The 144179-nt window shown below is 44.1% G+C and overlaps 3 protein-coding genes across 12 annotated transcripts; 2 read left to right on the top strand and 1 right to left on the bottom strand.

The window, feature by feature from the left end:
- Window positions 1–70411: 70411 nt before the first annotated feature.
- HAO2 (hydroxyacid oxidase 2) lies at window positions 70412–91604 on the top strand. Of its 8 annotated transcripts, XR_010919376.1 has the most exons (10): window positions 70414–70454; window positions 76909–77061; window positions 77763–77914; window positions 78450–78733; window positions 81189–81404; window positions 82574–82732; window positions 85059–85128; window positions 86024–86278; window positions 89957–90155; window positions 90531–91601. XR_010919376.1 is itself a non-coding variant. In XM_067546360.1 (9 exons), exons 3-9 carry the CDS (start codon window positions 76931–76933, stop codon window positions 86077–86079), a joined length of 1068 nt encoding a protein of 355 aa, XP_067402461.1. In that variant the 5' UTR covers window positions 70412–70454; window positions 72848–72923; window positions 76909–76930; the 3' UTR covers window positions 86080–87134. The 8 variants fall into 8 exon arrangements, 6 of the variants coding, with proteins under 6 accessions (XP_067402461.1, XP_067402460.1, XP_067402459.1 ...); XM_067546360.1 differs by lacking the exons at window positions 89957–90155; window positions 90531–91601 and adding an exon at window positions 72848–72923 and having other exon boundaries at window positions 70412–70454; window positions 86024–87134; XM_067546359.1 differs by lacking the exons at window positions 89957–90155; window positions 90531–91601 and adding an exon at window positions 72848–72928 and having other exon boundaries at window positions 70412–70454; window positions 86024–87134.
- Window positions 91605–97101: 5497 nt separating this feature from the next.
- LOC137151854 (3 beta-hydroxysteroid dehydrogenase/Delta 5-->4-isomerase-like) lies at window positions 97102–125414 on the top strand. The gene is made up of 4 exons (XM_067546357.1): window positions 97102–97218; window positions 108507–108729; window positions 115917–116081; window positions 124474–125414. Exons 2-4 carry the CDS (start codon window positions 108576–108578, stop codon window positions 125292–125294), a joined length of 1140 nt encoding a protein of 379 aa, XP_067402458.1. The 5' UTR covers window positions 97102–97218; window positions 108507–108575; the 3' UTR covers window positions 125295–125414.
- Window positions 125415–130574: 5160 nt separating this feature from the next.
- ZNF697 (zinc finger protein 697) lies at window positions 130575–140170 on the bottom strand. 3 transcript variants are annotated; one of them, XM_067546355.1, is made up of 4 exons: window positions 139892–140170; window positions 138431–138536; window positions 132501–132666; window positions 130575–132076 (listed from the first exon to the last, which is right to left on the bottom strand). In XM_067546355.1, exons 3-4 carry the CDS (start codon window positions 132577–132579, stop codon window positions 131220–131222), a joined length of 936 nt encoding a protein of 311 aa, XP_067402456.1. In that variant the 5' UTR covers window positions 132580–132666; window positions 138431–138536; window positions 139892–140170; the 3' UTR covers window positions 130575–131219. The 3 variants fall into 3 exon arrangements, with proteins under 3 accessions (XP_067402456.1, XP_067402457.1, XP_067402454.1); XM_067546356.1 differs by lacking the exon at window positions 139892–140170 and adding an exon at window positions 139344–139510; XM_067546353.1 differs by lacking the exon at window positions 138431–138536 and having other exon boundaries at window positions 139892–140169.
- Window positions 140171–144179: the final 4009 nt, after the last annotated feature.

Raw genomic sequence — 144179 nt, 5'->3', positions numbered from 1 at the left:
AGCTGTGTTAAGTGGTGGGACCTCAAGACACCCCAGAGGGTGCAGAGCGGAGCAGCGAGGGGGCGGCCGGTGGAATGGAGCAGCCAGTGGAGTGAAGGGGAGTGGCACGTGGCTGGCAAGGCATCTGATGTCAGAGCAAGTCCCTGAACAGCAGAGTGAGCAAGGTGCCCCCCCGCCAGGATGGGAGATGAATTCATGAAGATGCACTTCTGAACTCTGGGTCTTCGCTAACCAAGGACAACAACTGTGAGTGGGGTGCGGTGGAGGGAGGGTCACGTTAAAGGAACGTTTGGTTATTGGACTTAAGAACTTGAGGCAAAAGGATACTGCCCAACGAACCCTGGGGTGTGTACTTTGCTCCTGTGTTTATGCTTATGAATCCTGCTTGTGGTGTTTTCCCAAGTTAATGTTGGGTTACTTTCCCCCTTTCCATTAGAAGTTTCTTTTCTTCACTCAGACTCTGTGCTTGTGAGAGGGGAAGTATTGCCTCTGAGATGAACCCACGGCATGGTGGGTAATTGTCCCAAGTTACTGGCTGGGAGCTCGAGCCAGTTCTGTGTTGTATTGTTGGAAACGAACCCTGAGATATTGAACCCGGTCCTTGTTGCTGCCAGCTCCAACTGGCAGAAGGGTTACAACTGTACATGAAGTATTATATCTTATATAGGAAGTACTTTGAAACTCCCAGCCTTGAAGTGAAGCTCATGAGAGCAGAAGATAGAACTTTTCCAGCACCTGACCAAGTGCTATTCAATTGATTTCCAATTAATATTGGACCTTACCAATCTCAAAGCAACAAAAGAAATATCTTTTTTTAACTTAGCTTTTCTATGGCCACAACAAAAACCACAATGAAGGAAAAGAAGATATAAAATGGAAGAGGAAAAAGAAAAAATAAAATAAAAAACCCTCAGTTGCCTAAGGGAAAAGAGGAAAGAAACTGGACCATGCCTTTATATTATGGCGGTGATAGTTTCATAGGGCACAACCATCATGAGCACAATATAAATACTTAGATAGATTTTAGATGCGTATGGGAATAACTGGGAGGGAAAAGGTAGTGCAGGGATGTTAGAATTGTTCCTGTCTTCTACAGTTTATCTCTTGCCCTCTGGGAAGATTCACTCTAGGGAAGGCAGGTAGCATTGCTGCTGCATCCCTTGGAGTTCCCCTATGAGAGGAAGCAACAGCATTTTTTTTTGCCTAGAGATCTCTGAGGGTATGTCTACACTGCCAGCCATTTGGGGATCGAGGCAGTGGGATCAATTGAGCGGGTTGTGGAAACCCGCTCAGTTGATCCCGGAAGTGCTCTCCCGTCAATGCGATTAAACACCTCCCCGCAGTGAAGACATTGAGATACAGCAACATAAATAAGTACTTTATGTTGCTTGTGTATCTCCCGTTGATCACCGGTGGCAGTGTAAACCAGGCCTAGGATTCATTACAATGGATGTTGTTGAGTGGCTGTAGTTTCAACACAGTCACAGTAACTCTGGGTGTGTGGTTCCTCCTTTACCAGCACTGTCAACTTGTGGAATTTAGTCAACAGTATCTTGCCACCAGAGTATTTATTGTCAGCTATTGTGACTATGACTTGATGATTCAATTCTTGTTACCCAGAGCTGTAGTGATTCTCTGGAACCAGACTGAATTAGAATTATTCCTCTCCATCAGTGGTGCCAACTCACACATGCAATTTTATCATGTTTCTTGATGGATTGCCTGGTGGTTTTTTGTTTAAAGACCCAGTTCTTGGAGCATGAATCTCAGATTTTCTTCACAAAAAAAGTACATTTCTGGCCCTATAGTTGTGAAGAAAAGCTTGAATATGTGAATCCTAGAGACTCAAGAACCAGAAAGTTTATAAAAAGAACACCACATTTATTGTTTTATAAAATCTCATGGTTTGTAAGGTAATCATGTGATTTGTTTGTGTCTGACTCATGACTTTGTAGCTCTTTTGGTTGGCATTACTATAGCCTGATGTAGTCATGTCATATAACAACACTCTTTTGGTTCCACTAGTATCTCTGGAAGATGTTAAACTGCAGCTACTAAAGTTAGACATTTTTAAATCAGCAGGGCTGGAGAACTTGCATCCAAGAGTTTTTAAAGAGCTGACTGAGGAGCTCACTGGATTGTTAATGTTGATTTTGAATAAGTTTTGGAACACATAGTTCCAGAAGACTAAAAGAAGGCTAATGTTGTGCCGATATTTAAAAAGGATAAAAGGGATGACACAGGTAATTATTGTCCTGTTAGTCTGCTTTTCTGGGTAAGATAATGGAGTGGCTGATACAGGACTTGATTAATAAAACATTTAAGTGGGTAATATAATTAACGCCAATCAACATCTGTTTATGGAAAATAGATCAAGTCAAACTAACTTGAAATCTTCTTTGATGAGATTACAATTTTGACTCATAAAGGTAACAGTATGGTTATACAGTATACTTAGATTTCTGAAAGGTGTTTGACGTGGCACTGCATGTAATTTTGATTTTAAAAACTAGAATGATAGCAAATTAATATGGCACATATTAAATGTATTAGAAGTAGGCTAACAGATAAGTCTCAAAATGTAATTGTAAATAGGGAAATCACCATAGAATAGGTATTTTTTCAGCGTGGGCCTGCAGGGATGGGTTCTTGGTCCTACACTGTAACATTTTTATCGATGACCCGAGAGAAAACATAAAATTATCATTGATAAAGTTTGCAGATGACACAAATTTGGGGAGTGGTAAAGAATGAAGTGTACGAGGTCACCATTACAGAGATATCTAGATCACTTGGCAAGCTGGGTGCAAGCTAACAATATGTCTTTTAATAAGACTACATGTAAACGTATACATCTAGGAACAAAGAATGCAGGCCATACTTACAGGATGGGGGCCTCTATCCTGGGAAGTAATGACTCTGAAAAAGATTTTGGAGTCATGGTGGTTAATCAGCTGAACATAAGCTCCCAGTGCCACGCTGTGGCCAAAAGGGCTAATGCAGCCCTGGGATGCATAAACAAGGGAATCTCAAGTAGGATAGAGAGGTTATTCTACCGATGTATTTAGCACTGGTGTGACTGTTGCTGGAATACTGTGTCCAGATTCAAGAAGGATGTTGATAAATTGGAGATGGTTCAGAGAAGAGCCGCGAGAATGATTAAAGGATTAGAAAACATGCCTATGGTGATAGACTCAAAGAACTCAGTCTATTTAGCATAATAAAGAGAAGGTTAAAGGATGATTTGATCACAGTCTGTAAGTACCTACAAGGGGGACAAATATTTAATAATGGGCTCTTCATTCTAGCAGAGAAAGGTATGACCAGATCCAATGGCTGGAAGTTGTAACTAGACAAATTCGGACTGGAAATAAGGTGTACATTTTTATGTGTAAAGGTGATTAACCATTGGGACAATTTTCTGAGGGTCGTGATAGATTCTCTATCCCTGGCAATTTTAAAATCAAGATTGGATGTTTTTCAGAAAGATATGCTCTAGGAATTATTTTGGGGATGTTTTATAGCCTATGTTTTCTGGAGGTCAGACTAGATCACAATGATCCCTTCTGGCCTTGAAATCTATGAACAAGCCAGAAGCTATTGAAGTCAATGGAAGTTTTTGCCATTGATTTCACAAGGTGCATAATTGGGCCCATACTTTAAAGCTCAGATCATTTGAATCAATCTCTGTTAATAAATTTAATTGTTATTTTTTAACTAACCTCCAGATTTGCAATACATAACAATATGGTAAGAAAGAAGGGATTTGTGTCATTTTAGAAAAGATGCTAGAACACAGGAAGCCTCTGGAGACAAAAGAAACAGAAAGAAAATAGCCTGTTTCAGCAGAGACTAGATTTTATTTTCAAGAAGCTGCAAAGGGTTTTTGCATATATGAAGAACATCTATAAAAGCTTTTAGAAGCAAATAATATATACAAAGGCAGAAAAACAGCTCTGTTCTGTCAGGTGTTAAATTAAACACATTGGCAAAGCTCAGTGAACTTAAGTTTAATTTTCTAATTGTAGGTTTAGGGAATTTTTAATAACTTAGGAAAATACCTTAGTTTAAAGATTTAATTTCTGAAACCCATCAGATGAAAAGTTGTCTGAATTTTTATGATAGCAGTATTGCCAACAACCGCCAGAGTTCAAAAATCATGAGATTTTTGAAGATGATAAATTGGGAGTTCTTTTTATCTGTCTTCTGGAATGAGAGTCCAGAGAACCCAAACAAGACCTAATTCACCAGTTTAGTCTTTCGCTTGGAGCAAGGCTTCAAGTCCAGTGTGGCACATTAGCCTAACTTGTGGAGAAACACCTGTAATGCCAAGGGGTCAAGTGGGTCAAAGTGCACTCCAGATCAGTGGTTAAAGTTCACACAAGAGATCAGATAGTCAGGAGATTGAACCCAAGGGGAAGGTACAACAAGACAGCTGGCAGGGTCACGTGAGGCAGCAAGGCAGAGTGCAAGTAACAACTAGCAGACAATGGCTTGTTGCTCAGACAAGGCCAGAAAAGGAGGAGGAAATTTATACATGGTAACCAGACATTCAGGGTCAGGACCATGTGATCAATCCGCAAGCCGGTCATGGAACCTTGGAAGCTAGTCCACTCGAGTCTATGAATTCCCTAGTAATTTAATATATTGGATGTGGCATGATGGCCATGGTTACTTCCCAAACACTCAGTGGGCCTAGGTTTGACACCAAGGTCCTGAGATCATCAGCCCCCTTCTTGGGGTGCCAAAGGTCTTGGTTTATCTGGGTGTGCCCTGCGGAAGGTGTTCCTTCATTATATCTGGGAATATAAAATCTCATGGAGGAGATACGCTTCTTGTCCCTGAATCTGGATTGGCAGGGATGAGGGAATGAGGGGTGCTTTTGGTCAGGAAAGGGATTATTGGAGAAGAGTTTCTGGAGAGAAGCATGAAAACAGCATGTACTTTAAGGGACTGGGGAAGCCAAAGCCCAAAGATTGCTGGGTTGATTTATCTGCAGATATGGTAGGGACCCACATATTGGCAGTCTAGTCTGCAAATGGGTAGCCCTGTCTTGAAGTGTTTGGCTGATAGCCATATCTACGGTCCCACTACAAAAACGGAACCCTTCCTGCCAGTGGTAGTCAACATAATGCTTGTATGCTGTCTTGGCCACATCAGAATGTTGCTTTAGCTCCTGTTGGATGTGGTGTATCAGGTCAAATGCTGCAGGAAAAATGAGCACCATGGGTAGTAGAAGATTAAAATGGGAGTGAAAACCGTAGTTAGCAAGAAACAGGCTCATGCGACTTGAGGTATGGTCTGCATTATTATATACAAATTCCACATATGGAATCAGTCAGACCCAGTCATCTTGGTGGAAATTTGTGAAGCACCATAGATACTGTTCCAGTACCTGGTTCACACTGATTGGTCATCTGTTTGTGGATGATAGGCATTTTGATATACAAAGATATAAGTATATTTCTAGTAAGTGTAACACTTCCCTCCAAACCCGTGATACAAACTGGGTTCCTCGGCCTGAAGTAATGTGGTCTGGGAGACCATGGAGGCAGAAAACAAGGAAGAAGAAGAGGTGGACAGTGTCCTCAGTGGTAGGGAGTTATGTGGAGGAGATGAAATGAGCCAACTTTTAAGCTGTTCCACCATTGTGAAGATGGTACAGTGACCCTTGGATTCAGGAAGTTCGACAATGAAATCCCTGGTGATCCAGACCCAGAGTTTTGCAGACATCTTGGGAGGTCTGAGCATTCCAAAGGGTTGAGTTTGAGGTACCTTTGTTCGGGCATGGGTGTCACATGATCTTACGTCAGACCACAGTTTTGGCCACCAGAACAATCAGCATGCCACAGACATGGCTTTTGCCTGGCCAAAGTGACCCGCCCAAGGGACATTGTGGCATAGGCGTTAAGCTTCCAGACACGGGCTTCCCTTGGGGCCATAAATATGCTCGTGGATGTGAAGGAGTCTGTTCCTCTGTGTAATTTCAGCTGAGGGTTTGGTATAAGAGATTAGGAGCTTCTGGGCAAAGAGGTCATTGCAAAGAGCAGAACATACGGTTTCCATTAAGTTTGATAGCAATGATCCTCCAAGGAAGTGATGCCATTTCAGGACACAGGGCAGCTATCAGATTCCCTAGGATCGATGGCATACTCTTCTTTTCTGGGGCGGACATCTGCCTTTCTGTTCCTAGAACCAGGGTGGTAAGAGCTGGTAAAATCAAACCTTGAGAAGAAGAGAGCCCAGTGTTTCTGTCATTAATTCAAGGCTTTAGCAGAGCATGGATACTTCAGATTTTTGTGATTGGTATATACCTGTCTGGGGCATCTTGCCCTTTCCAGGTAGTGCCCACAGGTTTTGAAAGCTCTCTTGATGGCAAGCAGCTTCTTATCCAAAATCTCAGAGTTACATTCAGCAGGGAAGAGCTTTTGAGAGAAATATGCATAGGGAGAGAGCCCTTGATCAAGACTGTCTTTGGGACAACACCACCCTGAGGGCAACATCAGGGTGCATAAGGATAGGTGCAGTGGTGAACATCTTCTTCAGGTGTTCGAAGGTATGTCGGGCTTCCGATGTCCAGAAGAATTTGGTGAGATTAAGAAGCAAGGTGGTTATCAGAGCCAGAATTTGAGAGTAATCCTATATAAAGCATCTATAAAAGTTTGCAAACCTGATGGAGTGTTGGATTTCTTGAATGCTTTGAGGTGTCACCCAGCTATGGATTGCTTCTACCTTATAGAGGTCCATGTGGACCCCCTCAGGGTTGCTTGAAGATACATTTTTCCAGCTTTGTATAGAGTCCTTGTTGGCAGAGCTGTCCCAATACATTGCACACATACTGTTCATGTGTGGATTGATCCTCAGAATAAAATAAAATGTCATCTAGGTAGGTGATCACATAGTGAACCAACATGTTCCGCAAAACATCACTGATCAGGTGCTGAAAAGTGGCAGGCATGTTGGTAAAGGTAAAAGGCATCACCCAGTATTCGAAGTGGCCATATCATGTTCAAAATGTGGTCTTCCATTCTTTCCCTGGATGGATACTGAATAGATTATCTGCCCCCCTTGAGACCCAGCTTAGTGAATTGAACAAACCTACCTTGGCCTGGTCCATTGCATAGCCATGGGGCCACAACATAAATAAGAGCTGATTTACAAAATCAAGAAACTTACTGCAGATACTATCATAACATTCCAGTAATGGCACCCTGGGCTCAGTTACCGAAGGAGCTGTGAGGCTGGGAAAGGTATTCCTGTTTGTAGCCCTGTAAACTGTTTGTGAAGGATTCAGGCTTCTGCCTGGAGCTGATACAGCATGGCCCATAGGGCTTGGTTGTCTGCTTGTATCTGCTCCTGGGGATTTGATATTCCAGAAGGCCACAGCGATGCTGCCCCTGCAGGTTCCATGCCCCCTTTCTTTAGGGAAGGGGTGAGACCAGGAGGAGATCGAAGATAGGCTGAGCAACCTATAATGCCCAGGGGTCAGGCGAGTCAAAGGGCAGTGCAGATCAGTGGTCAGAATTCTCACAAGAGGTGTGATAGGCAGGAGAGCCAATGCAAGGGGAAGGTACAGCAAGGCAGTTGGTGGGGTCAGGCAAGGCATGAAGGCAGGATCGAGTGGGATGGCAAGGCAAGGTCAAGCAGGGTAAGAGTAGCAACTAGCAGGAAATGGATTGTTGCTAGGAAGTTTATATAGAGTAACCAGCCAATCAGAGTCAAGACCATGTGGCCAGTCAGGAAGCAGGTCATGGAACCCTAGAAACTGGCCCACCCTAGTCTGTGAATTCCCAAGCAATTTGATGAGCTGATGTGGTGTGACAGCCAAGTTTGAGACCAGGGTCCTAACAGCACCCTCAGTTATGATGCACTTCCTTCCTTTGATCATTTCCTTACATCCTGGTCATCTGCAACTTTAAGTGTATGAGAGGCAAACAATTAATAGATTCCAAGATCAGAAGAGACCACTGAGATCATCTAGTCTGACCTCCTGTATAACATAGGCCATAGGAATCCCCCCGAAATAATTCTTTCGAACTAGAGCGTATCTTTTTAAAAAATCCAGCTTTGATTTAAAATTTTCCAGTGATGGAGAATCCAGCCTTGGTAAATTGTTCCAGTGGTTGATTACCCTCACTGGTAAAAATATATGTCTTATTTCCAATCTGAATTTGTCTAGCTTCAACTTCTGGACACTGGATTGTGTTATACCTTTCTCTGCTAGACTGGAGAGTTCATTATTAAATATTTGTTCCCGGTGTAGGTACATATAAACTGTAATCAAGTCAATCTGTTACCTTCTTTTTGTTAAATTAAATAAACTGAGCTCCTAGATTATCACTATAAGTAGGCTTGGCAGAGTTTGATGTTTATTGTTTTTACAACTCTGACAGATAATACAATGTTTATTTTAAACTATTTTTAATTTTTATCAATTTAAATGTTCACATTTGTGCCAAATTATGTGTGTGAAGCATTTTTAAAAAAAATTCTTAATCAATTTAAATTTTCACAGTTGTGGGAAATTATGGGAGGGTGTCAAGAAATAGTGGAGTGAGGCAATAATTATTTAATGACAATAGATATTCAGATTCAAAAAGTTAAAACTTTGACCATTAAAATACAAACTGTCAACATCATATGTCAAAATATACAAAGTAAATAGCCTTAAATCAAACACTCATAAGTTCTCAATGGTTTATGTCTGTTTGGAGACATAGATGTTTACCAACATTTGCCGATAAAAACATAATCATTTCATGCATAACTATAAAGCTTTAAACCTTTAATCATTCTCATGGCTTTTTTCTGAACCCTCTCTAATTTATCAACATCTTGAAGGGTCACAGCTCCACTTCTTACTATGGCACTGACTATTTTTTGAAGTCATGGAAAGCAGAAGGCCAGATAAAAGCAAATGAAAATCTGATCTTCATAACAGGAAACAAGAGTGGTGCTGGCAATTGGTATCTGTGTCATATGGTGTGCAAGCTACAAGCATGAACATAATCTGTTGTATACATGATTATTTTAATATTTTATGCTCTCTTTTTATGCCTCTTAGAGACATACTTCTCACTTCTTGAGCCATGGTGCATTTACTGTAAAGGCCTACCATCATATGCATCATAATGAAATATTGTTAAAGGAATCTTTTAGACTCATTAGTAGAGCTGGTAGAAATTTTTAACCTGATTTTTTTTTTTTTTTTTTGGACAAAAAATAGCCTTTTATTAATGTTTTTCTATTTTTAATGAAAAACCAAAATCTGAAATCTTGCTTACGGAATCCCCAAGGAGCTTACCGAGGTTCCTAGGGCTCTGTGTGCTGGTAGTTCAGGGGGGGCACACTGTCCCTCGCCCTGGTAGGAAGGGGGAACCGAGAGCAGACTCAGAGTCTGCTAGGCAACCGAGAGGGAGGGAGGAGAGACAATGTGTAAAACAGGGGCCCCTGTTCTTTGGGGAAGGATTGCAGGCATGCCTGCTTGAAGCAAGGGGCAGAGTCAAATGATTGACAAGGGAAAGCCCGGAAGAAGAGCTAGCCTGACCAATAGATGCCCTCCCGAGGCAGCCTTGGAGCGGAGGGAAGCCATTTTTGGGAGTAGTCTGGAGCCAGCCACAGAAGGGCAGAACTGTCTGCATGGGGATCCAGAAGAAGTCGGGACTGCCCGTCAAAACCCGTTCAGGGATTTCAAACAATTCAACTGGGAAGTCTCTGAAGCTCAGGGGCGTGCTTCCCTGCCCAGGGGGAGTATGTAATCCCAGCTTGCTTGTAATCGCACTCTGTTCCATTCTAGTGATGGGTAGGCCAGCTAGAACTTGATGAGCCTGCCCCAGCTTTAGCACTAAGACATGCCTTTTAGCTCATGCAGTAAAGGCTTGTGCATTTAGCTCCAGAGGTCCTAGGTTTGATTCCCGCTGTTGACATCCCTGTGTGGGTTTCCGAAGGAAGCAGCCTTTCTGTGTAAAGGCAGAATGAGCTTCACATGAAGAGAGAGAATCCAGTAACCAAAAGGTGGGGACTACATGCACATACGCACACTCTGTGGAGGTTCTTTTCCTCACAATCTCTCATTTCCTCTACAGGGACACTTCAGTTAGACTTCCCAGGATAAGAAAAAGACAGTTACTTCCTGTATTGTGTTGTTCTTCGAGATATGGGTGCAGACATGTATTCCACTCACGTGTTCATGCACCCAGCATATTGAAGCCGGAAAACTTTGCTTGGGTCCTCTGGCCTTCATAGCCTCTCCCATGGCTATATAAGGAGGGCACAATCCCGACTCCCTTCAGTTCCTTCACTCTGGAATGCAAAGCTAGAGACTTCAATGAAGAGGGGACAGAAGGTGGGCTGTAGAATTTGCATCTGCACCCACATCTCAAAGACAAACCACTACAATAAAGTAAGTAATAGTCTTCTCTTCTTCGAGTCCTTTCAGACATGTATTCCACTCAGGTGACTCACAAGCAGTAAGTACTCTTAGAAGGTGGGGCTTGAGGTCTAATTAAACAATGACTGCAGAACTGCCTTCCGAAAGTTTGCGTCTCACCTAGATGCCATGATAATCACATAATGTTTGGAAAAAGAATGTCTGAAAGACGATGAGACAGCCTTGCAAAGATCCGATATTGAAACATCGCTGATAAATGTGATGGATGTTGCTTGGGCTGTAGGAGCATAACCTGGGCTACTCCATAAACTGTGGTAATACAGGAAATCATTCACCTATGTAGAGGCCACCTAATCTTTCACCAAATCTGCATAGAAGACAAAAAGTTGAGGCCATGAATAAAATGGTTTAGTCCTTTCCAAACATCATCACATAACATATAGAGACACTGCTCATCTGGATTTCAGAGCAGTTTAGGGAAGAATATGGGAAAATAAATAATTTGGTTAAGGTGAAACTGCAAAGCCATCTTAGACAAAATCTTTGAATGTGGTCATAAGGACACTTTGTCTTTGAAAAACTGAATATATGGAGGTTCTGCCATTAAGGCTTGTAACTCACTGACCCTTCTTGAGGACATTATAGCCACCAGAAAGGCTGTATTTCGGGAAAGGAGAGACAATGAGCAGGCTGCTTTCAGCTCAAATGGAGGATCCATGAGGGCAACCAGCACAATATTAAGATCCTACAATGGTACCATTTCCCTCACAGGTGAAAACAAGAAGAAAATACCTTTCAGAAATCTCACTACTATGGAGTTCAAGAAAATCAGCTTGCCTTGGAATGGAGGATGGAACTCTGCGATCACCACCAGGTGAAACCTCAGTGAGCTAAGAGCTAAACCTGAGGAATTTAGTTTTAACAGGTAGTCCAAAATGTCCTGAACGTGAGCTGACATGGGTTGAATTCCCTTAGATATTGACCAAACCAAAAATTGTTTCCACTTGGCAAATAAGTAGACCTAGTGGACGGTTTTCTACTATTAAATATGATCCTCTGAACTGCTTCCAAGCATTTCCCTTCTTCCTCCCGTTAGCCAGGTACCATTCATGCCATGAGATGTATATTGGTCAGTAATGGATGAACCATGATGCTGGGACAGCAGGCTGGGAAGAAGAGGAAGAGATTTTGAAAGTCAAGTAGACAGACTGAGAAGGTAAGAGAACTAACATTGTTTCAGCCAGGCCAACACAACAATGTCTGATGTCTGGCATGGTCCAGTTTCAGTTCGATGGTAACCTGAGAGATGAGAGGGAAGGGCATACATCAAGATCTCCCTCAGTTCAGATGGAAGGCATCGGTTAAAGATCCTGGCCCGAGCCCCGCTTGGGAACAAAATTTATGGCAGCTTTTGTTGTCCTTTGTTGCAAATAAGTTTACCAACAGGATACCCCATTCCCTGAAAATGGATCTCACAACACTGTTCATGATTAGCTGAGAAAATCCTGCTGAGATGGTCAGAAATTGGTTTTGAGAACCGACTGATTTTAAGTGTGCTGCTATGAGCATGATATCTTCCTTGATGCAAAAGTGCCAAAACTTTACTGCTTCCTGACAAAACTTGTTGGAATGGGCTTCTCCCTGCTTCTTCACATAGAACGTTTCGGTGGTATTTTCCACGAGTATGTGAACCATACTGTTCCCCTGATCTGATCCTGGAAGGCATGGAATGCATTTGTGAATGGCTCGAAGTTCCAGTACATTGATGTGACATGATGCTTCATGCTCCAACCACACACCCTGAATTTTTAATGTCCCTAGATGCACTCCCCAACTTATTGTGGAGGCATTGGTGACTACCATTTTGGTCAATGGAGGACAAAAAAGGGGACACTCTCACACACATTGTGTTCTGCCCACCACAGTATCTCTGTGAGAGTCCAGTATCTCTGGAGACACTCGGACAAGCCTGTCAAAAGACTGGCATTTCAGGTGATAGACCAGCTTCAACAACCATGACTGAAGAGGACAAAGATGCAATTTAGCTTGCTGAACCACATAAGTGCATGCGGCCATATTATCCAGTAATTTCAGACATACATGGACCGTGGTCAAAGGTTCAAATTGGAGGTCTAGACAAAGGCATCAAATTGTCTAGAATCACTCATACTGGTGAAAGTCCCTCATGTTCATACAGTCTAATATGACCCCAATGAACTAATTTTTTTAGTTGGATTCAAAGTCAATTCTGCTTTGTTCAAAACCAGCCCTTGTCAACTGAAGAGGTCCAATGTGAACTGGACCTGACTTAGAACTTGTTCCTCAGATCTGCTGCTCACTAGCCAGCCACGTAGCTATGGGAAGACATGGATTTCCTTCCTTCTGAGATAGGCCACTACCATCACCATGCATTTGGAAAAGACAGCTGATGACAGGCCAAAGGGGAGAACCACATACTGAGAGAGCTGACCAGCAGCAAGGAGTCTCAGGAACCTCCTGTGACCTGGGAAAATCGCCACATGGAAATAGGCATCCTGAAGATCGAGAGCAGTAAAGAAGTTGTGATTCAAGGCAGGAAGAATTGTAGCCAGGGTAACCATGCAGAAACTCATATAATTGATATGCCTGTTGAGATTGCAGGGAAGGAGGATAGGTCTCATCCCTCCCTTGGACTTGGGGATCAGAAAGTACCAGGAGTAGAGTCCTTTTTCTTAGTGATGATGAGTAACCTCCTCTATAGCTTCAAAAGCACACAAAGTCTGGACCTGCTGAAAAAGCACTGACTCATGAATGGTCACTGAAAAGGGATGGGGAAGAGGGGTGGGATAGAGGTATGGAAAGAAAATGTATGGTGTAACACAATCCCACAGTGCTTAAGACCCATCTGCCCATTGTTATAGCTTCCCAACACTGAAGAAGTAAGCCAACCTGTCCCAGAACGGAGGTGACAAGCTGAAACATTCATAACTGGTATGCTGCTCTTGATATGAAAGTCAAATAGGCTGCCTGCCCAAAGACGGAGGAGGACAAGTTCGTTGGCTATAACTAGACTGAGAAGATCTTCTCTGCGATCTATGTCCTTTTCTAGGGAAGTCCTGCTACCTCACAAGATAGGACGGCAGATGGAAATAGTACTGGGGGTGATATTGCTCTTGTTGCTGCTGACCCCAAAATGATGAGTCGCTGAGGCCTGGGTGTTCCCCCCAAAGATCATAAAGTAGTGTCGGAGTCTTTAAAAGAATGCAATGTCTCAGCAGTTCTCTCAGAAAATAAAAACTGATGGCAAGTACTCTATGGTCTATTGAGCCTCAGGAACTATGCCAGCATTCTGTAACCTCATCATCACAACTGACACAAGAAGCCTGGGTAAAGTATTTGCCACGTTTAGAGCTGACCATGAAGACATCTTGCCCACCAGACAGCCTTCTGCAATAAACGTCTTAAACTCTTCCCTGAAGGATTCTGGTGGGGTCCGGGCACCACCGCCCTTATGTAGTTATGGGAGGAGCTATAAGGGCCAGAGAGCAGAAGCACCACCCCGACAGGTACTGGTAAGCAAAGATCTCCCGCTTCAGTGCACCGGGTGCACACACACCTGAATGGAATACATGTCTGCAAAAGCTCAAAGACGAGTCTTCAGTGCAGGGGAAGAATATTTCCAACAGGGGAATTCCAGCTGTTGAACACCTTACCAGAGGACCCTGGGTGGAGTCCAAGCCTGACCATGTTCAGGTCTAAATGATAATATAAAACCTGCCCCAGTAATGGTACCTTCCCAGTTATCTTGTGGTTTTATTATCATCCAGAGATGTTGAATGATTCTGGAATAATGCTGCAAAGGAATCTGGGGTGTGTATTGTCCTAGGATCATCCTCTCCAAATCCTGACCAGCACTTTGGAGCAACCAAAGAAAAGGCTGCCTCTAAATAATCCATCCCAAGTTTCACACTGTTACCAGCAAATTACACATACAGTACAGACATGATCAGTACAGCTCCTAGTCATGTTCCTTACAGTGGAGTGTCAGTGTCACCCCAATTGTCATGACAGATCCACAGCATTTCAAACCTCAGCTGGGATGCACTTCATAACAGACTATGGCCATAAAACACACAGACACTATGTTAGCTATCAGGGATCTAATCCAGGGAATACATAGGTCTCTATCACTTGAGCTAACAGAGATTATTATTATTATTATTATTATTATTTGCATTGTGTCAGTGTCTAGAGGCCAAGCAGGTTAGGGTCCCATTGTCTCCTTACGCCTAGTCTAGAGGCCTATCTGCTGTACTGTGCTGCCTCATCTGCCCTTATGTAAGTGTTGGCTAACTACTGAATGTATAGCAGGTGGATAAATGAACACTTTAAGGCTCTTCGTTTGCAGCTAAATCCACAAACAGCTGAATTATACGAACATCAGTGTGGCTAGTGCTATCCACTTTGCATTTATTTTTCTTTGTTTTTAATAACTTACATTTCAGAGTTCTGAAAACATTTTAAAATCTTTTTAGAAGGAAGACTCTTACACAATATATCTTTCCATCTTCCTAGTAGAAAGACAAGAAAAAGTAAAGAGAGATGTTTAGAAATACCTCTTTTCTAGTATTTTGACCATACTTTGTTAGTAATTTTTCTAACTTCTCTTTGTTTTTTATCCTGAGCTGCAGCACTCCTTCACATGACTGAGTAGGAGGAGATGCTGAGTTTTAGAGTCTAACCCTTTGTAACTCTTCCACCTCATTTGTGAAAAGAGAGAGCTGCAATCACAGTTACAGTCTTGTGTGACATGGTTAATAATTATCAGTGAAGTGGGAGTGATCACTATAGTTAAGGTTGCATAACTGTTTTCATTCTAACCCCTGGTTTGAATTGCTTATAATTTCAGAAATTTTCACCTAGTGGGCTGATATTTTCAAGTCTGACCAAATGTCAGCTTTTTTCAGAAAGTGTGAGCAAAAACAGTTCAGTCATTTTTTTAGTATGAAGAAAATGAAAAATACATTTTCCTAGTCCATAGAAAGAATTCTTGCAACCACTTTTAACAGGTCCAGTGAAAAAGCAGCTATGGAAAGTTGAAATTAAGCAGTGAAATAGCCCTCACTGAGTAGAACGGTCTTTAAGTGTTCTGGTGAAAATTGGATTTGCTTTGTCTAAGTAATGTACATTTGAAAATCACACTTGATATATACACAGTACATTTTTAACAGCTATAATGGTATTTTTAATAGCAGTCATTTAACACCCAGAGGAGACTTTGCCTCATTTGTTATGCTTTGTGAATATAAATTATTATCATGGATTCTGGTTGTGTGGCATATGCAATAGTAGAAATGCCACACATGCTATGTGGGAAATAGTATGATAGAAGTGGCTACATTTTAATGGTGAATAAAGTGTTTTTTACTGTTTATAAACCACTCTGGGATCCTTCAGGGTGAATAGTGCTATAGAAATTCAAGATTCAAAATTATTACCCAGTTATATAAAATTAAAACTAAGAGTCAGCTAGGTATAAGAGTAGCAACCAACCTTAGGGATTTTGAGGAGGGTGTTCAAGAAAACAAATCAGAAATTGAAATGTGGATTAAAGTTTCACTTAATCTGGTCTGTATGTAACTGTGGACTGACCACAAACATGTTAAGGCAGCATTCAACTTCTCTGTAAAACATTTGCTGGTCCACAGGAAGAGTTTGTTGCATTAAGTAATTTATGGGGTGCTAAGAAGTTCCTTAAGCTATTATTAAAAACATACAAAATCTTCCCTGGTTAGAATTCTAGTAACTCAGACTTCTAACTAAGCAGAACTGATAGGGCAGCCTTTTGATGTTTAATGAGTTCTGCAGCAGATGTGAGATGTGATAGACAGGGGAGCCGTGGTGATTTAGTGCCCATGAAACGAAATGATGAGATCCCCTCCTGAAAAAGAAAATGTAGCTAAAAAGGACAATTTTTTTTCCTTTTTTTTCAGCCCATGTGTTTTTGATTTCCTCACCCCGTGCCTCTCAGTGCTGGCTCATTTCCATTCAAACACACACAGAACACTGAAAACTAATTAGCCCTGGATACAGCCACAGGAAGTTAGGCTGCCAAGTCCCCTTTCCCCCACAATTCCTCAACTTTCTCAGCTTGCCTCAGGCCAAGGGCCTTGCACTGGGCCTCTCTGTGTAGGTTGCCAGGTCTAATTTTACAATTTCCCTTCACCTTATCAAGTATGCCCCAGGCCTGACAAGGGGGAAAGGATCAGAGCCAATGTTGTGTTGTGGGCCTTTCTCCCTCACACCCAGTCCCCACCCACCTCTTTTCCTTTCTGCATCAACTTTGGGAGTCTTGCTCATATCTAGTTTCTCTGTTGACTTGTTAATCTGACCTTTGCTAATGCTTTTTAAAGGAACCAAAGAGAACTTCACCATCTTGTAAAACTTGAGAGTCCCCCTTCTCCCAGACTTTTCTTGAAGGTTAACAAATTTTCCCGAGAGCCAACGCACCGCAGGTGTCAACCATTCTCAAGCATCTCATTTCAAAGTAGAACCCACCACAATTCCATTGCAAGAAGCCAGAGCCTGATTAGAGAAAAAGTAACAGGCTCTATGCCAGCATTCAGTGGGCAGAGATGCTGCTTATACAACATACTAGAAATTATCTGCTTCTTTCAGAGTGGCTTGGAAGTTATGATTAAAAGAAAGATTAAAAGAGCCAGGAAGGAGATGTGGGTTCTTTTCCTCATTTTATTATTGACTTGCTGTGTGACCTTGAGCAAAAGTCACGTCATCTCTTGGAAACCCAGTTTCTCCATCTGTAAGATGGCAGTAACATTACTTCCCCACCTTTGTAAAGTGCTTTGAGGTCCATGGATGAAAAGCACTATGTAAGTATTATCATTTATTTGTCGTTTCAGCGAAGATGGAAAAACTCTTGTCAAGTGAATTCTCTTCTTAGCCATAGAGATGGTCCTTCCATGTCAGAATGGAGGACATAGGAATTGGCATACTGGATCAAATTGAGGTTGATCTAGGCCAGTGTCCCATCTATGATAGCGGACAGAACTAGATGCTTCAGAGGAAGATGTAAAGTAATCTGCCCCCAACATTAGATCTCACCCTTATCTCTAAAAGAGATTAGCTTAAACCCTGAAGCATGTGGTTTAAATATTCCTTCCACACAATATATAAATAATTATGATAACACTGGATATTCTTGATATATATATATATATATATATATATATATATATATATATAAATGTTCAATCCCTTTTTGAATCTTGCTAAGTGCTTAGCCTCAACAACTTCCTGTAGCAGTGATTTCCACAGTTTAATCACACATTGTGTGAAAAAGTATTTCCTTTTCATTGCCATTAGTGGGAGGCATATGGGGAAACCTGCAATGCCACTGCCTTTGCTGTTCTTCCCCTGGGAATAATAAACACAGATCTTCAGTCCAGGGGGTTGTTAATCTGCCATCTTTCATCTGCACTACATTAACTCAAATGTTTTAAAAAGAACTAAAGCAAAATATGAATATAAGTGTGGAGAAAAGCTAGGGTGGAGGAGGAAGAACAGAAAGCTTCCTCCCTTGGTGCCATCATGGCAGTATACATGTGAGAATGGAAAAGTGTGGAGGGCAGTTTTGTATTGATATCATTGACATATTCGATTTCAAATTACACTTAGATTCTGCTTTGATTTTTGTTAATGTTCTTTCCATAAAATAATACCATTACACTTGATTTGGCAGACTGTGGGCCTGCTACTGGAGTTAATCTCTGCTCACAGCCTGTGAAATGGCCCTTATGCCATTTGATTTTCTGGTTTTTTAATATATTTTACCAAACACGGCACAGATATAGAGAGATGACTTCATTATGCAAGTGGTCCTAAAACTTTTCTGGAGGACAGAATGAGAATGGGCTCAGAAATGTCATGTGATAGATTCTGATTCAGCAAGGAACTTAAGCACACGCCTCACTTAAAGCACATATGTAGTCCATAGAAGTCAATGGGGCTACTTATATGATTAAAGCAAGGCATGTGCTTCAGTACCTTGCTGAATCAGGGCCCAAAAGACCCACTGATGCTTCATGAAAAACATTCTGCTATATGTGGAGACAATTCTGACAATTGTTTAGACAAAAATTTCCCTGGAATTTAGACTATAAGCTATTTGGGACAGGGATTGTCATTTTCTCTGTAATTATACAGTGCCTAGCACAATAGGGCCCCAGCCTGTCTGGCCAATAGGTGTTACCCAATTTAGCTATTTAACAATAATAATATGATTTTGGTAAGGATGACACTACTCAGCCCATATGGCATCCCATGGGTTCAGTTTCTCTCATTTTTATATTACTAGGGCTATTGTCAAGAAAACAGCCTCTTTGTTTTCATCCCTCACCTATGTCAGAACTCTTCTTTATATTTGTAACATCACTAGTGGATGCTGTGGAGACTGTGATTTCAGGTTAGGAATAAACAGCAGGGCTAGATTATTCTGTTTTTATGCTAAGGTCCCTATTTTTGAATAAATGGAGGAAAAGAAAGATAGGAAATGTGATATGTGAGTAGACTTGTCTCTATAAGACTCTGGAATTTTTCCAGATTATATTAGCTAGTGTTTGGCTAAAAATGTAATGGTCTAAAATTCTGGGGTATTCAGATTCAGAATTCTGATTCAGCTCATTATGGAAAATGAGATTAACTGAAAAGTTAATTCATAGATACATAGATTCTAAGGCCAGAAGACAATGGAAGTACATTTACATCTAAGGTAAACAAAGGGATTAAGCCACACTAAGGGAAAAAGCAAATTGACCAAAGAATGAGAAAGACAACATAGCATCTACACACCAGAAATGGAGAGGAATTTTGTCTGGGTTTACATTACAAAGAATACATTTCAAAGGTTAACTGGACTATAAAAAGAAGGTTCGTCCAGTATGGACTGGGCAGTTTAGACTTTGAATGCCCCAAAAACAACTATGTAGGTGAAACCAGACAATCACTATGCTCGCGAATGACCTCACACAGGAAAATTACAAAAGACAAAAACACCCTATCATCTGTGGGTGAACACTTCACAAAGTGCTCACTGTCTATCTGAACTATCAGTTCTCATCCTCAGAAAACCTGCACAACATTTTCAAAAGGAGAGCCTTGGAGCTTAAATTCATAACTCTGCTAAAAATCCTGGACTGAACAGAGACACTGGATTTATGGTTTATTACAACAATCTGTAACCCACTGACCCCCCCTTTTTATCCTATAACTGCAGAGGGCTTAATGGGCTACTCTGCCTTGAATGGTCCCTTAGAATATATGCTAACTATTTATATTAAGCAATCTGTTCTGTTTGTCATTTGTCTGTGACGCTCAAAGAACCTTTCCCAGACCTGAAGAAGGGTGCAGTGTAAGCTTGAAAGCTTTTCTTTCTCACCAACAGAAGTTGGTCCAATAAAAGATATTGCCTCACCTACCTTGTTTCTGGGGGAAAGGTTTCTTTAGCTTCCAGAGTTGGCTTTGCCTTTGGAATATATTGCTTTTACTTTCCTGAGCCCACATGGCGTGGAAAGCAAATAATCTCTATCATGGACATTTCTTTTTGATCCATTTTTGTAGATACGTTCTGTAGATGATACTTTACAGAGCACATTCCTGTTGTATTAAACACAGCGGATCATGCAGGAACCTGGACTGATAAGAAAGGACTGCATAGAAAGAAGATGAAGATCACATACATATAGTTTTATTCAATAGGAAAGCTCTTGTGTTTTATCATGAATTCGTGGCGTGAGGACTAAAGAAGCAGAAAGGCATGCTAACAGTGAGAAAAAGGAAAGCTTTCTTTCTCTGAGATTCTCAGGTCTGATCTCCTCCTAGATGGCCATGTGCCTCCAGACTAAAGTGGTTCATCAGTTTCAAAGAGCTGCTAGCTACAATATTAGTGTTTTTCTCTCACAGGGACAAGAATCTTGAAAAAATTGACTGTCCAAGGTTTTTTTCTGTATACATATCAGAAATGTGGAAGTTATGAACACCTGGAAAGAGAGAAGAAACATCAGAATCTAAATTAATCATTTCAGCTCAGAATATCTCTCTCACAATCTCCCTTTCAGAAATATGCACAAATGGATCAAAATGGAGAAATGAACCCAAAATATTAATTCTGAAGGAAAAATTGTAACTGTGGTTATTCCATCTTGCACCTTGATATTGAATGGGATCTTAATCAGAACCCCCTTTTCACACCTGCAGTGTTGCAGATGAGGTCATTTAGACATAAATTTAGACATAAATGATCGTGCCCTCAGACCAGGTACTAGGCTATTAAGATGACATACTTTGCACTTGCATATAATTCTGGATTCAACTTGTACTCTTAAATTGTAAACACACAGACTCCCAGTTTTTAAAAATCTGATACTTGCAATTAGAGCTGGTGGGAAAATGGGGGAAGGAGGGTGTCAGAAAATTTTCAACCTTCCCTCATAGGTCATGTTTTCTAGATCTTTAATAATTTTTTGTTGCTCTTCTTTGGACTTTCTCCAATTTGTCCATATATTTCTGTTACATTGTTGACTCATATTTAACTTTTGATCCACTATGACTCCGAGATCCCTTTCCACAGTACTCCTTCCTAGGCACTCATTTCTCATTTTGTATACGTTCAACTGATTGTTCCTTCCTAAGTGGAGTAGTTTGCATTTGTCCTTATTGAATTTTAGCCTATTTACTTCATACCATTTCTCCAGTTTGTCCAGATCATTTTGAATTTTAATTCTATCCTCCAAAATACTTGCAACCCTTTCAGCCAATCCCCAGTAAATTTATAAAACAGATTATTTTAGACCGATAATAACTGGGAATCCAGGCAGGAGTAAAGTCACTGGGTCACAGGCCCTTATATGATAGAATATTGAAAATTTTTGACAAAATCAAAATTTTCCTGTGTAAAGTTCTGATTTTGCAGAAATTGCATTTTCAGTTGGAAAATCATGCAGTCTATCATTATATTCAGGGAAACTTGATTGAGAATCTACCAGACAATCACCAGAGACTCCATCATGTGTCTGTGCCAAGTGTCCAAGGTTTTTCATGTATGTTGAAACATGGAGATAATGCGCGTCACCTTTCCGTACAATATTCCTCTGTGGGTCTAGTCAGATAGGATCTGAGGAATAATTTCTGCACCATTTTATGGGAGCCAAAATGAGAATAGAAAACTTCCATCCTGTGTTCCCCATATGGCTTTTAAGTGCTGTCTACCACATGACATCATCTAACTGGCCTCAGACCTGGCTTTTTTTTTTTTTCCCCCCCAGAACAGAAGCCTTAATGAGTTAAGCTGGTGAATTCAGACATTTATTCAGGAACACGGAGTCATCTTCAGGGTTCATGATTCATTACAAATACTTAATTGCAGAACTCTTTTCTGTATTTTTATTTTGGTGGGAAGCCTGCAATTACGGTTAGTGCTTTGTTACTTATTCTGCGACATGTGGTAACGCTACAGAGAATAAAGATCAGGAAACACATGGAGCTGAGAGGCAGGACCAATCGTTTGCTCTTTGCCAACTGGGCTGCATTCATATATGTTTCTGGCAGCTAGCTGCGTGACACCTCAGGTTCCCTCCCTTGTCTGTCCAAGAGTAACACAGATTTTTTTTCCCTCCAAAGGAAAAATGAAATCATAACATTTACCTCCTCCCCTCCACCCCACAAAAAAGCCATTTCCCTTATTCCAAGGCATCTGAAGAAGATAAAGTGGCAAGTTTAAGAACTGGTGTTCATAATTCAGAATTGCTGCAGTCCATATTATTAATGGATGTTTTGACACATCAATTACTCACTTCGTGTAGTTGAAGTAAAATGACATGAACGTATTTTGTTTTCTTTAAAAAGTGGTGAGCTTTAGAACACTTCAAGTAAAACAGTGTTTCTATAGCCAATTTGTAATACTTTTATTTGCCCAATACAGCAAACTTGGTTGAGTTGTTTCTACACAACAGCTGTTATCAGAACACAGCCATGTGCCAACCAAGTTTGTGCATCCACATATAGTACACTGCCTAACAGTATAATGCATTCTGGGAAAATCTAGGTGGCCCTTTCATAAGCAGTGGAGGTGCATAAAGAGCTGCATCAGCAGCCTGTATAGCAATTCATAGGTTCATAGATCCCAAGGCCAAAAGGGGCCACTGTGATCATCTAGTCTGAACTCATGTACAACATAGGCCATAGAGCGTCCCCACAATAATTCCTACTCCATATTTTTTTAGAAAAACATCCAATCTTGATTTTAAAATGGTCAGTGATGGAGAATCCACCACAACCCTTGGTAAGTTGCTGCAATGGTTAATGACTCTCATTGGTCAAAATGTATACCTTATTTCCAACTTGTCTAACTTCAACTTTCAGGATTGTGTTATATCTTTCTCTGCTAGATTGAAAATCTAGAATAATATAAAATTAACATGGCACACATTAAATGGTGCCCATTGTTAAATACTTATCCCTGAAACCCCCTTCCCCGCTGGGCAGCATCCTCCAGTCCCAACACCCTGCCACGGGGCAGAAGCTCTGAGCTCCTCGCCCTGGTTGGGTAGGCAGAGAATGGGGGGAGAGCATAGGGAGCTCTGCGAGCCACACTTTAACTGTAAAAGAGCCGCATGCGGTTCATGAGCCACAGTTTGGCCACCCCTGTCATAGGCAATAATCAAGTCACCCCTTAATCTTCTCTTTGTTAAAATAGATTGAGCTCTTTGAGTCTATCATGATAAGGCAGGTTTTCTAATCTTTTAATCATTCTCATGGCTTCTTTCTGAACCTTCTCCTATTTATCAACCCTCCTTCTGAATTGTGGGCATCCAGAACTGGACACAGTATTCCAGCAGCAGTTACACCAGTGCCAAATACAGAGGTAAAATAACCTCTCTATCCTACTTGAGATTCCCGTTTATGAATCCAAGGATTGCAATTAGCTCTTTTGGCCACAGCATCTCACTGGGAGCTCATGTTCAGCTGATTATCCACCACAACTCCCAATTCTTTTTCAGAATCACTTCTTCCCATAATAGAGTCCCATATCCTGTAAGTATGGCCTGCTTCTTTGTTCCTAGATGTATATATTTGCATATTGCCATATTAACATGCATATTTGCTTGTGCCCAGATTCCCAAATAATCCAGATGGTTCTGTATTAGTGTTCTGTCCTCATCATTATTTATCACTCCTCCAATTTTTGTCTCATCTGCAAATTTTATCACTGATAATTTTATGTTTTCTTCCAGGTCATTGATAAAAATGCTAAATAACATCCCTATGGGACCCCATTAGAAACACGTCCATTCAATGATGATTCCCTGTTTACAATTGCATTTTGAGACCTATGAATTACCCAACTTTTAATCCATTTAATGTGTGCCATGTTAATTTTATATCTTTCTAGGTTTGCAATCAAAATGTCATGTGATAGAAGGTCAAGTGCCTTTCAGAAGACTAAGCATATTACATCAACAGTATCACCTTTATCAAACAAATCTGTAATCTCATCAAAGAAAGATATCAAGTTAGTTTGACAGGCTCTATTTTCCATAAACCCCTGTTGATTGACATTAATTATATTACCCTCCTGTGACAAAGCTCTTTCTCTACCTCTGTGGGTCCAGCACCTCTTTCTAGTGGTAGATCAGGGAACTGCTTCACCCTTTAGTGTTCTTCCACCCTCTAGTGGTGGGGTGGAAGGTAATAGAGCCTCTCTAAGATGGCCACTCCCTGCTGGCTCCCCTCCTGTCTCTGGTTCTCACAGGCCCTTCCCTCTTCGCTGGGGCACTTGCCTCTCCAGTAAATGGCCAGTAGAGGTGGGGGAGGCCTGGTCCCACCATCGACTCCAGGCCCCAACCCAGGGACCTTACAAGTAGCAGTCTCACACTGTGGCTTCAGGAAAGTTGCTAGCTTCCCTGGGTTACTTCCCTGTGCCCTTTGACTTAATGTCCGTACCCTGCTCGGACAGGGGCCCTTCGTGGCCTCCTTGGCAGGGAAGGCTCTTGCTCCCTGACAGCTCCACTGTGCATGGTAGTGCCCAAACCAAATGTCCAGTTCAATCTTTCCCTTCTGGCAGGGTCTCTTCCCTTAGCCTCCAGGCCTGGGAAAGATCCTTTGCCTTCGTTGGGCAGAGTTTTTCTTTTCCCCCATCTCAGTATTTGCAGGGTTCTTTCCTGCCAGGTTCTGCTCCTTCTCCTAAGCGCTCCTGGCTCTTGACAGTATCTTGCCTGCTCACACACTCTGGTAGCTCTCCTCATTCTCACAACTCCAGCCACACCCTTTCTCTGGAGGGGGGGCTTTTAACAAGTCCTAGGTGGGGCCTTGATTGGTTCCAGGTATGTTAATTAACTTGGAGTAACCCCTGCTCAGCTACCAGCGGAAAAGGGACTTGCTGAGCCTGGGCTGATATATTGGCCTTCTAGCATTTTCCAGTAGCCATCCTGTCTGACCCTGTCACACCTCCTTTAATTCTTTATTACTGTAGTCCTGTATCAGCCACTCCACTGAATGAACTTCAGCACACAGAGCTCTTCCAACGTATTGTAATGATTAGTGTAGATTGTACCTCGCCAGTAGGTGGTGCTTTGTCTTTTTCTTGTTAACTTGTCTTATTTTGATATTATTTTGTTGTGATATCAAGTGGGGTGAAGACATGAGAGAGGCGGGCTGTAGGAAGTTTTGACTCCTGCCTGTGTATGCTGGAGCTGGTAATTACAGAGTTTCAATAAAATCTCTGTGATTGAATAAGTGAATATTACAACGGATGGCAACAACTTCAAAGGGGCAAAAGCTCTTCTACCTGAGAAAAATGATGAGATGAGACTGGAATCTGTGAATACTTGACAAACTCTGAGCTGCTGCTCTCTGTGACTGAGTGGACTGATGCGGAAACAGCACAGTACCTAGCAGTGTTTTTGGGTGGTGAATGCCTTTTGGACTCAGGAATGCCCTAGGGCAGTGTTTCTCAATTGGTGTTCCGCGGAACCCCAGGGTTCCGCGGGAACACTGTTAGGGTTCCGCGAGCAGCTGTTCTCCGCGCCGCCGAGAGCAGCTGTTCTCCGCGCCGCTGAAAAAGGGGAGATGTCTCAGATTTTCCGGCGGAGGGTATCCAGTGTAAGTGTAATTTAAGTAAGAAATGCTGACCTTTGCTTATTTCGACATTTGAAGACTGTTAAGAGTTTGGGGGGTTCCGCAATTATTTATGGAGTTCAAAAGGGTTCCGTGGCCAAATTTAATTGAGAAACACTGCCCTAGGGACAGTTCAGAGGGTAGTGAATGATGTAACCTAAGTTTTGAGAACTGAAGACATCCTCGTGTGCTTTTGTGACTTCATTTGTTTCCATAAAACATGGGTGGAACATTTGGTAGGAGTGGAAAGAATTCTAGAGCTTTTTAAGGAGTCAGGATTTAAATTTGCAGGAAACAAATGTCAGTTTGCAAAGAGCTGCACCACCTTCCTAGGACGTATAGTTTGTGAGGGTGGATTTGAAATCCAACCCATGAAATTGAACTTTATAAAGGACTGGAAAGCTCCTACAAATCTGGAGGGGGTGCAGCAGTTTGTAGGCCTCTGTGGATTCTACAGGAGAATTGTATAAAATTTCATAGAGCGGGCAGCACCATTATACCAGCCAACTAAGAGCAACTTTGTCTGGACAGAACACCAAAAAGCATTTAAGTCACTGAAAGAAAGACTTCTAAATCATGCCGTGTTTAAATTCCCAGGTCCATCTTGTCCACTTATAGAAAACTGTGATGCCTCAAAGGCTGCTGTCAGATTTGTGCTGGAACAAATTGATAAGCTTGGTAGGCACAAACTGGTGGCTTTTGAGGGTTGCAAATTAAATGAGAGAGAAACCAAGTATTTGTCTACAGAAATGAAGTGTATGGCTATTATGGAGGCCTCAAGGTACAGAATTCACAGTGTACTTAGACCACAGTGCCCTGCAGTGGTTCCTTACAAAGCACAACCCAGAAGGACTCCTGTGGAGATTAATTCACCAAGTTTCTGAATATGCATTCACCATAAACCTGGAAAGAAAAATATGGACGCAGATGTTCTCTGCTGGGGGAGGATAGTGAGAATAGATTCAGACTGGTCTTGTGACATCATTTGGCCAGAACAGTCAAAGAGTTCTGAGTTATTTCTGGTGCACCAACTGACCTCCCGAAGGAGAACTAGACTGGGGAGGTTCAGCATAGTTCAGGAACAACTATTTATTGACCCAACTGAGGTGTATTGAAAACTGTGTTCAACTTGTGATCTATCACTTTAAATTCTCAAGAGTTTTTCTGGTCCTACTTGCAGTCAGGGAGCTCTGTAGAGAAGTGTGTGATCAGAAACCATTGCAGACAGACAGCCTAGGGTAAAGTGGGATGAGTTGTGCCTCTCCGTTTTATGGAGCAGCCTGATTTATCTCTTTCTGCTTCTGGGCTCCCGTGTGTTATCATTCTGAATTCTAAGAAATAAAATGGTGTTATGTTGAAATCTTCCAACAAGAGTATTTTATGTTTTATCTAACTTCTTTGTTTGAACACCATGAAATATAATACCAGCATGCTGGTGCAGGGGAGACAGGAGCATTGTCTTGTTAGTAATCTTACAGAGAATAGTACTGGAGTGGCTTCATAGTAACAAAGCAGCAGGCCACCTAAGGTATGAAAAGATGCTGAGATGGATATCCTACAGGTTTTTTTGGCTGGGCATGACTGTGGGTGTTAAGGACTGGGTACTCTTCTGGCTTACCTGTCAGGAAAGGAAAGTGTTGACAAAGAGAGGCAGAACTCCTTGAAGTGGTGCTGTATCATTATCTTAGTGCTAAGTTGTTGTCTTGGTTTATGTTATGTTGTTGTATTTGATGGAGCAGGGACTGGAAGAAGTAAAGTCCTGCCTCAGTGTGCTGTAGGTGTTAGTTACAGTGTCCCAATAAATCCTTTGATTTGCATAAGTGAATATTACAGTATTTCAATCATGGCCTATAAGAAACCCCTGCTACTCTGATTTAGACACCCTACAGCTTTACTGATATGTTTCAATCTGAACCCATAGTACTCCCAACTATCCCAGTCCTGGGTCCCCCACAGTTTTGCTGCAGCACTCCAACCATGGCTACCCACACAGTTGTTAGCTAGCATATATGTTAGTGTAATGTAATATGTATTACACACACCAAATTAATGTTGATGAGCATTACTATTGTATTCATTATATAATATATGAAAGTGGGATAGTTCTTTTAACTGACTTGTATTATGCTTTCCCCAGAATGCTGTTCTGCTAATACTAAGGTATATCTCCCATAACACTTTTCAAAGCTGAACTCAGCTCTTGGCACAGGCAAACAAAAAACTGGTCAGAGATAGGATACTTTACCAGGACAGGTAAGGGAGACCTTTCGTGGCCCCTTCAGGCTTGGAATGAGATATCCACACACAAAAAATTGGAAAGGAACAGGTTGATATAGAAAAACATGACAAAAAGCTGATTTGTGGGTTAAGTCGTGGGTGACGTATAAAATGTGCTCTTACTTGTAAACAACCATCTATATATACAGATAGTTTTGAATCCGTATTTTTGGAGCAAAATTGAATGCTCACGAGACTGCTCTCAAGACTGGATTGCTATAGTATTAATTATTTCCTTTCTATATTGTACCATTTTGTCTTTAACTAATAAAATTGACTCACATGAATTATTTGCTCTCTTGAATAATGTCAATGTAACCCAGGTTAATGGGGTAATGAAAAAGGGGCCAAAACTTCTTTCCGGGTAGAGGAGAGGTCGGGAAGACTGCAGTGTGTTCCTTTTGCCAGTAAAGGAGATGTGTGTTGACCCTTGTGATTGGGCAAACCCTGGGAGATAGAAGGTTGACTAAGCCAATAAGAGGGGGGATCAGAAGAAGACAGCTCTGCCTGAGGGAATCATGGAGTCATAAGACTGGAAAGGACCTTGAGAAGTCTTCACTCCAGTCCCCTGAACTCAAGGCAGGACTAAGTAGTATCTAGACCATCCCTGACAGGTGTTTGTCTAACCTGCTCTTAAAAATCTCCAATGACGGAGGTTTCACAACCTCCCTAAGCAATTTATTCCAGTGCTTAACCACCCTGACTGGAAGTTTTTCCTAATGTCCAACCTAAATCGTCCTTGCTGCAATTTAAGCCCATTGCTTCTTGTCCTGTCCTCAGAGGTTAAGGACAACAATTTTTCTCCCTCATCCTTGTAACAACCTTTTATGTACTTGAAAACTGTTATCATGTCACCCCCTCAGTCTTCTCTTCTCAGGACTAAGCAAACCCAATTTTTTCAATTTCTCTCACAGGTCATGTTTTCTAGACTTTTAATCATTTTTGTTGCTCTTCTCTGGATTTTCTCCAGTTTGTCCGCATCTTTCCAGAAATGTGGCGCCCAGAACTGGACACAGTACTTCAGTTGAGACCTAATCAGCATAGAGTAGAGCAGAAAAATTACTTCCTGTGTCTTGCTTACAACATTCCTGCTAATACAGCCCTGAATTATGTTTGGTTTTTTTGCAGAAGTGTTACACTGTAGGCTCATATTTAATTTGTGATCCCCTATGACCCCCCAGACCCCTTTCTGCGGTACTTGTTCCTAGGCAGTCATTTCCCATTTTGCATGTGTGCACCTGATTGTTCCTTCCTAAGTGGAGTATTTTGCATTTCTTTATTGAATTTCATCCTCTTTACTTTAGACCATTTCTCCAGTTTGTCCAGATCATTTTGAATTTTAATCATATCCTCCAAAGCACTAGCAACCCCTCCCAGCTTGGTTTCGTCCGCAAACTTTATGAGTGTACTCTCTATGCTATTATCCAAATCAATGGTTCTCAACCCATGGCCCATGGGCTGCTTATGGCCCAATCAGCACACAGCTGCAGCCCATGTGACAGCCTCAGGGCCATACAGGCAGTATATATTGCATGGATGAGGCCCACATAACACATAGAGAGCTGCATATGCAAGTCTTCACAATGGAGAGACTGGGTGCAGTATTTTGCATGCATTGGCTGGAAACTGATTTTCGGAATGCAAAACATGAAAATGCCAGAGACTGGCTGGTTATTGGACTAACAGATAAAAATTTTTCACAGCAGCTGCAACTGAAGAGAGATTTAACCTTAGCCACATCTAAACAAATAGCTAAGTAATCAGAATTAGTCAGACAAGGAACAAAAGGCAGGAACAACTTGAAAAACCTGAAACTAGCTTAGAAACTGTAAACAGACACTTGAGTACTAAAAGTCATTATCATAAAACCCTTGAGACATGGAGAAAGAACTCTCAGGCTAAGAGGGACAAATTCCAGCCTACATGCACAAGGTGGGGAAAATTTCATATTGTAAGAGCTGATTCATGTCCAGCCAGAGGTGTGGTGTGATAAATGCATGAAATATGGACATTTTGAAGCTCTTTGCTGCACCAAAGCAGTCAGGGAGTTGACTCAAATTAGTGACAATCAAGAGCCATTATTTCTGGGATCTATCACTTATGATTACATAGAGCCTGCCTGGAGCGTGAAAGTGAATATTCAGGATAAGACTATTGTCTTTAAAACTGGCTCAGGAGCTGAGGTCACAGTCATCTCAGAAGGAATTTACAATCACCTGCAACCCCTCCCAGAGCTGAAGGTCCCTGACACAGAACTGACTAGCCCTAGAGGTATTCTGAACTGTGTGGGCCTGTCAGGTCAGGGTATGTGAAGCTGTAGTTTTCCTTACTGTCCCCTGGCATGGAGTGATAGGGGTTAAGATGTGGACCTTGATGCCATGTGGTATGTTGGGAAATATAGGGAGCTTACAAAATCAGACATGAAAATACAAACATGTCACAGCACACTATTGCTTGCTTTCTCATTTTTATCATATAATTATAAAATAAATCAACTGGAATATAAATACTGCACTTACATTTCAGTGTATATAGAGCAGGATGAACAAGTCGTTGTCTCGATGAAATTTTAGTTTGTATTGACTTCGCTAGTGCTTTTCGTGTAACCTGTTGTAAAACTAGGCAAATGTCTAGATGAGTTGATGTACCCCTGGAAGACCTCTGCTACCCCCAGGGGTTCACGTACCGCTGGTTGAGAACCACTGACCTAGCTGAACAGTATTCCCTCAACCTCTTCTTTCTCCTCCTCCTCCGCAGGGTCAGGCATTCTGCAGGTGTGGAGGGGGCACCCCTCAAGGCAGAAATGGCCGATAAAAACAGGGATTGGATTGTACCATTGGATTTAGAGTCATGACAGAAAGGAACAAATACGTTTTAAAACTCCCTTCCTTTCTTCCGATACAAACTTTTAATAAGAAACACTCATTGGCACCTCAGCTTTGGAGCGCCCTCTACAGAGCACTGCCTGCTGCTGCAGCCATGGTGCATATGCGGGGGAAGGAATTTTGGTTGCATGAAACACTAAAATTTTGTTCCCTATTCCATGGATACAAATATAGGTCAATGGGCTGCATGCCATCTTTAAATTTAAGCATTCACATTTAATGCATGCACACACTTACCTGAGGTCCCTTCCCCTTCACCGGGCACATCCTTGCACAGTTGGCAGGAGTGGCTATATTGTGGCGGAGTCTTGAACTGTGTTCCACTGCCGTGTCTCCTCCCTCCTCCTCCTTGCTGTTCAGAACAGAAAGCTCTGTCTCAGGCTTCCCTGCGGTATCCACAGGTGTCTGCAGGGAGCTGGCATGGTCAATCGGGCAGTTGCACATAACAAGAGAAAGCTGCTAGGTATGCTTGTGAAGCTGGGCAATCAGGAAAAAGCATTTCAAAACTACACAGGGGAGGATTTAAAGAGGGAGAGAAGTGGTTTCCAGTCTCCATGACCCCTGGGCAGTGGTGTTTACAATTGTGACCAGAGCAGTCACTGCCGCTGGGAATGGAGCATTGTGGGACAGATGCAGGAGGACTGTTAGAGTCAACACAGGTCATGCAGTGTCCACATTTGCATTGCATTGACCTCATGTGAAACACTACACCCCCCACGGTCAACTTTATAGTGTAATTGTGTATTGTTTAATGCAAAGTATGTCGGGTAAGATGTTTTTGGAATGCTCATGACGTTAGTGTTATAGTCATATGTTTGTTTCAATGTCGTGTATGGTTAAGAGACCTTGCTATGTGATAACCCCAAAGATGTGTCTCATGGCTTAAAACATATCCCAGCAAGACTCTCTGAGCAGAGGGCCATTTCGCACCTCATTAAGGCTTGTATAAAACAAACCCAGCTCCGCATTCCAGGAACAAAGGACTGGCTTAGATATCAACAAAGGAATCAACAAAGGACCTCACCTGACTCAAGACATGGAGGGAACCGTAAAGGGACATTGTTTGTCACTTGACCCTGAAGTGGGGAGGGGGGGGAATGTGAAGCCCCAGAGGGGAGAAGGAACATTTTAGAAAAGGGAGACATATTGCCATTCTCTCTCTGTCTTCCACCTGTATCTACAAACACTACCAAACAACTGAAGTGCTGACTCAGGGGGAGAGCCTGGCTGGAAGGGAATCCGGTCAGCTTGTGGTAAGAATCATCTGGCTAGAGGCACTCACTCATTGAGTTGGGGCACAGCTTTCTTGCTTGTGGCTGTGTGTGAGCTACCCAGGAGTGGAAGTTCACACAGCAAAGCAGAGTAATACGGGCTTCAGCAGTGGGGGATTAGGATGACACAGCATTTCACCAGTCCAAATTGCACTAGGGGAACATCACAATTCAGTAGGTCAACCATGGCTCTGCACTATTCATGGAGGTAGTTTTTACTGCATCACCATTATGGAGCACTTAGATTGGCCAGAGACATCTGAGTGTAGACACATGCACAAATAGGTTGATGTAAGGCAACTTATGTCACCTAACGTTGTAGTAGGCCAGGCCTAAATCCTATTTTCAAATGTGACTCGTGCACTTAAAAGCCTAAATTCCAGTGCGATGTAGGCTCCAAAGTACTGGAGGCCTGGTCTATACTAAAACTTAGTTCGACCTAGCTATATCACTCAGTGGTCTTTCACACCACTGAGAGACATAGTTAAGCTGACCGAAGTCCCGGTCTAGACATCACTAGGTCAACAGAAGACTTCTGTCAACCTAGCTACCACCTCTCGAGGGGATGGATTAACTAAAGCAGTGGAAGGTGTGTGGGGAGGGACGCACAATTGCAAGATTTATGTGGTGGTTTGCTATGCTTCTACATTTTTTACAGGTGTTAATGGTTACAGTAGAATATAAACTACAAAACTCTCTCATATCCTGGAGTTTATGTTTCTTTTCTTTTATTGAATTAAAGGAGGAGCTACTCATGTTGACCAGATTTCCTACTTCTACAATGTCTAATTACCTGGTTAACAAACCTCTCCCTGAACATGCCCACTTCTATATTTATTGAAAGGCTTTTCTGTGGTGCTCACTCAATGTAGAGCCCGAGTGCCTCACAAATATGAATGAATGCATCTTCACAATGCCTACCCATGAGATAGATTTTATATTATCTCCATTTTATAGATATGGAACTGAGCCACAGAGGGTTAAGAACAACATTTGCAAAAGTATCCATTAATATAATGTGCCCAACTTAGGCCGGATATTCAGAACGACTAAGCTTGCACAATCCATTGATTTCAATTGTTACAGACTGGTTCAGAGGAAAAACACACTGTGCTCTTTCATGGAGACTAGACTTTTCTTTTTCTTCATTAATCTTAAATAAAAGGAGGGAAGTGCTGGGCGGGAGGAGAGCTCACTGGGGCTGATTCTCCACTACCGTGCATCTTGTGTGGCTGTTTACAGTTGTTCAGAGTGAGTGTATAGTGCTAACAAATTTAATTCTCCACTCTTACACCCACTTTGCATGAGTACATGGCAACACAAGATGGAAGTAACATCCTTTGTAACGTCATTTAATTGGAATTACACTGGTGTAAAACAGGAGCAATGAAAAAGAGACTCAGGCCCAGTTGATTTAACAGTCAGATGGCAAATGGGGAAGCAGTTTAGACCACCAGGATACATAGGAAGAGAGAGTGAAGAAGGAGTAGCTTACTTATGTATAATAAATACACACATTATATATATAAAGATACTAACATCACCACAGGTTTCCTTGTGAATTATATAGCTTTCTCATACTCCTTGTCTGGTTTGTCTGTTTGGACTCTAAACTCTTTGGGGCAATTTCTGTATGTGTCTACAATTCCTAGCACATTTTGGATGCCAATAAACAGCTATAATAAAATATATGCCAGTGGAATTGTAAATGTGTCAATGGTTAGTTTTCATCATCACAAAAGGTTAACAGTGGGATAACACAAGGAAACACACTGTGTAATATATTTATTAATGATCTACAAAGGGAAGGTGAGTGGCAAGGGAGCAAAATTTGCAGATGGCACCAAATTATTTGGCATAGGGCATGTCTACACTACAAAATTAAGTCAACCTAACTTATGTCAGCATACCATGGCATCCAACATCTTTACAGATGAAAGGAGATGTGACAAAGTCAGTTTGTCAGTGGTGCTTAGCAATAGTATGGGAAAAGAGCACAATGCATGACCAGCAAATCTTCCCACGGTGGCTACAGGTCCACTTGCCAGATTGAAGTTGAAGCACATTCTGCTTCCTGGCTCACCTGCTGGCCTCATTCTGGGTTCTCTGATGGTTCTCCACAGTGACTGCACCAATCTTAACCCAGCTTCTTCAAACTGAACAATTGTGGGAAGGAATTTCCCAGTTGTCAGTGGGAATGCTGAATTTCTTGAGGCCTTGCTTGACCTTAGAATCATATAATCCTAGAAGATTAGGGTTGGAAGGGACCTCAGGAGGTCATCTATGCCAACCCTCTGCTCAAAGCAGGACCAATCCCAACTAAATCGTCCCAGCCAGGGCTTTGTCAAGCCTCACCTTAAAAACCTCTAAGGATGGAGATTCCACCACCTTCCTAGGTAACCCATTCCAGTGCTTCACCACCCTCCTAGTAACAAAGTTTTTTCTAATATCCAACGTAGACCTCCCCCACTGCAACTTGAGACCATTGTTCCTAGCTCTGTCATCTACTACCACTGAGAACAGCCTCGCTCCATCCTCCCTAGAACCCCCTTTCAGATAGTTAAAGGTTGCTATCATATCCCCCCTCATTCTTCTCTTCTGCAGATTAAACAAGCCTAGTTCCCTCAGCCTCTCCTCATAAATCATGTGCTCCAGCCCCCTAATCATTTTTGTTGCCCTCCATTGGACTCTCTCCAATTTGTCCACGTCCTTTCTGTAGTGGGGGGCCCAAAACTGGACACACTACTCCAAATGTGGCTTCACCAGTGCCAAATAAAGGGGAATAATCACTTCCCTCAATCTGCTGTCAGTACTCCTACTAATGCAGCACAATATGCCGTTAGCCTTCTTGGCAATAAGGGCACACTGTTGACTCATATCCAACTTCTTGTCCACTGTAACCCCCAGGTCCTTTTCTGTAGAACTGCTGCTTAGCTTGTCGGTCTCCAGTCTGTAGCAGTGCATGGGAATCTTCCGTCCTAAGTGCAGGACTCTGCACTTGTCCATGCTGAACTTCATCAGCTTTCTTTTGGCCCAATCCTCCAATTTGTCTAGGTCACTCTGTATCCTATCCCTGCCCTCTAGCATATCTACCACTCCGTCCAACTTAGTGTCATCTGCAAACTTGCTGAGGGTGCAATCCACTGCATCCTCCAGATCATTAATGAAGATGTTGAACAAAACCAGCCCCAGCACCAACCCCTGGGGCTCTCCGCTTGTTACCGGCTGCCAGCTAGACATTGAGTCATTGATCACTACCCGTTGAGCCCGATGATCTAGCCAGCTTTCCATCCATCTTATAGTCCATTCATCCAACACATACTTTAACTTGCTGATAAGAATACTGTGGGAGACTATATCAAAAGCTTTGCTAAAGTCAAGGTATATCATGTCCACCGCTTTTCCCACATCCGCAGAGCCAGTCCTCTCATCACAGAAGGCAATCAGCAAACCTTGTTGCTGTATCAGAGCTTTGGCCTTCCTCTGTGTCATGGGCGGTTCTTAAATTGGCTATAGAGCTGAGCCTTCGGCAGACGATTTTGAGGCATGTGCTCCATGTGTCCCAGCCAGCGAAGCCTGCCATTGTCCAACATAGTCTGCATAGACTGTAGGCCGGCTCTCTCAAGGATCTCATTACTAGAGATCCATTAGTCCCAAGTAACTCCAATGATTTTTCTAAGACAGTGGAAGTGGAAACTGTTCAATCTCTGCTTCTTCTTGAAGTACATAACCCAGCTTTCACAACAGTAAAGGAGGGTGCCAAAGACACAAGCCTGATAAACAAACATCTTTGTGTTCAGGGTTAGAAAGTTGTTCCAAACACGTGAGGTAAGTTTGCCAAAGGTAACAGAAGTTTTGCTGATTCTAGCATCAAGTTCCCTATCAAGATTAAGTGAGCTGGTGAGAATTGAGCCGAGATAGTAGAAGAGATTCACGTTGTCCAGAGCTTTATTATTGATATCGATTTTAGGTGAAATGTTGGTACCTTGTGACATGACAACTTTTCTTGATATGGATTATCATGCCAAACTTGGTGCATGCATCAGAAAACGTGTTCATCATGACCTGCAGTTCATCAAGTGAATTAGAGATGAATGCAGCAGCATCTGCAAAAAGCAGATCCCGAATAGTGACCTGGGTGACATGCCTTCTGCTCTGGAGTTGTCAGATGGTAAACAAGCTGCCGGGCATCCTCAATTCAGTTAATACGTCAGATTGATCATTTCCAAAGACATACTTAAGAAGAATAAAGAAGAAGATGCCAATGCTAAAATGCAGTCTTGCTTCATACTAGTATCAATACTAAACTTGGATGATACAATACTAAACTTTCCTTTTCATACTGGATGGTTTCCTTCAGTTTCCTAATGGAACTCCCTGAATAGGGAAAGCACCTTTTGTGGGCAGCCAGTTTTCAACAGGATCTTATAGATGTCATTCCTACTAACCGTGTCAAAGGTCTTTTGTAGGTGAACAAATGCCTGTTGTTCATGTCTTTTTTCTTGTAACAAGAACCATGTGAAGGACATGTTAGTCATGGAGCATCCAGTTCTGAATCCACACTGACTTTCAAGGTAGACTTTCTCAGCAAGGACTTGGAGTCTTTTCAACAGGACCCTTGCAAGCACATTGCTGACCATGCTAAGCAAAGATATCCCTCGATAGTTGTTGCAATCTGCTCTGTCCCCTTTATTTTTATATAGAGTAATTATCTTTGCATCTTTAAGATCCTGGGGTATATGGATTTCTTCCCAACCGGCACAGAGAAGTGCACAGATGCCACAGTAAACACATTGCTTGTGCATTTCTATACTTTGCTCCTTGTGTTGGCAGTGCACCTCCTCACCAGGAGCGCTTGCATGGATTGAACTGTCAGTGTGGGGCATCTAAAAGCCAGCAACAGTTGATGTAAGCAACGCAGTGTCTATGTTGACACAGCATCGACAATGACTCTACACCATTCATGGAGGTGGAGTTATTCAGTCAGTGTAGCAGGCAAGTTATGTTGGTGGGAGTAAAATTTTAATGTAGACTCTTACAGAGTTAGGTTGATGCAAAGCAGCTTACATTGATCTAACTTTTGTAGTACAGACCAGGACTTCATCAAGGCCACAAAAGACTGCGAGGAACTTTAGAGATGGCCTAATCAAGCTAGGTGATGGGACAACATGATGACAGATGAACTTCAATGTTAATAACTGCACAATAATGTACGTTGGAGGGGAAAACTGAATTTACGGGGTTCTAAATTACCGTTATCAATTCAGGAAAGACATAACTTTGGACAGCTCAGTTGAAGATTTTGCCTCAATGTGAAGCTGCAGTTAAAAAAGCAAACAAGAGGTTAGGTTATATAAAGAATGGGATGGAGAATAATATGGAAAAATTATAATGCTATTATTTAAATTGATGGTACAGCCTTGTCTAGAATAATATTTGCAGTATTGGTTATCCCCTCTCAAACAGGATATTTTAGAATTAGAAGGGGTTCAGAAAAGGGTGACTAGAATAAGGGGCATGGAAAAATTCTCATATGAAGAGAAATTTTAAAAATAGGAATTTTTTACTATAGAAAGGAGATGAATAAGAAGAATATGATAAAATATGTAAACTAATGAATGCTATAGAGAAGGTAAACCGGGAACTTCTGTTGTACCTGTCTCATAACACAAGAACAAGAAGTCATTCAATGAAATTAAAAGGTGAAAAATTTAAAACTGAGAAGAGGAAATACTTTTTCACACAATGCATAATTAGTCTGTGGAACACATTCCTACAGGGAGTCATTGAGCCCAAGAATTTAAGAACATTCAAAGAGGGATTGGACGTTTATACAGATAACAAGAATATCCAGAGTTATAATACTGAATGCTAAAAAATGTATTGGAAGGGATATTAAATCTCATGCTTCAGGAATAAGGCAATCCTTAAGCGTTAGGATGAGACTATCATCGAGGACTTATTACCTGCTGTTGGGTTTCTTTCTCCTTCCTCTGAACTATTTGGTCCTGGTTACTGCTGGAGATCTCATGAACCTTGGGTCTAATCCAGTTCAGCAATTTCTATGTTCCTATATCTGTGTCTATCCTTCTGGGGCACTATGGGCAGGCAGATCTTGTTGTCCAGGGTGATTATGGTAAGGAAGTTTGTTATGCATAATGAATGAAGGGGAAATATTTGAGGGTGAAGTGTTCTGTGAAGATGTAAGTTCCTCCCTCCTGTCTGTGGAGCTAGCTTTGTGCTAGAATTTTCTGTGTAAGAATTTCTAAATAAAATTACATTTTCCCTTTTTTAATTCTAAAACGAACGTCAGACTCACTGCGTTTTGCCGTAGGTCAGATCTTTATATGGTCCTGTCTGCATTTTCAGTGTGGGGTGTTAACCTGATTAATGTGCAGCATTTTTTATTAGTGATTTCTGTCTTTAATATAAAATGCTTTGCTTGTCTCTAGTACATTCTCTTTGAGGATCTCAAAGAACGCATAAACATTAATTGATTTAGGCACATAACATCTCTGTGAGGAAATATAAATCTTAACTTCTTAATAAGACAAGCTTAAGACTTGCCCAAGATCACATAGCAAGTTAGGTGCAGATTCAAGGCTAGAACCTGCTATATGTGCTCCTAGGTTTGCTATAAGCTACAAGACACATCCTCGCACTCTACCAGCCAGCAAATCACACAAATGAGCTGCTCTAACAACCAACCAGACTACCTGGTTGTTCCCTTGCAATACGCCACTGGAAGAAACCTTCAGTTACAAACTTAACCTGTTGGGACATACATCAGTGCCACATCGGACCAGTGAGCTCTCTGACAAGGTGTTAGATCTATTTGCTTTCATCACCGGGCAGGTATTTTATCTTAACATCCAGCTGAACAAGTGTATATGTCATCTTTTTAAAAAAAAATCCTAAAATCTTTAGGAATAATTCTGATTCATACCTCCCCCAAATAGGAGTTTCTCCTCTAAGGTTATACTCCAAGGGAGGGGAAAAAGTAAGAAGGGAGTTATTTTCTCTGTGTTTGTGTAAGCTGTGCATCCTCATTCTATGAGAACCCTTTCTGTGTATCCAGCCGGGACATTCTCTTTGCTCCCTTTCATATCCTTGCTTATTCCTAGCCCTCCCATCCCCCTCTTCACTTTCTTTCATGTGGATCAAGGCCTGGAAAATGACAGCCCCCTTGATTAATAGATACAAAAAGTCTTCTTATGTAATTTATTTGCTTTCTGCACCTGACTAGAATCACTAGGTCTATCTGGAAAGGAAAATATATCGTCCTTCCTGACTCCAAGTGGCAGCAGAGAGAGCTGAGCATGTGATATCAAGCTGCGCACGGAAAGCAAACAAAACGCAGTTTCTGTATTTTGTAAGCATCTCAGGTCATAAAAGTGTCATCACACTATATTTCTTGCAGGGATCCTCTCCATTTTATTATCTGAGCCTTCTCTATTTTGCTGAATGTGCGGGGAGAGTTACTAAAGCAGGCAACATCTGCTCCCTGTCATGTTTTCGATTATCAGCGCCATATTCTTTGTGAGTCTCCAGCTCACATATTCCAATCAAACTCAACTGGGGCTAGAAGAGCCAGGACACTTCCCTCCCTCTTGCCTCCCCCTCCCCAACACCCAATCCATCATCCTCACATGCTATCCAGCAACTTCTCTGCTAAAGGCGATTGCAAGAGGCCAGTTCTTTATTCTTGAGCAGCACAGTAATTAACACAACAGTGACCTCTGCAATTTGTTTTGTTTAAGTCTAATTGCTCTGAACATATAGTCAGCTCCATCCTTAATGACTTGGGGAGGAGGGCAGTTTGAGGAGGTAGGTGACACATCCTGACTGATTAGAGTTTCAGTACCTGTGGAGAAGGTTTGTATGTTACTTACCTTTGTATTTTTCCCAGTATCTTCCCCTGAACAGAGGTTTCCCCCATCTCTCTTAGTTCTCATCACAGCAGTTGGTAAATCAATCAATCAATCTCATTTTGCTTTGCCTGTGAATCTCCATTGCCATTTGCACTGGAATTCAAACTTTCAGAGGGAGATTCTGGCCATGTGAATCAATTAAAACACTCTCCTTTCACCTCTGATCTCACAGTTAGAGCCCAGATAGCACTCAGATCTAGGAAAGCAGAGAGGGGGAAGTACAGTAAATTATGGGTGAGTGTCTGGGAGGACCTTTTATACTTCGAAATAAATAAAGATTTGTTTACATTTTCCTCACCACAGACTGCACCTTGCACACAGCCTCAGGTGCAGTCATAAAGTAGAAGCTAGTGGGAACAGCACAATGGTTGTTAATAGTCAAGATTGGTCTTAATACCCTACATAAAATGAAAATAAAACACTTTTAAATTCTAAAATCATCCCGGTTCCTTTAATATGGTTCATACTAGCCTAAATTCTCCATGTTTGGATATCAAAAAGCCATTTATTATTTATATTGTGTCAGTGCCTAGACATCCTAACCTGCAATCGGGGCCCATTGTGCTCAGCACTGCACACATACATATGCAATGAAAAAAAGATAGTTGCTGCCCCCAATGAGTTTATAATCTAGATACATGACAAGACAATGGGTGGATAAAACAAACAGATGGAGAAGCATGATTGTGATGCCATTATTTGCCAAAAAACAAACAAAAAATCAACCCAACATAAACAAAACGAAGAAAAAGTGAGCAGAGATCTGAGAAAGCAAAACCAATTAAAAAACTTTTCCCCAAGCACAGCCTCCTTCAAATATTTCCCCCCCCCCTCAAACATCCAGCCCTCTTCAGAGCTTTTTGCCAAGCACAGGCCACTTTAAGCGGAAAAGACTCCTTTCATTAAGGTGCCGAACTGAGCCAAAAGGGCTTCAGGAATCAATTTCCCCCCAACATAGACCCAAGATTTAGAACTTTATATTAGAAATGGACCCTGTCAAAAGTTGGGGTGTACAGAAGGCTTTGTCTAAAATGCTGGAGGGAAACATATACTCCCATCCTCCTGTGGTTGTGTCTTTGGGCATGCCCCAGGCCTCCTCAGTGATGATTTACAATCAAAGAAATGATTGATTTTAAGGTAGTGCTCTGCATCATGATCTCAGGGATCTGTTTAGCCTCTAAAGAGAGCAAATTCTACAGTGGGGGACTCTTGTTTCAAAATAATCTGCCTCTAGTCTTCAGACTGCATAACTAGAGAGAGTCAGTAAATGCGTTGCTGTTGATATTAGCTATTGGAAGAGAGGGATTTCTCAGGTCACCAGATTCCAAACCATGTGGGGTTTTTTAGATCGAAACCACTGACTTTGAACCGCACCCTGAAGCAGGTGACAGTGCAGTTCATGAAGCACAAAGGTTATATGCTCATACTTTGACCTTTTCCACTAAGCAGGCACGTCATCTGCATTCTGGACTAGTGAAGGCTTCTAAGTGGTCTTCAAGGCCAATCCACGCTAAAATATTTTAGTAGTCTTACCTGGAGGTGACCAAGATATGGGTGACTGTAAGGTCCACAACAAACGGCTGCAAGTTATTAGCTAACCACAGATAGAAAAAGCGAGATATGCCACCACCACTGCCTGGTAATTGATAGTCCAGATTGTTGCTGCAGAGCAGTCAAAGGTCCAGAAGGACCCTGTAATAGGGTATCCTGGACCTTTAAGAGTAGAGAGGCCAGAAAACTCTGTTCCAGGGAGCTGGAATGAAAAAAGGCCCAGGAAATGGCCTAGTAGTGGAAGACAGGAAGTGGTCCTGAGGTATTGGGCGTTGGATGTGGGGGAAAACCTCAGGATGCTGTTCCTTTGAGAGCCCTGTAACCTACTGTGGGGGCAGGTCTCCTCTCTCTTCCAGTCAGTCAGGAGGTGCTCTCTGGAGCTGAGCAGTATATAGGCTGCTTCTCTCTCAGAACCGGGGAGATACCGGCAAGAGAAGGAAGCCAGAGCCAGAAGGCTAAACTCCTGGGGGCAATGGCTAAGAGAAGTGACCCTGTGAAGAGCAGGCTGTGGCAGGGACAGAGCTCTGTGTGGATGGCAGAAGAGCCAGAGATAAGTCTGAACTTTTGGACTGTAGTGATGGACTTTATTGGTGGCACTGTTTGCGGCCACTAAACCAGCCTTAAGTGGAGGGTGGTAGGACTGATAAGAGAGGCTGTGGGGAGTCTGTAAAGGGGCCCTGAAGAGGGATAACAGAGGCAGGCGACTGCAATGGGAACTCTGGCCATGAGGAACCACTCAGGAAGCAGCAGCCCTGTTACAGACCCCAAGAATGAAAACCTCTTTGGGAAGGAGTGGAGCTACTCAGCCTTTACATTGAACAGTTACGATCTCTGTCAATTCAGCGCTGGTAGCTTCCCTCTTCTAAAAGCATCGTGTCTGTCTTACTGGGATTGCACTTCAGATAGCTGTTATCATTCAGACCTCTCCCTCAACCACACCTTTAGACATGACTGCCTGGAACTGGTGAAAAGAGGCCACCAGCGTGCCGGATAGGACTGCGGTTAGACATGACTCACGATTTCTCCTAATGGCCTCACATGCATGTCGAAGAGGGTGCCTGGGATGAAGTGAGTCTGCACACAATCACACCTCCCAGGCCCACACACAGAGCACAAAATGAGAAGTTACCTATTACCAGCCTCTGAGAGTGCAAATTAAAAATTAAAAACTGAAGAAAAACTTCCACCTATTCCAAATCCCAGAGGCGGATTAGCAGCTCCTGCTGGTCAACAGTATCAAAGATATCAGATAGATCTAACAAAATGAATATGGGCACCTGACCTGCATCTGATTAACATAAAAGATATCATGGGCTAAACGCTGAGTAAATCATGGGTGGTGGAGATTTCATTGGCCACCAATCTGGCAAGAAAGAGCAATAAGTGCAGATTAGTTATCTGTAGTCCTTCGCTCCTCACAGGAGACCCATGCACAATCAGAGGGATGCACAGATATTGATCAACTGTCCACTGCCAGAAAGTAAGTCTCTTTGAGCCAGATTTTCAAAGGCATTTAGGAACCTAACTCCCACTGATTTCAACACAAATGAAGTACCTCAACAATGCCCATGGGGATCTGAGCCTTCCTGTCTTTTATACCCCTGCCCATATCTATTATTAGATGTCATGGAAAGATGGGGTGGACAGACAAAGGATGAGTGAGGAATGTTAAGAGATGTGGTGGTGGTCAGAGGAAGGAAGCTCAGGGACTGAGAAGTCAGAGAGGGAGCCACACTTTGTCAGTATGAGGTCAAGTTGGTCAAAGGTCAAGCAAAGAGGGAGGAAGAATTCAATGACAACTGAGAATTGTTTAAGAACACTTTACTAAATGCCCAAAAGCCACAATCCCAGAACAGGGGAAGAAGGTCATGCTGGTTAAAAAACTGATCTAGTTTATAGGAGAAGTGAAGGCAGCTATAAACATTTTTTAAATAATATATAACAAATTGAAGAAAGGGGAATTTAATAGTAATGAATAAAAAGCAAAAGTTAGGAATTGTAGAAAATTGGTAAGGGAAGCAAAGGGACCCAAGGAGAAATCTATGGCCAGCACAGTTAAGGACAATAAGACGAAGTTTTAAAAATATATTAGGAACTAAAAGAATCCTGACAATAGTATTGGTCTATTACTAGATGGAAATGGCAGAATTATCAATAATAATGCAGAAAAGGCAGATGCGTTCAATAAATATTTCTGTTGTGTATTTGGAAAATACATGTGATGTAGTCTCATCATATGGTAGTGATAACACTCTTTCTGTTCCACTGGTATCTCTAGAGGATGTTATACAGAAGCTGCTAAAGTCTGACATTTTTAAAATCAGTGGGTCCAGATAACTTGCGTCCAAGAATTTTCAAAGAGGTGGCTGATTTGCTCGCTGGACCATTAATGTTGATTTTCAACAAGTCTTGAAGCACTGGGGAAGGTCTAGAAGATGGGAAGATATGATTAATTATAGGCCTCCTAGCCTGAAATCGATCCCACTCAAGATATTGGAGTTGCTGATAAGAGACTTGATTAATAAAAAACTAAAGGATGTAATGACTCTAAATCAACATGAGTTTATGGAAAATAGTTATTGTCAAACTAACCTGATATCTTTTTTGATAACATTAAAAGTTTGGCTGATAAAGGCAATAGTGCTCATGTAATATACTTAGATTTCCATAAGGCGTTTGACTTGGTACCGCATGACATTTTGATTAAAAAAACTAGATTGATATAAAATTAACATGGATTAAAACAGGCTGATAGATTTCAAAATGCAATTGTAAAGGGAGATGGGCATCAAACAAGCATGCTTCCAGGTTGGTCCTGCTGGGATCGGTTCTTGGCCCCCTGCTATTTAATATTTTTATCAATGACCTGCAAGGAAACATAACGTCATCACTGATAAAGTTTGCAGATAATAAACTAATTGGTGGGGAGGTGGTAAATAATGAAGAGGACAAGTCACTGATTCAGAGCAATTTGGATCTCTTGGTAAAATAGATGCAAGCAAACAGAATGTGTTTTAATATGTCTAAATATAAATGTTTACTTCTAGGAACAAAGACTGTAGACCATACTTATAGCAGGGGGGATTCTATCCTAGGAAGCAGTGACTCTGAAAACAATTATGGGTCTGTGGTGGATAATCAGCTGAACATGAGCTCCAACTGTCATTGTGGCCAAAAGAGCTAATGAGATCCTGAAATGCATAAGCGGGGGAATTTTGAGTAGGGAGGTTTTTTTCACTTCTGTATTTGGTACTGATGTGACCACTGCTGGAATACCGTGTCCTGTTCTGGTGCCCACAATTCAAGAAGGATGTTGATAAATTGGAGAGGGTTCAGAGAAGAGCCATGAGAATGATGAAAGGATTAGAAAACATGCCTTATAGTGGAACTCAATCTATTTACTTTCACAAATAGAAAATGAAAGGGTGACTTGATTGCAGATTATAAGTATCTACGTGGGGAACGAATATTTAATAATGGGCTCTTCAATCTAGCAGAGAAAGATACAACAGGATCCAAATGCTGGAAGTTGAAGCTAGGCAACTTCAGACTGGAAACCAGGTGTAAATCTTTGACAATGAGGGTAATTAACTATTGGAACAATTTACCAAGAGTCATGGTGGATTCTCTGTCACTGACAAATTTTACATCAAGGCAGGATGTTTTTCTAAAAGATGTGTTCTAGGAATTACTTTGGGGAAGTTCTATGGCCTGTGTTCTATAGGAGAGCAAACTAGAAGATCACAATTATCCCTTCTGGCCTTGGAATCTATTAATTTATGTATCTATAAGAAGTAGGTGGGAGCAAGGAAGTGGGGGCCTAAGGCTCTGAACGAGTTATTGTAACAGGTCGTTGCCAACTTCTGCCTTCATGCCCCATCGAAACCTACGTATACTCCACTGATTGGGTGTCCACACCATGCTGTTTACTCACATTCCCTCCACCAACACCTTTACAGCTTTATGCAGCAATACTATTTACAATAGTCCTTTGTATCCCCAGCCCTTATCTGAGGGCTAAGAGGAGAAGAGATCTCCCTTCCTAAAGATCTCTCTGACTCTCAGCTCAGCTAGCCCTGTTCCTCCCACCCTTGCACTTCCTTCCTGTGCCTTTATTTATCAGTCTTCAGCTGATGGGTTAATTAATCCTGTAGCTCACCCAAGCTGCTATCCTGATTAGCTAATTACATTTCATTCCCCAGTCAGCCCTTTCTGGAGTAGCCAGTTAGTGCCAGAGTGATCAGAGTGCAGGCTCACCTGTGAACCCCCAGCACTCTGTCACAGTCACCAATAAGAATGTTAAAGTCACCGAGTTCGAGGGTGGGCGACTGAATGGAGAAGACGAAGGAGAGCAAGGTGCCAAAAATCAGGAACTGATATTGGCGAGGATTCTGGAAGGTAATAAATAACAGTAACATGGAGGGATGAGGAGGGAAGAACTTGGTGGAATGTAGCTTGAAGGGAGACAGAGTGTGGGTGATTAACACGGGCCACCGTTGTCCTTCTTGATGGGCCCAGTGGACTGGCTATAAGAGACAGGGAGGCTGTTGTGGGAGAGTGCAGCTGCAGAGGCAGCATCAGAGTGTAAAAAGGCAGGAATAGATCATAGAGAGTTCCTAAGAGATGGAGTGAGCACTCCAGAAGGAGCAAAAGGAGAGGTGGTGGGGATGGAAGATAATGTGGGTGAGGTTGGTTAGTGGGATGGAAGTGATGTCAGAAGAGGGTACAGGATGTGGATATGCTGGGCATGAAGAGAGGGCTGGGATTGGGAAACTGTCACTGGGGTCATGGAAGAGAAGGAGGCAGATGAAGAAATGGCAGTGGTACAAGGATTGATGAAGGGGTGGGGTGAGAAGAAAAGGTAGATCAGGTGAGGGCAGGGAGAGATGAAGGTGTTCACAGAAGGCATCTTGAAGAGGAGATGAAACAGAGATGTGTCATCAGGGTAATGTGGAGGCTGCTTGGAACAGGAGTGGTACAACATCCAGTGAAGAAAGCAGACATAATACACAAAGTTTTTGGTAACATGGAGACAGCAAGTCGTAGTCTGAGGGTTTGTGTACACTCCAATCAGGGGGCTGAGTGTGGCATGTATAGACATACTCAAGCTAGGTTTGATCTAGCTAACTTGAAAAGCTATAGCAGTGAAGCTGCGAGAACATGGGTAGCAGCACGCGCCGCACGAACCTGCCTGGGACCCTGGGTAGGTACTTACGAGACTAGCCCATGTTGCCTCCCCTGCTGCTGCGACTTCACTGCTAGTAGATCAAAGCCAGCTGAGGTATGTCTGCGCACGCTGCAATCATGTCTTTGATTACAGGGTAGACATACACTGAGGATTAGATGGCATCCACTTGTGCAAAAGACCTATCACACTCCTAGATTCCAGTCTGTCAGGGCTTCAAATGAAGAAAGAGATGGGAGAAATGCAACTCTCGCTTAACTCAGACATCTGCAGCGCTCAGAACAGAATTTGGTTTTGCGATATCTCTTTTTTTTTTTAAAAAAGCCTAGGAAAATACATACAAAAACTACTTTTCAAAACCCATTATTTAGGTGCAAAGTCAAGGAGTTGAAAGTTGGTATTATTAGTAGTACTATTAGTATTACCATAGCACCTAGTCATAGGCTAGGACCTCACTGTGCTAGGCACTGTACAAACACAGAACAAAAAGCTGATTCTTGCCCCGAGGAACTGACAATCTAAGTATAAGACAAAAGGCAACCAATGGATATAGGCAGATGGGGAGTACAAGTAAAAAAATGAGGTCAGTAGTCTCTGCACATCAGCAGCCTAACTGTCATCAAGCTTTTTGTTGGTACCACAACACAGGAAGGTTTTAAGGAAGATCAGAAGGATGGAGAATGAGGTAACTTTGCAGATGTTTGCAGGGAGCACCTCCCAAGCACGTGGGGCAGCATGGGAGATAGCACAAAGGTGCTTATTTGAAAATGTAACAAATGGGCTGTGGAGGCTGGCACCCTGGGCTGATCAGGGTCAAACGTTGACAGATCAGAATCAAGGTCCCACGAAAGCTAGATGTTGTGATGCACCCGAATTGAAGATGAAGCCCTGGTTACAGGCCCAAGTGACAAACAGGATGGTGATGTTGTCCACAGTGATTGAGAAAGGAGGCAGGGAAGAGGACTGGGGGGACGTTTAGGAGCTCTGTTTAACTTGATTTGACACCTAGAGATGCATGAGGAGATGTCAGAGAGACAGGCTGATATTTGAGTTTGGACAAAAGGAGACAGTTGTGGAGCAGAGAGGTATCGCTGTAAATCATTAGCATAGAGAGGGTAGTTGAAATTGTGTTTGCAGATAAGACTGCCCAGAGATAAAATGTGGAAGGAGAAGAGAAGGGGACCAAAGACAGAGCTCTGTGGAACTGCACAGAAATTTGGTAAATGCCAGATTTAAGTTTGCCCATCCAACCTTAATTCTGCCCCCTTGTGCATATGAACTATGGTACAGTCACATGATTAGATATTAATTTACCACAGGATCCCTACCTCATTCAGTGCAGAGGAGGCAGAACTAAGGATACACAAGCAACCTCTAAGCTGATATTTCCTAACTTTCAAGAGCTTGACTACAACCTAAATAATATTCTTCTCACATACTTTTTGGATTTAATTTTATATATGTGTGTGTCTGAGACAGAGTAGAGTTGGAACTCTACTTTAAAAAACACCCACCAGTTTTCTAGCTAAAATTGCAATAATTCTTGAAATCAAACCACTTCATGGGAACTGTCAATTTTGATGAAATTTTTGGTGGGACAAAGTCTAAATAAATGATTTTAACTTTCTCCTTTCATTCCAATATAGTAATTTTTGATGTGATCATTTTGTTTAGACATGTATATTAATTCAATATTTTATGTATTATATTTAATATTTTTTTAAATCTAAACAAATAGATCAAAACGATATGTCAAAATGACATGTTTTTTACCTTACTGAAACTAAATGATTTAACATGATTAAAATGAAATGTTTTGATTATGCCAGACATTTGCCCCCACACCTAACCCCCATTTCATAAGACATTTTGAAATTCTGGGGTTTTGTTCCAATTCTCGGCAATTTTTTTTTTAAATGTTGCTGTAACGGGGTATTTGGCCCTTGTAAGTAGATCAGGCCCAGTTCCCCTGTCTCAGAGCAGGTGGGCCCAGTTGAGCCAATTAAGGGGGCGGGGCTACACGTGGGACTATAAAGGCATGCCACAGGGCAGGAGGAGGAGGAGTGGTTGGGGCAGGCTGCCCCTGAGGAGAAGAGCCACAGAGGAGTGGAGCTAACTCCAGTGGTGGGTCCCTGGAACAAGGGGCCAAGTGCTCGGGGAGGTAGCCCTGGGCTGGTGTTCTGGAAGGGAGCAGAGCTGGCCGAGGCCTGAGCTGGCCAAATGAACTGGCTGTGAGAAAGGAGCTGGCTGGGACTGGGAAGCTGCAAAAAGCAGAATGACCCGACATCCCTGAGAAGGAGGTTGTGAAACCTTAGGACAAAGGGTGAGCTGAGGAACTGTTTCGTCCATTATGTTTGGAAAAATAAACCTACTTAAAGGAGACTGGGCATGGCAGTGAGTGTTTGTTAAGCTGGGGAGAAGCCCTGCTGAGTCACATATGGTGGAGAATGCAGGCACTTTGACTGGCCCCTGATACAAGGGGTGAGCAAGGTGGGTCTTTGGTGTCCAGTGAAGAGGAGGAAAGGAGAGGCAGAACACAACAGAGTGACCTCTGGCCACCAGGGGAGCAAGCCACTAGGGTGGCGGCCACCATCTTACAGTTGATATTGCCCACAGAATGGAAACTCAGGTTTCTGCCTATTTCTGTGTTTGAGTGTGCACTGATGGTGCAATCGTAAGCACCCCACCCTTCACCTTCAGTCACTTTGGGGGGGGACGACGACAGCCGCTTGGGACACCACTGCTGTTTGTGACCATTCCCTCCCGTCCCAGAGATACACAGCGTCATTTTCATGAAGTGGTGGCAACCCTCAGGATCCCTGAAGATATTGGATTTTTTTGGGTCTTATCTGTCTTTTTATACATCTGCAAGTATCCAGTGGCTCTCTGATATCAATTTCTAGTAGTGAAGGCATTCTTATTTTCAGTGCAGGTGAATATCAGCAGGTGACAACCCACTGTTGCTGTTCGGTAATTTAACAGGGCTAACTACAGATCCGCTTCTGACCCCATTGCCGTTCCCAGTAGACGCTTTATTATTTTGAGACCATTTTCTATCAACCCATTGGACTGGCACAACTGGGGACTAGTGGTTAAATGTCTCAACTTTACTGCAAACTGTTTAAACTCACACCTACTAAACTGCAGCCCATTGTCAAACATTACTGTGCCAGGTGCAGGATGTCTAGCAGCAATAGAACTGATATGCACAATCACTCGTTTACCTGCAGTATCTTCTCATAAGACTATCTCAGGGAAGTGAGGATAATAGTCTAGGGCAAATATATAGTTTTCCAGGCAACATAAATACATTTATTTCTATTTTGCTCTAGGGGGCCAGTTTTCCCAACATGGGCTCTTTCACTTGACTTGGCCTGTATTTCTAGCATCTGAAACAAGCCTTGACAGCTTCCTCAAAGCTGCTGTTCATTTGAGGTCAATATAAAATATGTCTGGCCCTTCCCTTAGATTTTTCAATCTCTTCATGGATCCTTTTAAACATATTTTTTTAACACATGAGGAATCATTATTCTTGTGCCTTTAAACAAAATCCCAGCTAATACTGAGATTTTCCCCTTAAACGGATAATGGAGGCTAGGAATATACAACTCTGGCCACCCTGTTAAGAGAATAACCTTAATTATTTTCTGCAGGTCTCAATCACAGTTCACATGTTACCTGAGACTGGACAGTTTTTATCAGATTGGCACGTATAAAATCTAGCTCTGAACTTCACTCCACTGCGCTCTTGTGAAATGTTCTAGTGTGTGTCTGCAGTCACCAAATCTCTCCCTGCTTTGTACTCAATTTGCAAATCATACATTTGTAGCTGAAAAAATCTCTCTATATTCTCCCGTGGAGCCAGGGAAGCTCTTTTGACAATGGCAATAAGTGGTTTATGGCCAGTTTCAACTAACACAACTGAATGAAGATGTGAAACTTTTTACACCCCTGGTCTAAGGCCAAAACCTCCTCTATTTGAGTGGTTTTGACACTCGTTTTTGTTAGCACCTGTGACATATAAGCCTCTGGTCTCCAATTTTGATGGAAGAAGACTGTGGCAGTACACTCCTTGGAGGTATCTCTGAACAACTTACTTTGCGCTTACAGTCACAGTACCTCAGGGCTGGGGTCTCTTTAATTAACTTCTTTTTCTCACACTTTTTATTAAGATTTTTATCCAGTGTTCATTGGACATCTTTGCACAGTAGATCTCTCAGGTTGCTGGTGCAGGAAGCTAGATTAGGCTCAACTGTCCCACACATAGTTCACCACTCCCAGGAATATTTGCAGCCCTTGTCATAGTTTCAGGGTAACTGTACCTATACCTCCCCCCACCCCCCGTGGTCTCTTGAGGGCACCCACTTAAGGTTTCCAGCTCGCACTTGTCACCTCTCTTGGGCAAAGATGCACATATGTCTCCCTCCTGACCATGGTTTTAACACTACACAGCCCCTTGCCACACACTGTGATAGCCCCAGCAAGCCAGCCTGCGCAAAGGCCAGTGCCTGGGCTCTGCTTTCTCTCAGCGGGAGATGAACTGTGTCTTGCCAGCCGTTACAAGCTACCACCCAGCTCTTTCTCAGCAGGCACCTATATTCTCAAGGTAGAAGCATTACAGAGAAAACATAAAAAAACAATAAAAGTTCCTGTAAAGCATATCAGAGGTCACCCACCTTTTTTATGGGTCCTTATAGGCCACAGTCTCTGCAGCCCTTCTGCAGGGGTTGGGGTCCATGGACAGAAGAACCTGTCCGGTTGCTGGATCGGACAGTAGGCCCCGAGGCAGTTTAAACCCAGCCTTTTTATATCAAAAACCCTTTCTTTGCCTGCTGGTCTCTGGAACATCCAGTTTAAATCAGTATCTGCAAGCGTCCCCAGGAGGTGCTGCACTTTATAACTAAGTGATTCACATTAATCACCCGTTTTTGTTTCCTGGAGGAGTTGGGGTAACCCTACACCGCCCCCCCAGTTACAATCCCTGGCCCACAGTGATACGTAAACTTAACACAATATGGTCCCCAAAGCTGTTGCCTGGGAATGCGATATCTGTCACACCTCTTCCTAGCCTGTCAGGTCAGGCGTGTTAGTGATTGCCTCAGTCTCACTGTGATCTGCCTGTACACCTTGCTGTGTTAAGTCCTCTCCTGAGTAGGTTATTTCTGGTACACAGAATTTTCCTTTTGTTAGTGTTGCGTTAGCCCAGCAGTTCTGGCTCTCCCCAAATCTTCCTGAAGCCGTAGGTGCAGGAACTAAGGGTGCTGCCACATCCACTGGCCTGAAGTGGTTTCCATTATACACAGGGTTTACAGTTTGGTTCAATGGCTCTCAGCTCCCCCTACTATACACATGGTTCCAGCATCTCTGCCTGAAGCCTCTGGTCATGCCCTTCCAATATCTTTCCTCAGACCAAAACGTGCTTTGTGGAACCCTTAGCATCCTCTATACCATCAAAAATGGGCTGTATTGTCTGGTGAATCACCTCAGATGCGGAACAGAACCCCAACAGCACTCTGTGGAAACAGTGGCTCCCAGGTGGGTGTTGAATGTGCACAAACATGTGCTCTGTTTTCCTGCCAGAACCCTGCTGCTGCAACCAGTAGAGACAAATAGTTGGCATCAGCCAACTGCCCTAAAATTGCTCTCCATGTAGGCAGTGGGAAATGTTCCTTTCTAACGTATTTATTTAATTATTTTGGGTCTGTACGTAAGCAAAGGGTTCCATCTTTTTTTTTCCTGCAGTGACCAATGAGTGCACCCACTCACTGTTGGTTCTTCTGCTTGCTCTGTGATTTCCAGAGCAATCAGCACATCCAGCTCCTCCTTCAGTCTCCGCCTTAGGGTGAGAAGAACTTTCCGCGGGATGTTAATTGGGAGGCAGCTGGGCTCTTTCAGCTCAATTCTGTACACTGTTGAGAGTTTCCCTATTCCCTGGAAGATGTCTTCAAACTCTTCTGAGGCCAGATCTTTAGCCCTGAAGCAGCCTTCAATTCAGCCTAATTGCCCCCTTATGGACTCCCCCTGCATAGGCAATCCTAGGGTGACACAGAGCCACTATTGCACCTCTTACACTGTCCTTTCTCCTTGCCTCCTGTGTGGAATGGGAATGTCACCAGGGGCTTCTCTATGTCCCAATGATATCCGGGTGCCAGACCAGTCCTTGGAGTGTGTGTGCACTGCAAAAAAAAAATATATATATATATATAGCAGCAGCAGTGAGTCTCATAGCCTGGGTCAATTGACTCGGGCTTGCGTGGCTTGCTCCGCGAAACTAAAAACAACACTGTGGATATTTCTACTCAGGCTGGAGTCCAGGCTCAGAAACCTGTTGAGGTTTCAAAGGAACCTTGACACATCTATTTTTTAGCACTGCAGCACAAGCCTGAGTTAACTGACCAGGCCCTGACACTCTCTGCGGTGGGTTTTTTGGTTTTTTTTTTTTTTTTTTGCAGCATAGATGTACTCCTAGAGACCACTGACAGCAAGATTAGTTACAGCAGCCCTGAAGCTGCTTTTATTTATATCAGGGACTGGCCTGGCAGTCAGACAGCCCCAGATTTGGGGGAACATAAAAGCAGCTTACAGCCACATTTGCATGACCCCCTTTCTCAGCTGTGCCAAGCATAGATCAGCGGCAGCTCTTGCCCTAAGTCCTGGAGTTTAGTTAGGCATCTGAAGGTGTTTCATGAAACCTTCATTTCAAAATAAATTAAAATTGTCATGTACAGAGACTATCATGTGGACTGAAAACTGGCTGAAGGTGTAGTACTAATAAACATCAATGTATCAAGTTGGCAGAAAATGACTAGTGAGATGCTGCATGTGTTAAGTGTGATGTCATCTGACATTTTCATTAATGATTAGGGAAAAAGTGTAAACAGCAACTTAATGAAATCTGCAGATAAAACTCACACTGTAAATACAACAAAGCAAGAGAAATAATACAAAGAGGCCTAGAGAGATCAGAAACATGGGCACAATGTGACAAAATGAAATTCTACTTTGAAAAAATATAAACTAATACATATGGGGAAAATTGTCTGAAACACATTATTCACTGGGAGAACCTGGAAACAGGTAATGCTGGAAAAGACCTAAGTTAGATGCCGGACAGCAAATTAGACATGAGTTTGCAATGTGTCAGCAAAAAAGGCCTTTGCAGTTTTGGACTGCATACACAAAGGCACCACATCACAGAGCAGGAAGATAATAAACCCTCTCTGCACATGCTTGGTGTGACCACACCTGAAAGACTGAGTGACTTTGAAGTCACTGGAGCTATGCCAATTAACACCAGCTGAGAATCTGGCCCATTGTGTTTAGTTCTGGTCACCCTGTTATCAGAAAGGTATTGACAAGTTGGAAGTGTTCTGAGAAGAGGAACGTAAGTTATCAGGGAACTAGAAAGACTGACAAAAATGATTAAATGAAGTAAATATTAGAAATGGTTGAATAGGATAGGAAAAAAAGGGATTCACAAATGTTCATTCAAATTCCAAACAGCTGGTTAATTCGACTGTGACCATTCTTCTTATTATTTGGTACTTCATGGCCATTCACATGTTCATAAGAAATTTGGGGAACGGCTGTTCTTTTTATCACTGCAGATATTAATGCATAAAAGGGTGTCTGCACATGAACAAGCGCATTCACTACAGGAGCCTTTCTCAATATGTTCTCCTGAGCGAATCTGTCTTTAAGCACCTAAATTAATTACCTGTTTTTCAGAGGTTGCTGACCATCCACAACTGTCATGGACTTCAGTGGGAGTTGCTACAAGTTCAGCACCTCTGAAAATGACCTCTTTTATATACGTGTTTAAATATGGATTTAGGTGCCTAATTGTAGGCATCCACATTTGAATATTTTAGCCTTGATCACCTAAAGTTACCATGAAAACCTTGACATTTTCTATTCCATTGTCTTTTTTCTTTGAACATTGACACTGACAATATGTTAAACCTATTTAGTGCAATATCATTTGAAAGAAATTCCAGAAGCCAAAAGTTCTCTACCATTCCATGTAAAAACCCGCAAAGGCCTGATCCAAAGTCCACCGAAGTCGATGGTAATCTTTTAGTTGATTCCGATGGGCTTTGGATCAGGTCCTAATTGGGAACATGAATTTCACCTCCTTCATTAACTTCAATTAAATTCAATTGTTTGAAATTGCGCAGTAGATAAATGAATCACCCCACCACCCTGCATTGGCCCTGCAGGTCAGCTCCCTTTAACACATTTTGGGGGCCTTAAAACATTTAGTGGAATATTTAATTGCTGTAGGCATCTTCTGTCCAATCTGGATCCCAGCTGTTGAGCTTTGACAAATCATTGTTAAAGCACAATGCAAAAGGAACAACCAGGGAATCCAAAGGAGTCAGTTAATCTAAAGCACCCAACACATGACTACAGATGTCAGTGAGTTGATCAGACTTGGGAAATATCAGTCAGATACGCCTCAGCAGCAGTCAGGAGACTACAAAAACCCATATGAATCATTAATCGCCAAGGCCATAAAGAACTGGCCCCGCTCTGCAACTGATTGCAACATCATAGCCCCTGCACTAAACACACAAAGTGATGGTTTGATCACATAACTATCAGAGAGCCAAATTATATCATATACAAAAATGAGGTTTAACATATGGCCAATCCTGTGGGAGACTATGCGTCCCAGATAGTCCTTCACTTTCACAAGAAGCTATTAATGTGTAAGGATTCCTACCTAAGCTCAAAAAACTCAATTGTGACATCTGCATTGAATCTGGTGAGCTAAGCACCATGAAAATGGTGAACTCTTATCTTGCTGTAGTGATATGATATCACCCCACCACCCTGCATTGGCCCTGCAGGCCAGTTCCCTTATCAAGATCTGGCCAGATGTTCAGATAGAGCCATCTTGTGTAACTGCAAGTAGGATACAAATATTGCCACTACACCGCGGTCACCACCTCTACATTCTGCCTACGACTGATAAAACACTCAGATGTCCAACTGGAACCAACATCATCTGATCAGGACTCAGCAAGACATACCAGATCCCACAGTCACGTCATGAATCATGAAGTATACTAATGTTATTCATATAAGACCTAGTATCACTCAACCAAAAATATATGCAGGAGAAACCTGAATTATTCATTCCAGCTTAGCCACACAAGTGTTTCTCAGTAGGATACAGGGGATTTTGCCAAAGAAGCCTTCTGACATACTTTGGACTTACCTCCCCTATGGAGAGTTGTCTTAATGGAGAGCCATACCCACTATCTCAGCTACTTCACCGCATGATTCACTTGTGCTATAACCTTCCCAGTTGGAACTCTCTTTCATGCACATCAACAAAGACAAAGCAGTACCTAAGCGTTCAAAGACTCAGTCCTTTTCTCGAAAGTGGAACAAATCAAACAGAGACAAATTCACTATCTCCCCCATGCCAGTCTAACAGGAAAAGAACAAAGAATAAGAGAAAACAAAAGTAAGGAGAGCTCATGGTATTCACCACCATAAAGAACAAAGAAATAATGCCCCTCACTGATAAAATACACATAAAAAGAATGCAGAAAACTCGTACAGAGGACAATGCTCTAATACCTTAACCACTGGTGGAGAGAAGAAAATGAAATGATGAGTAAGTAAAATGGGGAAGAGCACATCTGGTGAAACAAACAGTAACTCTCCATACTCAAAAGATACAAATGGTGCCATTAGGCTCCATCCTGTACTTCAGATGCCACCAGAAGCTGCTGGAGCCAGCACAGACCCTGTTTCTGCTGCATTCCAAGCACCCATAGGCAAGTGTTGCAGTAAGAACGATACTGCCTAATGCAATTTTTCTTGACTTAATGCACATCCCTGCAGCAGGGCATGTACACTGAAATAAATCATGTTTTCCATCATCCTTTGGAATTTAATATCACTACGAAACCTAGGTTTCTAAAGTTTCCTCCCCTCCCCGAAGGATAATAGGAATTATGAACTCATTCATGGCAACCATAATCCATGGGTAGCCTGGAACATCTTCCATAGGTGAGGACTTGAAAGTAGGTATCAGACCACATCATGTGTCATCTTTTGTAAACAGTAGAACAGAAGAGAAAAAGGAGGACATCAGAGGAATGCACTTAAGAGAAATAGATACACGCACCAAAGAAAAATGCTTTGATATTTAAAATATTTATGACTTTAAAAGGCATGAAAAATGATACTAGCCATTAACTAATAGACATTCCGCCTTTGTGAGGGAGCCTCAATCCCTAACTAAAAACATATCTTTGCTCTGCCTTTGAAGCCAGATGCAAACATGATTACATTTGAAGGTTAGGTAGGGGAGGGTGTCCCATTGTTTACTGTATCTCTTTAGTGCACATGATGGCGCATGAAAATCTGATTGTGCATATTACTTGCTTGACTTATTCTTGTTGTGCTGAGATGCTGAGCCCATGATCTTCTGCTGCGTCACCCTTCTTCATGCTATAATGTGCAAGCAGAAGGAATCTAACCTTAAGGACACTTGTCCTCAGCTCTCAGTGACAGCTTCTGTAGTGTGTTGACAATTTACAAATTATATGTTGCTCAGTCCCTCATTGGTATAAGAAAAGGGAAAATATTGACTTCAAAAATGAGAGGAGAGCAGATTACTTACAACTTTTGTATGTCAGTGCTTGCATAGCCTAACCGCACCTACGTATTGGTGCCATGCACCTACCTACAGTAGGAAACTGAAAAGACTGAGACTGGTTCTTTACTGAGACCCTCGAGTCCCTGGCAGTGTTTCACTGCCATTCGAAATGAAGAAGAAGACAGCAAATATATACATTTTTAGTCAAGACAATAATACCTGAACCTGGACAAATCAGCCAGCAAAGACAAGATCCATTCTTCCATTTCCTCTCTGTTCTAGTCAACATCATCTTCATGTAGAGTTCAGCCTAAGCTGAATTTAGAATCAGACACTCCCATATTCAGGTTTTTCAGATGACCAAGCCCATCTTCCAGGTGAATTCAGGGAAGTCCTATGGCTTGTGTTATACAGGAGGTCATAGAATCAGAGTTTAAGGCCAAAGGGACCTCCAGCTCATTTATAGTAACTTGTATATCACAAGCCACCAATGCTACCCAGCCACCCACACACTAAACCCAACAAACTGGAATTAGACCAAAGTATTACAGCTCTCAGGAGGCTAAACTATTGTGCGCTGCAGGCAGAGAATAGGAGGTCAGACTAGATGAGGACAGTGGTCCCTCCTGGCCTTATAACCTATGAATCTGTATGTTGCTAGAACTTGTGTCTATGTCATCTGACTAGTTCACCTCGTAGCTGCGTCTAGATATTGAATAAGACCTTAGAGAGAATTGATCCTTGAGGGACTTCTCAATGAGGGGTTTAGTGGTGGATCCACAGCACGACTTGTTGGATGCATCCCTCCAGGAAGGCCTCAAACCATTTTAGCACATTCCCCGGGATCCCTGACACTTCTCTCAGGCGAGACAGCAGAATCTCATGATTGACAGTGTTGAATTATGCAGAAGTGTCCAGGAGGATGAGAACAGATATCTCTCCTCTACCCATTCACAGCAGGAAATCATACATCAGTGCCATTAAAATGGTTTCCATCTCACATCCTGGCCTGAATCCAGATTGTGCCTGATTTAAGATATTAGGTTGACTGGCAGACTTTTCAAGCTGTTTTTCATTCCTTCTGCATCATTAGAAATTTTAAAAAAGAGTTTTTTCCTCTGTTTCTTAAAGTTGTTTGAGCTTCAGTGTTTCTGTCTTAGCAGGTTGTGCCCTCCAATTGATCAGAAAATTCCCAGCTCTATTGAGAGAGTTGCTTATTTTAGGAACTGGTATCCCACTAGTCATTATATCTGAAAATTCCCTGCTGCCACATGTAAGAGCTTGCACATCTTGGCACACTGCAGGTTCCTTCCTTCTCCCAGTTTATTAAAGCACTCCCCTCTACATCGAGTGCTTGTATATGCTGTGAACTGGTGTTCTGATGCATTACCCTATTCCCGGCTAAATTAAGGTGTTGCTCTGGGAGATTTGTGCCTTTTCAATTTATATACAAAATTTCCTGCCATTATAGGAGAGCCCTAGTTATGTCTTGCCTCACACATTTACCAAGAGTAACAGTTACAGATTCAGGGAAATCTCAAAATTGTGCTGATGAAAGTGATGACACACAGGAAATAACAACTTCTAGAATTAAGGGGGAAATGAAAAGGCTGATATGACAGTCTGATGCTGAGCAAAAGTGGGCAATCTGTATCTTCTGATGAGATAAATAGCACCTCTCACAGGATATTGTCCCACTCTAAAAATAGAGAGCCCAAACAAAAGAACAGCCCCAGTAACTTGCTCAAGATCATACAGGATATCAATGTCAGAGCTGGGATGAGAGCCCACATCATCCACCTCAAAGGCTTATGCCTTAGCCACAAGAACATCCCTCTTTTCATCTGTCTAGTCATTTATACAAGAGCCCCTCTTCCTGAAAATTTTAGATGTGGGCACAGCTCACATAGAACCAAGTAAGGAAACAAAACCTTAAATCATATTGTAAACTTAAAATGTATTTAATTAAAAATTGCCCTAGTTTTCAGTAGATTTATGTATTTGAAAACTTAGAACTGCAAGCAATTTTTGAGGCAGAGGAGTTTGTAGAAATATTCATCTAGACACATCAAAATTCCATATCAAGATAATTTTTCTTGTGCTCTATCTCAAAAACAGTTCAATCAAATATCTTCACATTTCCCGTAATGATTCTCATCTGTCATAAGCATAAGATTGTCATTGTTCAAGCCAGGCCAATAATTCCAGCCAAATATATAGTGGCTGAAGGATATATAGAGCGTATACTGTTGAACTAGCTGCAACTTTAAATTAAGGAGCCAGACTAAGAGACATAGCTGCCACAATTAATGCAAAAAACCCAAACCAAAGCAGCCCTGTGTTAATGCAGATAATACTGCAAAGCTAAAAATCACAAAGATGGGAAATGCCAAAGTTAGGATTTCAACACAGCCATTGTGCACAGCCTGTATATTTTTTGGAATACATTGTATGGCATAAATGGTAATGTACTGTGGTGCCTGACAGGAAATGTCTCAGGGAGACTCTATCAGCTACAACATCTTCCCAGGATCCACAGAATCAAAAATCTACTTGAGCAATATTTTATAATTGCACTGGATTTACATTTATTCCCAGTAAATTTATTTTATTACATTTATTCCCAGTAAAGAAGGGAAGAATTATTAAACTGGGTGTAAACCAGCAGAATTTCCACACTGTTCTAAACAGAATATCCACATACTGGTTTATAGTCCAGATTTAGCCCTTTCAAGTGGTTTATCTTTATTGTCTATTTATATAAAAACTACAAATCATAAACCTCCATTTGTTCATGGTTGTGCCTAGGGTTTCCCCTTCAAGCCTTCCACTGCCTCATGGAGATACTCTAAACCCTATTATAGCCAGGGTGGAGATTGTGGCAGATGTTGAGCTGCTATGTAATAATCAAAGAACACTGAGAATTAATCATTGTATGAATATTATATGTGACCTGGTCAGTGAGGTGAAGTTATTGTGTATTAAGTTTTAAGACTTTGCTGTGTGAATGTGCTGATATAACTTAATAGGGGGCTATAGGAAAATCCAGCAAGAAAGCTACACAATAGCCAGAGAAGCAAGCACTCACAACAAACACTGGGGTGGGGTGGGGCAATTACAGGGCAATGGCATACTCCCAGGGTCCAGCTCGGAATGACACACCTGTTTTCCCAGGCTGGAAGCCTACAGCTCCCATGGACCATGAACAGTTAAAAAGCTCTCTCAGAAGAGAAAGGGAGGAAGGGGTCAATTGTCAGGGGCTTTCCAGGAGGACAGTTTGAGACAAAGAGATACTCTGCAGAAGAAACTGGGCCTTCCCTTGATCCAAGGAACAGTAAGCCTTCAGGAGAGGCAGGCATGGGTATAGACTGGTTTATTGAGATCTGTTTCTTCTATAATGCTTTGGTTCTAAATAAATAATACTTCGCTTTGGGAAGACAGTTTGATCTCTGTATTTACTACTGGTCTCCTGCTCCTGGCGGGGAGAGAACTGCAAGTACTGAAGATAAGTCTGGTCTGCTGAGGTAACCAGCGGCGACGCATGGGGGTCGGGGGGGGGGCGGGGGGGGGGGAGAGGGCATGCAGGGTCATTTGCACCCCCCGATTTGCCCCTTGCCGTGTACTGAGAATGATCACTGAGCATGCTCAGTAGCACTGCTGAAGCTGGCTGCCTTCACTCTGTCCCCATCTTCCCTCCCCCCCACCATCCCTATTGGCAGACACGAGGTTGTCTCTGGAGGTAACCATGGTTAGCACCTGGGACTGTAGTCCAAGGCCTGGTCTGAGAGTTCCCTTACCCCTGACAAAGGTGACGGCTTGAGGCTCAAAACCTAACGGGAGTGCACTCAAAAAGGTCAGGAGGCATCAGAGGTGCAGTGAGCCCAGTAACCATGACAGAGCTAACAAGACCCACCTACTGACGTGCATCAACAGAAATAAGTGCATCTTTATATGGGTTTCTAACAACTGACAATGTGGTGAATAAGGAGCAGAGACCTGCATTACAATGCAAAGTCCTAAGAAATGGCTTCCTTTTACAATCTGTGGAAAATGTCTCTATTTTTACATAGTTTGAGGAAACGATAAATTAATTCCTATGGTTATAATATTATGTGGGTCCCATATGTACCTGTCTTTGCCTGCAAGATAAATATGAAGTTGAAAAATAAGGGGTTAGAATAAAAGTGCCTTTTTTCTTCCCAACACCTCAACTACTGTGGCACTGTAGTACTAGGATGCTGTAAGAAAAGAAAAGTTATGAGGAACAGCTAAAAAGCTGACATAACCTAGAGATTTAATTCACTGATGAATTAATTGCACTATATTTAATATTCCCAGTATGAAATTGCAGAGAAATTGGTTCTGTTCTGGCTCTCCAGGAATCCACCAGAGGGAACTGTATCCCTTAATTAAGGAAGACTGATTTGATTTTTCAAGCCTTCTTTTGCCCCAAATCAAAATGATGAGAAATAAATGGTGTGTAGGGTAAATCAAAACCACATTGCAAACAGGATTCAAACTTAGACTGCACTGGATGCTAACAGCTAAAGTTCTTTAATCATTTAAATGGAGAGTCAGCCAAGTGGAGAGCCAGCCAAAGAATCAAGTTAAAATAAGAAAGAATTTCTTTCTGTTCTTTCAGGGTGCACAAATCAACATGGTGGGACAATGTGTGCTGAAACTGTGCACGTTCGCCACCTATTTGATAGGATTGATTTTGGACTTCAGGATAATTAGTTTATCACTTATATTTCTTAGGACTACAGGGGAAGAGAGGAGGACTAGAAGAACAGGGGGTACAATTGGGTCAACATCAAGAGGTGATGGTAGAGTTACATGACAGCCCAGGATTGGAACTGCAGAGTGGGTCACTTGGAGTAATCATTTGAAACTGAACAAAATAAAATGTAGACTGAAGAACAAGAAAATGGTCAGATCTATTAGAATGCAGATCACTCTTCAAAACTGAAGTTATGGAGTCATTTAAAAGAAGTCTGAAGACAGTCCTATAGAATAAGCTTTGGAAATAGTCTTTCATTGGTCTGCAGGAGAACTAAATGTGAACAACTAATTCTTTTGGAACTCTATTTTATGAAATACTATATTTTTCCTGATCTCTAAAGATGATGAACAGAAGACAAGGGAATTGCAGAGAAAGGACAGTTCAGTTCTGCACCTTCTAATATATACTATGACTAGTTGATTGGAGGCATATTGCCGTGTAGCACAAGGTTTAGGGGTTTTGTTATGCGTGTGTCCTTCGTGGCCAAAATGCTATGGTGAAAAACAGATTAAGTAGGGCTTTTTTGCTAAAGAGAGGCTGAATGTGGGGATGTTTGGTGGTCCATAGATGAGCTGAATGATGATGCTTTTACCGTCTACTGCTAGTGGCTTAAAAGTGGTTAATGCTTTTAGTCCAAACCAGTCTCTCAGAATTTACCACAAGCAGGAGAGGTTTTCCTCTAGTAATTAATATCTGTGATTCAGAAACTACCCCCAGGGGTCCCTGATTTTGCCAGGATTGCCTGGAAACTTTCATAGTTTGTCAAAAGTAAAGGCAGAATCATGTTAAGATGTGAAAAATTGCTGTCAATCATTTCCAACTTTCTGATGATACTGTAATAACACTGTGCCTGTATATGGAATGCCAGAGCTCTGCCCAAATGAAGGCCACATTGGCAGCTTACTGGGAGACTGTGATGCAAGTAGGACAATCTGTGCTTCTGTTCATGGAATGGGCTTTAATGAGATGGTGCAGCCCATGGACACCACTTCTTTTCACTTTCACTGTGGTGTGCAGGTTGGAGTGGCCTTCTCCATTCACTGCTGGTGGCATAATGTGTGAGTTCAGTATATACAAGGCTATGCTGGCAACAATCAATGGGGGAGATGGCGCTGATCTACACAGAGCAGTGTATACAGGGAAATGTAGATTCCAAAGGCCTCACTTGTCTAACACAGATGGGTGGCTGTTCTCTGAGAATCCCTCCTCTGTCTCACATCCCCAACATACCACCAAGCACATGAACCCTCCTTCCCACCCAAGCACAAGATACAGTATTTTGCTAGTCTAGGTTTTATTTTTTACAGTTATTAGGCTAACTGTAGTTTTAGATGCACAGCTGAGATGAGCAATGCTGCATCTCCCCGTGGAGAGGAAGGATAACCTCTGTCCTCTCTAGTTCAGTGGTTCCCCATGTGCATTTGTATCAGTGTGCTTCTTCCTTCTCCTCTATGCTGCCTGAGCATCTTTTGTGGGAGCATTGAGATTGCAGAACAAACAGTCTCCCTGCCCTCAGTTCTTGCTCATGGCACCACATTGACCCCTGGTGGCATGGAACAGCAACTGCAGGGAAAATCCTGTTCAGTTCCTGAAGCCTTGGTCTGCTGCATACCCAGTGTAGACAGAATTTTCAGAGAAATTATCTGCCAGACTGAAAACAAGCTCTCCTGAGCATGTGCAAATAGTGATTTTCACGGGCTTATGACTTGGTCAAGTCTGAGTGGATTTTCACCAAGACAACAAAAGGTACCTCCATGACCCCAGGAATAATCCCCTGCTTCAAGCATAGAGCTGCGTCAGCTTATCAATGAAACAGATGTAAAAATTTAGCATAGGCCACTTCATTCTTGGAAACTGCTGTATCATTTTTGCTGCAACTGTCCAAAATATTCAGCCCAACACAGAGAACGAGCATGGAAAAACTCATCCTGAATAATTAAAATCCGACAAAGTGATAGTCAACTGAAACTGGATCTTATAATCAGAAGTGTTAGGCGGCATTAAGTTTAAAACATAGGAACATGTGAACAACAAAAAGTGTTTTCCTGCAAAACATGGGGCATATGCCCAAGAAAAAAATTTGATAAGCAGAATCACTGCTGACTGCATAACTGTGCCATCTGGTTTACATTGCTATAATTATGCATGTCAAGCCAGGCCCTCCACCAAGTTCTTCCAAGTCACAATCCCAACCTGCCATGACTGCATGCTAGAGTGAGATGACAGCATGAGCCATAGTTATTTGCCAGCTATAAAATCAAGTAGCATAACCAACCTGGGCTAATAAACATTGTGATCACTGTAGAAACTTGAACACGTTTGCACAGGAAGCTTCTGCTTGGACTCACAAGCTCTAACTGGGGCGTATGCCTCTCTCACCAACAGAAGTTGGTCCAATATTATCTCACCTACCTTGTCGCTGTAAGCTTCTAACGATGCACTTGCATGAAAGTAATCAGCTGCAAGTAACCAGCTGGCAAAAATCATGCAAAAAAAGGCATGCTTGAACATCAACAGCACTATGGCCTGAATGCTGAACTTGAGATGTGCATGTTTCTTTTATTTTCCTCGCTATCCTAGAAACAGGGCAAACACTGCTTAAAAGAGAGAAAGCCATTATTATTTTAGCTTGAGCCAGTCACAAGGGAGCAGGAAAAAGTTGGAACGTGTTAAATACTCAATATCCTATAGGCCAGAATCCAAAACCAAATCAATAAAAGTCTTTATTTGCTACTTGAAAGCCCAAATATAGTAGTGTTGGCTCTTTTAAATTTGTTTCTAATGGCGATAGCTGAACATTTGAAAACCCTGAAGTTTGGTGAGTTTTCTAGACAATGTACATCCTAAAGGTAGGTGAGTTTACTGAGCGGGCACAACATGAGAACTATGGCCTGGGACCCTGATGATGATTTATAGCTGAAATGTATATTGGTCCAGTCCAGATTTATCTAAGGCAAAGTCGCCACCATCAGATTGATCTTCCTGGATCAATTGAGTGGTCCATGTAGACCCGCTCAATCGATCAGGAAGTCAACGCAGTAAATCCACTACCTCAAGTGGTATAGCGCTGAGTCGACAGGAACGTGGTTCCCATCAGCGCAGTGCAGTGAAGACGGTGCACAGAAGGGAAGCCCAGCAGTGGATGGTAGTGTAGCTTGCGTAACTCCTGTCGACTGCCCCCGAATTTCCAGGTAAGTGTAGACCAGGGCTTAGTTTCACTGTCACACTGTGTACGAATGATTGGTAAGAATAAAAAGCATGGAATGTAGATTTCTAAGCATATTGGCAGACAGTGGTAAGAGGACCAGGCTATTTTATGCCCTTTGTCTCTGGCAGAGTCCCAAGCAAAGGTTGGTTTTCTTTTAATACCAGCATTAGCTGATATTTGTGAAGCAAAGCTGACATCTAGTGGGAAGAAAACAAATATAAGAGCTTCCCTATCTGTGCCATGGATGCCCTGTGTGTATGACAGAAGGAGATGGTGCTTTTCCTCTTATAAAATGATATGTAACCAGTAGGCCACTTTTTGCCAATACCATCTAACTGGAAAAGAAAGACAGACTAAAGAGCACAGAAGAAACCATTAATGAAGTGTGCTTCTTTTGGGCCACTGCAAATGTAGTGATAAGTGAACATCAGTGGGTACATTGCTGCATTCTCAGCTTATCACATGCTTGAAGGAAGGAATTAAAGATGCTTCATATGCTAATCTTAAAGTCTCCTCTACCTGGTAGAGCTTTGGCAAATACTCATACATGTATAGAATAAAAATGGAGCTCTTTACTAGGGCTGGCCGAAAGAAAATGGTGGAAATATCCTAGGCTTGCATTACTGCAGTTAGGAACATGGAACCTGCCAGATGGGATCAGACCAGTGCCTCAGTTATTGGGTGCCCAATTTGAGACATCTCAGGACTCATTTTTAGAAGTGCTGAGCATCGAAAACTCCAATGGAAGTCAATAGCAGCTGAAAATTAGGCCCAAAATGTCTCAAGCTGGCATACTTGTCAACATCTTCAGGCAAAATAATATTCAATTTTTAATTTGCAAATTGAATTAGGCCTTCCCTAGATTGGAAATTTGCGATGATTACTGCTATCTGCGTAGTTGTACCCAGGAAACCCTTGTATCAGTTTAGAGGGAATACATGGGCCAAAGGTGTTGACGTAGCCCAATCATTGTCCAACATTAAACATTTTTAAACAAGGTTCAGGGTTTTGTATACAGAGACCTCAGCCTGCTTAGTACCGAGGCAAACACACAATTAAAAATCTTTTTAACCTTTTGTTAAAGATAAAGAAAAAAAAGAAGAACAGTTAAAGAATTTGAAATGTAAAATATTAAGTCAGGCTCTCATTATATCAATGTTTCTTGTTCCCTTTCACTTTAGCTGGAGAGAACCTTTAAAAGACAAACCCCCTTGTTTGACAGTCTCTTGGTTCAAAAAAGAACTAGGTAAGTTCCTGGAGGATAAATCCATCAATGGCTTTTAGTCACGGTGGACACAGATGCAACCCCATGCTCAGGGCATCCTTAAGCCTCTGATTGCCAGAAGCCAGGAGGGGAAGACAGAGCAGATCACTCCAACTTCCCTATTCTGTACACTACCCTGTAGCTCTGGCTTTGGCCACTGTCGGAAGACAGGATACTGAGCTAAATGGACCATTAGTCTGACCCAGTATGGCCGTTCTCAGGTTCTTATGAGAATCTCAGCTTTCATTTAAAAATCAGTCTCAAGCTCTTATTCTTGCAGAGAAAAGCTTGAAAACGTAAGCCTGAAAGGTTCAAGAACTAGAAGACAGATACAAACAATCCAACATTTTTTATTGTAAAAAATCTTATTCTTCTTGGAGCTTTTTGTTGGGGTTGGCATTACTAAAGCATGCAGGATTCTCTCACCTCTCCGTAGGCATGGCGGTGGGGCAGAGCTGGGGAGGGGGCAGCACTAGAAATCAGAGAGGAGAAGCTGCAAAAGCCAGCTGGGAAGCAGGAGGGCTGAGAGCTTGGGGAGCACTCCAGGCCTCCTGAGCAAGGCAGGGTGAAGAATGGAGCTCTGCTTCCACCACAGGCTGAGGGAAGACAAAGAAGCTCAGGAGGCAATGGGGAAGAACAGGCTGTCATAGAACCATAGGATTAGAGGGGACGGTAAGGGTCATCTAATCAACCTCCCTGCCAAGATGCAGGATTTGTTGTGTCTAAACCACCCAAGACAGATGGCTACCCAGCCTCCTTTTGAAAACCTCCAGTGAAGAAGCTTCCACAATTTCATTTGTCCTACTGTTCTCACAGTTAGGAAGTTTTTTCTGAGATTTAATCTAAATCTGCTACGCTATAGTTTGAACCCGGTGTCTCTTGTCCTGCCCTTGGTGGCAAGAGAGAAAAACTTTTCTCCATCTTTTTATGGTAGCCTCTCAAGTATTTAAAGACTGCTATCATGCCCGCCCCCCCTTAAACTCCTGTTTTCCAAACTAAACATACCCACTTCCTTCAGCCTTTACTCACATGACTTGTGTTCCATCCCTTTGACCATCTTCATCACTCACCTCTGGATCCTTTCCAGTTTCCCCACATCCTTTCTATATATTGGTGACCAAAATTGGATGCAGTACTCCAGCTGAGGCCTAACCAGCGCCGAGTAGACTGGCACTATCACCTCCCGTGACTTGCATGCTATGCCGCTGTAATGCAACCTAAATTTACATTTGCTTTCTTTGCAACAGCATCGCATTGCTGACTCATGTTGATGTTGTGATCCACCACAGCTCCCAGATCCTTCTCAGCAGTGCTGCTGACAAGCCAGTTATCCCCCATTCTCTATTTGTGCATTTGGTTTTAATTCCCTAAGTGTAGCACCTTACATTTGTCTTTGTTGAATTTCATTTTGTTGACTATAGCCCAGTTCTCCAATTTATCAGAATCCCTCTGAATTTTAGCCCTATTCATTCTCCAAAGTGTTGGCACACACACCTTTGTGTCATTTGCAAACTTGGTCAGTTTGCTCTCTATTCCTACATCCAGGTCATTAATAAGGAAGTTAAACAATGCTGGGCCCCAAACAGATCTCTGTGGAACCCAACTTGAGACCTCCCTCCAGTCCGACATCATTCAATTAATATTTATTCTTTGTTTGCTGTTGTTCAAGCAAGTATATATCCACTTTATGGTAGTTCCGCCGAGCCCATATTTCTCCAGATTACTTATCAGAATGTTATGTGGGACTGTGTCAGAAGCCCTGCTGAAGTCCAGGTATATTATGTCCACTGCATTTCCCCATCCACCAAACCAGTTACCCAGTCAAAGAAAGAAATCTAGCTGGTTTGGCATGATTTGTTCTTAGTAAATCCATGCTGGCTGCTAGTGATCACCCCTTTGTCCTCCAGGTATTCGCAAAGTGAATGTTTTATACATTGCTCTAGCAGCTTCCCAGGTATCGAAGTCCAGCTAACTGGTCTGTAGTTCTCCGGCTCCTCCTTTTTCCCCCTTTTAAAGATAGGCACTACATTAGCCTTCTCCAGTCTTCCGGGACCTCTCCTGTCATCCATGAGTTTGTAAATATTGTCAGTGGCTCTGAGATTGCAATGGACTGTGGCAAAGCTCTTCCTCTATCTCGGTGGGTCCAGCGCTTCCTTCTAGTGGTAGGTCAGGGAATTATTTCACCTCTTAGTGTTTCTTCTACCCTCTAGTGGTGGGTGAGGGTAATGCAGCTGCTCTAAGATGGCCACTCCCTCTTGGCTCTCGGTCCTGTCTCTGGTTCTCACAGGCCCTTGCCTCTTCGCTGGGGCACTTTCCCCTCCAGTAAATGGCCAGTGGGGCATGGGGGGCCCAGTCCCACCCTCGACTCTGGGCCCCAACCCAGGGACCCTACAAGTAGCAGTCTCACACTGTGGCTTCAGGAAAGCTGCTGGCTTCCCTGGGTTACTTCCCTGTGCCCTTTGACTTAATGTCCATACCCTACGCAGACCGGGGCCCTTCCTGGCCTCCTTGCCAGGGAAGGCTCTTGACCTCTGACAGCCCCACGGGCGTGGTAGTGCCCAAACCAAATGTCCAGTTCAATCTTTCCCTTCTGGCAGGGTCTCTTCCCTTAGGCCTACAGGCCTGGGAAAGGTCCTTTGCCCTCTTCAGGAAGGGTTTTCCCTCCCCCAGTCTTTGTACCTGCAGTGTCCTCTCCTGCCAGGTTCTGCTCCTCCTCCGTAACCCTCCTGGCTCTTGACAGCATCTTGCCCGTTCACACACTCTCTGGTAACTCATCTCACTCCCACAACTCCAGCCACACCCTTACTATGGAGGGGAGGCTTTTTAACAAGTCCTGGGTGGAGCCTTGATTGGCTCCAGGTGTGTTAATTAACGAGGAGTAACCCCTGCTCAGCTACCAGGGGAAAAGGGACTTACTGATCCTGGGGCTGATATATCGGCCTTCTAGCACTTTCCAGTAGCCATCCGGTCTGACCCTGTTACAGTACGCTTACTTTTGACCAACTTAAACAATGGCTTAATAGTAATGTCATTAATTTGACAGATAAGGTTGTTCGTTTGAGCACAGGTGCATAATGTTTGGAGTGATCGTTTGAGTCGTAAGTTGTTTTCTACACAAAGGCACTGACGCTACTTTGATTTCATTCCCGTGAGTGATGAAAATCCACTTTCACACAGGTAAGTTGTAACAAATGGCATCAAAAACGTGCATTCACTGCGGGGTTTCTTTTTCTTCTGTAGGCAGTGTTGTTTGAGGAAAGGATGGGGAAAATGGTATCAGCAGCAACTGATGATGTTAAAGGGTATTTGCATCAAAGATCTTTCAGACTGTCCCATCTCCTTTCCTCCCATCCCTGGGATAGGGTCTGAAATATGGTTATGTTCAGGACAGCTACATAGGGCTGGTCTTGCACAAATGCTACAAGGGAAGGGCTCTCAGAATGTGAAGCCTTGAGGCCCCAAAGCATGGTGCTCTGGGTGACCACACACCCCACCCCATACAGCCCAGGACTTGCTCTGCGAGCGCTTCAGTGTTATTTACTCTGCATTACATTCTGTGATACTGCAGAGTCCAGGGGGTCTTTGCACTGCAACCTCCAGTGCCATGCATGTTGCATTCTGCTGCAGCAGCACTGTACTTCCATTGGTGATTGCACTGCGTTCAGTCACTGCCACCCAGCAGTTTCCAGGACCGTTTGCCAAGCAATCAGTTTGTAACCAAGATGACCTGTGTCTTTGGAAGGAACTTTCTTTCAGAGCAAATTTACACTTACACAAAAGTACAAAGTTTACTGGTGGGTTAAGCTTTAACTTCTTGGAGTTGCTTATTCACTCCAGAAAATAAATAGTGGCCATTCTGGAGGTCTGTTATCCACTTTGAAGCCTGGAGATTAACCTGGTGCTGCTAGCTTTCAGAGCCCAAAGTAAGTTGTTTTTTGCAAATGATTGAGATATGAATGAGGGCTTTGCCTGGGTGACCTCTGGTTCCTGTTTCGTCTGCTGTGAAATAATTTGGTTTCATATTTGTCCTTGGTGACTTTGGCTTTCTTTATGCTAGGAAAATTAAGACCTATAACTCTCCGCTAATGTGGCTCCTCTTGTGTTAGCACCAATGGCTGCTGTCATGCAGATGTGTAGGCAGAGCTCAGGACATTGCTAGAGCATAGTTTTTAGAAAAACATCCAATCTTGATTTTAAAATTACCTGGGATGAAGAATCCACCATGACCTTTGGTAAATTGTTCCGCTAGCTAAATTTACCTCTTAATTACAGTCTGGATTTGTCCAGCCATTGGATCATGTTATATCATTCTCTGTTTGATTGAAAAGCCCATTATCAAATATTTGTTCCCTATGTAGGTACTTACATCTTCAAGCAGTTGTTATTTTTTGTTTTCTTCCAGGTCATTGATAAAAATATGAAATAGCACATCAAGAACATAGCATAGCATAGCAAACAGAATAGCAAGAACTTATCCTTGCAGGACCCCACTGGAAACACACCCACTCAGTGATGATTACCTGTTTACAGTTACATTTTGAGACCTCTCAGTTAGCCAGTTTTTAATTCATTTGATATGTGCTGTTAATTTTATATCATACTAGTTTTTTAATAAAAATATCATGCAGTACCAAGTCAACACCTTACAGAAACCTATTTCATCAAGCCTATTATCTTTATCAACCAAACTTGTATAAACTTATCAAAAATAGAGATATCAAGTTAGTTTCAAAGGATCTGTTTTCTATAAATCCATGTTGACTGGCAAGTATTTGATATTTAACATTCCTGCTGCTTTGACTGCACATATATGTCATGCAGTGTTATTTCTGTTCTGTGACTGGATGAAGTAATACTGTAAATCATATTTCCAGAGTGAACAGTTGCAACTACAATTTCAAAATTTGCTTTGTGCCAATATTTTCCTATAGTTGCTCCAAATTTTATTCATTTGCCCTCAAATGTACTCACTTGCTATCATAGGTGCTGGAACTAGGGATGCGAGGGAAGGGTGGGGGAGGCTGCCTCACCTTCTGGCTTGATTTGGTTTCCATTATATACAGGGTTTACAGTTTGGTTCAATGGCTCTCAGCACCTCCACTACAAACATTGTTCCAGCACCCCTGCTTGCTACAATATTCACAGAAAGCAAACATCAAAGGGACATTAATTCATTACTAATTAATTCAATATTAATTTTATACTGCATTTATTCTGGAATAAGTTTAGATGCAGGTTTCTGTAGTTACTCCTTTCAGAATTTTCTAAGACAAATTCAGAAATGCTCTAAGTGAGGATTACATATTTGGTGATTGTGTGTAGGACAGGTATCATTTACAGAGGGCTGGAGAGGGACACAGAAAAATGAACAAGCAGGAGGATCTAAGAGAAAGGGCTGCTTTAATTTGTACTTTCTTACAGGCTCTTGCTGGGTGATTTTCCTGCTATAGCCTGACTCTTTCACTGCCAATGTATTTTCACTTACACCACCTACTGGTAGCAACATGTAACACAGCCATCCATTGATGTTCACTGAACTTGGCCCATATTCCCTGTTATTGATCTTTCAGACAGCTGAGACCTTGGAGAAAGCAGCATAGAGAAAGAGACTGAGACAGAGAGATCATAAAATATAGGCTTCATTCTGCTTTCTGGCCATATCAGTAATGCTTCTTTCTAATTTTGGGGCAGAAAATCAATTGCAGGGTTTGCTTGAGGCCAAGGTAAGTAATCATTAACCTAGATAATCAAAACCTGGTAAAGCAGGAGTTAAGTTTCGACTATGTTCCTGTTTTGGCTAAAAAAAAAATCTAAAAAAGATCATTGGGCAAATTCTGCCCTCATTTGTACTGCTTTCTTCCTTTGTGGTGTCCATGGAGTTGTAGAGAAGAAAAAAGACAGAATTAGGCCCAGTGCACTTGACACTGCAGCAAACATCAAAGAAAGTGATTGGAGTTGCCTGTGAAGTATTTCCCATTATATGCATATGATTACATAAAAAAAACCGTTAAAAGAACATTAAGGTTGCAAAGTCAAGCACTCAAAAGTTAAGAAATGCCAGAATTAAGGCAGCCTGTGCAACCTTAATTCAGCCCCCTGTGTGTATGCATTATGATACAGTCTTTAATTATATGATCACATACTATTTTTTCCACAAGACCACTGCCTCATTCAGTAAACGCAATGGGCAATGCTCAGTTAATGAGCAGCGATTCAATATTTCATTTTATCTTCATCATTTAACGTGTGGGCCTATATGTTATCTAATGAACAACACTCAAATATTGCTCCTAATACAGAATTATTATTCCCTCAGGGGCTTTTCCATGGTGCTCATCACTATAATATCAGCACTTCACAAACGTTAATGAATTTATCTTCACAACACCCCGGTGAGGTAAAGTAATGTTATTATTCCCATTTTACAGATGGGGAACTGTGGCACAGAGATAACATTGTCAAAAGTATCCACTTATTTTGGATTCCCAATCTGAGATGCCTATGACCTGATTTTTCATAGAATTTACCACTTTATAGCACTGTTCAGACTATAGCGCTCACTGATTTCAGTTGCAACTGTGAGTGCTTAGCACTTCTGCAAATCAGACCCCTTCTGTTTCAATTTAGGCACCCAGAAAATGAAGAAAACTCAATTAGTGGCCAACTGTAAAAATTGTGCTTTCAGTGATTTGTGCAGAATCCCATAGGAACTCTGTGGAAGAGGCAGGGATAGAATCTAATTCTCCAGAGCAGCATTCAACTGCCTTAACCTAAGACTGTTCCTTCTCTTTCTGCAGTCCCCTGTCTCATTCACTACACACCTTCCAGATTCCGCAACAAATGAGGCATGGGTTTTATGGGCAACAGCCTTCTTCTTTACACAACCCTGATTCATTCCCTGAGCACAGTCCATCCTGTGCGCTAAGTGAGGCAGGAGTTCTGTGGAAAAAAATAGTATGTGATCATGTAATTAATGAGTGTACCATAACGCATATTCACAGGGGATCCAAATTATGGTTGCAGAAGCAACGTTAACTTTGGCATTTCCTAACTTTTGAGTGATTGACTTTGCAACCTTAGTGGGATTTAAATGTAGTTTTTTGTAGGTAATTTCCTAGGTTTTTAAAAAAGCAAACTAAAAAAACCCAGAAATTCCATCATGTCAAATCATGTTAGCTCTCACATGGGTCATCCCCACGTTTAGACATTTTAAATCCATAGCACAGCCCTCTACCACTTGAGCTAAAAGAGTAACTGATAACAGTAGTAGGTTGTCATCATCACTGTGGGCCAGCAACTAGGAGGAGATGAGGCACACGTTTTGGGGTACACAGATATTTGCTGACAGCAGAAGAATGATGAGGTTCAGGAATCCTGGGTTCCATTCTAGGTTCTGAAGAGAGTGTTCTCTATTGGTTAGATTTCTGCCCCTGTTCCCTGAAAATCAGACCCCTTTTGCCCCCCAATGCCACCAGCTTGTCCTAGAACCAGCCTCATTTATCCATGCTTCTTCCCCTCATCCCAGTCTATAACCCTGTCCCCCACCTTCTGTCCTCTGGGTCTTTATCACAGTCTCCCCTTACCACCACCCCAGCCCTTCACTTCTCTGCATTCCAGCTAGCGAGTGCCTCCTCCTCCTCCCTGCTGAGGTACCAGTGGGGGATCAGTTTCCCAGCTCTCAGTTCCTGTGTCTGCTGCCTCAGGTAGGGTGACCAGATATCCCAGTTTTATAGGGACAGTTCCAATATTTGGGGCTCTGTCTTATATAGGAACCTATTACCCCCGACCCCTTGTCCCGATTTTTCACACTTGCCATCTGGTCACCCGAGCCTCAACTGCCTTTAATGGCAAGGAGACGCAATTACAGGGAAAGTCCTTCAGTTCTGGGTTGGAGAATGCTCAGTGAAAACAAAATCTTCAGCATGTTTAGCTACAAAACGCAAATGAGTTCCAGCTCTGCAGTTTCTCGCTGAAGTCTGTTTTTGAAGTTTTTTGTAGAAGTATGGCAACTTTCAAGTCAGCTACAGAGTGTCCAGCGAGAAACTGCAGAGCTGGAACTTATATGCAAACTTGACACAATCAGACTGGGTCTGAACAGGGACTTGGAATGGTTATCTCGTTACAAGAAGTAATTGTCTCTGTTCACACATTCTCACCTTCTAATCAATGGTTGTGAAAAGGCCTCATCTACCCTAACTGAACTGACTTTGTTAGTACTTGCCCTCCACATTGTTGTTTCTTACCCTTGGATGTATATATATATAAACACCTTCTATCTGTGATTTCCACTTCATACATCTGACGAAGTGGGTTGCAGCCCACAAAAGCTTATGCCTGCAGAAATGTGTTAGCCTTTAAGGTGCTACAGGACTCTTGTTGTTTTTGCTGTATACAGACTAACACGGCTACCCCTCTGGAACTGTTGAATGAAGCAGTTATTCATGAGCAAAACAATGGATTTCCCTAAGCTTGTTCTCAGAAACGACTGAACCGCTTTTGCTGAAATTTAGAACAACAAAACATAAACAAAAATCTGCCTGAGGCAGACACCCAGGATGGAAATTTCAATCCAAGCCATTAAAATCTGCCATAGTTAAAAGCAACTGAAAACAGGGTCTTATGATGGAAGGTGTCAGGCACCCTTAACTATAGGCAGCACTACCTGCCCCACTTATTATGCAGCTGAGAGGAAATAGCTGTGTGCCCGACAGATAGACCTGCAGATGTGCGCTATATAGCAATGCACAGTGCCATATATATATAACACATAGTACATATCACAGGCCAAATTCAGCTAGTAGTTATACCCTACAGCCTCACTCACTTCAATGGCATTTCATAGAATACAGAACTTTTCTCTTTATACTTCAGTTTCTGAAAGGATAAATATTCCACCTTATGCTGTGATCCTACTATGCAGGAAGGAGTCTTGTCAGTACTTCGGCTGGAGACCATCAAATAAACCCTAGACTGCCGCAGGACGCAGTGTGGGTGACTGAAATTTGTTTAGTGGATGGTGGCCTATACAAAACGCGATGGTGGCATCTCAGACCATTTCAGATCATGAAAGTCACCCTCACTTTTCTACTCTAAGGCAGGTTCAATAGATAGATTAGGGATGGCGCACTTCTCATTCCACCATGGAAGAAATCAGACACACCGGTTGGTAGGGGCAGACTGGCCATCTGGCAGTTCTGTCACATGGGCATGGGCGGCCCGTGTTAAAGACGGGGAAAAGAGCTGCCACTAAAGGCGGGGGAAGGCTGAGCCTTCCCGAAGAGCCGCCACCGCCGAAAGCATGGGGCTTTTCCCTGCCCTCCCTGCTGGGAAGGCAGAAGATTTTATGCTCCTTGTAGGTTCCCCGGCGCCTGGTGGTATCAGCTTCCCTGGTCCCGGCTTGGACGCCCTCCCAGCAGAGCTCCCACATGGGGGGGAGGGGGAATGGGTACACTTTACCGGGGCCCATGGGCCCGGCCCAGGCTGCACCCCCCATTATGTGTGTGGGAGGGGGCCCGTGTTACAAGTTTGTACTGGGCCCAGAAAAATGATGCTTGGACTCCCTCCCACTGGGAGTTACTGAGGAACCCAGGAAGCTGAGTAACAGATGCAGCCTCCTGGGCCACCCAGGCGCCTGCACGGGGCATATAAAGTTCAGCACGCCGGGCAAGCCGGCACCCAGCGTGAGACTGCCCACCCAGCATTCTCCTCCTTTCAGTTCCCCTTCTCTCCGCCTGTGACTGCCGTGCCACAGCACCTGCTCTCAGCCTGCCCGCGGCCTGCTCCCAATCTCAGTGTGGCGGGACTCCACTCCTCGCTCCCTGCTGCGGTGCTCTGCTGTGCCGGTTCCTTCCGCCCCCTCACCACTGCTCCCTTTATCCCTCCTCACGGCTGCTCTCCTCCGGCTTGCCGCTCCTCTTCTCCTCCCTGCTCCCCCTCCTGTGTCCACCCACCCCAGCCACTGCCCCCAGCATCCCTTCCTCCCTCCCTCCTCACTGCTGCTGCTTGGCCAGACCTGACCGGTTCCTTCTCTCCCCCTTGCACCCCACACCCCTGCCCCACCTGCTGCTACCAGCATCCCTGACTCCCTGAGGCTCCTCACCACTGCTGCTTGCCAGACAGGTTCCTCCGTCTCCTCCCTGTCACACCCCCACCCCAGCCACTGCTCCCCGCCCGGGAGTCAGCCAGAGACCCACGCGCCATGGTCACTGTGGAAAAGCTGGATCTGTAATTCTTCTGCAGACAGAGGACTGCAGAACTGTCAATCCAAGACCAGCACAGAATTAAACTGAAGTGGCTAAAAGCGAGAATGCTAAGAAAGGGAATGCTCAGGAACCTCAGATCTACTCTATGCTCGACACGATCTTCTTCTTGTCCCAGGTTCCAATAACCTCTCTTTGAAATGCCCATGATATGTTTGTCAGACTTTGAAGCTTATGCTAAGAAGTATCTGCCCAAGACCACGTGGGAATACTTTGCAGCTGGAGCTGATGAGTGCTGCACCCGAGATGACAACCTCCTGGCATATAAAAGGTACCAAGAGCTCTTCTTTTGTGGGCCAAAATCTTTTAAGCTATGTTGGGATGTAAGTTCTTGATGTTCTCAAGTGTCTCATACTCTCAACACCTACCCCCTATAAAAATGACCCAAAGGAAAATGCACCAGAGTTACTTACAATGTAGCCTCTGGTATTTCCCAGCAGATGAGGGCAGGTAGCATGAAGCACACGGGACACTGAGGGCGGGAGTGGGCAGTACGGCAGTGGAAGCAAGTGGCGTGTTGTGTTGGTGAGAGGCTAAGGAATGGGAGTGGACATAACATATCAGATATAGGTTGTGACCTTAATAAACTGGGACACGCTGAACTGGACAGGCCAGCTGAAACCGTCTACCAGATATCAGGGAGCCTTTTGCCTTCTGGCATTGAGATGTTCTTAGGTTACAGTGGTAAAGGGAGTGATGGTGGATGGTCCAAGAGCAGGTGGCACGGGGCTTAGAGACATGTGGGAATGGCTGTAAGGAGAGTTGGATTGGGGAATGAAAGCAAGCAGCAGTGAAGGGTGCAGTTCTCATGTGGCGTTCTCAACAGGCCGTGGCCCCTGGCTTTTCCTGGTTGGGTCGGCCTACTGTGTTATAACATGTAAATGAAGATCCATTTACCAGGGAAGATCACAAGCACTAAAGCCACGTAGCTGCTACCTTATTAAATGGCATTTCATCTTTGTCTTCTTGCAGAATCCGTTTTCGGCCACGCATGTTGCGGGATATGTCTGTGATGGACACTGGAACGATGCTTCTAGGTACCAAAATCAGTTTCCCTGTAGGGATTGCCCCCACCGGATTCCACCAGCTGGCTTGGCCTGAGGGAGAAAAGAGCACAGCAAGAGGTATCCTATCATTTCGTTCCTGTAAAACAAAAGAGAGCATTTTAAAAACCTGTTGAAAACCTTGAGCAACTCTGATGGTGTTTTGAAGTGTGGCTGACAGCCTGAAAAGCGAGTCTGTCAGAATGACATTGACGGGGCAATTGTTAGAGCCAGATTCTTTTCCTGCCCTCCCACTCCTCCCTCCCTTCTGATGCTCTGGTGGCACAAAGCCGCTGGAGAACCACATATAGTCACGGGGCTGCAGCACTGTAGTTATCCCCAATTACCAGAATGGCCTCTTGGGGGCTGTTCTAACTTAGAGAAGCCCTGAAGCGATTCTAACTTGTGCCAGTGACCAAACTGGCCCCCCAGTGGGCCCAAGGATCTGGGTGAGGGTGACTTACAGCATTCAGCCCGTACAGTCCATACGTACATTATAAAATATGGATAAACGATCTTGTGTTGGCGGTTGTTAGCTGCATTATCATTATACCCAGGCAGGAGTGTTGAGAAACTTCCGCACACTGTACTGAAGCTTTTTAAATATCTTCTGAAGCTGCTGAAACCATGAACACCTGTTACATCACCAGCACGTACTCCACCTGCACCGTAGAGGAGATTGCTGCAGCTGCACCCAATGGCTTCCGATGGTTCCAGCTGTACATCCATCGCAACAGGACCCTCTCGGAGGAGCTGGTCCGACGGGTAGAGGCCCTGGGTTTTCAAGGCCTGGTGCTCACGACTGATCTTCCCTACACGGGGAAGAGACGAGATGACATCCGCAACAACTTCCAGCTCCCACCACACCTGAAAGTGAAGAACTTTGAAGGCGCCTTTGAGGTTTGGGAAATGATTACGCTTACTAGAATGTTCCCAATACCCTGTGATGGGACGTTAGATGGGGCGGGTTCCGAGTTACTACAGAGAATTCTTCCCGGGTGTCTGACTGGTGGGTCTTGCCCACATGTTCAGGGTTTAGCTGATCACCATATTTGGGGTCGGGAAGGAATTTTCTCCGAGGGCAGATTGGCAGAGGGCCTTGCAATTTTTCGCCTTCCTCTGCAGCTTGGGGCACGGGTCACTTGCTGGTGGATTCTCTGTACCTTAAAGTCTTTAAACCATGATTTGAGGACTTCAATAACTCAGTCCTAGGTCAGGGTCTATTACAGGAGTGGGTGGGTGAGGTTCTGTGGCCTGCGTTGGGCAGGAGGTCAGACTAGATGGTCATAATGGTCCCTTCTGACCTTAAAAACTATGAGTCTAATAAGTAATGAGGCAGAGGGTGTGTGTGAGTGGGTGTGAGAGAGCAGATGGGAACCCCACTGGATTGCAAAAGTGGTTCCTTACCTTTTTGGACACATGCTACCATTTGCCCAGCTCAGGCCTGGTCTACGCAAGTGTTACTGGTATATAACTACTTCAGTGCGGGGATGTGATATTGTTACTAGAGTGGATGCAGTTATACCAGTATAAAGGTGACTCATACTAGGATAGTTATTACCCTTTCCATATGGGAATAGTCATATTGGTAAATGCACCTTTATACCAATATAATTGCACCCATGCTGCTGGTGGTGGTGGGAAGGAGGGTGTCAGACTGCTTTAACTATACCAGTATAGTTAAAGTGGTGCAATTTTTGTGTATACACAAGCCCTAAGACCTCAACTGTACCAACCAGTGCCCCCCGCCTTTCATTCATCTGTGCCTGCTCTTAATTCCAATGGAGCTTGGGTCGCTCTAAACCCTGCCATTACCCTCAATGCTCCATTGAGGGTTACAGCAGTCACAATTGAACGGGAGGTGAGCTCTGAATCTGGCGTAACTCCCCTGAAGTCACTTTGTTCAACCGCTCAAAAGCCTTTGCAGGAAAGGATGGAAAACTGACAGGCACATAGTCCCCTGATCAGACGTTTTCCTTTCAACCGTTGGATGAAAATCTGTTTCGATTTGACCAAATGACCAATGTTTACAATCATTCTGTATGCACGCACAATAATATTTTGATAATGCTGCCCCTGTTTTCTATTTGCAGATGTGCATGTGCAGATCTAATGAAGCTGTATGTGTGTGTAGATTGTACGAAAACATTTGAAACACCAGGCCAGGTTATCAGCTGTTCTAAATCTGTGCAGCTCCATTGGTTTTAAAAGAGCTACACTGATTTACAACAGCTAAGAATCCGGTGCGCCTTGTCTAATTCAATGTGCTTGTGTGCATACTCAATGAGGCAGAGCTTCAAGGTAACTTGGCTTAATTCTATTCACTTTTTGAGGCTCTGCATGTAAGAAGCCAGGGATTCAAAAGAGTGTCCCATTCAAAGCACAAAGTGAGCACTGAGTGAGGCACGGTTCTGCAGGAGCATTTGCCTCCTTCAGTGTGCATCTTGAGTGGGACCAAGAAATCTATGACTGTCTAGCAAGTAGCTCCACATCTCTTTCTTTCTTAATAAACCTAGTAATTCCATAAAGAAAATGACACTAAAAGCACTCAGAAATCAGGAAAAGCCAAAGTGAAGGTTGCTTATGTGACTACCTTGTGATACCATCTTCATTTACATGGACATGTGCTACCTTTTCTGTGGGTCTGGGCGGCACACGCTGAATGAGACAGGGTACAGAATGAGTGAGACGTGGTCTGTGGATCTGGGCCTGATTTGGGGCCTAATTGTTTCTGCACTTACCAGAGTATAATTCCTGAGTATGCACTGTAGTCCATGCACTTACTCTCAGTTTAAACCAGTGTAACTGAGAGTACCTTTAAGATTAATGGCAGGATGGATGAGATGTAGCAACTAGGCAGGTTGCATAAATCAGAGCTATATGACTATGGATAGCCTTCCCTTTTGTGTCTGCTGCTTTCTCATTTTGTTTTGAAACACAGTGAATGGAAAGGAGACCTTCCTTGGCCTCCTTTACACCAGACAGTTTATGCTGCTATCTAAAGAGGCCCAATGGCCTTGTTTACAGAAAAAAAAATCATTTTGACAACTGCTGTATCAAGGGCATATCCCCTCCTGTTTCTGCTCCACAATGTCCTGGTTTGCACTCCTGCCCTCTGTACCCTGGCTTTGAAACTTCAGCCTACATCCCCTGGAGACTTCTTTCCACATCCATTCTCCATAATAATTATTGTTCTCCAGGGACATCCCTTTACAAAGCCAATTGATGGAACTGTTATCAAGTCTAATTAACGTCTTCTATGGTAGGGAAAGAGTTTGAGGATGTTTATTAATTATATTATATTATATTATATTATAAACCTGTAACGAAATATCCTTCTACTCCATGGCTGCAGGAAGAGAGTGGTTCTGAGTATGGACTCCCGCCTAACTCCATAGATCCTTCTATAAGCTGGAATGACATCTATTGGCTGCAGAGCCTGACTCGTTTGCCTATCATTATCAAGGGAATTTTGACTAAGGAAGATGCAGATCTGGCAGTGAGACATGGAGTTCAGGGGATTATTGTATCCAACCATGGTGGAAGGCAGCTGGATGGCGGACCAGCCACCGTAAGTGGAATAGCTGTAATCTGTTGTCATAGGCATGCACATGTGTCCCTACACAGGTAACTGGGCTGACATTCATATAGACAACTGTGGTATACCTGCACATACATTTGCGTTCCTGTGTGTTCTGTAGCAAAGATAAAGTGGAGAGCAGAAAATATAGTGATGAGGGTACAGTAAAGTCTCAGCACCAAATTCTGCCAAGATACAAATCCATTGAATTTAGTGGGAACTGCCTGAAAATATTTGCAGCGTTATATCTTAAGTGATTGGAAATTTATAGTCTCTTAAGACCTAGAGTAAAGATAAGTTATGTGGCAAAAATCTCCCTGATGTCCATCTCTGCAAATTCATCACTGGATTTCTGAATGTTTGTATAAATCCATGTTTGCATGTGGCTTTATTTTCTTTCCATCTTTTTCTGTTTCTTTTAACCATGCTATTTTTGCATATTGTCATGTCTGTATTTTATGGTGGCCTATTCACTTTACTATTTTTACTGACTTTGCTCTTTTTTCTCTCATTTTCTTTACAAAACACAACACAATAATCCAGGGAATTCCATGGAAACACTACTTTGATGCAATGATAAGACAGAAAAATGTATGCATGCTGAAGTAAAAAAAAAAAAAGCAATAAGGGTTTCACTATGACTTTAAATCTTCCTCCTCACACCTGTACCGTCTTTGTTTTCAAACTGCGGGGTGCACAGCGCTGAAGAGGGAGGACAAGGTTTTCAGGGGGCGCACCTGGGGCAGAGTGCATGGGACAAGGCTGGTCCCAGGATCCCCACCCTCCAGGCTGCCATTCCTATTACCCAGCAAGTCCAGCGCTGTGATGCCATCCTGCTGCCTGAAGAAACTGGGGCTGTCCCCACTGCCATGCGCTGCTCAGGGGCTCTCACCAGACAGCATCTGCCTTGCTGAGAACCAACTTAGCCACTAGGAAGTGGGATAAACTATTTGTCAGGAAGACTGGGGGACTGCACTTTTTTCTACAATTTAGAAACACATATATGGCATTTGTATTATGAGGTGCATTGTTACATTTTACTTTAAGAGCATATGCATTACAGAAGGTCTTATATGTTTGCACCACCTCTCTTCTCTTCTTACATCTTTCTCTCAGAATCAAAGGCTGAGCTTTATGTGGAAGTATCTGTTTCTTTGCAGATTGATGCTCTGATTGAAATTGTAGACGCGGTGCAAGACAGTGTTGAAGTTTATTTAGACGGTGGAATACGAACAGGAAGTGATGTATTAAAGGCACTTGCACTTGGAGCAAAATGTGTCTTCATTGGAAGACCAGCTTTATGGGGTCTGACCTACAAGGTGAATAAGGAAACATGGGGTTTGTACATGTGCTCACTCTCATATGCACGCCCATTGGGTTACTGATAGAACTGGTAGGGATATTTTTTCCTGTGAAAAAAAATAAACAAAACATGAAATATTTTTACTTTTCCTTGAAAGTTTCTCTGAAATGTTTCAGGCTTTTGGGTTTTCAATGGAAACCCAAAACATTTATTCAAAATCAAATATTTTGCACAGAAATGCCTGTTTTGACAAAAATGCCACTTTCTGTCAATGGAAATTTCTCTGGAAAATTTCTCTCCAGTTCTAGTTACTGATAAAGGAAGAAGTTGCAGATAAGCAGTGTTCACCCTAAGTAAATGACTCCAACTCTCCAGAGGGTAGGTTATCTTGCTCTATGATATAACTTTGCCATCTCTTGTGATATCATGATGAGTCTTGTGATATCCTGGAGTCTTATGATTATTGAGAATTTCAGCTTTTTTTGAAAGTCCATTTATAGCCCTCATGGCTATGAAGAGAGGTTTGGAAATGAGAAACCTAAAGACTCAAAAACTAAAAGACAAACAAAAAGAACCCAAAATGTACTTTTAAAAAAAATCTCATAATTTTTAAGACACTCAAATGATTTGGGGGGGGTTGATTCATGATATATGAATGCTTGGGGTTGTCAGTGCTGGTGATATAGAGACAGGTCTCCTCACTTAGCTATCAAGTTGAATAGCTCCATATCTAGATATATTTAGGTTCACTTTGCCAAATATTTGTACCTGCCAAAACCTGTGGCATTGTAGCCTGGTGAAACATGCTGATGTTAAAGAGGCAGTGAGTGCTGGATTTTGAAAGGTATTTTGGCACCAAAAGAGGGTGCCTAGTGGGATTTTACAAAAGCTCCTAAGTGCTTAAGTCACTTTTGAAAATAGGTCATAGGCTCCTAAGTCACTTAGATTTTTCTTTTAAAATGTACCCAGCGTCGCCTTATATTTTAAAAAAATTAGCTAACAACCAATCCAAGTTTTTGGTAACCTGTAGCATGTCATGGAAGTTTTTCTAAAACCGCTATTTTCTGCTACCGTGCGGAAGTGTAAAACGGTCTTTTGGGCAGGACCACCATCACCACTTTTCCTGTACGTGCTCAAGCCCGCTACCATTTTTATTGCAGTGTCAGCTTCACTGCTTCTCAAATACTGCCAAACTCAAGTGTTCACAAACATGAGTAGACCCCCAAAATCATAAGGCAGGCTTAAATCATGAGATTTTTTAAAAAATCTAGTAAAATCTGGGTTCTTTTTATTTGTCTTCTGGCTTTTGAGCCTTTTGGGCTCACATTTTCACAACCATGAGGTCTGGAAGCATGTTTTTTTTTCTTTAAATTAAATCTGAAATTGTGATGCAGTGTTGTGTTTCTAGCTATTGGGGCCCTCAGAAAAATACCAAATATCAGGAGACGTGACAAATTTGCAAGAATTGGCAGCACTGCTCCCGTTGCCAGTAAATACCCTCTTAAACACATATGGGAAAAGGGTGTTCTTGTGAGCTGCTCCCCAGGGCAAATGCGTAAGAGTAATAGGTGGGATTTTCAGATGTCCCTAAAGGAGTTAGGCACACAGCTCCGACAGAAGGTGAATGTATGTTGGATGCCTAACTCCCTAAAGTGTTCCTGAAGATCTCACCCAATGTCGTTTTGCTAGTGAATGAGACACAAAGTGTAAATGATCAACAAAAGAAAGACATAGACAACAGAAAGTATTGTTAAATGCAAAATGTAAACACACTGAAGTTAGGCAAAAATAAATTTCTCTAATATCTTTCAGTTAAGGTGATATAAAATAGTATAGAAAAAATAGGTGGACAAAAGGTTCAAATAGAAATATGATTTTCAAGTTGTTGGCACCATTTTTACAGAAGAAAATGTACAATGTGCTATTTTAAGGATCCATAACTTTTATCTGAAAAACCTGTATCTTCCAAAATGTAAAGTGCTCAAGACCTTATTGAGCACAAGGTGCATGCAAAATTTGAAGTTTTGAAACAAAGACATTAGAAAAGGTTATCTGAAAGCACACAAGCAAACAAACAAACAAAAAAACCCAGACATCTGGAAAATGTCTGAGGTGAAAAAACAGCTTCATTTTTGTTCTTCATTCAGATATAGCCAAAAAAGTGAAAATATCTAAATTAACTTCTTGTGAACTAAAATATCCATAATCCTGAAAAGCCATCTGAGACTTTAGAAATTGGCACTGCTCCAAGGGGTTGTCCCAACTTTCATAGTAAATGGCCTGTGCTGTGTTGCTCAGTGACTGCAATCCTCTTACCTTTGCTGCTTTCTCTGATGGAACAGGGTGAAGAGGGGCTTCAAGAAGTTTTGCAGATTTTACATGATGAATTTCGTTTGTCAATGGCCTTGGCTGGTAAGAATTTTTTCCTGGTTGATTAACAATTGGTGAGAAAGCAGCATCGCCACGTTAGAGTGAGCACAGAGCCTCTCCATGCAAACAGATGGGTCAAATCAAAGTGAGGGGGTTACAAATTGGACTGTTCAGTGCAACAAAAATAATTCTAGTCACAGGAATGCAGGCTGGGAACCTGTTGCTTTATTTAAAAACATCACAACAGAGTGGGTGGAAACACTCCCATTGATTAAAACAGGAAGTGAGGGGTGCAGCATGGTTCCATCCCATAATACTCTGGACAACCCATTTAACCCTATCATGAGGTGTAAGCACCTGAAGGTAACTAGGGGTATAAGGAATAGTCAGTGTGGATTTGTCAAGAACAGATCATGCCAAATCAACTTTGATAGTGGGTGGGTGAGGTTCTGTGGCCTGCATTGTGCAGGAGGTCAAACTAGATGATCATACTGGTCCCTTCTGAGTCTGTGAGTCTATGAAATAGGGTTATTGACCTAGTGGAAAGGGGGGAAGCAGTAGAAGTGATATACCTTGATTTTAGTAAGGCTTTTGACACAGTTCTAATTAATATTCTCATAAACAAACTAGGGAAATGTGGTCTAGATTAAATTACTATAAGATGGATGCACAACTGGTTTAAGGACCATACTCAAAAAGTAGCTAGGTGCTGTACATGCACTTAGAAAACTCTGGCGAGTTCACAATCTAAGACAAGAGTTTTATTGTTCCCATTGTATAGGTGGAGAACTGAGGCAGATGAAGTGCTTAACGTCACACAGGAAGTCTGTAGCACAGCCAGGAATATATCCCAGACCTCTCAAGACTTAGCCCAGTGACTTAACTGTCGACCATCCATTCTCTCAATAGTCATTTTTAACCCTATATTTTATTTCAGGCTGTCACAATGTCTCAGAAATCGGCCGACACCTTGTTCAATTCTCCAAGCTGTAAATGGCTCCGTGCAATGCCCACCAACCAGACAAATGGAAGCAGCTCCTGATAATGATCAAAGCCTTGAGTTTCCTCAGTAACAGACTCCAGCTGTGTAACCCTCCCACTATGCCCCTGATAAGGACCCCAGCTCCTCTCTCAGCTGGTGAAATGTCTGGCTCTCCCCCCTCTATATAAACAAGTGAAACCATCAGGATGTGTAAGTAACATCACCATGACTTGTACATCACCACATGACGTGTACCCAGTCAATATAGGGATAGTTTAAATCCTCCATTATTATTGAGTTTTTTATTTTTATAGCTTCTCAATCTCCCTGAGCATTTCACAGTCACTATCACCATCCTGGTCAGGTGATCAGTAGTATATCCCTACTGCTATATTCTTATTATTCAAGCATGGAATTACTATGCATAGAGATTCTATGGCACAGTTTGGTTCATTTAAGATTTTTATTTTATTTGACTCTATGCTTTCTTTCACATATATTGCCACCCCCAGCAGTACGACCTATTCTGTCCTTCCGATATATTTTGTACCCTGGTATTACTGTGTCCCATAGATCATCCTCATTCCACCAAATTTCTGTGTTGCCTATTATATCAATATTCTCTTTTAATATGAGGAACTCAAGTTCACCCATCTTTAGTATTTAGACTTCTAGATTTCTCCCTCCATGTCCTATCTCCCCTCTGCCCAGCATGTTGTTCCTCTGTTTCCTTCTGCCTTCCTCCTATGTCTTCTCTCTTCCTTCTGTCAGGAACAAGAACATTCCATCCTTTTACATTTTCCAGAGGCTGTTGACCGGGGTGATGCTTCTTCCTACTTACGATCACATTTTACTTTTTAGGCCTTGTCTCCATGCAGAGTTGCACTTGGTTTAACGAAAGTTGATTGTTTATATTGATATAGTTAAAGCGATGAAAACCCATGTGTATGCTCACATTTTGTTCCTTACTTTGGTTTATCTTAAGTCAGCTGGGAAATGGTTTAAGTTAAACTGAAATATGCCAATCTACACCAAAATAAAGAACGTTCACACGGTTTTAACTAGTTTGGTTTAACTAACTGGGACGGTTCTCATTTGACAGTTCTCGGGGTGCCCAGGACCGTGAGTCACCTCGGTACCATCTGCCTATAGCAAGGGGTAACCTTGCCTGTGGTAGCTGGTGTTAGCTCCTTAATGCCACCAGCCTGTTAGCCACTCAAGCCCTTTCCTCTGGGCTATGCAAGCCCTGTCTTTGCCTGGCAGGTTAACAGTAGGTGGACCTCAGTTCCTGAGTCCCTTTGAATCATTCCCCTGTGATATCCAGCCCCTGACAGTGTCTACTCACAGAAATCCCAGATCCTCCCTCCCCTCCGCCCCACAGCTGCTCGTAGGGCCTGATTGCCTGGGCCACCCAGCCATGGGGTTGTCCAAGCTGTTCCTGGAATGCAAGCCAGGATACTGCAGAGGGGACGCAGGCCGCGGTGTGGGTGCAGCAAGAGTCTGAACTCTTGCAGCCAATAGAGACAGCAGCTGCTCAAAGAGAGAGCACAACAGAGCTATATCTTCCTCCCTCAACCACGGTTCCTGTTTCCGGAACTGTGAACTGAGTGCCTGCTCACACACTGCTACCCTGTCCTCTGGCTGCGCAGCCAGCCTGAGCCTTTCTGCTTGCCTCGCAGCATGTCTTTCTTCTTGCCACAAGTCCCTTTGCCTTTAATACTTGACCTACCTGTTGGCCCTGTCCAGAAGTTCAATCACAAGTCATCACAGACACGCTTCTCTTGGAACAGTCCATGAAGGTACGGTGAGCCCTCTGGTGTGGGCAAGCTTCTCCCTCTTCCATTTCTGCTGCCAGTTCTGCGGTGGGCTGTTCCTTTGCGGGGAGGGAAACACCAAAAAACTTCTCCAGGTACAGCCCCAGGATGTGCTGCAGCAAAGCCTCCTTTATGACCGGTTTCATTAGCAAAGTCATTTTATTTGTCACATTTCGTGCCTGCTGCTGGTACCCATCGATTCCCATGCTGGCTTCGCAGGCCACCAGGATGCCATCCCAGCTGATCAGGTCATTGTGTACCACTGGTGGCTCAGTGTTCGGCGCAATCCCCAGGATCCGGTCAAACTCATCATAAAACCAGCACCATGTCGGTGAGTTGCCAGAGATGTAGTTGTGGTCCCTGGTTTTCTTGTACTCGGTCTTGAGCTGCTGAATCCATTCGCTGTGATGGTCACGGTACACTAAATTTCCAACGCTGCCAACCTCTTTGTTATTTGCTGGTATGAATTCCTGATACTCTTACTAAAATCCACTGTTTTGCTGGCCTTGCAAATTAACCAAAATCTGGCTGTGTCCCCAAAACCATGAAGCAGCGTGCTTTGTGAAGGACTTCTGTTCAGTATCCATTGCAAATGCTGATGGCTCTCCTAAGACGTGTTTGCAGCTCAGCGGTCAGAATAAAATGGAAGGCTTAGATGACAGTCTGCTGCACTGGAGCAAGAGAGACTGGTTCCATTCCCTGGAGTCAACTTGGTTCTTGGGAGAGAGAGGACAAGGAAGTTGTCTCATAGCCTTCTGGGATGCTATTGGTGGACTCCAACTACCTGAGTCTGAGGGTGGTGGTAGGTGGGGGGGTTGCATCTACATTGCAAAATGATAGGGCTCGAACCTTGGGTCCTGCCTTGACTCAGGCTCAGACCCTCCACCCTTGTGGGGTCCTAGGACCCTGGGTCTGAGCCCAAGATCAAGAGATTTGTGTCTGTGGAAGGGGAGTTGGGCTTGAACCTGTGTCTGAGGCCACGCTTGCATTGCACTAGAGATATAACTTTTAGGTATGTCTACACTGCAGTCAAACACCTGCAGCTGGCCCCTGTCAGCTGACTCAGGCTCAAGGGGCTCAGTTGTGGGGCTATAAAACTTCAGTGTAGAAGCCCAAGCGCAAATGCCGTGTGAGGCAGAAGGTATTTCTAGTGTCTTCTCGTGTAGACAGCACATCATCATGTTGATTTGGAATACAAATGTCGCTCCCATTGTGTTTGGCTTATAATGCTTAATTTACACGTGAACTGAGGCAGGCGAATAAACATCCTATATCTGACAGAAAACGTGTTTGTCCTCTCTGCCTCTAAAACATATTTTAGGAACAGATCTTCAGCACACATACATGACTCTTTAAATATCCCACGGGCATACATCATGACGTGATTATAAGGATCAGTATGATGTAAGCTTCCATTAGACACCTCACACGACCCTTTTGGGATAAATACTATGAAAGCAGTGTGTAAGGTGTAGTGAGTTTGTCAGGCCTGATACAAGTTGCTGTTACAGAACATTGACCCCTTTGCCAGTGGGCACTGAGGAGTTCTCTTGGTCAGAGTGACCTTGACTAATTCTCTACACCAGGGGTACTCAATAGGTGGACCGGGGGCCAAATCCGAACCACCAGACACTTTTGGATCGCAAAATCTTTTTATTTACTTATCATCATCATTATTGTTATTATTTTTTAAATTATTTTTACCCTCTTATTCTCTCACAATGCGATCTCCAATACATTGTACTATGAATGAATGGTTGACTGGTTTGCCTTAATTCTCCATTTGCTTAATTTGAGTTATCATCAGTTTCTGCCAATAAAAAACCAGGAGTATGTTCCATTTTAAAAATATTACATTTTCCATTATCCACTCCTAGGCTCATTTACACTGTTGAAAGCTGTAGTCCCGCCACCGGTGCTTTTGACGTTTTACAGCGCTGTGTTTAAACATGGCAGCAAAAAAAAAGTCAAGTTGACACCGAAAACTGTTCATTTAAAGACGAATGGACCCTCAGTTACTGTTTTATTTTGCCACAATGTCCAAAAGCTTGACCAATATGTTTTATCTGTACAGAGACTGTGGCAGTTGTTAAAAGTGGGAACATCAAATGGCACTACAAAACGAAGCACATGGATTTTGACCATTAGTATCCACTGGGCTCCCATTTATAATTAGACAAGATTTCTTCATTAAAAGATGAATATTTTCAGAGCACAAATATTATTTCAAGCGCTACATGCGCTCAGGAAAAGGCAACCGAAGCTTCATGGAGGTATGTGTGTGGGTAATGGCAAAACATAGGAAACCTTTTACAGATGTGGACATTATTAAACAGTTTATGGTTACTACACCTGAATCCTTTCTGTGGAGAAGAAAGACATCGATGCTTTCAGATAACTGCCACTCTCAGACACAACAGCTGTTAGCCTGCTGAGATGACACAAGACGTTTTCAAGCACTAGTGTGAGAAACTGAAAATGAGAACATCTTCTATGGCAGCGGACAAATCCTGTGATATCAGCGACGCAGCTCAGCTAGCACTTTTAAATGGAGATAAATTTGTGTTTGTTGTCCCTTATACCACATAACAATTGCACAACAGGTGACGATTTGTTTAATTCTATTCAAACCTTTTTGTCTAATGAAGGTTTTCACATGACTCAGATGGCATCAGTTACAACAGACGACACTCCTGCCACGATCGGCATGCACCAAGAGCTTGTGAAACATCTGCAAGACCTGACTCCCAATTTGCTTTCCTATTACTGTGTAATCCACCAAACCGTGCTTTGTGCAAAACTTAGTCATGAGTATGCTAATGTAATGTCAATGGTGATTAAACTTGTCAGCATCCTTCAGTCCAAGTCAGCACTGCAACACAGACAGTGCAAAACCTTTTTTTCAGAAGTATCTGCTGATTACAAAACCTGTTGTTTCGTAATGACATTTCCTGGCCGAGCAGAGGGCAAGTACGAAGAAGGCTGTGGGAAATTCGAGTTCACGTGGAAGAATATCTACATAACATTCCAGGGGAAAAAGGCAGAGGAGCTTTATGCGTTTTTGAGGGATTCCACAAGCATGAACACTCTGGCCTTGTTTGTTAATCTGACAGGCCACTTAAATGATTTCAGCTTAAAGCTACAGGGGCAAAATCACAATGTGGTGGATCTCCACAGCAGTGTCGCTTCATTTCAAAACAAACTGAGTCTCTTCATAAGTGATTTGGAAACTGGGGAGATGCATTTCCCGACACTGCTAAGCATCTGGGGCACTGCAGACGTGAATCAGATGGCCTCATCCCCAGCTTCTTCAGAACTTCCAGCAGAGGTTCCAAGAATTTAAAAGTGTAAAAACATCTTCCTGTTTGTAAGGAACCTATTTGTGGGACAAGCAAATGGCACTTGGTGCATTCAAGCAAAAGCATCCTTTCCAGGTGTTGAAAAAGCAAAACTACAGCCGGAGCTCACCGATTTACAAACGGATGTGGTGCTTACGGTGTGGCATGCTGAAACGACATCTGAAACTTTCTGGACAACCCTCGTGCTAAACTCCAAGTGTCCATACTCGAGGAAGGTGGCATTTAACATCTTGACTATGTTTGGCTCAACACGTGTGTGAGTCAGCATTCTCAACAATGAACATTACACCGCGTAATCGTTCCATTTTGACGGATAATCATCTGTGCAATTGTCTCCGTCTTGCCTTGACTGAAATTACTCCAAACTTCAACGCCCATATCCAACAGAGGACCTGTCACTTTTCCTAACTGACAGTATTATAATTATACATTATTCATGCATATTTTATTTTACATTTGTATTGCTGTATAAAATTACATTTTCAGTAGTCATACTACAGTTTTCACAGGTATTTCGCAATAATTATTCATGATTATTTTGCTTAATACACGGATGTGTGTGTGTATATATGTTGTTGGAAAGACTAGAATCGTAAAGCCAAGACAGAGAGTTCATGGGAACTAAATACTATTTTCTTTCAAACGCTGATATTAATATTTAAAAAGTCACAAAAGGCTTCAAAGTTTGAAATCTGCATATCCATCTATATCGGGGTCAGCAACCTTTGGGAAGGGACGTACCAAGTCTCCCCTCCCTCCTCCCAACATGCCATGGGCCCAGCACCCTGACTTACCAGGTGTTTGGTGGTGGAGGGGACAGGGAAAGAGGGTTAGAGGGGGGAAGGCTGCCTGGCCCCTGTGCGTCCGGGGTCCCCTTGGTCCCCCTCCAGCATGGGGGCGGAGGAGGGGCTGGGAGGATGGGAGGCTGAGGGGCAGGCCGGTTTGGTGCTTCATTGGCCCTGGCCAGGAGCTGCTCCAGGCCCCAGGCAGGGCCACGCGGCGGCCGCTCTCCCTTCCGTCCCCGGCCCAGCAGTGCCCTGGAGCCGCACTGCTCCCGGCACAAAGCAGGGCCGCGTGGCAGCCATTCCCCCCCATCCGCCCACCTGCTTTGTGCCAGCTCCAGCCAGGGCACCGCTGGGCCCACATGGGAGAGGGGTGGGGCCGGAAGCGGGGAGCAGCCACCGGCAGCGGGGAGCAGCGGCACGGCTCCAGGCAGCAGGGCTCTGCTGGGCCGGGGCGAGAAGGGGGACGTGGCCGCCATGCAGCCCTGCTGGGGCTGGGAGCGGCGCAGCGTGCTGCTCAAAATCACTGCATGTGCACCGCAGGTTGCCAACCCCTGATCTATGTACATACATGTCTACAAGCATTTTATTCATTGCCAACCCCTGATCTACGTACATACATGTCTACAAGCATTTTATTCATTGCCAACCCCTGATCTATGTACATACATGTCTACAAGCATTTTATTCATTGCCAACCCCTGATCTATGTACACACATGTCTGCAAGCATTTTATTCATTGCCAACCCCTGATCTATACACATACATGTCTGCAAGCATTTTATTCATTGCCAACCCCTGATCTATGTACATACATGTCTGCAAGCATACTATGTACATACATGTCTACAAGCATTTTATTCATTGCCAACCCCTGATCTACGTACATACATGTCTACAAGCATTTTATTCATTGCCAACCCCTGATCAACCCCTGATCTATGTACATACATGTCTACAAGCATTTTATTCATTGCCAACCCCTGATCTATGTACACACATGTCTGCAAGCATTTTATTCATTGCCAACCCCTGATCTATACACATACATGTCTGCAAGCATTTTATTCATTGCCAACCCCTGATCTATGTACATACATGTCTGCAAGCATTTTATTCATTGCCAACCCCTGATCTATGTACATACATGTCTGCAAGCATTTTATTCATTGCCAACCCCTGATCTATACACATACATGTCTGCAAGCATTTTATCTGACAAAACCAAAGTTAATACTCTTTGTAAACTCAAACAAATTGTTTTAATGTTAATATTTGCATCTATTTGACATTTTATCTATGTACTTTCTCAAGTCTCAGATTGATTTATTACATCTTTTGTGGAGGTTATGTTTAGGTTATACAGTGGTTTGATTTTATTTTTCATTTAATACACTAAAAATATAAGCAATGGGGTATATTACTTATGCGCAGCACTGTACGTGCTTGTTGAACAGGGGCACATGCAGTGTGAAAAATGTGTCTCTGGACCTTGACTATACTTTGACCAAGAAATTTGGACCTTGACAAAAAATAATTGACTTCCCCTCGCGCTACACTGGCAGGACATTTTCCTCCAATCTTAGCACATAAACGATTTTAATTTCTTGTGGTTTGGTGTTTGGAAGGAAATAATGGGTTAAGGGAGAGGTTTTAATTTGTTCAATTTTAATCCAGTTTAATTTGAGCCTATGGAATAGCCAGTCTGAAAAGGATGTAAAATCACAAGACTACTGTAACATTGTGTACACTGTCTGGAAGCTCTAGTCCCTCTGAAAATTTGGCTGTGTGGAGATTTTTATTATTCTTTCCAAAGTAGTCTGTGATTGGTTGTGTCTTGGCAAGCAGAAACTTCAGTTTGTGTAAACCAAAGTAAATCTGATGCAGGTTTACATCAGCTGTGGCTCTGCGTTGCCATGTCTACAATACTTGGAGAATTATATTCATTTTAATTAAATATTTAATTTGCTCTTTTGCTAAACCAAGAGGGAGGGAGACACAGCCATCTCTCTAGGACTCTTTTGACTTGGGCCCAAAATAGCATGACATTATTTAGCTTCTCCCTCAGTCGAGGCTGGTGAATGATGGTCTACTACAGAGAATTCCATATAGAACCATCCGCTTTCAAAGTAGCTACTAAATTTGACTGGAAAAATTCCAGCTAAACATTTTTCCATCGGAATTTGCCGATTCGTTGAAATAAAAATGTTTTGCAAAGATGATTCAGTTTTAACAAAGTTCTGACAGAACCTGTCTGATTTCCTGCCGTTTCACCTGCCCATCTCCTTGACAGCCCACCTAATTTTTTTTTTCTGGTGCCCGGGCTTTGGCTGTCTGTAATCAGGTTCCCAAGGCTTCCAGGATCCGTGACTCTGAAGCAGCCCCTTATGTGGACTGCCCGGAGCGATAGCTCTGTTCCCTTTTGAAAAGCTTTTCAAAATGTTTGGGTTTTTTGTTCAGAATTGGAATGAAACCACATTTTTAAATCCCCTGCAAAACAAAAGTATCTTTCTCCCTCCCCGCTGTTATAGCTACCAATACCCATTGTTCTCAATAGGAGTGAGGTCAGACCTTGCCCACAGTTTGGTGGCCATTTTGAGAAGGGCATCTAGCTCCTATTGTTTTTAATAGCACTCAAGCCACAGGCTGCTCGTAACAAAAAGACACTCTGATAGATACGCTGGAGAAATGTGGGTTCAGCAGAACTACCAGTAATCAGATAGATAATTGATTAACAACCGCAAACAAAGAGAAACTATGAATGGAATGATGTCGGATTGGAGGGAGGTCTCAAGTGACCTGGAGGGATCTGATCTGGTCGGGTTTTGTTTCACATCTTTATTGATGACTTGGATGGAGGAACAGAGAGCAAACTGATTACATTTGTAGATGACACAAAGCTGGGGGGGGTTGCCTCCTGCATCCCTTCTCCCCAATCCCCTTCTGCGCCCCCCTTCCGCATCTCCTCTCCCCTAACCCCTGCACCCTCCCTTCACCCCCTAGCCCCTGCACTCCCCCCCTTCTCCCAATCTCTGCATCCCCTCCTGCACCCATGAGGGGAAACTGACCCTGCATGCATGGAGCGGCAGGTATTGCTGCTGGTTCCCCCCTCGAACACTGTTCCTCCATGCACCCCTAGTGGGCTGTGGGGGAAGGATCGAGGAGCAAGGTCAGGGCTCGCTGCATCCAAGTCACTTTCCCCACTTGATCTGCGTAAGGGGAGGGCAGAGAGCAGCAGCTCTTGATGCTTGCCTCACAGCCCAGGTGGGGAAAGTGACCTGGATGCAGGGAGCCCCGGTATTGCTCCTTGCTCCCCCACTCTCAGCCCCCTAGGGGGGCACAGAGAAACGCTGTGGGGGGCCAGCAGTATCTGTGTCTCACCACTCACCCCTAGCCCCGTTCCTGCAGTGGGAGGAAGCAGGGAGAAATCTGGGCGTCCCCCCACGCATCGTCTCTGGAAGTCTGCAGCGTTCCCCGGCCAGCCCGGGCATGGCTGAGTAAAAGCTGTGACAATCTAAACATTGAGGGCCTGATCCTGCTCTCATGCCGCTCACTGCGGGGCATCGAGGCCCTTCTCCATTCCTATTGCTCTGCGCTCCGCTGTTCATTGTCTCCAGTTCTGCTTCCACCAGACACACAACTTTTGCTTCAGACTTTGCCTCTTGGGTCACATGTTGTAAGCGATCCCACTCTAAATCATAGCTGCTGCCTTTTGTTTTTGCTGGTGGGTGCTGGCGGACTGGGGGGGGGAGGCTCCAGGGGAAGAGGCAGAGTGGGAAGAGGCAGAGCGCCGGAAAGGGGAGTCCTGGAGGGAAGAGGCCAAACAGGAGCCTGAACAACTGACTGGTGGCCCTGCCGAACAGCTGATCCAGGGGTATCTGTACCCCTGGTTGAGAACCACTGACCTAGTGCATAGGAAATACATTCTTTAAATCCTTTGTAAAATCCCTCCTTCCCTCTGCCTGTGAAACACCCAAGTACAAGAGTAATCTAAATGTAAGGGGTCTATTAGCCCCTCACTGAAACTTAGTGGGTCTTTTTGGTTGGCATCTCTGGAGGAAGCAGGACCCTGGAAGGGACACAGCCCCCAGGACCAGTGGAGAGAGACCAACTCAGGTCAGCCTGATTGACAGGGCGGGCAGGCTAATGAGGGAGCCAGGAGGATGTGGGGGAGCCCAGCCCTCCCTGTGAGCAGGAGCTGCATGCCTGGGCATGCCTGGGCAGAGCTGACCAGATAAAGCAGCCTGCAGCTGGAAGAGGCGCACAGACAGCTGAATGGAGCCCAGCTGACCCGACCACAGCAGCAGAGCAGAGGGGCATCCCAGAGAGCCAAGCACAGCTGTAGGGAGCAGAGCCAGCTGGAGCTGGGTGTGGTGAGCAGCTGGGCAGAGCGAAGGGGACTTTGGAGTGTGCGGCTACTGGCAGAGCAGGGGTCTGACTCTGCATCCCTGCAGCGTAGCCAGGGCCTGGACAGTGGGCCTGCAACGTGTGACACAGACTGTGAACCCCAGAGACGCTGTGTGTGGTGCCCCAGGCCAGGGGGCAGTGCTGGGTGTTTGCCTTTAACCTCGCTCCTCTTTTCTTAGTTGATGTTTGGTTGCTGTGTGTGTAACACATTGTGTTGCTCTGCGCTGTGTGCAGTGATCAGTGGGGCAGGGAGGGGCCCAGTGCAGAGTTAGTGCCCGGAGTGGGGACACCCTAGCCCCTGCCCTAAGGGAGCACGGCAAGATTGGGGGTTGAGCCCCCGGAATCCTGGGCCCAGCCTTGTCAGGGTTACAGGGACCCCACCACACAGGAGAGTGGGAGGGGAGCCCTCGAGGTCAGGTGGGTCTCTGCGTAAAGAGACTGGGGGCAAGGACTCAGATCCTTTTACTAGCCAACTGCACCGGGGCAGTGTATGAGCCAGGAAAGTTCCCCACAATAGCAGGCCCATTCCCCTGCTTACATAAAGAGCAGAGATTTCTTTTCTTTTCCCTCAGGAATCCCAGACTTCATTCCAGCAGTTGCACCAGTCAAAGCCTGCTCCAACCCCTCGCACGCCAGCACCTTGCATCGAAAACCATGCCCTGAACTGGGGGGAGCCTCCCCAAACACACCAAGAAGTCTGCTTTTGTGTGTAAAGCAGCAGGACCGGGATCCTCCCACCTTCAGCCCTGCTTGGATTTCCCTGCCTGCCAGTGCCTCCTTGCTGGAGGTGAGGGGGGGTTCTCTTCTCTCTGTGTGTATTTCTCTTCTCCCTGCTGAGGATGTGATGTCCGGGACAGGTGACAGGTCTTATTACCCTAATCCATGCTGGTAGTAGGAAGAGAATTCCGCTCTGCTTTAGTTCGGATTCACTCTCTCTCTTCCCCTAGCCACTCCGGGCAGCCAGTGGCGCTGGGGTGGAGGGGGGCGGATCGGGGCTCTCCTTGCGTGGCCTGCCCTGCTCTCTCCCCTCAGCGCTGGAGTAAACAAACAGCCCCCTGCCCCTCCTGCAGCCGGAGCCCTGCTGTGTGTCGGAGCTGCCCGCCCAGCCACGTGGGGTGCTACGCACTGGTGAGGGTGGGCAGGGAAAGGGCTGCGGCCCTTGTGTCCCAGGGCTGGGACTGGGTCATCCCCTCCCACTGTCCCAGAACAGCTGGTGGATGGGCGGATCCTGAGAGCTGCTGGGAGCTTTGAGCAGCTGATTTGGGGCGCTTGGGAGACACTAAGATGGGAGACACTAACGCATATTTATATGATAAGGGGAAAGAACGAGGGAAAAGAGAAGTTATAAGGACAAGAGTGAGGGAGGGGATGAGAGTGGGCATAAGGGCAATCAGGAGATGAGACTGGGTCACTGGGCAAGTGGAGGGGTTAGAGGAGGTGAGCAGGTGAGACACTTCTGCATCTGTGCTGGGAAGAAGGAGAAGAGCATTGTAGGGGAAAGGGAAGGTGAACTGAGGGGAAGATTTTGTCAGTTCTTCTCTTGGAAGAAATCAGCAAGGTCCTGTGCAGAGAGAAAAGAGGAGGCAGGAGGAAAGGAGGGTGGAGGACTGAGTCGAAGTTGGGAAAAAGTCAGCTGCGATTGTGGTGTGGGATTCAATTAAGGACTTGTCCTTGGGGTGAGTTAGTGCGCAGCAAGCTGGGGGATGAAGCAAACTGCACCGTGGAGCTTTTCGTGCATGGCAGCAGGACCCGGAGGTCTTCGTTTAAGCTATTGGAGAGCAGCCTGGTGACAAAAACGGCTATTTTCTTGTTTTTGCAAACTTTTCATTTTTCTGCCCGAGTCAGCTATCTGTTACTGGACGATGTGTCAGTGCTGTTACCAAGAGGTGCCTGTTCATTCAGCTGAAATATAACACTCCCCAAGGTTGCCAGTAAGACTTCGGCTACTTTTTTAAAATGCTGAGAGTGAACATGTGTGTGACTGGAAGTGAGTGAAGAATAGCAATGATAGCCATTAAGTCACTTGTCCTGCACAGACTCTGGAGGGGCCCAGAGGGACTCGACCATTAATACCCATGGCTGACACCTCAGGCGGGAGACGGGGTGGGTGAAAACTGCATCTGTGGTGTTGTCTCCTGTTGATTTCATATCTATGGGAGGACATCTGTGCTTCTGGTTGGTGATGTGTAATCTTACTGGACTGCCAATAAAGAGACTGTGCTTTTCAGACCATTGAAAGATCAAATTGCCCACCCCTTAACTCTGATTGAACTATGTTTTGGGAGTATGAGGTGTGTAATTTGTTTGGAAAATCACCAGAGAGGTGCCATGGGGCAGAAAAAGCCAGAACTTGTAACCTTGAAGGCTCAGGAAAGCATGGAGGAAGCTCTGATCTTTGGGCCACCCTAACACCAAGAAGACTATGCTCCTGCTCAGCCTGAGGCTGGCTGAAGGAAGGAGATCAAGACTCCACAGGTGCTGTCAGCCTGTTTTGCCAAGAGCTGCAGGCAGCCGGCCAGCATGTGGTACGGCCCAAACAACGTCACCTGCAGTCCTGACATTGAACTGAAGAGAGAAATTTCTTTTTAACTGTCTCTCTTTTTTTTTTCTAGTGGAGATGTCCATTCTATTATTGATTTTTTTTTTCTCTATGCTTTTAGGGGGTGAATAAGAGTGTGAGTGTCAAAAAGAAATAGCATGTGCGTATTTAGACTGTAAGTAAATGTTGACTTACGTCATTCTGTGTTAATCTGGGTCATAAGTGAGTGTTGCAGAAACTGCTTTGCCAGAAAAGGGGAAGTTAGAAACTGCCAGTCACCTTGCATCATCGCAGTGAGGAGCTTGGGCCAGGACAGAGACAACGATGCAAGTTATCTGGCTGTGGGGGAGCTCTGAAGGGCCTCAGCCCCAATTCCAAGAGCTGTGAAGTAGATGGCACCTTTTTAAGGTGTATTTAAGGGCTGTGATGTATAAAGACGGATCATGTGTTATGTTCAATTCATGATTTAACTCCTGATTGGGTTCACTTAATGATTTTGGACAATTGTTGAATCCATTCCATATTATTGTCAATGTGTTGATTCACTAACTCAATTCCAGTTGTAACTCTGATTTGATCACTATATTGTTAATTCACAGATCATTAGTAACATTTGTAGTAGCTAGTTTTAAGGAAAAGTTTAAGGATTTGTAGTTGTTTTTAAAATTCTTAAAAATCACAACATGGGTTCTTCTCCCAAAGCCTGCAATGGGTCACCCTCACCCAGCCTTAAAAGCTAAAGGGTAATTGTGGAAGGAGTCACAGAGCCCCTTAGCTCTGTTTCTAAATGAACAATTTTATCCCTCGTAGTCATCAAGATGGAAATTGAAGTCACTGTGGATGAGTGAAGCGAGAGAGCCAGGAGTTGAAATCAGAGAGGAAGGCTGAAGGGGGATGAATTGGGTGGATGGTAGACAGCATGGAGAGGGAAGGTGGATGCGGAGTGTTGTACAAAAGAATAGAAATATTGGGGGCAGGTGGTAGAGGAGGAGCCCTGGGTGGGGAATGTGAGAAGTTGTCATTTAAATGACAACATTGTTCACTATATCACTGCTGATCAAAACATGTTAGAAAGGAGAGAAGATACCGTATTGTGACAATGAGCACAGTTGTGAATGGGGTTTAATTTTGTTGTGTTGGCGAGTTATTCGCACTCTGTCTTTCCCAATCTGATCCATGGAGCCAAAAAGTCAGGGGGGAAGAGTGAAGTCAAGGGGCATCTGAGCTTGACTTGCAGGGGACTCAATTCCACAGTCCAGCAGGGCTTCCAAACCCTGTCCCCCTGACCACACTTTGATAGACTGATGGTGGGCTGTGATGCTGGATCACTTCAGTCACAATTTTTGCAGGAGGCCACCAGTTGAGTGGTTCTCATTTTCTAGATGCCCAATGAAGACTTGGGGCCGGATGTGAAGAGGAGCTAAGCGCACACAACTGAGACTGAAGTAAATGGAAGGATTTGATGCTCAGCAATTCTGACATTCCTAAATATTATATTGCCTTAATAAGCAGACGCCTTAGAGTTAGAAAGGTCCTGTGTTCTAATTCTGTCTCTGCCACTGATTCACCCTGTGGGCCTGATCAAGTCACTTTATTTTTCAGTCTCACTCTTCCAATCTATAAAATGGGGATAATAATATTCTCCCCACCACCCCAGTGGCCAGGGATGTTCTTGTATTAATTAGTTAATGTTTGGACAGTGTTTTGAACATATAAAATATTATAAAAATGCAAAATACTTTGAAAAATCAGCCTGAGACCTCAAATTGGGGTGCGATCACTGATAGCCCCAAAATTAGTGGAGCTTTTTGTAAAATTTAACTTTAATGTATAGGGTCGATTAGCCCCTTCCTGAAACTTAGTGAGTTTTTTGGTCGGCATCTCTGGAGGAAGCAGGACCCTGCCTGAAACAGACACAGCCCCCCGGGGCCAGTGGAGAGAGGCTAACTCAGGTCAGCCTGATTGGCAGGGTGGGCAGGCCAATGAGGGAGCCAGGAGGGCGGGGGTGGTCCCGTCCTCCTTTGAGCTGGAGCTGCTTGCCTGGGCCTGCCTGGGCAGAGCTAAGGACAAAAGCAGCTAGTGGCTGGAGGCCAGAGAAGAAGCCTGGGGAGCTGAGCTGATCCGACCCGACCTGATCTGACCTGACCCGACCCACAGCAGCAGAGCCAGAGGGGCATCCCAGAGAGCAGAGCTGAGCCGAGCCGAGCCGAGCACAGCTGCACTGAGGCAGAGCAGAGCCGGAGCTGGGGCCGGAGCTGTCTGGAGCCGGGTGCGGTGAGTGGGTGCAGTGAGCAGCTGGGGAGTGCGAGGGGGACCCTGGGCAGGGCCTGGCGCAGGGAGACGCCACCAGCCCAGAGGCTGCACAGGCCAGGCTCAGAGGGGGACTGTGACCCCGACAGGGGCTGACACTGGGGAGAAGGGCCCTGCCCCCCTAGAGCCTGGGGTGCGTGGCCACTGCCAGAGCGAGTGTCTGACTCTCTGCATCCCTGCAGTGCAGCCAGGGCCTGGGCAGGGGCCTGCGACGTGTGACACAGACTGTGAACCTCCCTGACACCCAGAGACGCTGTGTGTGGTGCCCCGGGCCAGGGGGCAGTGCTGGGTGTTTGCCTTTAACCTCGCTCCTCTTTTCTTACTTTGTGTTTGATGTTTGGTTGCTGTGTGTGTAACACATTGTGTTGCTCTGCGCTGTGTGCAGTGATCAGTGGGGCAGGGAGGGGCCCAGTGCAGCGTTAGTGCCTGGAGTGGGGACACCCTAGCCCCTGCCCTAAGGGAGCATGGCAAGATTGGGGGTTGAGCACCAGGAATCCTGGGCCCAGCCTTGTCGGGGTTACAGGCACCCCACCACACAGGAGAGTGGGAGGGGAGCCCTCGAGGTCAGGTGGGTCTCTGGGTAAAGAGAGTGGGGGCAGGGACTCAGATCCTTTTACTAGCCAGCTCCACCGGGGCAGTGTGTGAGCCAGGAAAGTTCCCCACAATAGCAGGACCATTTCCCCCATTTACATTAATCTTAATTTTAACCCTAATCTATCTGTACCTTACTCAATTCCCCATCTGTAAAATGGGAATAATATTACTGTGGTATCTGACAGAGAAATTGTGACGATAAATTCATTCATGTTTGTGAGGCTCAAATACATTGGTGATGAGGGCCATAGAAAAACCCATGAAGAAATGAATAATTCCCTAGGCGCTGCAGGGCTTGGATGCTGTGGAGTAAATAAGGCCTTACACCTTGCATAATAAAAGGGTAAAAATGAAATATTGAAAACTGCCCTATTCATTCTCTGAGCCCCGTCCATCCTGTGCACTGAATGAGGCAGGGTCCTGTGGAGAAAAATTGCATTGATCATGTAATTAAAAACTGAATTATAATGCATATGCACATGGAAAGTGAATTAAGGTTGCACAAACATCCTTCATTCTGGCATTTCCAGCTTTCCAGTGTTTCTCTTGTCAACCTGCATAACTTTCTTTATTGTAGATCTTTGGTATGTGATAGCATATGAAAACAGACAAGCAACTACCAAGTGTTGTAGCTTTTAATATTTGACTTGTGTCACTTTCTACTGCTGTTTGTCTGTCTTGTCTATTTAGAGTAGAAGCCACTCAGCACCCAGGGCAGTGGAGCCCCAGTCAGGGACTATGGCCTACAGGAGCCACTGTAATATCAATAATTATTTTGGTTTATTTCCTTACTTCTAGCATGAGGATGGGGGGAGGAAAGATTATTTCATTAATAAGTGCAAGGCCCTCAGATGCTACAATAATTACTGCCTCTGAAAAGCCCATCAATATTTGAATACTGGACATTTATGTAGTTTTGCATGCTAAGAAATGGGTAAGCAAAATTTAAGCTGATGCCTCAGCACATAAACTGCTCACTGCTGTAGTCAGGAGGAATTTTGCACCATTACAGAAATGGCCAGCTACATCGTTAGGGAGTTTTATTGATCATAGGCCACTAGACTCCCTGGACAATGGGTCTGATCTGGCATTGCAAATCACTTATTACTCTTCTATTTGTAAATTACAGTTGACATATTCCCAAGTTTCCTGTAGCTGCTGGGAAGAGCCATTAAGTTGACAAGTGATCTCTTGTAACATCCTGCTTTAATATTGGTTAAACAGGCAGACAGGAAAACCCATCTACTAATCTTGTCCTGTTTAGACCCGAAGTTTTCTCTGAGATAAATATGTCTGCACTGATACTCTGGAGTCCTTCACTTGGGGGCCTTTCTCTGTGTTCCAATGATAACAAACCTTGCTGGGAGACACTCAGCCACATAGATAAAGCTCAAAAACAACACCGCATCAAGCACTTTGATAGATTTCAAGGATGTTCTGCAACAAAGCAGCAATGCATCATCGTGATAACCCAGGACACCTGTGGGGACAGCTCTGCAGTGGCCCCCTTGTCTCTCCCGTCTCCGGGGCTGGCATGGAGCTGGGGAGGCAGCAGGTTCGGGCACTGAGAGAGAGAATAAAAATAGCCATTTAAAAATATATATATCTATACATGGGTGACTTTACTCTGAAACACCTAACACAGCATTCCACACGGTGTGAGAGCTGCTGTTGTCATGATGTCCAGTCCAGAGATCCCGAAGCGTCCCTTCAGAAGCTATTTTTCACAAACTGGACTAGCCCCCAGCCCAAAACGCAAGCCCCTCTTCTGCCCCTTACATGACTGCTTTGTGTCTTTATTTGTTGGGAGTTTCTTTGGTGTAAATTCAAGCAAGGCTCTATTTACAGATGATTCCAAACCTGGGGGTGTTGTAAATGCATCAGGAGGGCAGAACTGAGCTGCAATGCACATGGGGAAGGCAGAGCAAAGGGTGCTGCAGGGAAACTCAGCCCTAATTAATGTAAAAAGCTGCACTCAGGAAGAGGAAATAAACAGCTGAGACATAGCTATGTCCTTCACGTTACAGTGCAGTTCATCCTTAATCCTCTCCTAATATTCACTCCTGTGGCATGGTGGCGACAGCTGAGGTGGGAAACAGTGAAGGAGAGATTGGGAGGGCAGGTGTCCACAAGAGGCTCTTTACCAAAAGGCAGTGAACCAGAGTATGAAAAAGTTGGAGAACTGCAATAAAGAAATAATGGTTCCGAACATGAGTATGTAACAGAGATTGGTTCCTATTGTTGCCCTCTTTGCTAACCAGCAGATCTGGGGGCCTTACAGGCCAGTTTCTCTCTGGAAGAGAAATTGGTGACATTCAGTCAGGCTATTTTCTACCATAACTTGTTTATTTATAAACCCTGTTTCCTGGAAGAGGGGTTGTAACAAACTGCAGGCAGGCGCACAGATGGTGATCACCGCATTTGAGGTTGGGGAGGAATTTCCCCCCAAGGCAGATTGGCAAAGGCTCTGTGGGGTTTTCACCTTCCTCTGTAGCATGGGGCATGGCTCACTTGCTGCTGGATTCTCTGTACCTTGAAGTCTTTAAACCATGATTTGAGGACTTCAATAACTCAGTCACAGGTTAGAGGTCTCTTACAGGAGTGGGTGGGTGAGGTTCTGTGGCCTGTGTTGTGCAGGAGATCAGACTAGGTGATCATGATGGTACCTTCTGACTTTAAAGTCTATGAGTCCAGGAGGAGGCTGTGGCTTCCTCAGCCGTGGGATGCTTTTCCATGAAAGAGGATTGCTAGGCAGAACATCACTGAGCCCCCACACACTAAACCCAACAACCAGAATTAGACTCAAGTATTACGAGACTAAACTATTCATAGATTTTAAGGTCAGAAACGACCTTTGTGATCATCTAATCTGACCTCCTGTATGACACAGGCCATGGAGCTTCCAAAATAATTCCTAGAGCAGATCTTTTCAAAAAACATTCAATGTTGATTTAAAATTTGCCAGTGATGGGGAATCCACTATGATCCTTGATAATACGATCGATTCCAGTGGTTAATTACCTTGACTGTTAAAAATGTATGCCTCATTTCCAGTCTGCATTTGTCTAGCATCAACTTCTAACCATTGAATTGTGTCATAGCTTTCTCTGCTAGATTGAAAAGCCCATTATCAAATATTTGTTCCCCATTTAAGTACTTATTAACTGTAGTCAAGTCTCTCCTCAACTTTCTCTTTGTTAAACTACATAGACTGAGCTCCTTGGGTCTATCACTATAAGGCATATTTTCTAATCCTTTAATCATTCTCATGGCTCTTCTCTGAAAACACACCAATTTATTAACATCCTTCTTGAACTGAGACACCAAAACTGGTCACAGTATTCCAGCAGCAGTCACACTCTTATACTTTATACTGTTAAATTTCATCCCATTTCTGTCACTCCAGTCCTCAAGGTCATTTAGTTCTTTCTGTACAATATTCCAATCCTCCCTTATATTGACGAAGCCTCCCAACTTTGCACCATCAGCAAATTTCATTAGCACGCTCCTACTTCTCGTGCCAAGGTCATTAATAAAAACATGAAATAGGATTGGTCCCAAGTTTGAGCCTTAAGGAATACTGCTAGTCGTTGTCCTCCATCTTAGGACACTGACTCACCAGCCTAGTGACAAAAGCCCCCAGGTAAGTAAAATGGTTCCCTCTACAAAGGGCTGAAAGTGGGGGAACAGGGGAAAAGGGAAATTGCAAAAGGGTCATTAGAGAGACAAGTGAGAAAATAATGATACAGCCTGCCAAACGTGCAAGGAACATGGATAATAAACAGGAAGACCTGGAAGTCTTAGTACACAGACAACCTTTCCTGCCCCATTTCCCACCTTTCCTGTATCCCCCAGAGATACTAGTCCAACCAGTGAGCCTTACTTGGTTTATGAGGTGTGATGGTTAATAGGGCGACCAGTAAACAGTGTATCCTAAAGTGTTTTAATATTCTTTTCTGATTAAATAAACTTTTCAGTTTTCCTTTAAAAAAAAGCTTTTGTTTTCTTTGGGAATCCTGGGAAGAATTTATGCAGAGGGCCCACAGGGCATTAAAGGGTTTGATCATTTACCATAGGATATCATGCTGTTTTTCTTAATTAAACTAGTCATGTTGCCTGAAAGAAAACTTTTGTGCCAGCCTCTAATGGGAATATATAGTTTCAAGGTTTTGAGCTATAGCAGCTGAGCAGAGAATCACAGATAATTTTTTTTAAAGGACTTGTTATTTTAAGGAAGGAATTGCCAAGGACTTTACCATTGAAACACTTGCAAAAATTGTCTTATCGTATGAGTAAACTGGATGCAGTGTCCTCTCTACTCATTGGGCCCGATGACACCTTTGCTTTCTTGTTTTTATTTGAAAGCCTAGGGATGGAGGCTGTGGGGAGGGTTTAAAATATTTCCAAAGCGACACACCAAAGCCTTTGCTAGTGACTAAGCACTATTCACTAACACTGTGTTAAAAACAGGAAGGACATCTAGGAATTATTTATGCTAAGGGTTAAATAAAAGATTTTTAAGCGACTGCTCCAACTCTTTCTGGGCCAGACAGAGAAAGAGAGACGGACTCTAAAATCTAGCCGATAGAGCACCCACCTCCATAAAAGTAGAACAGCTTCAACAGGCGACCTACCACAGAACACCGTATGGCTAGGATGCTCATCTGTGAGGTAAAGGTTCGAGGTTCAAGTCACTGCTTCATGTGAGGCAGAGTGGGGAGTTGATGCTGGGTCTTTTACTGCCTCAGGGCATTCACTACCCACTGGGCTATGGAGGAGCTTCACTGCCTCTTCGTTTTTTATGAGGAGGGGATGGCCTAGCTTAGGCACAACTCTAGGAGAGGGTTTACATCTGTGACTCCCACGTGAAGATGAGCATCTCCCTCTGGCTCAGAGTTAGGTGCCTAACTCCCTTTGAGGGCTGGGGCGTAGGCATTTCCTACTGGTGAGCTGCAACAGCTTCCCACCTACAATGCTGGCTTGTGTGGGTCCGATTCTTAGGCACCTGCCTCGCTGCACGCAAGGTATAGGGAGCGTGGGCGCCTAAAGCAGGGTGGTGGATTTCACGGGGGGGCAGCGTGCCTAAAGGTAGGCATTGCAATGCTGAGCATAAGCCCCCTTCGTGGACCAAGCCCATGGGGGTTAAGAGGCAAATTTGAGATGGTCCTACTGGGGCTTTCTGACCATCAGAATTCTTTAGTCGGCAGCATATGCTTCTAAGCAACTCATTCAGAGGGTTTGTCAGCGTGAGCGTTTCTCCACTTGGGTGGACAAGTCCACACACTTGCTGCTGCCTGCCCGGCTGGCTGTGTGTATTGACTCTCCTTGGGAAGTGTTTTGCATCTGTAGATTCTTTTCTTCCCATGGCACTTCACATTTTTTGAGCCTTTTAATTTTAAAAAAAAGTCATCTGTTGGCCAGCTCAGGAGGGGCGAAGCACCCCAAACTCCCACTGAAGGCTGACTGCTCACCTATTTTGTCACGCTCTGAGGGTTGTGAGCACACAGAGCTAATACAGTCTGAGAGGTAAAGTGATGCCAGCGGACCTACTGGGACCTTTCTGTTGGAATCTTCATGGTGGCGGGATTGCTGGAGAGACTTGGCCCTGCTTGACTAATGGGAGGTCCATGGCGACCTGAACTAAATGAGTTTGTAGATGACTTACAGGGGAAAGTGTATGCCTTCAGGTATATAGACCCTATCTTGAAGGGTTCTCCTAGACAGCAGTGAGGAGACACCTCCACTCTGGGGGCGTTCCAGGCACCAAGTTGCTGCTCCCTCCCCCAACTACACAGGCTGTTATGGGAGAATACCGGGGTTCATAGGGAGCAATGATTTTGCCCCTGGAAGGAGATTGCATCCTGGCTCCTCACTGATCAACTGTAGCTGTTCACAGATGGGCCACTCAGTCCTGCCGCAGTGGCTGTTACCCAGGAGGTAGGGTTAGGAGGAGATGTAGGCCGTGGGGCATGAGGGCCCATTCTCTAACAAGAAGAACAAGAAGCATGAGCCCAACAGACAGACGCCTCTGAAACAAAACTCACAGTTTGGCCCAAGGTCCCCCTTTCCACGGGTACGTTAGTGGGAAAGGGTCAGAGCTCAAGCGCCAGGCATTCAGAAGTCAGTTACTTCAAGGATGTTCTCCGAACAGAGGAGGGAGGGGAATGAGGGAGTCTTTGTGTCATCATTAATCCAAGGAAAATGAGGAGGGAGGGAAGGAAGGGGAGATAAGAGTAGGGCCAGCTGTGCAGTACATAAATACCAGCCACTCTTTAGTTCCTGGCTCCTCAACCCTAAGAAGTTAGAACCAAGGCCAGAGACAGAGAAAGGCACTGTGAAGTTTATTTATTATTTACATTGATTTTAAATAGTTAACGTCACTGGCGTTCTTAATTTCCTCAGTTTTTATATCAGACCTACTTAGCAAGTGCTCAGTGATTTGCCATGAAAAAAATGTAAAGGCAACTTCTGAATATTAATATGCCGGTAAAGGTAACTGATAGGTTAATGAAGTTGTTGAGTTAGGGTTGGTGCCTGAACCTGGGTTGTTTTTTTCACTGGCATCCCTTGCTGGTGTTATCACCGGTTTTACTGGGTTTCTTGAAGTTGACGCTGTGTCTTTTTCTTCTCAGTCAGGAGGAGGAGCTGCCATTCCTGGATCTCTAGCTGGCTGGATTGCAGCGAGGGAACAATCAGGTGCCATGTCTTTGGCTGGGGTGAGCTGTCTGGTGACAGGAGCAGGGGGATTTCTTGGCCAGAGAATTGTCCGCTTATTGCTGGAGGAAGAGAAGGAACTGGCTGAGATCCGAACCTTGGACAAAGCCTTTACCTATGAGGCACGCAGGAATTTTACAAGTAAGTGAATACTGTTAGGACGGGGGGATTGGAGGAGGATTCTTAAACCACCTTCTCAAGTAGAACCTTTTGAAAGGTTTTTCCCCTTTCCTAATTTTGCAGATCTGGGACTGACTTACCTTAAGCATATTGTGTTTTCTTTGCATCACCAGCGAACCTAAGTAAATGTGGCACAAAAATCCGAGGTATTAAAATGAAATGGCAGTAGATTCACTGAGTGATCCTTGGGGTCTCTGCATAGGACAGAGGATTATTTATTAGTCTGTTGTAATTAATTGGATGGCACCCACCTACTTTTCATTAGTTTGATGTGCACGGGTCAAAATCTTTACAAAATTCCTCACCATTGATTAGTGGAAGAGAAGCCAAGAATCAGTTTTCATTTGGGGGCATTGCAAGTCAGGACTGAGAAGAAGATATCCCAGCCCCAGAATAGCAGGGGGTCCTGCAAATCAGGATTAAGGGGCATTGGTGGGATGGCACGGGGCTCCAAGACTGGAACTGTGAGGGATTCTGCAAGTCAAGAACAGGACTGTGATATGTGGGGACAATTTTAATTATTTTTATTACACGAAGACCCGGCAGCCCCAACCAAGAGGGGGGACCCCTCTGTGCTAGGCACTGTTCAGATAATCTATAGTGAGTGACAATGCCTGCCCCTAAGAGTTCACAGTCTAACTAAACAAGATAAAGGCTGGGAGAAACAGAGTATTATCCCTAGCTGGGAAACTGAGGCTCAGAGATTAAGTGACTTGCCCAAGGTCACACAGGACATCGGTGGCACAGCAAGGAACCAATATTTTTTAAATGTCTAAATAACTTAGGAGCCTGAGTCCCATTATCAAAAGTGACTTAGGAGCTTATGTCCCTCTGACTTTTAATGAGCCTTAAGCACATTTGAAAATGTTACCGTCAGTGTAGTGCCTTAACCACCAGATCATCCTTCTTCTCTGCAGCCATTGTCTTTATGGAATAACTCTGTACAACTTAATAAAGAAGAAGAATCTTCTTATAGCCTTTTCAACCACTTTATAGACTTCTACTACTGGGATATAATTCTCTATTCAATTGCATAGAGGTTTAGAATAGTTTTTTAGATAACTCTGCCTGTTGGTTTCAACCCAATTAAATTCTATGCTATGTTCCAACAAGGATTTGCCAAGGTCCCTCACAGCTCAGTTAACGCATCTCACATATGTCCTGTTTTGGCAGGGGCAGTCCCTTTTTAAGCCCTGTCCTGGCCATCTTGACTTTTTTGGCAAAACTGGGCATTTGTCCCGTTTGCTCTAGAAAAACAAATGCCAGTTTTGCCAAAAAAAAAAGTGGGGTGCACTCCCTAGCGGGCGTGGAGGAACGTGTGTGAGGGGAGCAAGCAGCTTGGACCATCTCAGCATGAGCGGGCGGCAGGAAGGGCTAGGGCTGAGGCTGGCCTCAGATGGCAGGGAGGGCTGTGGCTGTTTGGCTTGGCTGGCAGAGGGGGCAGGGCTGGGGGCTGGGTCCGGCCTTGGCTGCAGGAAGGGCTAGCACTGGCCCCATGCACGGTGGGGAGAGTGGGCTCAGGCTGGCCTGTGCAGTGTCCCATTTTCCCTGTGGAGAAAATAAGGTCACCCTAATCTCATGCCTCACCGGCAGTAGCCCCTGCTATTCTACTCTCAAGGCAGTTCAGACAATGCTGCAGAACCTGCAGCTACCAGTGGGCCCGACGTCGCAGGGCCCCATGAACGCGTGCAGTTTACTTTTCCTCTAACAGTGTAGCTCGATGTGGAGCCAGAGCTGCTTTGTGTCAATTAAGCTCTGGGGATAATTTAGCCCCCTTACAAATCAGAGCATCCGTCTGTGTTATGCAACCCTGGCTGGCCACAACAAAGGTTTCTCTGCTCCTTCTGTTTAACAGTAAAGCTCCATCCACTATCCCCTTAAACTGCTCCCCCCCCAACACAAACACACACACACATGCCAGATTGGGACATATTCTCTCTCACACTCTTTGGGTACGTCTACATGGCAATAAAGCAGCTGCAGCTGGTCTGTGTCAGCTGACTCTGGCTTGTGGGTCTTGGGCTGCAGGGTTATCAAACTGCAGTGTCGGTGTCTGAGCTGCGCTGGAGCCCAGGCTGTGAGACCCCAAACTTCAGAGCTTGAGTTCCAGCCTGAGCCAGGATGTCTACACTGCAATTTTACAGCCCCGCAGCCCACGCCCCACAAACCAGAGTCAGCTGACACGGGCCAACTGCAGCTGCTTTATTGCAGTGTAGACATACCCTTTAAGATCTGACCATAAGCCGCTGCCCAACGGGCAGGCTACGGGAGGATGGGGCACGATACATATTGGCTCTTGGGACTTGCAGATGGGAAGGGGTCCAAACGAGTGTCACCACAGGGAGCTCCAAATACACTTGAACTATCTCTGAATGACACCCCCACCACCCTGGTAATTATCCTTGATCCACTTCTATCCCGGTCTCTGTATCGGTAAATGCACCTCTAGTGACCATGCTTCAGGGATCTCTCACAGAAGTAAGTGACACAGTTTGAGCTTATCCCCTTCCCACAGTCCTTCCCTGATGCAGAGAATCCTGCTCTAGATGTAGTGTTGCTGCAAGACCACTGGGCTTGATTCCTCTCACCTTTATATTCAAATGTGACTCCATTGACTTCAGGGGCGCTACTCCTGATTTACATTGCAATGAGAAGAGGATCATCTGGGCCACTATATTCTTTTGCATATATTTATTTTTGGATTTATTAAATGTGAGCCATGTGAAGGCACAGTGACTCATTTGTTTCATGAGTTCCTTTAATCTGAACGTCCTTGTAAAACAGGGCATGAAGACGTGTGCATTTAACAGCTCTTTGTTTTGTATTTGCTTAGGTCAGGGACATTCATATTTTGCCTAACCCAGGGCTTCCTGCTGGGAGTCTATGGGCCACATTCAACTTGCATAAAATAGAGGAGATTGCTGGCTCCTTCATCCTCAGTTTGGAGGTGTCCACTGTGGAAGAGTCAGGTCCCAGCATGCAAAGGGTCCAGGATTCTCCACTCTAACAACGTATTGTGAGGGAAGTCTGTATTTTCTGCTGCATAAACCTCCTTATTAAAGATGAATAAGATAACTGGCCATGTTGAAGAACCCAGGTCATGGGTTTCACCCTGACCATCTTATTTTTAAGTGTCCGCCTTGGAAGAAGGAAATCTATCTATACCACTGCCAAGTTTCCTAAGAGTAATGAGGTCTAGTTTATTTGCCCAACATTACACTGCAAGCTTCTAGAAATGTTAGCAGTATTGTAAGTGTCCAATTTCTTTTAAGGAGCATTTCTGATCATTTTAAAGCAGCAGCTTTCATGTCTACCAGAGCAGCTATCACTTTAAAAAGTTTTGTGCTGACAGAAGGTCCAGGATTTAAGCATGACATTTAGTGCCAGATGTTCAAAACATGGACAACTAACTTAGCACCATTCCACATTGGGAAGAGCAGAAGGAGCTTGGCATATTGTCGTGCAATATTGCTGTTACTGAAGAAAAACGGTTTGGGAGATTCCACTACAGAAAATCTCAATATAGCAGCTGCCTTATTAAATGCAACATTAATTTAGACCTGCAATTAGATTTGTTTGCCTTTATAGCTTCACTAACAAGGACATGCAGAACACCCCTTGGACTTCATAATAATATAGCTGATCTGGGACCAATAGAGTACATACATAAATACAAATGGCTCCGCTTCCCAATAATAAATCAGGTCAAGATGTGACAGATCATTTAATTCCTTACAAATTAAAATAAGATGTGGTTTCAATTTTTTTGCTGTGGATGCCTGAGTTTAATCAGTCCTCTATTTATCTAGGAATTGATACAATATGCCTGACTGTAGCATCACACTCACAATAACTTAATAGTAGTTTGGAACTATTTGAAGGAAGATCTATGATAAAACATATTGAGTAATTTTTTCAAAAATGCCTGATTCACTTAGAAGCCTAAGTCCTACTGACTTCCAGCATTTGCTTGGGTTTTAAACAATATGTAGAAGATGGAGACAAATAATTTCCGGCAGCTAATATGACTGACTTGGTAAGGCACTCAGGACTGGCAGGGGCACTTTATTGGAATAACCATCAAATTCCTATGCATAGACAGCCAAGCAACAGATAATACCCTTGTATACAGCGCAGGTGGCACAGACAAAGTGTGGATCACACAGGCAAAACCTCTGCACAAGCTGCCTGCTGTCTGAGAACAGACCCAGCCAAGGATTGCTTGTTGTTCAACAGAATATATCACAATGAAAAGGATGGGCTGAATTTCTTCCCCCTCTCCCAGCCCCAATGCACATATGCTTTTCTGGTAGCTGGTCAAAGACTAGACACATAAAAGTCATTTGTTCTTTGTCTCTGACATGCATCTTTGTGATAACCTCCCCGTAGCTTTAATACTCCCTCCTCAGTGCTCTACTCAACCCCTCCAGGGCCTAATTTTCCTCTCACACCAATGAACATCAGGAATAACTCAGCAATAACTCACTGAAGTCAATGGGGTAAAACTGATGTAGATGAGAGGTGAATCTGGCCCATGTACTCATGAAGCACTTTCTATTGGCTTCAGTGGAATAGGACATGGCCCATAGTGAGCACATTTTAGCCCCACTTCCCCAGGATACCTTTGGAAAGTCTTTCCTGCATTTTATAACACACACCAATTGAAAAATCTCTAACACTAAATAAGCAAAAAACCAAGCTAAATAAGTTAGACATCCTACACTGACTGTATTATGTGGGTCAATTTTCAAATGACAGTTTCCATTTGCACATGCAAAACGTCTAACTCCTGCACAGACACTTTCACTAGTCTAACGTGTTAGAATTTACACTCCCAAAAACACTGTGCTTATTATTATTTATTTGTATTACCATAGCGTCTAGGACCCCAGTCATGGACCAGGACTCCATTATCCTAGGCATTGTACAAACACATGGATTCTACACCTACTTATGAAGATGAAAATCCTAATGTTAGTACATGTTAGAACAAGCTCACTGATTACATAGTTACAAAATTTTCACAGGTGTATCTGCCTGTCAAGAGTGAGCCCATATATGTAATCAAACATTTTGCATATACACAAGCAGAAAACTGATTTAAGGTATTTTGAAAAGGTAACTAGGTAATAATGTGAGCTATACAATGAATGACTATGAGAGAGCTGTATAAGTCGCCATACATGTGCCACTATTTCTAGATTACTGACACTTTTATACATCAGCGGCTTGTCACTTCATAAACCAGCAGTCAGATCAGAAATGCTATGTAAGGAGAAAGGGGACATCTTTAGTAATGAACACAAATCAGATGTTAGGAATTGTAGAAAATTGATAAGGGAAGCAAAGGGACACAAGGCAACATCTATGGCCAGCATAGTTAAAGACAATAACAAAGAAATTTTTAATATATTAGGAACAAAAAGAATCCTGCCAATGGTACAGGTCCATTACTAGATGAAAATGGTAGAATTATCAATAATAATGGAGAAAAAGCAGAAGCGCTCAATAAATATTTCTGTTCTGTATTTAGGGAAATATAGATGATATAGTCTCATCATATGGAGATGATAACACTCTTCCCATTCCATTAGTATTTCTAGAAGATGTTAAACAGCAGCTACTGAAGTTAGACATTTTTAAATCAGCAGATAACTTTTAAATCAGCAGATAACTTGCATCCAAAAGTTTTAAAAGAGTTGGCTGAGGAGTCACTGGACAGCTAATAAGTCCTGGGGCACAAGGGAAGTTTCAGAAGAATGGAAAATAGCTAATGGTGTGCCAATTTTTAAAAAGGGTTAAAGGGGTGACCAGGTAATTATAGACCTATCAGCCTGCTGTCAATTCTGGGCAATATAACAAAGTGGCTGATACGGGACTCTGTTGCTAAAGAACTAAAGGAGGGGAAGCTAATTAATGCAAATCAATGTGGGTTTGTGGAACTAATTAGTTTGTCAAACTAATGCAATATCTTTTTTTGACGAGATTACAAGTTTGGTTGATAAAGATAATAGTGTTGGTGTAATAGACTTCTGCACTGCATGACATTTTGATTAAAAACTAAAAAGATATCAAACCAACAAGCAAACATTAAATGGATTAGAACTGGCTAACTGATCGGTCTCAAAATGTAATTGTAAACAGGGAATTGTCATCGAGCAAGTGTGTTTCCAGGAGGGTCCTGCAGGGCTCAGGTCTTGGCCCTACACTATTTAATATTTTTATTACTTATCTGGAAGAAAACTTAAATCACATTGATAAAGTCTGCAGATGACACAAACATTGGGGGAGTGGTAAATAATGAAAAGGAGAGATTACTGATTCAGTGTGATCTGGATTGCTTGGTATATTGTATGCAAGCAAAAATATGTTTTAATAGGGCTAAATATAATTTATATGCCTTGGAACAAAGAACGTAGACCATAATTACTGGATGGGAGGGAGCTCTATCCTGGGAATCAGTGACTCTGAAAAAGATTTTGGTGGATAATCAACTGAACATGAGCAGAGACAGGTATTGCATGATCATATGGCTGGAAGTTGAAGCTAGAGAAATTGAGAGTGGGAATAAGGCATACATTGTAACAGTACAGGTAATTAATTATTGGAACAATTTTCCAAAAGTTAGGTGGATTTCTCCATCACTGACAAATTTTAAATCAAGATTGGATGTTGTTCTAAAAGATCTGCTTTAGAAATTATTCTGGGGCAGCTCCATGGCCTGTGTTCTACAGGAGGTCAGACTAGATGATCACAAAGGTCCCTTTGGTGAGGGGCCTTGTCAAACATAAACTACTACAAAAAAAAGGAGGACATTTAAAAAAAGATATGACAAGATAACGAAAGTGTTTCTGTGCTTGTTTCATTTAAATTAAGATTGTTAAAAGCGGCATTTTTCTTCTGCATAGTAAAGTTTCAAAGCTGTACTAAGTCAACGTTCAGTTGTAAACTTTTGAAAGAACGACCACAACGTTTTGTTCAGAGTTACAAACATTTCAGAGTTAGGAACAACCTCCATTCCTGAGGTGTTCATAATTCTGAGGTTCTGCTGTATCAGCAAAGCATTTCTCTGGGCTCTGCTCCACACCACTCCCTTTATTGCTCCTCTTTGCCATGCTGATGAAGGCTCCTTTGTTCGTTTCTTGCAGAGTTTAAGGGTCAGACTGAGGTGAAGATCCTGGAAGGGGACATCCGGGATGTGACGTTCTTGCACAGTGCCTGCCAGGGTGTTTCCCTTGTCATCCATACAGCATCTATCATTGATACCTTAGGCCTTGTAGAGAAGCAGCTGCTCTGGGAAGTCAATGTAACAGGTGAGCAGAGTGGATTTCCTTTATTGTTTTAAGCCTTGTGTCTATAACAATGAACATCATCTGTCCTGACCGAGCACCTGATTCACAGGGCTGCCCTGTGCCTTGTGCAGTCATTTACACCTGTGCAAAGTGTGTAAAACTTCGCCATGCTGAATGGGTAGCATTCTGCACCCACTTCACAGCAGTGTAAAGATGCAGGGCAATGCAGAATCGGGCCCTGAGACTAGAATTAGAGATTTCAGGGAGAGAAGACACCTGTTAGTTCCTGTCTTCTGTCACACATCTCCCTCCCCTCCAAGGTCCAGTGCAAACTTATTCCCTACAGCAACAGCAGTTTGGCTTTGGCCATGAATTGTCATAGACCTGTTCTGATTGGCCCACTGGGCCTTTTCAGTACTTACGTATAGCTGAGACTGCATCATTCAAAGGAGGAGAATCCCCATGCCCACCATGTTAACTGGCTGAAAAATGAACAGAAAGGTATTTTTAATTTCCCTTCCTTCCACACCCCCTGCCAGCACCTATTTCCCTTCTCCATGGCGGCAGAGATTTGCCTGTTCTAAAAGTATTACAGATTTTCTATACAATTATTGTCACCTCCAATAACCATCCCACTCAGGGATTCTCCCAGGCCTGTGCTTTCCCTTTCCCTTTCCTCTCTCTTCATCCTTGTCCTTCCCTCTGCCTTTAGCTTTTTTCCTGCAATCGAGCTTCAAAGGCTGGAGGGGCTCCTACGTCCTGCCAGAAGCTCGCTGTTAAAATTAGGACTGTCAATTAATTGCAGTTAACTCAAGCCATTAACTCAAAACAAATTAACTCAATTAAAAAAAATTAATCCAGATTAATAACAGTTTTATTTGCACTGTTAAACAATAATAGAATACCAATTTAAATGTATTAAATAATTTTTGGATGTTTTTCTACATTTTTAAATATATTGATTTCAATTACAACACAGAATACATGGTGTACAGTGCTCCCTTTATATTATTATTTTTATTACAAATATTTGCACTGTAAGAAAGATAAAAGAAATAGTATTTTTCAAATCACCTCATACAATTAATATACTTTATCATGTGCAATCTCTTTATCATGAAAGTGCAACTTACAAATGTAGAATTGTTTTTGTTACATAACTGCAGTCAAAAACAAAACAATGTAAAACTTTAGAGCCCTACAAGTCCAGTTAGTCCTATTTCTTGTTCAGCCAATAGCTAAGACAAACAAGTTTGTTTACATTTACGGGAGATAATGCTGCCGTTTCTTACTTATAATGTCACCAGAAAGTGAGAACAGGAGTTCGCATGGCACTGTTGTAGCCAGCATTGCAAGATATTTACATGCCAGATATGCTAAACATTCATATGCTCCTTTATGCTTCGGCCACCAATCCAGAGGACAAGTTTCCATGCTGATGACGCTTGTTAAAAAAAAATGTTCATTAAATTTGTGACTGAACTCCTTGTGGGAGAATTGTCTGTTTCCTGCTCCGTGATTTTACCAGCATTCTGCCATATATTTTGTGTTATGGCAGTCTTGGATGATGACCCAGCATATGTTGTTCGATTTAAGAACACTTTCACTGCAGTTTTGACAAAAACGCAAAGAAGATACCAATGTGAGATTTCTAAAGATAGCTACAACACTCAACTCAAGGTTTAAGAAACTGAAGTGCCTTCCAAAATCTGAGAGGGACGACATGTGGAACATGTTGTCAGAAGTCTTAGAGCAACACTCCAATACAGAAACTACAGAACACAAATAACCAAAAAAGAAAACCATGGTGAAAATGAATGTTCATAGGTCCACACTGCATTGGATCATTATTGAGCAGAACCCGTCATCAGCCTGGAAGCCTGTCTTCTGGAATGGTGAACGAAGCATGAAGAGGCATATGAATGTTTAGCATATCTGGCACATAAATACCTTGCAACACCGGCTACAACGATGCCATGCTAATACCTGTTCTCGCTTTCAGGTGACATTGTAAATAAGAAGCGGGCAGCACTATCTCCCATAAATGTAAAAAAAATATTTGTCTTAGTGATTGGCTGAACAAGAAATAGGACTGACTGGATTTTCAGGCTCTAAAGTTTTACATTGTTAAGTTGTTGAGTGCAGTTATATAACAAAAAAAATTCTACGCTTGTAAGTTGCACTTTCATGATAAAGATATCGCACTATAGTACAGAACTTGTATGAGGTGAATTGAAAGATACTATTTCTTTTATCTTTTTTACAGTGCAAATATTTGTTATAAAAAATAATATAAAGTGATCACCGTGCAGTCTGTATTCTGTGTTGTAATTGAAATCAATATATTTGAAAATGAAGAAAATATCAACAAAATTTAAATAAATGGTATTCAATTATTGTTTAAGAGTGCGATTAAAACTGCAATTAGTCGCGATTAATTTTTTTAATCGTTTGACAGCCCTAGTTAATTTCCATCATCAAACTGAACGAAGGATTTAAGTGATTTCCCTGTCAGTGATGGAGTCCCCCTTTGTGGATCCTACTACATCATCCCTGCCATGAACCTGTTCCTGGGGTTCATTCACATAGTGCTGAAAAGTAAATATTGTCCTGCTGAAATGGTCCAAGTTGCATCACATGTCAGAGAATTTCAATAAATTTCCCCAAAAAGTGAGACCCCGCCTTTATCCCCCTGCCCCACACCAGACCATTATCCCCACTTGAAGTCACACTTTGAGCCCAGTAGTCAGTGGATCCCCTAGAGCTGTGTCACTCAAAACTAGTTGATCTGCCCAGTTCTGCCATCCCCCTGTCTTGGCTGAGAAAGCATTATTGTTTAAATCTGTGTTTCTCAATCTTTTCAGTAGCAAGTAGCCCCTAACTTCTGAAAATTTTAATAAATACCCAACACTCAATTTTCCACGGGATTTGATATTTACAGACTAATGTGAGCCATGTGTTGGAAGAAGGGCTGAGTATATAAGGCCGTGATATGACAGATGTCAGATCTAGTGTGGGTAGGGTTACTGACTTTACATCAGGGGTGCGCAACTCAGGTATGTACCTGGGCTAGAGGTGACGTTGGCCAAAGCTAGGAGGCTGTGAGCGGCATGCCAATGCTGGGGAATATAAAGCACTGCGCCAAATTTTTTGCCATAGATTTGAGCGGAGGAAGGGGTGAGAGAGAGACGGGGAAGGAGGGCGAGAGAGAGACAGGAAAAGAGGGTAACTGGTGAAATCTGGGGCTGTCAGTTGTCAGTTTCACTGATCAGCTAGAGCAGTGACATTGACAAGTTTTCTGGGCACTGGGCTTTGAGCCAGGGAGAGGGGCTACCACCTGGGCAAGTTGCAGGCAGCTGCCACCTGCCTGCCAGCCAATCCAAGCTCAGGCAGAGGAGGCTTCCGCGCCGGCTGGGACCCAGGGCTGTGGGCAGGAGGCTGCTGCCTGTCTTCAAGCCGGGGCACTACAGGCTGTTCCTTGGCTTCGAGCCGGGGCACAGGTGGCTGCCACCCAGCTGAGAGCCCAGCTTGCGAGACTCAGGAGGCTGCCACTGGGCTCCCACCTTGGAGCTGGGACCCGGTAGGAAGTGGGGGGGCTGCTGCCCTCCTCCCCCAGAAGCTAGCAGCTGCCGCCTGCCTCCCAGCTGGGAGCTGTGACAGGGCAGGAAGTGGGGGGCTGCTGCCCTCCTTCCCCAGAAGCTGGGGCCTGCCACACACCTCCCATCTAGGAGCTGGGAATGGGTTGGAAGCGGGCTACTGCAGCCCGGCTTCCCCAGAAGTCAGCAGCTGCCGCCCTCCTCCCCTTCACTCTGTTTTTCCCCAGGTACCCCCTGCCTGTCTCTCACGCGTACCACAGGTTGAGAAACTATGGTTTAAATGACTATACTTCCCAATCCTTCGCACCTCTCAGCAGCAGGCGAGGACCCAGGACACAGGGCTTCTCACAGGCAAACTGAAACATATTTGTGGGAATCCCTTGTTCAGCTATTGACAGCCCATCATTGTTCAAAGCAAAACGACTGCTTTTCCCTGTAGCCAGAGGTAACAGAACGTAGCAAATGCCCCTTAGTGGCCTCTCACAAGGACTGCTCTGAGGGGGGTCCAGGAACACAAATGTTTGGATTCCCCTCCCAATGGTATGGTGCGTGGGTGGGTGGAAGGGAGCACCTCGCTGGATCTGTAACATCAGGCTATGATCTGAGCAGCACCTTAGAGGCAGCAAGGGTTGCATTTCAATTATAGTTCACTGTGGGAAAGAAGAGAGGGAGGAAGAGAAGGAAAATTGTGGGAAAGGAGGGAAAGGGAGAGAGGCAAATGGCGATCTGACTCTGCTTTTGTCACCTGTGAGCTCAGTTGCCAGCAGTGTGTCTGTTCAGTAGAAAGTGCAGATTGAAGGTGCCCACAAATGTCAGCAGAGAAGGCAGCTGGCCAGGCTACTGGCAGGAGGGGACAGGGAGAAATCTGGCAAACTTTAAAAAAAACATGTAGGGATGGTGAAAAAATAAATAAATAGACTCCAAGTAACAATAGCTCAGAAGGAATATTTATAACTCTCCCCTCACTATTTTCTCTTCCACTGCCAATTATTTTTTCACCATTGCATAAAATCCAGTGAAAGCCAAATTTTTAAAAGGTAATAACAACAGGAGAGAAGCTGGGAAGCTAGAGCTGAGTGTGCCCAGCTCTTTCCTTTCGGCAGGAGGTGGTAGGCAGACCTAGAATTTTAAAAGGTCTCTGCACATTTATAAAACAACCTCAGAGTCCCCCAGAATAACCAGTGTCTCTATAAGGTGCTTACTATAGCTAGAAACTAAAAACTAAGGCTGAATGGAAAACGTTTAGTAGAATTACCTCAGGATAACACTTGGCAGCCAACAATCCTTCTTCTAGGCCTCAAAATCAGAGGGAAAGACAAGTGCAGAGACCACCAAGGAAACCCAAAACACACTTCCCAGCAGCGTACGCAGTAAGCACTGAAGTCCCCCTCAGGCTCCATCTGAGAACACTAACCCACTGGCGCTCCACCGTCCTGTGGCCATCCCAGAGCCCAGCTATATACATGTTGCCCTGACAGGATGAACATTTTGTTTCTGCTAGATATTCCTCCAATAAAACTGTTATACTTATAAAATCTTTGTTGCAATAATAAATTCATGGTGGTGTTCTTCAGCTGTTTTGCTGGCGCCTGCTTTTCCTGAAGTTCTGAAATACAAAAAGAACATTTTTCTAACCCCTTTTGGGTAGATTATTTTGGCAGATTATTGCTTAAAATACCTCTTCCTTTTACAAATCTCCTTGCTGATCGCAGGCAGAACAGAGGAATTACCTCCATATTTTCCTGTGTCTGGCTGACTTTTCCACAGCCATAACTTTGTTTTTTAAACGATACTGAACTTTATGACGCATGGAAGTACCCAAAGGGTTAATTGCTAACAAAACCAAGTCATCTTAAACGACAAAACAGGGTTTTACAAACTAAGAGTGTTGGTTTAGATCCTTAAACCCTTACAGATTTACACAATATATTCGCACACACACAAAATGTTTTTTACTGAATGTTATTAAACCAAGAACTTTCTTTTTATAACACTATTATGTTCTGAACATTGCCACAACTGTTACCTTTGAACATTTCTACATCACTCAACTGTTTAATTCCCTTCAACTTTTGTAGTATTAATTTTTCACCAAAGCTACTTTTTTAACTCTTCTCTTTCTTTTTAAGTCACTTCCTTTTGCCTTTCATTTACTATATTTAAACTTTATTATATTATTCTTGGCTGCCATAACTTTTAACATTTAAAGTGTTTCAATTGTATCTTTACATCGAATAATTTCCTTCAGTCTTCTCTTTTTATTTCTCTTCTCCTGTAGAGTTTCTTGGAGGGAGTTAATTTGGTTTTGGGCACTTATGGAGGATATTTTTTTCATATTCAATGTCCCTATTCACCTGGTCCAGGTTGCCTTTTAGAGACTTGACGTCTTTCGTTAAGGAGGCGATTGATTCCTGGTCGAGTGCAGACTGTGGGTAGTTCCCACAAAAGCCAAATCACAGCTGCAGCCTTCTGTTTTGTTCCGAATGGATTATATGCTGCTAAATATTGGGCCAATTTCTCTTCTAAGTCTACTTTAGTACGGACATCAGCCATAGCCTGGTCTGTCCAGGGGTTTGGTCTGAATTTCTGCAATATGTTACTAAAATGGGAAATATCCTTAATGAAAGATAGGGATTGGGGTTGATGTTGGGATCATCCCCTGAGGGTGAGGAGTTCTTAGGCGGTTTCTTCCTAAACATCCTCACTCCTGGCATGGCCCCAAATCTATCCCGACTTATAATCAATAAGGTTGTTGAGCTTTAAATGCTTGCACACTGCAATACAGTGTCTCTGGAGTGCAACTGCTATGCCCTGCATGTGGCAACACAACTTACAATATGCAGCTACAATGCCCTGCAAATGGCAAAAGTGGTATACAGCTACAACACCCTGTATTTGGCAAATATCTTCTTAATCAATAATCACAAGGTGTGCACACCGAATTCAATAATACTCGCAGCATACACCAATTCTCCCCCTTTCGCAATTCTCCACCAAAATGTTGTACTTATAAAATAAACAGCAAGAACTTATTCAGGGGGTAAGGCAGTATGCCGCGTTTATTATGAATACAGAAATTATTTCAAAAGAGCGATTGCTTAAACAAACCGACACACACACACACACACACACACACACTCACACACACAGTTCTGCAGGAGGGATATAATTACCAGCCTTTGTGTTGCTCGAGCTGAATCACTGGCCAGGTGACTCAGACATGAGGATGGAGCCAGGCTCTGTCAGTCGCAACACAATGCTCCTTGCGGTTTGCAGAATAAGCCCCAAGTCCAGGTTTCTTCACCCCATTTTTATACTTATCCATCCCCATTCGGGTCTATGGATTTTGTCATGTCAGATAGTCTCCTTGTTTGATGTAATCGTCAATGACGTTTGATATCGCAAGTGTGACAGCAGCTTTCCCATGATTCTTTCATTCCTGTTTCACACTTTGTCTTGTTCCTGTCCTGGGGTGGTAACTCCCCTGTTTTCCGGGGTTATCTTGATCTTTGGCCATCTGGGTTATAAAATTTCTTTAAACAAAAGCGTCTTCTCTCCCGTCTGCCCTTGGAGGCTGAGAACCATTACCTCAGCAATTACTTCCTCGCCGTCTTATCTCAGCAGACTCCAACTGCATTCACTCCTCATTCATACTTACTAAAATCATTACATTCTTATCCCATTACATTGGAACATTATCTTATACTTACTAACATAATAAAATCTTTATACCTCCACCAATTCTATTAATACCAATTTTACTAAAAGGAAATAAAAGAAATCTTATTTGCTCTCTCATTGCCCCATGATTTACACACCCTAATTAAATGTGCTGTGCACGCCTATGCATTTAATGTTATTGGGGTCAGAGTTATACTGAACAAATGTAACTTCTGAAGCTCTCCCTGCCTCCCACCCTGGCATTTATGTACCTGACTAGTTTTCCATTACTTTAAAAAAAAAAATTCCACTGGCATGGAAAGCTAATTAAGAAATTTCCCTAAGACCTGTCTTGTATGTCATCTGGACATACTGACTTATATTCAGTTTTTGTAACTATTTTATTGTTTGCTGCTTAACAATAGTGTTTTTTTTAAAAAACAAGGCCTTCATTACTTCCTAGTCGTCCAAACAACTTTTCTTTCTTTTTCTTGTTAGGAGGAGTTCAGTATGCCAGCCATGTTAAAGTCAGTAATTCCTCCCACTTCACTTCTCATTTATAAACAGATCTAAGTTTTTCACTAATGTTTCTTTTTCCTTTCATAAAACTACAAAAGCCATGTTTATTCCCCTCAGTCCCTCTGGCAATGTTAACTCATCTTGCATTTTGCTGGCTTTGTCTTTTCCATTAACAGACTGAATAGTCTTGCTTGGACATTTCCCTGCTTCATTTCTAGCTGTCATTAATTGAACACTGAGATTTTTGATTTCTGAAGCCATGTTGGGAATTTCTTATTTTGTCGGTTTTGCTGTGCTTGCAAGATGAATGTGAGCATGCAGCCTTTGGTGTATGCTTTATAATAGCATTTAATTTGAGTAATAATGTGATTGTGTGTTTAAAAAATACTTATATTCCAGACAGAAAGCTATGGAAAGAGAAAATGCCAAAATGAAGGATGCACACACAACCTTAACTCTGCTCTTTGTACATTATAATATAGTGTTTGATTACATGATTTTATATATATATACACACTGGTTTTGTCTACCATGTAGACAAATGGGTTTTGATTAGGGCGGCAGATCATCTTGAGTGGCCTCTGTCCATTGACCAGTCCAGTTGTTTGCTGCTTTACTAACACGTTCCTTTTTTCAAGGTACCCAGCAACTGCTGGATGTCTGTGTCCGCAGTAACATCCAGCACTTCATCTACACCAGTACCATAGAAGTGACAGGCCCAAACTGCAGAGGGGACGCCATCTGCAATGGTGATGAGGATACTGCTTACGAGAGCACGTCAGGATTTCCTTATGCCCAGAGTAAGAGACTGGCAGAGAAGTCTGTGCTGAAGGCAAATGGCCAGGCACTGAAGGATGGTGGCCTCTTCCTGACATGTGCGTTGAGGTCCATGTACATCTTTGGAGAAGGATGCCCATTTCTCCAAAGTCATCTGGATAAAAGCCTCTTGAACAAAAATGTCTATCTGCGGATCTCTAGGAAGGAGGCTCTGGTGAATCCTGTATACGTGGGAAACATTGCCTGGGCTCACATCCAGCTGGCTAGAGGCCTGAGGAACCCGGAAAAAGCCAAGCACATCAGCGGGCACTTCTACTACATCTCTGATGACACTCCTCACATGAGCTATGCAGACCTAAATTATGAGCTGACCAAGGAGCTGGGGTTTGGGATTGAGCCCCACCCGCCCATGCCGCTGACGATGCTGTACTACTTTGCGCTACTGCTGGAGGTTGTGAGCTTCCTGCTTAGGCCCTTTGTCAAATACATCCCCTCCACCAACCGTCACCTTGTGATCTTGCTGAACACGCCGTTCACTTTCTCCTACAGGAAGGCCTGGAGGGATTTTGGCTACGTGCCCCGCTACAAATGGAAAGAAGCCAAGCAGCGCACCAGCCAGTGGATTGCCTCGGTGATTCCACAGAGGAAGGAGTACCTGAGAAACAAGGCTGCCTACGCCTGAGAGAAGCTGAGACATGGCAAGATGAGCAAGCTTATGAGCCACAAGCGAGGTGGATGAATTGCAGTAAAAGACAACAACGAAGCACTGAAACGTGAAATCTGTGTGATGAAAAACTGGAATGAATAAAGAATGTGAAACTCTTCATTTGTTTGTGGTGGATGGGCTGATTCGTTATCACTGTTATGGTATAATCCACAGCCACCTCTCCCTCTCTGCAACACAGACATTTTTATTTGAATAGAGTCCCGTTAGAAGCGCACTCAGCCTTTCCCTTTCTCTTAACTTTATCTGAGATTTCTGGAAAAGGAGTAAAAGCTCCATTATTATCTTTCTCAGCAGTGTTCGGATACACACATGCACACCTCACTCCACTTACCACCATCAGATTACAGCCAGAGACAACAGGTGGGAGCAACCTGATTGTAGGAGCTCTTATAACAAGTAGGGATAGTAGTCCACCTTTTCATATTGGTGTCTAATATTTTTGCCTCAATTCTGAGGATCCAACTTTAGATGCCTTATTTAGGTGTATAAATATGGACTTCAGATTCTAATTTTATGCCCTGTAGCCGGGAGGGGTGGCCCCTCTCTGAGAAGGACCCAGAGGGAGAACCAAACCCACCTTGGCTGGTAGAGCCCCAAAGGAGAACCCCTGGCTGGAAGCAGGTGGGCGGGTCCAGGCCTCTAGAAGCTCCAGGGACACCACCTGACCGGAAGCAGGGGGGCGGAGCCAGGCCTTTAAAACCCAGGCCTGCAAGCTCAGTCAGGAGAGGACGGCTGAGGGAGAAGGATGCCTCTCCCCCTGAGCTTCCAGCTAAGGCCAGGCCAGAGACCCATGCTGACAGGGAACGGCCGGTCTTACCCCCAGCCTGGGAACCAGCGGATGCCTCACCTGAGTCACCCGCCACCTGGGAGCCGGAGGAGGGCCCACCGGAGTTCCCCGCTGCCTGGGAGCCGGAGGAGGGCCGACCTGAGCAGAACTGAGCCTGGGACCCGGAGAACTTACCGGCCCTGCCTGCAACCTGGGGGCCGGAGGACCTGGAAGAGCTGCCCTCCGTGGAGGAAACCATGGAGCTGCCACAGCTGCCACCCGTGGATGAGGAGGGCCTCATAGGCGACCCGAAGAAGGCAGGTACTGGGGGTTTCGGGGAGGAAGAAGCCCAGGGACAGTCACAAGTTCATGGCTGAGTCTGGGGCAACGTGGGCGGAGTGTTGAGGCAGGAGCCCCGCCGACCCCGTGGCAAACGCCTTTTGCCACTGCCAGGGCCCTGGGCTGGGACGCAGTGGAGACGGGTGGCCCTGCATCCCCCTAACCCCTTCCCTAGCAGCCCCGAGAGAGCCTCACCCTCCATAGCGCTCCAGAGAGCGGGCCTGCTACTTGCCAGCCCTGCCGGAGGGCCCGGCGCTAGACTGTTCATTGGCCAGCCCTGCCAGAGGACTGGGCGAAAGATTGCTTGCCTGGAAAAGGGGCTTGAGACTGCTCCCAGCAGGAGATAGCCGGGAGGGGTGGTTCCACTCTGAGAAGGACCCAGAGGGAGGGGCCTGGACGCTGCCCCCTGCTTCCAGGGGCCCGTCCACATGCCCCCATTTAAAAAAAAAAAAAATTTACATATATAGGGAAAATGTCTTGATATGGTAAGCATTGGTCAACTGGGTAAAACAAGTTCTATTGTTCTCGACTTTGTCACTGATTTGCTGCGTTACTTTGATCAAGTCACTAACCTCTTTGTCTCTCAGTTCCCCCAAACTATATTATAAGGAGAACACTACCTACTACCAGGATAGTTGTGAAGATTAGTTAGCTAATGTCTACCCATCAGTTTGAATGTGTAAGGCCTATATAAGTGCAAAGTAATAGACTGTTATTAATATTTTGTGGAGGGTGGGGCCTTTGGCTATCTTAGGGGGCTATAGGCCAACAGCCTTAACTTGCCAATTATATAACTATGGTGAATTTGATAGAAGCCCAGTAAAAGCAAAGCACAAAAGCTGTAACAAAATGAGGATAGATGCTGCAGGAAAGCCATGGTACCTAGAGAGGGTTTCCTTGCAAAGTTCATAGATACCAAGGCCAGAAAGCCGGGGACAACTGGGATCGTTTAGTCTGACCTCTGTATAACACAGGACATAGAACTTCCCCAAAATAATTCCTTTTGAATTGAAAAGCATTTCTTTAAAGAAAATCAATTCTGATTTAAAAATTCCTAGTGCCGGAAAATCCACCACCATCCTTGGTAATGGTTCCAATAGTTAATTACCTTCACTGTTAAAAAATTACACCTTATTTCCCATCTGAATTTGGCTAACTTGTAGAATAACAAATAATGTTGCATGAGAATTCCATGGTACTTCCAGACATCTGACTTGGTGCTCAAGGTTGAGTCAGCTCGTATGTGCTTAATCGCAGTCTCCACACCTCTATAGCAGCCATAAATTTCTGCAGAATTTAAGCTATTATTTAAACAAAGCTTCTAGCCTGTCTGAACAGATAATCTTCTGAATGTGATTCAGTGCTGCACTGTCTTCCTGAGTTTACAGCCAGCCTGAAACAAGCCTAAGAGGTGGGAATTTCTATATTCATCTCAGCATGGCATTAACACTGAAACCTAACGACAAATTAAACTGTGAATAGGCTTGATTTTTCCGAAGCGTTGAGCACTCAAAGCCTCCACTGAGCCTAATTCTCTGCTGCCTTGGACCTTATCATCATTTACAGCAGTGCAAACTTGGTGCAAAATGTTACCATTTTACTTTAATATAATTTTATACCTACTTTTTTTCATAGATTCCAAAGCCAGTAGGGACCCTGTGACCATCTAGTTTGATCTCCTCTTTGAGGCAGGTCATACAATTTCCCCAAAATAATTCTTAGAGCAGATCTTTTAGAAAATCATCCAATCTTCATTTAAAAATTGCCAGTGATGGAGAATATACCATGACCCTTGGTTAATGGTTGATTACTCTCACTGTTAAAAATGTATGCCTTATTTCCAGTCTGAATTTGTCTAGCTTCAACGTGCAGCCATTGGAGCATGTTGTTCCTTTCTCTGCTAGACTGAAGAGCTCACTACATAGTTGTTTGCCGTAGGTTCCCATGTAGGTCCTTACAGACTGTGATCAAGTCATCCTTTAACCTTCTCTTTGTTAAACTAAATAGATTGAGCTCCTTGAGTCTATCACTATAAGGCATGTTTAATCATAGTTGTGGCCCTTTGCATATGTGCCAACAACTACGCAAGATACACTGCAGGGAAAAAAAAAACCAGTGACTTTAGAGTTGGCACTTAATCCCTCTGAAAATCGGTCCCCCACATGTTTAGCTGCTGAACACTTTGCAGATGCCTCCATCTAACTAGGACTGCAGACGTGTGATATCATTCAAGCATTATTTTCAGTCTCAAGTAGCTGGAGGCTTCTGACAAGTAAGTGAAAGCATGGAGAGCTGATTTTCAGAGGAACCAAGTATCCACAACGCTAAAGTCAAGGGGTGTGAGAGTTATATATATAAAATCCTTCCTCCCCTTGCACATTGGACCAGCATGACAAGTGATACAGCCCCACCTGAACTGTTTCTCTATAAAATGACTATTAGCACACAGTTTTCTCATCCTGAAGGCGATAGAGAATGTCTCCCATCGGTTGTACATTAATAATCACTGTAGAGAGCCAACATTGGGTTAGAGCCATTGCATCTCCTACTTCAGGAAACAAGAATTACAAATGCATTAAGGAAAAGATGTGCAACTAAAATCTGGAAGTGTCAGCTCCCACCCAGAATTCACCTTGACCAGCTAGTAGATGCCAAAATGCATCTTGCCCTGTCTACACTAGAGTTTTATGAAAGGTATGTTAAAATATTTTTATTAGCATATTTTAAAAATACATCTTTTATCCTACACTCGCTAGTCCCCTAATAGCCCAATCCTGAGAGTGCTTAATACTTATTACACCCCTTCAATGAGAGACATATGCTCCACTAATCAGGCTCCAAATTAAAGACACTTTAATTTCCCCAAAAGAGACAAAGGTTTCTGGTTTTGTGTTTAATTGTATCAGTTCGGTGAAGTAAACGGCTAACTGTAAGCAAAGGAATCAGAAGTTTGACAAAATGAGATGGTCTGACACAGAGATCTTGTCTATCACACACAAACTGATTGGGAAGCAGCCTTTAAATGGTTTTTGTTGTGGTTTGGGCTTAATTTTGTGAAATCATTTTAGAAACCAAGTGATGCCCTGTCCACACAGTGCCAACAAGAGAGAGAGACAGCTTAACATGTTTTATATCCAGTCTCCTAACATCAGGTCCTGCAGCACAGGCAGGGCTGGAGCAGTCAGCAACTGCTGCTTAGCCCTGGAACTACCTGCAGTTATTATGCTTAATAGGAAGCAACGAGGGACTGATTCTCTGCTATCCAACTCCTGGTGTTATTTACACTTGTGCAAAGTGAGTTCAAATAGTAAATGTTCCAAATCAGAATTCTCCACTCCCTCACACCAATGGCAAGGGGTCACACTCACTTTGCACAGGTGCAAATGACAATACGAGTACAAGGCCAGGGGGAACAAGGTTGAATGTTCCCCCTTGTGGTTGCTAACAGCCTCCTATCAAGAATTTGTGCTCAAATAAGGGACATTGTTCATGCCATTTGATTTTGCATGCCTCCAAAAAATCCTTTTTTGGGATCTTATAAACCTGCCCTTAGTTTTTAGCAAACCTTTTGCAGTTTCCTTAGTTGTGGAGGTGCCATTACGGTTGGTAATACTGAGGCTGAATGCCCCATAAACCAACAGGCAGGGTACTGACTTGAAACTTAGCTGCATACAAATGGCACAAGCACAGTTTACAAGCAAGGGACAAGTCACTCCTCCTATCAAAGCCCACTTCGTTAGAGTGAACAATCAATCTCTGGACAACATGGTATGGAGCTGTGACCAGTGCAGGCCATAGGCAATCTGAAGTGTGAGGCTCCCTACAGTAAAACTCCAGAGCAACTACAAGATGCATTCAGCCCTGGTTAACTCAACTGACTCCAGGAACGGACATGGCTCTCAGTGTGTACTAGGCAAATCATTATTGAACAGTGGTCATGAAGGCCCCGTCTAGACTGGGAAGATGAGGTGTGCTGAGCAAAGTGGTTTGCTAACACCAGTTAATTCTTCTAGTCAGGAAGGGGTCCAACAAGACTGCTTTGTTCTCTTCAGTGAAGCTGACTGTAAGCTATGCAGGGCCATTCTTCCCTAAAATGCGACTCTAGGAGAGAAGATGGCAGAACACAGGGTATTAAAAACAGTTTTATTTCAGAGGGAGAGACATTTAATGCAGCAGAAAACTAGATATTACAACATGTACCAGAAAACTGGGATATTTTTGCCCAGGTTTAACTGAGTTCCTAAAATAGCAGCTACAAATAAATATAATCTAAAATGAGGAAACAGCTGGCTCATAAGACATCAGAGCCAGCGTCCTGGGAAATGCCTCACTTACTGAACTCTGGAAGACAAAGTGCCCCTTATTCTCTCCGGCAGCATCTCCAGCAACTATCTGTCTCAGAGCCTAATTTATCATTTTGACTTCTTAATAAGACAATAAAATACTTATTTCCCCTCTTGTTCCTCCATTTTGCTGTACTCCAAACAATATTCCTTAGCACCAAATTTCCTCAGCACCCTCATTCCTCCCATCCCTCTGAAGCCCAAATGATCAATTCCCCCAGCTGCCTCTCTCCTTGTTCCCCCCGATCCTCAAATGATTGATTCCTATCAACACTGAGTTCATTCCCACCGCTTACCCCGTCTCAATTAATCCTAGATCTTACACTATATGTGCCCCCTCCCTTTGTGGTTCCTTCTTGATGTCATCACACCATATAACAATTTATGTATCAGTTTCTGTGGGCAGGACAGGGGCTCACATGGCCATGGTTTCTACTCTATATGGAGCTTATGGTGCTGGGCAAGGTGACTCTTGTATCGAAAGCTATTCCCACACTCAGCACATTTATAGGGTTTCTCTCCTGTGTGGATTCTCCGGTGCCTAACGAGGTGTGAGCTCTGGATGAAGCTTTTCCCACATTCAACACATATGTAGGGTTTCTCACCCGTGTGGGTTCTCTGGTGCTGGGTAAGTGTTGAGAAATCACTGAAGCTCTTCCCACACTCGGCACATTCAAAGGGCTTCTCTCCAGTGTGGATTCTTTGGTGGTTAATAAGGTGAGAGTTCCGGCTGAAGCTTTTCCCACATTCGTTACAATGGAAGGGTCTCTCTCCCGTATGGGTTCTCTTGTGTGTGAAAAGGTGAGAGCTCACACTAAAGTTTTCCCCACATTCACTACATATGTAGGGTTTCTCACCTGTGTGGGTTCTCTGGTGTTTAATAAGGTCTGAGCGCCAACTGAAACTTTTGTTACATTGAGTACATTTATGAGGTTTCTCTCCCATCTGTGTTATCTCATGCTGAGTAAGGTTCGAGCTCTGACTGAAGCCTGCCCCACATTCAGTATATCCATAGGGTCTCTCCCCTATAGGAATTCTCGGGTGGATGATAATGCCTTGGAGAGTCTCCAAACATCTTTCTGGAAGAACGGAGTTACCCGGTATCTTACCAGGAAGGTCTCCCTGCTGCGTTTCTGACATGTACTGGCCATCATAGGCCTCTTCCTCATCAGGGCTCTGGAAAACATTCTCATTGAACGCCTCTGATATCGTCCCATACTGTTCCACATTCTCAGGACCATCCTCCTGGGGGTTCTTCTCCTCATTCTCATTCACAACCTCACTGTCTCCTTCAATAAACAGAAGCCAGACATGAGCGTTTGGTAGAAAAGAAATCTCAGAAAAGGCAACTGCACAAAGTATGAGTCAACTAAATAAAATGTAAGACTGGACGTGAGAAGTAAAATTCCACCCCCCTCCACAAAGAAAATAAAAACAAACCCATTCCCCAATGAGAGGGCAATTTTGCTTCAAAGTCTCAAGTTAATGGTCAAAGAAAAGTTGAGTTGGGGGAAGTGGGGGAGAGAAAGAGAGAAACAGGACTCTGGCCAGAAGTCAGACAGAACTGGTGGGAAACCATGAATGAGGCCTGCCAGAAATAACTGCTGATTACAATCCCAATGCAAAGGCGATGAGGCAATATGGCAAGGGCTTTAAAGGAAACAAAAAGCTGGATTTCCAGCACTTTCAGAATTGGCTTAAGTTATTCCTCACCTGTGGAAGCACCGAAGAGGATCTCCCGTTCCTCGGGTTCCTGGAGAACTGGCGCACACAGCTCTTCCTCTCGTTCCATCCAGAGATGATGGCAGGTCTAGGGATCCTGCTCATGGCCATTCAAAGAGTCAGTATCACAACGGGTTAAATCGCCAACAAGTATTTCCTGTTAACAAGCCCAGAAGGGGCACAACAAAAACAAAAACTCATGAGACAAATGTAAAAATCATTAAGTGTCCCCATCATGTACTCCCGATTACGACTGGCCCCTCGCTGGCACTGTAACGAAGTAGGATAGGTAATATTTAGTTTTCGGTCTTCTGGTTTTATATTTCAGAACAGAGAGACCCACCCTGCTGATACGGACATGAAGTGCGCGCCACGCACACACACGAGTTGGGGGGGGAGAACATCCTCCTCTTCCTCCCAGCAGATAGGAGCGGCACTGTCCCCAACATCCTCCTATGCTTGCCTGAGGAATCCCCTGGGGAGCTCTCTCTAATTCCCTGCCAGATAGACTTGATCTGGGTGCTGGTCCCTTCTCCCCTGGCCTGTTACCCTTAGGCCCCTGTCCCTCACACAGCTCAGCAGCAGAGGGTAGGCGGGATCGGCATGGAGGCCTTGTCCCACTGCAGGAGGGAGGTATGGGTCAATCTCTTCTATCCTGATACACCCCCATTGCTTTCACTTTTCTACCGCTCCCCCCACCCTCTTGGCATTACGCTAAACTGCAGGGAGCTGCTGCTCCTGCCTGGGCTGCTGGCAGCTCCCTCACGCTCACAGAGCAAGGAGCAGAGCAAAAGCTCTGCATGGTGTCAGGGAGCCTCAGAGAGGAACATGCGCTCCAAAGCCACCGGCTTGGTTGCCAACAGCGGCCTCTGGTGGCCATAGTGAGCTAAAAGGCAGCTGCTAGCATGTTTGCAAGTGGCTGCTAAGATGAAGTGAAGTTGCAAGAACCACAGGAATTTCACGTGAATTGGCCACCCTGAGTGTTTGCTACAAAGCACTTCTCCCTCCCCCCCCCCAATATCAAAGTCACCCCACTCTTCTACTGGGGGAAGAGGTGCATTTGTAGGGAATATGGTAGAACCTCAGAGTTACGAACAGAATGACAAACTGACTGGGCAACCACACACCTCACTTGGAACTGCAAGTACACAAGCAGGAAGCAGTGGAGACAAAAAAAAGAAAGAAAGAAAAAAAGCAAATATAGTACAGTATTGTGTTAAACCACTAAACAAATAAAGGGAAAGTTTAAAAAAAAGAAAAGATTTGACAAGGTAAGGAAACTGTTTCTCTGCTAGTTTCATTTAAATGAAGATGGTTAAAAGCAGCATTTTTCTTCTTCATAGTAAAGTTTCAAAGCTGTATTAAGTCAATACAATACTGTGAACTTTTAAAAGAACAGCCATAACGTTTTGTTCAGTTACGAACATTTCAGAGTTAGGAACAACCTCCATTCCCGAGCGGTTCGTAACTCTGAGACCCTGTCTACACTTACCTCCGGGATTCGGCGGCAGTTGACAGGAGTTACGCAAGCTATGCAAAAAACTTGTGTAACTCCCGTCGACTTCTGGGCTCCTCTTCTGCGCGCTGTCTTCACTGCACTGCGCCGACGGGAACGCCCAGCGTTACGCCACTTGCGAAGGTGGTCTTAGTACATCGATTTCTGGATCGACTGAGCGGGTCTTCACTGGCTGCTCAGTCGATCCAGAGAAATTGATCTGACGGCGATGACTTTGCCGCAGTCAGTGCAGCCATAGCCTGAGGTTCTACTGTATAGCATTCTAGACTGCAAGCTCTCTGAGGCACAGACTGCTTCTTATTAGTATAGAGCGCCTAGAGCAATGGGATCCCCAATTTCAGTTGGGTTCTTTATCAAAAGATTCGACAGTAGAGGCTTCATTCACAATCTCATTCATTACTCATAATACATTTGCACAAGTAAGCAAGACCTTAACAGTCTTCATTAGGGGCTAGGTGAGCAGAGGGGATTCAAAATTCCAAAGACAGACCAAAACAGGTGACTTTTTTTTTTTTTTTTAAATCTCATTTTTGATGCAGTTTGACTCTTCATTTTTGAACTTCTGTAGTTGGCAATGCTGCAATATTTAGTTACCCACTCATTTAGCTTTGACAGTAGAAAGCAAACTGAAAATAGCCTGAGGCCCCAAAGTGCTGCTGAAATAGCATCCAGGTTCATGAGAAAGAATCAGTCCCTCCCCCTTTTTCTTCAACCATCTCAACTGACAGTTAACACCCTTTACCCCCCCAAGAAAGCTCCCTCTCAGCTGGGCAACTGGGCAAGAGAAAGAGAGGAGCAAGAGAGCAAGTTATGTCTTTGGGACTTCATTTGCAGTTGAAAGCTGCAAGGTCATTTTTTGACTATCAGTTAAAAATTCAGGGGAAGGTGGGGATGAAAGATAAAACCTTTGTCTTCCCCAAATAAATGCCCCCATTAAGTATCACTATTTGCAGTTGGTTTGCTGTGGCCAGGTTCAAGCCAATCCAAACGTGGCTTTGCACAGTGTTTAACCAGAATCTAACATAATTACAAACTTAGCAATTTAGGAGTGTCTCTATAAAATCCACCCAGACAAGAAGAGTTCCAGTACTTGCTATATGACGTGGTACTCCCCATCTACTTACTGACAACTGATAAGGGAAGCTCCTGGTATCAATGAAAATCTACGGCCAGTAGGATTAAGGTCAAAAAGAAAGATTTGTTTTTTTGTTATATCAAAAAAAAAAAAAGAGCCAGATTCACGAAGGTACGAAGGTGCCCAAACTGCCTCTTTAGGTACTTAAGTCCAACATTTAGGTGCCACAGACATTCTCAAAACCCCTGCTCAGATGCCACCTAACCTTGTAGGTGTCTAAGTTTCTGCCACTAAGTACGCACAAAGCAACCTAAGTAAGCCCTGACGCTGCCCCATAGCTAATGAGCTACTTGGTGCCCTCACTCACACCTAAGCCCCAGTGGGATTCTCAAAATAGGCATTTCCCCCACATCTCACCAGTGAGGCCCAATCCTCAGAGCATGCCTACAGGATCAGGCCTTGCACAAAAGACAGCTGAGAATGAGCAGGTCAGGAATTTTTCAGGCCCAAGGGTGCAGGTATAAATAGTTTAATACTGGAGCAGGGAGCTGACCCAACTCTCCCACATCCCAGGTGATATCCTAACCATTGGGAAATGGAGTTGCTTTCTCCCTGGCCCTATTAATATTTATTTCTACAAAGTGGAACGGCTCCAAGAGGATAGAGTGAGAGAGATCCAGCCTAGAATACCTGATAGCCTGGTGGTTAGGGCACTGACATGGGGGGGGCCTGGGTTTAAGTTCCATAACAGGTGGGCGTGTCAGCATGTATGTGTGTGTGTCTCGCTCTCTGGGTATTAGAGAAAGGAATGAGCTGGTTCAGGCACCTAACTCTGGGGAAGACCTCTCAAGGCTGAGAATCCTGAGCAGAAGAAGGTGCCTTTCTCCAGCCCACCAGTCATGTGACTAAGGCTCAACTCAACAGACATTGTCACCTTTGAGCCTGGGATCTATTCCAGAGATCTTCAAACTGAGAGAGTGGGGGCGGAGGAATGTTAGGGTCCGAGTCAGCACCTGTGGAGGTGGGGAGGGAGCACCACCCAGCCCCGGTCTGCCCCGAGCTCTGCTCCAGTCCTGCCCCGCCAACTGTGGCTTTGGCCTCGGGTCCCGGCTGTGGTTCCCCGACTTTGCTCCCGGCCCCGCTCCCAGCCTCAGCTGCCGCAACCCCACTCCTGGCCATGGTCTCAGCCCTCAGCCACCACAGCCCAGCAGGGACTGTGGTCTCAGTCCCCAGCCTTGATCCTCGACTCCCAGTCGCTGTTCCCAACTCGGTCCATGGCCACCCCGCTCCCAGCCACAGCCCCAGGACCCGACTATGGCCCTGTTCCCAGCCCCAGCTGGGATGGGGGGCAGGACCTAAAAAGTTTGGGGACCATTGATCTAGACAGTTCACTCGACTGGCTTAGGTTGTTCAGTTTGCAGTCTTCTGAGAATCCATTGCTTAGGTGCCTAACTCTCCCCATGCATTGCATAGGGAGCCTGGTGCCTAATTCGGAGCTGAGAATTCCACTAGGCAGCAGAGCACCTGAGTTAGGCATTGCAACACCCAAGCACCTCTGTGAACCTAGCCCCAACGTCCTAGGATTGGTATAGAGTTGCTAGATGGAAACGGTAAAATTGTCAAAGAGGCAGAAAAAGCTAAAGTGTTCAATAAATATTTTTTCTGTACCGTATTTGGAAAGAACCTGGATGACATACTTACATCTTACACAGAAACACTTTATATTCCAACAGTAATCAATGAGGACATTAATCATCATCTCCTAATGGTAAATGTTTAAACATTTGCAAGATCACATAATTTGCACCCCAAAGTTTTAAATACATTGGCCGAGGAGTTCTGTACCATTAATATTGACTTTTACTATATTTTGGAATACTGAACATGTACATTGCCAAACAAATCAGATATTGTTTTTTGCAGGAATTACAATTTAATAGGCAAAGGTAACTGTATTGACACAACATACTTAGATAACTGGAAGGCGTTTGACTTATTACTACACAGTAGTCTGGTTGAAAAGTGAGCATTTTATACAATCAATGTAACATTAAATAGATTAAATGGATTAAAACTGGCTAATAAATCTCAAAAAGTAATTGCTAATTCTCATGCTTGAAGCCTTTAAATCAAGACTGTATCCATTTCTAAAAGACCTGCTGTAGCTCAGCCAGAAGTTATGGGTTTGATGCAGAAATCATTAGGTGAAATTTTATGATCTGTGTAATGCAGAGAACCAGATGAGACAATGGTCCTTTAGGCCTCAGAAATCTATTAATGTGTCTATTAAAAATTCATAACAGGTCTATCACCAAGGTATCTGGGTACTATTAATAATTTCAGTCAACAGAGTACTTTTGAAAGGGGGAGATTAAATTATAGCAAGCCTAAATAAAATATAGGACTCCATTTTTAATACTAACTACTGTATATAAATTGTTGAGAGCCAGTCTAAGGGAGGGGAAAGAAAAGGAAACAAAATATAGACAAGACAAAAATATACCCTCTCCTTCCTGCCCTTCATAGTTGCCACATAATCTACCAGTCTGGATCAGCTCGGCAGTACACCAGTCACTAAACTGAGGCAGCCAGAAGGTCCCCCTGGTTTGGCCTGGCATATGGAGAGAACAAGCTGTCAGCCGTTTAAACAGGACCTAAGGATCTGCTACGTATCTGGGGGTTTTGGATTTTAAAGGTGAAAATAGGAGGAAAGATTCAGACCACCAAAACCTAGCACAAGGAAGGAGTGTGTGGTTCTCCTCTCATTGATATGTTGGAAGGGGTGAATGACAGAGACCTGGGAAAGAGAAGGAGCTTGGACCTTTAAATAGAGGGACTAGACTCTCCTCTGCCTTGTCTCTACATCTGTGCAAGGCACTGGGGAGTAAAATACCATTCTGATTTGGTAGCATTTTACAGCGACTTTTGAAAAAGTGTACTTAACTACACAAGGTTTGAGGGAGTAGAAAATCAGACCTAGGTTGTTATACTTTCCTGGGTGTCAGAGAAGGGTGATAGGAACTGTTTTCTACAGACAGTGAATCAGGCCTGGTTTGGTGTCCCGTGGCACCAGTGGCTCTTCACTCTCCAGGCTGCAGTTACCGAGTTACCAGTGATAAAGGAAGAAAGTGTCTGTGGGGAGCTAGGGTTGAAAGTTGAGAGTTGCATTGTGATTGCACTTACTCTATATCACACCTTCCCATCAAAGTGCTTAACATGCATTACAAGAGACCAGTAAGGGAAAAGAAGATTGTCCATCATAAAGAAGCAACAAGAGCTAAAGACAGCCTTGAAAGCTTTTTTTTTAAAAAAAACAAACCACACACACACCATGCATGAAGGGGTTCTTTTTGTTTTTAACGTTAGAAATTCAGGTTTACTCTGGAAGACTTTATTGATGACTGGAAAACTGGAAGGCATCACAAGCAACTGAAATCTGAACAGAGGGAAGAATACTTAAAAAACTGTTTGTTTTTGTTAACATCAATTTAATCCCAGTAACTAATGTGGTCTCTGCAGTCACCCATTGTCAGTAAGCACCTGCATATTGTGTGGCCTGGAACACCCACCAATCTTGCCAGATCCAATTAAAAATCCTGAGAAAGATGACTGTGGGAGGCTCTCTGTGCAAGTCCACAAGCATAAAAGGAAGCCAGAGAGCACAATGGGTCAGGACAAGTGACCCTGCTGGGATCTCCCCTTTCTTGCTACTTCAGGGTTTATCACGAGTCACCTGTCCCAAATGCAGACAGTTTTCCTCCTCAGAATTTACCAATGCATCCCTTTTTTAAATATTACTCTCAGCCTCAACACAGCAATGCCCAAAGGGTAAACCATCACCGTGAAGGCTGTGGCCCCTATTGCATTTATTAGAGGTGGGGCCCATACAGAGCGGCATGCAACACTCTGTCCCAATCTGAGGCCAAGATACATGGCCCACCAAGAGACGGCTCATCTACAGGCCACCGCTGGACAGGGGCCAGCTCTGGTTTCCATTCTTTCCTCTGTCACTCTCCTGCGGCGTGACCCTGTCACTTTGGCTCCCTCGCCTCTACACCCTAAAACGTCTCTCTTGTTGACACCAGAAGGGCCGGTGCAGAGGCTGTCTCTTAGGGACACCGGCTGGGGAGGGCGCTACAGAGAATTCTTTCCCAAGTGTCCGGCGGCTGGGTCTTGCCCACTGGCTCAGGGTCTGAGGGACATATCTGGGGTCAGACTGGCAGAGACCCTGGGGGTTTTTCACCTTTCTCTGCAGTGCGGGGCTGGGTTTAAGCCAGCCTAGCTGGCGGAGTCTCTCGAACTGGAAGTCTTTCACTCAGGATCTGAGGAGTTCACTGACTGGGTCTAGGTCTGACCCACACCAGCACCTCCTGTGGCCTGCCAGGCGCAGCGGGTCAGACTAGACGAGCCCTTCTGGCCCTACAGCCGCGGTCTGACTAGTTGTGTGAACAACGGCAAACGCAGCGAGGCCGCAGGCCCGCCGGGGCAGGGACGGGGGCGATCGGACTGAGGGCAGTGGAAACACTGGGGCTGCCGTCCTCTACCAGCCAGACCAGCGCTGTCCCGGCCACCCAGCCACCCGCGTCCCCTCAGCGGTGCCACACCCCCCCTGCGTCCTGCTCGCCCGCCCGCGCGGCGGCTCCCGCCCTACCCCCGGGCCACGCCCCCTCGCCCTGCTGCGCCCCGTCCGCGACCGGACCGCGCCCCCGGCTCGGGCTCTCCGGTCCCGGCCCGTCCCCTGCAGCATCCGGGCCCCGCGCCCCCGTCCCCAGCGCCGCGCGCGCCGCTCACCCCGCGGGCGGCTCCATCGCGGCGCGGCTGCACACGTCACCCGCCGCCTTCTTCGCTGGAGGGGGGACCCGCGGTGGCCGCTTCCCGCAGGCCGGGGTGCAAGGGGGGGTGGCCGTTGCCAGGCGCGCCCCCCCGCCCAACCCCCACGCGCGCGCGCGCGCGCGCGCTCTGCCCCGGGGCTCCCTGCGGGCGGGGGCGGGAGCGAGCCCGGCCGCCCCCGGCGCCTGCGGCGGCCCCGCCCCTACCTGCCGGGCCCGGGCGCCGCGCGCGGCCCGGACAGAGTCTCGCGCCACCGCCGGCAGCCCGACTCTCCCCCCCCCCCCCGCGCGCGCCCCCCCCCCCCGCCGCCAACCGCCGCCTCAGCCACGTCGGCGGCGGCCGCGAGTGAGTCCCCGGCCGCGCACCGCAAGGCTGAGACTGGGGGGGGCTGCCGGGCCGGGCTCCCCCCGCGCCTGCTTCGGAGTCACCCGCCCGACCGGAGCCGGACACTCACAGCCCGTCCCGAGGCGGGGAGGCCCGGCCGGCTCCTGGCGGCTCGCGGAGTCTCCCCTTCCTTCGCGCCCCCCCGCCCCCGGCTTTGCGGCAAACGGGCTGCCAGCGTGCGGGGGGGGGGGGCCCCCGCGCTCCAGCCGCCTCTGTGCGGAGCTGCGTCCATGAGAGCCACGAGCGCGTGAGGCGGCAAGCGCGTGTGTGGCTTGGTTGGCGGAATCGGGGCCGAAGCGGGCTCAAAAAGAGCCGGCCGGCGCGCTCAGACCGGCCGCGGTGAGAACAGCCGGGACGGCTCGGCGAGGGATGCACTAGCGAGACTGGCTGCAAAAATCAACCCCCCCCCCAGCAGGTAGAGCGAAGTTAGATCGCCACGGGGAATTAATTCACCTCTCTGCCCATGGCCACTGCCAGGGCGGGCTGTGCCCTTCACTCCGGATGGAGAATCAGATACATGGGGGAAAAGGAGGCCTGGGCTCAAATACCTTTAAAATGTTTCTAAAACATCCCCCCCCGGGCTGTGTCTGCACGACAGCCTATGTCAGCGTGACTTGCCTCGTTCAGGGGGGTGAACAAACCACCCCCGAGCGAGCTACCTTACACCAACGTAAGCAAGCGCTTGCGTGCAGAGCGGTATGTCGGCCGGAGAAGCTCTCCCACCGACACAGCTTCTGCCATTCCTGGAGGTGGTTTTCTTATGCCGACGGGAGTTGGCATCGAGCGTCTTCACCAGATGTGGTGCAGTGGTGCTGCTGCATTGGTGCAGCTGCCCAGCTGTACGTGTAGACATGGATCTTTTCGTGGGGCCTTGGTCCTGCAAACATTGACATGAGTAATTTAATAGGCTGGTTCTCCTTACCGCTTAGGCTCCATGTACAGGCTGCTCTGGAGGCTGGCAGGACAAACAGGCAGGGTGGGGTGTCTGTGCATCTCCTGCATGCAGCACAGCTTATCTCCACTGTGGTCTGTGAGGGTCCAGCACAGAAAGTCAGTTTGGATGTGTGGCCATTGATCCATGCATATACAGATCCAGTGGCTTCAGTACCCTGTACAACTGGCATATAAATAATTCAAGAATCACTAGAGCAGGGAGACTGGACCCCAGAGTCTCACAAGTTGGTTCTCTAGCAATCAGGCTAGAGTTATTCCTATTTTCTCTGTCTTGCACTCCCTCTCTCTGGCCCAATGAATCTTTAAGTCTATAAAAAGGTTCTGAAAAGCCAGGCCCATGGCATCTGAAAAGTGGGCTCCCAAAATTAGTGGACACTTGGCAGTTTATGTCCTAATTTCTCTGTGCCTCCATTACTCATCTGTAAAAAGGGGATAGTACTGTAATATCACATCTCACAAGGGTCCTGTAAAGATAAATTCATTAATATTTGAGGTACTGAGATACTACATCAATGAGTATCATAGAAAAGCCCATAAGAAAATATATAATTCTGTATTCAGTGCAGGGTTTAAATGATACACAATAATAAAGATATGGGGCACACACTGAATTATAAAGATGAGATACTTCCCATTAGCTTCCCATTCAGTGTGAGCATAATCCATCCTTTTCACTGAATGAGGCAGGGTTCCTGGGGGAAAAAATAGTACATGCCAACCCAAAATGAAGAGGGAGGTCATCATACTTGAACCATCAGATTGTACACTGAGGCAGAAAAAAAAAAAGGGAGGCAGAGGGTTGCCTTAGGACCAAAGACTCCCTCATAGCAGTCCTGACCAAGCCCAAAGGCTTAGAAGACCAAGATGTTTGGAAGCCAGGACAGCTCGAGGATATGCAGCAGGGCAAAAACTGAACTGCAGTGCAAATCACCTACTGTTTTCTCCACAGTGGATTTGGTTCGGGGTATTCTCCCCTAGCCTTTGCTCAGTCAAGAACTAGCTGCAAAGGCATATGAACAGCCATAGTGGGTCAGACAACTGGTCCATCTAGTTCCATATCCTCTCTCTGACAGCAGCCAATGCCAGATGCTTCAGAGGGAATGAATAGAACAGGGCAATTTTGGACTGTTGTCCAGTCCCAGCTCCTGGCAGTTGGAGCCTGAGAGGGATTGCCTAGTCTGGGGGTTAAGCACGAATTAGGGTTCAGAATAGCTTGCTAGTTGTGAGGCAGTGTCAGGACTTAGGCGACTTTGTGCATGTCTACCAACAGAAATGTAGGCACCTACAGGGTTAGGCAGCACTGAGTAGTGGCTTGGAGGATAGTGGGGACATCTAAATGTAGACTTATAGTCCTAAAGAGGCAGTTATGTGCATAAGTATCTTGGTGAATCTGGCCTGCAGTGCCTCTAGTCAGCCACACTGAAGAATTAAAGCAGTAAAAACTCTTTTATTCAGGTTTGCATGTAAAGAGCAGCCAGAAGAAACCATTTGCAGTGCACAATAAGTGTTGTCGGTTCCATACAACTGAGAAACTAGACTACATATCGAGTGGCATCTTATCCATTATTAACTATTTGCGTAGATACCAATATAGTGAACTCTTATCACATCCTCTTTTATTGACAGCTTGTTGCCTCTGAATAATCCTTCACTTAAAAAGCAAAGTGATAGTGAGTGCAATTTCACTGCCTCTTCTCTTCACACCTGGGAGTGTTAATGAGGCCATTCAGTGCAGTTGTCACATACGAGTCAATCACCACCTGTGGATTGCAATAAAAACCTGTTATGCTGCAACCTATTTTCAGCCCTCCAACGACTTGTGCCAGGTGCTGTAGTTTTGAAAGGGTGCATTTTTCTGGCTAGACTCTTCCCTGACACAGATCACTTGTGTACTCCTTTGATAATGCTTAAAAAGGTGCCATTTCCATGTGTACCTGTTTTTCAGTGGTACAACAGCCCAATTTTTGTTGTAAACTCTTGGAAGCTTTCACACTGGCTTCCACATGTTGCTTTCCCTATTCACCCCTGTCTCTTGGTGCTTTGTTAGCTGTCTTGACTTGACCTACCCTGTGCCAAGGAACACAGGAAATCCACTTTTGAAAAGTTCCATCCACACAATACTAGCCTGCACTTTACAAACCTGCCAAATATCCCATTTTGCATAGGTCATCAGAGTTGGAGGCACCTAGAAGGTAGGAAACAGCTGAACACCTACCTATCTTTCTCTGCCCAAAAAGCACTTGTCCCTTACTGTGTGAGACATAGGGGAGAAAAGAAAAATGACCATAGTGGGGGGAAGTCAGGGCAAATGGGGGGGCCCAGTGAGAGATAGGAGACACATTGGAGGAAGGCTCAGAGGGACACTAGGACAGAAAGACGTGTGAGAGAAAAAAGGACCCAGACATATGATGGAGGGAGACAGATGGCTGGTGTGGGAGAGGACATAGGTAGATGGGGGAAAACAAAGAGGGATTATGGGAGGGCCAGGGTCAGCTTTTGCAACATGCAGTTTGATGTAGTGCTCAGGTCTCACTGAATTGTCAGTGCAGCTGTGCTTGCACCTAAAGTGTGCACTTATAGCCTACAATGTGTTCCTGTGAATTAGCACCTCAGCTGTTTGAGATAGAGGTACTATGGACAAGGCTTGTTGGGACAGAGAGAGGCTGATATTTAGAGCAAAGTGAGATTAGGACCCCCAAATGCAAATACCATCTTTTGTTGGATATCTTCCTGTTTGTCCATCCATTGTGGAAGGGATTTAGAGAAGTGTGAATTAATTGCATCTAGTGACCATTGGGAGGTGTCAGTGCATAATCTTCAACTTATTTCAGCGTTTTCCCTCATAGCAGTTACTAGCCCAGGAAAAAAAATGCAACAGCAGAATACAGATCTGATCCTGGAAGGCATCCAT

The sequence above is a fragment of the Emydura macquarii genome, unplaced genomic scaffold (assembly GCF_026122565.2).
Source record: "Emydura macquarii macquarii isolate MOO-44397 ecotype Brisbane River unplaced genomic scaffold, CSIRO-AGI_Emac_v2 contig_1119, whole genome shotgun sequence".
NCBI classification, from domain to species: Eukaryota; Metazoa; Chordata; order Testudines; family Chelidae; genus Emydura; species Emydura macquarii.
The sequence above is the reverse complement of the archived record's forward strand: the minus strand, read 5'-3'. Positions and strand labels throughout refer to the sequence as shown.

What these genes read in the sequence shown, in the direction of transcription:
- HAO2 (XM_067546360.1), top strand. Translation starts at nt 76,931, where the DNA reads ATGCCCATGATATGTTTGTCAGACTTTGAAGCTTATGCTAAGAAGTAT. An exon ending in ACTTTGAAGGCGCCTTTGAG is followed by an intron (nt 78,734 to 81,188) that starts GTTTGGGAAATG and finishes CCATGGCTGCAG; the next exon opens with GAAGAGAGTGGTTCTGAGTA. An exon ending in TGGATGGCGGACCAGCCACC is followed by an intron (nt 81,405 to 82,573) that starts GTAAGTGGAATA and finishes GTTTCTTTGCAG; the next exon opens with ATTGATGCTCTGATTGAAAT.
- LOC137151854 (XM_067546357.1), top strand. Translation starts at nt 108,576, where the DNA reads ATGTCTTTGGCTGGGGTGAGCTGTCTGGTGACAGGAGCAGGGGGATTT. An exon ending in GGCACGCAGGAATTTTACAA is followed by an intron (nt 108,730 to 115,916) that starts GTAAGTGAATAC and finishes CGTTTCTTGCAG; the next exon opens with AGTTTAAGGGTCAGACTGAG. An exon ending in CTGGGAAGTCAATGTAACAG is followed by an intron (nt 116,082 to 124,473) that starts GTGAGCAGAGTG and finishes CCTTTTTTCAAG; the next exon opens with GTACCCAGCAACTGCTGGAT.
- ZNF697 (XM_067546355.1), bottom strand. Translation starts at nt 132,579, where the DNA reads ATGGAACGAGAGGAAGAGCTGTGTGCGCCAGTTCTCCAGGAACCCGAG. An exon ending in CCTCTTCGGTGCTTCCACAG is followed by an intron (nt 132,077 to 132,500) that starts GTGAGGAATAAC and finishes TGTTTATTGAAG; the next exon opens with GAGACAGTGAGGTTGTGAAT.